The sequence below is a fragment of the Talpa occidentalis genome, unplaced genomic scaffold, assembly GCF_014898055.3.
Source record: "Talpa occidentalis isolate TD23 unplaced genomic scaffold, MPIMG_talOcc4v2.1 talOcc4.6, whole genome shotgun sequence".
NCBI classification, from domain to species: domain Eukaryota; kingdom Metazoa; phylum Chordata; class Mammalia; order Eulipotyphla; family Talpidae; genus Talpa; species Talpa occidentalis.
The window spans coordinates 15,231,800-15,375,978 of NW_023604972.1; the positions used below are offsets into that span (position 1 = coordinate 15,231,800).

At 35.4% G+C, this 144,179-nt stretch overlaps 1 pseudogene; it reads left to right on the forward strand.

Moving 5' to 3' along the window:
- Positions 1–73,455: 73,455 nt before the first annotated feature.
- LOC119230267 (U2 spliceosomal RNA) lies at positions 73,456–73,571 on the forward strand (annotated as a pseudogene).
- Positions 73,572–144,179: the final 70,608 nt, after the last annotated feature.

Here is a 144,179-nt window from a genome sequence, read left to right on the forward strand (position 1 = left end):
AAAAAATAGTAAAGAAACTAAAGCTCTAAATAAGGACCTAGAGCATTTGGGCTTAACAGACATCTATAGAACACACTAACCCCAAAAAAACGGAGTACACATTTTTCTCAAGCGCACACGGATCATTCTCCAGGATCGATCACATACTGGGGCACAAGACAAACATCAACAGATACACCAAGATTGAAATCATACCAACCATCTTTTCTGACCACGAAGGCATCAAACTAGAAATAATCATAAAAAGAAGGCAAGGAACTATCCTACCTCATGGAGATTAAAAGCCACACTACTGGAAGACCACTGGACTAATGAGGAGATCAAAGAAGAAATTAAAAAATTCTTTGAATTGAATGACAAGGAGGACACCAATATCCTAAATGTATGGGATGCAGCAAAAGCAGTAATAAGAGGAAAATATATAGCAATAGAAGCTCACATCAAAAAACAAGAAAGAACTCAAAGAAACAACCTAATCTCGAAGCTCAAAGATCTAGAAAAAGAACAACAAAAAACCCCAAATCCAGTAGAAGAAAGAAATAATAAAAACCAAAGCAGAAATAAATGAAATTGAAACTAAAAAAAACATCCAAAAGATCAATGAAAACCAGAGCTGGTTTCTTTGAAAAAATAAATAAAATAGAAAAACCCCTAGCCAGGCTCACAAAGGAAAAAGGGAGAAAGCACAAATACACAGGATCATAAATGAAAGAGAGAAATCACAACGGACACAGCAGAAATCAAAAGAATATCAGTAACTACTATGAACAGTTATATGGAAACAAGTTCAACAATCTAGAGGAGATGGACAAATCCTACAACTCTACAAACACCCAAAGCTAGATAAAGAAGAAATAGAACACCTAAACAACCAATTACAAGCAGCGAAATTGAAATGGTAATCAAAACCCCCCAAAAACAAAAGCCCAGGACCTGATGGATTTACAAATGAATTCTACCAAACATTCAGAGACGAATTAGTGCCTATCCTTCACAAACTCTTCCAAAAATTGAGAAGGAAGGGACATACCAACCGTTCTATGAAGCCAATATTACACTAATACCAAAACGAACCGAATAAGGACAACACAAAAAAGGAAAACTATAGGCCAATCTCCCTAATGAACACTGATGCAAAAATCCTCAATAAAATTTTAGCTATCAGAATCCAACAATGCATCCATAAGATAATTCACGCACGACCAAGTTGGATTCATTCCAGGGGCACAAGGATGGTTTAACATCCGAAATCAATCAACGTTATCCAACACATCAACAAAAAGAAATATAAAAACCATATGATAATATCAATAGATGCTGAGAAAGCTTTCGACAAAGTGCAACACCCTTCATGATAAAAGCCCTTGAAATTCTTGGGATAACAAGGAACATACCTCAACATCATAAAGGCCATCTATGACAAGCCAACAGCCAGTATCATTCTCAATGGTGAAAAGCTGAAAGCAATTCCATTAAGACTGGAACAAGACAAGGATGTCCACTCTCACCACTGCTTTTCAATATAATACTGGAAGTCCTAGCCAGGGCAATAAGACAAGAGAAAGACATCCAAGGAATCCAAATAGGAAAAGAAGAAGGCAAACTATCACTATTTGCAGATGATATGATAATATACATAGAGAACCCCCAAATCTCCACAGAAAAACTAATTCAACTCATCAGTCAGTTCAGTAAGTGGCAGGATACAAAATCAACACGCAAAGTCATAGCCGTCCTATACACAAAACAATAAATCTGAAGAGAAGAAATCAAAAAAACCACCCCTTTTATTATTGAAACAAAAAAAATCAAATATTTGGGAATAAATCTACAAAGAGGGTAAAGGACCTATACAAAGAAACTATAAAACACTGTTAAAAGAAATAGAAGAAGACACAAAGAAATGGAAAGACATCCCCTCTCATGGATTGAAGAATAAACATTATTAAAATGGCCATCCTACCAAAAGCATATACAGATTCAATGCTATTCCAATCAAAATCTCAATGGCATTCTTCAAAAAAGAAATAGAACAATTATTGATGAATTCATAGGGAATCACCAAAAACACCCGAATAGCCAAGCTCTACTGAAAAAAAAGAAGGAAATGGAGGCATCACACTCCCAGACTTCAACTATACTACAAAGCCATAATCATCAAAACTGCATGGTATTGGAACAAGACAGACAGGATACAGACCAATGGAATCGAATAGAAAATCCAGAAATAAACCCACAGATTTATGGTCAACTAAATCTTTGACAAAGGAGCAAAGATCTATGCATTGGAGCAAAGAAGTTTGTTCAATAAATGGTGCTGGGAAAACTGGGTCGCTACATGCAAAAGAATGAAGCTTGACCACTACCTCACCCATACACAAAAATCAACTCAAAATGGATTAAAGAACTAGACATAAGACCTGAAACCATAAAATACATAGAAGGAATATAGGCGAAACACTACGGGATTTGCACATCAAAGACATCTTTACAGACACATCACCAGCAAACAGCAGATAGTGAAGAGAAAGATAACAGCTGGACTACATCAAATTAAAGAGCTTCTGCACAGCAAAGAGACAATAACAAAAACAAAGAGAAACCCCACCAACTGGGAGAACATTTTTGCACACAACGCTAATGATAAAGGACTGATCACAAAAATCTGCAAAGAGCTGATGAGACTCAGCAACAACAAAGAAAATAATCCAGTCAAAAAATGGGCAGAAGAGCTAAAAAGAACTTCTCTGAAGAGGAAATGCAAATGGCCAACAGACATATGAAAAAATGTTCAACATCACTTGCATCAGGGAAATGCAAATCAAAACTACCATGAGATACCATCTCACACCAGTGAGAGAATGGCACATATTAAAAAAACTAGCAACAACAAATGTTGGCGAGGATGTGGAGAAAAAGGAACTCTTCTGCACTGTTGGTGGGAGTGCAAACTGGTCCAACCACTATGGAGAGCTGTGTGGAGATTTCTGGACCTACTAAACATAGAGCTTCCATATGATCCAGCAATTCCACTCCTGGTATTTACCCAAAGGACACAGAAACATCAATTCAAAGAGCACCTGCACTCCTATGTTTATAGCAGCACTGTTTACAATAGCTAAGCTTTGGAAACAACCCAAATGCCCAAAAGTAGATGACTGGATCAAGAAGATGTGGTACATATATACCATGGAATATTACTCAGCATTCAAAAGATAAACACATGGAATTTGCAGCAACATGGATGCGCTGGAAGGGATCATGCTCAGCGAAATAAGCCAAAAAGAAAAAGAAAAATACCGGATGGTCTCACTCATAGCAGGAATCTAGAAAACTTAAATAAGGGACCAGGAAATGAATATAAGAAAGTGAAAATCAAAATCAACAAAAACTATGAACCAGAGACACTTTTTGGGGTGGGGGGTCGGGGCGGGAGGGGAGAGATTGGGGTCAGAATGGGGCGTTTGCAATTGTATGGGGAATATAAAAATAAAATTTAAGATTTAAAAAAAAAAAAAAAAAAAAGAAGAAGAAAGGAGACTCACAAATAATGAAACTTTTCATGTTGAACAAGAAAGAATAATGTTTGAAGTGCAGTAAAATTATAGGTACCACTTTATATTAAGAGATAGAATTTTATCTAATCTGGCTTAAAAAAGGCTTAAACATTTAACAAATATACATATATGTATATAATATATAATGTATACATATATAATATAATGTATAATATACATATATACACAGATTTATATAATATATACACACAGAAATACATATGTGGAATGCATTAACATATTCCCACTTATATTTAATGTTTTTTACAGTTTTGGTAAGCAAGATGAAAATCTTCACGATCCACAGAAGGTCTGAATAGCCTTAAGTCCATTTTATTATGATGATTATTACTAATTAGAAAGCATATTTTTAGAGATGAAAAACAATGTCCTTTCATAAAGCATGTCTTGCCTGAAGATTTTTCAACCTGGGTAAAAGCAATAGTTATAAACCCATTAGTTATTTTCCCTGAAATAACTCATTCTTAAAAGTCATTAGCTTAATAGAAAGAATTGATAGAGGGCCTTTAGGGATTTTACTCCAAATCTCAAGGATTTGCTTCATTAAAAATCAATTACAGAATCAAAGACTCATGTATGTGTGTTTGTGAGGAATGAAAAAGAAAAAAAAATAATGGATGTGAAAATGTTGCCTGGTTTTATTAAATATTTCTGAAAATAAAAAATCATCGTCTTAAATTATATTAACCAAGATTTAGTCTTTGAGATATTTACATTTTTCTAATAGAAAACATAGTTTTCCTTGTGAATGTCATTATTATGAATTTACGAATGCTAAGTCTCATGTTTTATTGCCAGTTTAGAAATTTCATTTCTGATAGTTTTCTTATAAATTAAGCCTTATAATTGCCTTCATTATTTCTACAACTCTGCTACAAATTTAGCACTGAGTGAGTTTAATAAACTATAAACATTATACAATGATGTATATGTCATGGAGAGAAAATAAATATATGTTGAATTTGTTAGTTTTTCATTTTAAGAAAAAGAAGAGTAGGTTGAAAACAGCAACCTAAGAATCTTGGAAAAGGATGACAAAAAAAAAAAAATACTGAGCACTTTTTGTAAATACTTTGCTTTCCATTATCTTGAAGCTACTTAAAAAAGTTTGTGCTGGATAATTTAGCTCTCTAAGAGCTACTATCTGGAGGATTGTGGAGTAGTTGATGTATTTTTTTCTCCTCATGGTAGGCTTGATGAACTATGCTGCTGCAATTAACTCATATTATTTCCAAAGACTTCCCATGTCAGAGCACAATGACCACAATGCCAAATTTGTCCTTGAAGTTGGAACAGGAAGCAACCACAATAACATAATGATGTTTATCCTTGTTTAAAAGAAATCAATTTGAGATGTGAGAACAATTTTGCTTTCCTTGGTAAAGCTCAAGGAGTTTGGCAATAGGAGGAAAACTATTCAATAAGGAGTCTTTTAATCACCTTATTTTCCTCCTCTATATGGAAGCCTTTTTTTTCACATTTTATTTAAATTTTATTTTTATATTCCCCATGCAATTACAACCCCCTTAATTTGACCCCAAGCCCTCCTTTCCCTGCTCCCCACCCCCCATAGAGTGTCTCTGGCTCATAGTTGTTTGTTGATTTTGATATTTTATTTCTTATAGTTATTCTTTTTCCTGGTCCCTTATTTAAGTTTTCTAGATTCCTGCTATGAGTGAGACCATCCGGTATTTTTCTTTTTCTTTCTGGCTTATTTCGCTGAGCATGATCCCTTCTAGCACCATCCATGTTGCTGCAAATTGCATGTGTTTATCTTTTTTGAATGCCGAGTAATATTCCATGGTGTATATATACCACATCTTCTTGATCCAGTCAACTATTTTTGGCATTTGGGTTGTTTCCAAAGCTTAGCTATTGTAAATAGTGCTGCCATAAACATAGGGGTGCAGGTGCTCTTTGGAATTGATGTTTCTGTGCCCTTTGGGTAAATACCTAGGAGTGGAATTACTGGATCATATGGAAGCTCTATGTTCAGTAGGTCCAGAAATCTCCACACAGCTCTCCATAGTGGTTGGACCAGTTTGCATTCCCACCAACAATGCAGGAGAGTTCCTTTTTCTCCACAACCTCGCCAACATTTGTTGTTGCTAGTTTTTTTAATATGTGCCATTCTCACTGGTGTAAGATGGTATCTCATGGTAGTTTTGATTTGCATTTCCCTGATTACAAGTGATGTTGAACATTTTTTCATATACCTGTTGGCCATTTGCATTTCCTCTTCAGAGAAGTTTCTTTTTAGCTCTTCTGCCCATTTTTGACTGGATTATTTTCTTTCTTTGTTTTTGTTGAGTCTCACCAGCTCTTTGTAGATTTTTGTGATCAGTCCTTTGTCATTGGTGTTGTGTGCAAAAATGTTCTCCCAGTCGGTGGGGTTTCTCTTTGTTTTGGTTATTGTCTCTTTTGCTGTGCAGAAGCTCTTTAATTTGATGTAGTCCCAGCTGTTGATCTTTGCCTTCACTATCACTGCTTTGGGTGGTGTGTCTGTAAAGATGTCTTTGATGTGCATATCATGTAGTGTTTCACCTATATTTCCTTCTATGTATTTTATGGTTTCAGATCTTATCATCAAAACCGCATAGTATTGGAACAAGAACAGACACACAGACCAATGGAATAAAATAGAAAATCTAGAAATAAACCCACAGATTTATGGTCAACTAATCTTTGACAAAGGAGCAAAGAATATGCATTGGAACAAAGAAAGTTTGTTCAATAAATGGTGCTGGGAAAACTGGGTCACTACATGCAAAAGAATGAAGCTTGACTACTACCTAACACCATGCACAAAAACCAACTCAAAATGGATTAAAGAACTAGATATATAGAAGATTTTTAAGGTAACCCACCCCTGGATTGTTTACTTTTTTTTAAATTCACTTTTCATAGAGGTCAGTCACCAAAAGTATCGATAGTGTTGATATCATGGAATATATGTTGAATGTTTCTTTTATAAATTCTATTGCTGAATATCCCATATCTAAATTTCTAATCCATTTGGAGTTTATTTTTGCTATTAATGTTTTCTCTTTTCTTTGTTTTTGTTAGTTTATAGGTTTATCTACTTCATTTATCTTCTCAAAGAAACAGCTCTTAATTTCATTGATTTTTTATTGTTTTTTTATTTTTTTATTTTTCATCATTATTATGCTCTCTTTTACTAAGTATGAGTTTTATTTGATACACTTTTAATTTGTTTTAGGTGTGATAGAAGGTTGTTTATTTAGAAATTTTGTTGCTCCTCAATGTGTGCTTGGAAGTAGAAAAGTGGAAATGCATTCAGAATTCTTTTTTTTATATAGCAATAGATCTTTTGAGTGTTTCTTGTCCTTAATTATTTGAATACATTTTGCAAAATGTTAGATTCTTAGATGTTAGGTAAAAAAATCTCATGAGCAGAAATTGAACAAGCACCTTTAGAGTTATAAGCTTTGTGTACATCCTTATGCCTTCTTAAGAGGTAGACTTTGATATTGTACTATGTTTTAGATTTAGGAGTCAACAGTGTTATTTTTCATGCCTAAATCTGAGTGATAATTCTGTATCTTCTAGTTTTAAATTTTTCTTCTACTATCTTTACTGAAAAAAAAAAAAAATACGTTCAAACGCTATAAACCCAAATCAACAGAACCTGGAGTGAGCATGTCTACATCTCATGAGAGCTCTGCGTTTGCATGAAACAGAGAAAACTTTCTTTTATGTTAGCTGAATATATCCTGTTAAAAATAAAATTTGGGCCTCCCCTGTGGCGTGGGGGTTGAGCGCTGGATTGCGAAGCTCCCCGCAGCCTCTGCAGCGCCGGTTCGATCCCCAGCTGCTCCCCAGCCACCGGAGGAGGGTCCCACATGGCGCGCAGACCTCTCCTGCCGCCCGCTGCTCCCCTCAGCAGTGTACTTCGGTCCTTCTGCCTGCTCTGCTCCCCGCTCTGGCTCTGGTGAATTCTCTCACCCTTCCGCGCTTCTGACTGTACCCAGTGCTTGCATAAATAAATAAATAAATCTTTTAAAAAATAAAATTCCTTCTATTGGGATGTTATAATGTTATACGGTTACAGTATTTTCCTCACATGAAGACATGTGCTTCAATAAAAAGAAAAAAAAAAAAGACTACCTGTGTGTTAAGATCAGGGGTGATACTGGCAAATCCTTGTTCAGATGTATCCTGCACAGGAAGTGCTATGGAAGAACTTAATGCCTGCTCCTAGCATTATAGTTGAATGTCCCATGACTATCAGGTGAGAAATAGGTGAGGACCCTACATGTTCTAAATCTTTATTCCAGAAGCTGGCATCACTGGCACTCTAGGGAGGCAATAACCCTGTGTTGGAAAATTTTCTCACTCTACTATATTTTTTAAGACTGCTGTTGCCCAGAAGGAATACACACGTTTTCTCCCTCACCTAATTCCTGACCATAACATGGAGGTTTTCACGGAATGTAGCGACAATTTGTAATCCCTTTAAGGAAATGTCTGTTGAGACAGTAGGTTAAATAGGCCAAGAAAAATGCTTTGGAATATTTGCTGTACTATTTACCATCAATCAAATCAGTGAAAGAAGTCATTTAAGATGCAAATGGGGGCCTCCCTGGTGGCACAAGGGTTTAAGACACAACCTATGAAGCTTTCCACAGCCACTGCAGCACGAGTTCAATCCCCAGTCAGGGAGCTACCTGCGTGGCACAGAATTTGATCAGGGTAAAGAAATTAAGAATGATGGGGATCTGCACAATCTTAAGAAATGATAGTTCCTTGTTGTCCGAGGCAATAATTCTAGGTCCTGTATAGGAAATGGTTCAGTACTGAATAGCAGTATAAAGAAATTAGGAAGAGGTAGAAAAGCAATTAGGTCTGAATGAATAGTGAGCATATAAAATCACTAATCCAAAATTTTGTATATAACAAAATCTTACAATAAACAGATGATCATTAAATTTCACTCTTAAGACAAAAATGTCCTTTTAAATGTGCAAATCATTTATCCCTTCATTGCTAAAATGATGGAATAATTAATGGAATTAGAGATTTGTTTTTCATAAAGAAGAGAAAATATCCTATGAGTTTGATTGCTTGTGTTTGGTTAATATATGTGTGTCATATGCTAGAGAAATTTGATCTCACTTCAATATTTATGGAAAGATATGCCATTTATTAAAAACTCTGGGGCAGTCATTTTACTACAACTGTTCTTTGCTTAACAAAATAGATTAATTCAGCAAACATTTATGGAGAAGCTTCTGAGCTCTAGGCAATGAAACAGATACAGAAATTCAGAAATGAATAGGAAAAGTTGCATTTTTTTTAGGAACTTACAATTCTGTGTGAAATATATACACTGACACCATTGCAATACCAATGCCACTCATGTAATAGAATTTAGTACAAAGTTTCATAGGAATACTAAGAGAGGTGATTAACTCTGACATAAAAGGATAAATGTCTTCACAAAGACATTTACATTTCTAATGGGCTTAAAGGGACTAATAGATAATTTACAGGTAAAGGAGTAGCTAAAATTATGTGAAGAATTTATATTTGATTAGGTTGAAATGAAATCAGTTTATTGAATATTTGAATGTGATTTATTTTATAAAATAAAATAAGCAATATCGATATAAATTTTCATCTTAATGTTACTGTAAGGTAAGATATTGCTATATAGAGAATTATTGTGCAACATAGGAGTTTTACCTTTCTCTAGTTACACAATGATCCTTCAAAACAAAGAAAAAAGGATGGGATGTGATATGCTTCTCCTCTTACCAATTTTCTCATTGATATGATCATTGATATATTAAGCAAAAATATATATGTTGTAAGATATTTAATAGCCACTGCCCCAAAATATTCCAGTTATTCTGACAACTAAAACTCTCTCTCACATTTCCAAATACACCAAATGTACATAGAAATGCGGATCCTTATGGAACCTGGCTAAACAAACTAATTACCTATCAAATGTGGCTTGATAAAGCTATGACTTGATATAGCAACTCCATTTTGGGGGAAAATTCTTGAAATGGAAAATTTCAAGACAATATTTTAAGTTAGTTTAGTATATTCCTGATAAGATAATACTTCTGGTAAGATAATACTCTGAAATATCAGTTATATTTCCTTTACTTGGAATTGCCTAAGAGACAAAATATGAGGAAATGAAGCAAGAGGAAGAGGAGGAGGAAGAGGAGAAATCAATCACTTAGCTGTATAAAACAATCAAAACTAATCAAATTGTACCTTTCATCTTAATTTGTCTTAGTCAAGGACATGAATTGTAAGTAGACTTCAGTAATCAACTCCTTTACACATAATTATATTCTCATGTGCTCTGTAGGTATCCTAATCTCGGCCATGGCCTCACCTCCCTAATCTTCTAAGAGGAATTTAATCCATGAATTCATCAAATTTTCACAGTTGTGGCAGTAAAAACATGCATACATCCACACACAACACAGATTTCATGGTCCATCCCTGAAAATTCAACTTTCTTTATCCAAGAACATAAATCAAATATACACCTACATAGACCGTGGTCAGGGTCTCTGCTTTTAACTGTTGTATATTGACCTTGTCTGTAGTTGATAAAATAACTCAAGACATTTAGAAGAAAAGGGCAGAGTTGAATGTTTCTTTAATTCTTTTATTCACCTCAACATTTCGTCTATATTGTAACTATAAAACCAATCATTGTTTGAGCTAGAGAAAACATCAAGATGCCTTAGTCTATTTTGTAATATATCTTCTGCTGGAAGCACAGGTGGACACTAGGAAAAGCAAATGTGGGTAAGCAAATATGTATTTATGGAATACTTTGGAGATTAAAAGTAATAATTAAGTAAAATCACAGGGGGTCAAGCTCAAGAAAATGACACTTAAATATTGAAAAATAGGAGCTGCTGAATAATACAAAAATAAAGAAGAGAAAAAGATACTTTTAACCCCTACCAATTATTATTTTTACCTTATGATAGCCTGTATTGATTCAATTCTTTGGGGGGAAAATGTTTTTCTTTGTAAATTGTCAATGCAGCACTTTCTGAAGTCAATAGTATTTTGTTTTGAAAATAGTGTTATTAGTATATTTTAAATGCATTATTTAAGCATGTGGATTTTGTTGATTTACATTTGAAAAAAGAAATAGATCCAGTAAAGTATTAATTGATTTATAGCTAGCTCAGTTGACTGTGATTTCATGGAGTGCAAATGTACTTACAGTAAGTGTTATGAGCTCCCAAGGGAGAATCCACAATGTTGAGCAAAGCAGCATTGAGCAAAACAGCTTCTGGAGAAATATTAACCAATTTCTGCCTTGCTTTTAATGTGTCTGAAGGGAGCTTTTGTTTTGTAGAAGATTTTTGCTGCTTTTGCTATCTTGTAGAATTTTAGCCAGGCTTATAATATTTTTCCACTATGGGTTAGACAAAAATAAAAAAAAAAGAAAAAAAAAGATGAATCAATGGGACTGTAAAATATTGAGATATGAGCACAGAATAGGAAGGAAAAGAGGCAGGCAGCCAACTGAATCCCATTTATATACCCTATCTGTCACCTCTTTCCTATGTCCTATACCACCAAGTTCCTTCACTGACTTTCTCTCTTCTCTGTTTGCCATCCCTCAGCTCTCTGGCCTGGAAAGATAAGGACCCAGTTCCTCTGGGGCATCAGTTCTTGTAACATTTAATCGACCCTGTTAAATGCTGAAACACCCAAGGTAAGCTCTGTAGATCTGGGCAAGAAGCATGCCTGGCAAGAAGCATGACTTCCTGGTAACGTTAGGAAGTTTATGGATTTCAAGAGAATTGATATTTTGTATGCACATGCTGCTTTCCCAGGGGAGTTTATCAGTTTCTAACCTTTCCAGGCTCATGTCTCAGCTTGGGGTTACAAGACAGTGATTTTCATAGCTTCACCATTGTGCTGGGACAACAGATACCACAGAAGAGTTTTCAGTTGGCTGAAGGTTCAAAAGTTTGAGTTCAGAATCGTCAAAATTGTGGGTTCAGATATGCCTTGGGCTCAAATGTGTGTAGCACCGTGTCTTGTCTTACCTCGTTGTTGTTTTGTGTATGTTTGTACATATTCTTTAGATTGTCTTACTTTAACGATTCTGGGGACAAAAGAGCCAGAACTGTGTGCTAGTTCACTTATAAGGGGTCACATTGCCATTTAAGCAGAAAGTTGACAACTATTCTCCATAGGGGTTGTTTTGAAGTTATGTTGTTACCAGATGTACAGAACTGTGATTGCCAACTTGTGGGCAGATAAAGAATTTGATGAATATTAAGACAAACTCTATCTATCCATCTATCTATCTATCTATCTATCTATCTATCTATCTATCTATCTATCTATCTATCTGTCTATCTATCTATTGAGAGGGTTGTTTTTGTCTTATGGTTCCCAGTTTATTATTTTATATTTTCCTTCCACATCAGGCCATTATAATTTGCTATCAGTTGGCATATAAACTCACAAATGTGGACACAATTTCTGATTATATCCTATCTGGGGTGAGGGGCAGAATCAGGATTATATAGGGTGAATTTAGCTCAAAAGAAATATATTAATTGTTACTATCCCCATATAATACTGTGAAACCAATGGTATATGTCATATAAACAAATCAGAACATAAAATGAGACAGAATTGGTTTTTATCTCATTTTGTTTTGTAGCTCATTTTGTAGCTCATACCTGGCGTCTTCTCCTTTCTAGTCACTCATTAAACCCCATGGTTTTAAGTAAAGTCTGTTCAATCAAGATTTAAAGTTTTCATTTTTTTGAAAATATTTCCAAATGAGAAAGGAAATGCATTGTGTGTATTAATTACTTTTGTTTTTATCCATTCCAATCTACAACTTCATTTCTTGCAGTCACTCATTTGGAGAATATTTAATAAGATTTCTTTCCTTTCTTAAATAGTTTATGTGAAAAAAATTGGGACTTTAGTGTTCCTATTTTTCTTTTATTTACAATAGAGTTTGAATCTTTGAGTTTACAGTTTGGTATATATTATATTTTTGGTATATATTTATGTGTATCTAGCAAAATATACATATCCCCTATTCAACTCTTCAACTCCTTCTACAACTGCTTCATCTTTGATATTTATGGATTGTTTACAAGAGGAGGAGTTGTTGCTAGTCTTGAACATTGATCCATCTTTGAGGAAGAAACAATGGCCTTATTGGAAATGCCCATTTCTAATCTGGCTTCTTGAAAACCCATCTTGGTTGGAGGTCACGGCTTTCTCTTTGTCTCTTGGCAGAGGAGGAGTGATTTTTTTTTCTCTAAATATTGGTGAATAAATACATAAATGTCATTTGTGGTCATCAAAAATCATTCACTTTTTCTTTTTTCTTTTTCACTGTTCATTAATTTTGTTCTATATCATTATTTTAATAATTGTAAAAGATGCTGTTAATGGTACAAATCATCTTCTACTTAAGGGATACCCTGTGATTGGCTATTTTGGAAATTTTAATTCTTTACCATAAATAAATATTGTGCTAAAGTAAATTACACAATATACTTTCCTGCTACTCATGATGAGTTATTTATGGTAATTTCTAACATGGAAAATTGAGCTAAAGTCACTCTTTGTTGTTTAACTCTGTAATGCCTTTTTTAAGGAGACACTTTTACTTTCATAAAATGTCTGAATTGATTTTATAAATTTATTTAGAACATGACAATTTTTTATATCTACAGACCTTTTTTTAAGAGAGCAGTTTAAGGCTTAGAGCAAAACAACAATAATGATAATAGTAACATGAGAATGTGTCATAATATTTTTAGTTTCTTTGTGTATAAGCACATGAAATAACCTATGCTAAGAGCTGGCACAATCTGTGTGTTCAGGTGGCACTTGCTCTAGCTCCTTCATTGCCTCTATGTCAATTTATTTCCTCTTTTTGGGAGATGTTTTGGTTTGCACTATATTTACACTATATTTCACTGCACTAACTCACATGAATTAAAGGTGACTAACGTTGCACAAGACATGGTCTGTAGTTGCAATGATTTTTGTTTACTCCTATGGCACAAATCACAGATGCATGCATCCTCAGAACATTTTGTTTCTCCAGGAAGGCTGGCTTACACTTTTTAAAGACATTCCCAGGGTGGAGGACTTTTTAAACATAACCTCTGCTTTTGCTCACCTTGCAGCATAAAGTTCCACTGTCCTCTGCCTACTGTAGATGCCATTTGACGGACCACTGTGAGGGAAGCAGTTCTCCTACCAGTGGCAGTATGATTCTAAATCCCATTTATGAACAAAGATATAGTGTAAATTAAATGGTTGTTGCAATTCTCTAAGGGGACTGTTGTCTAATAGTTGCCAACTGGAAAATCCATAGTAACTTGCAGTCTGACCACTAGCCACTAAATCGCAAAATCCCTTTTGTTGAATTAGAATCTTACCTCAACTTCTTGCTTTGCCATATGCTGACCTAGATGGGCAGTGGTTTCTTTTTCACTCTTGTATGCGAAAAGATAATAAGTATAAGTAGATGTGAATGCTGGTGAGTCAATGCAGAAATTGCAAATGTTTTCTGTCAGAAACTAGAGGAAGATTGCTAAATTTTGTGAATTAATCACATCCTTTGATTAGTGGAACACCAAAATTCCAACACTGAGATCTCCAGAGGGAAGGAAAGATATGCCAACCTACCCTTATCAATCAGATCATATAACTAGAACATTCCTCTGAATGTGTTGCTCTTAAGGCACTTCACCAAAGTGGGAATTTTTTCAGTCAACTGAGACACTTTTCTCCACAGGAAGACTCACCCAAAGCTTCCAGGTCCAACATTTTATCAGGTCAGTGTGGCAATAAACATCTCTGTTTTATAGTTGAATCTGTGGTGTTCCTCTTCAGAAGGTCACTATAATTATACTAGCCCATGATCTTCATGAGAGCAAATAAGTGGTCTGTGCTATTTACTGAGTGAAATTAGAACCTGAAACATAACAGAAAGCTGAGAAATGAATAAACGACTTCTGTTGGGACTAAAGTGTACTTAAAAAAAGTTTAGCCACAAAATTTGGATAATTTCTATTCATTGTAAAATACATACTTGGTTCACCCTTTAGGACAAACTATACAACATTCACAGTGCAATCTGAATAAAGGAGGTGGGATTGTCTGAATTATTTCACCCAAAATTTTACGAGTAAATATTTTGTTCTTCCTTCTTATTTGCTGAGCAATGTATTGGGAGCTACAATGGCAGCAAGGAAAATATTAAACTTGATCCCTGCAGTATGTCACTTCCATTTCAATAGGGGATGAAAGAACAAGACTTGTAAATAGTTTTTCTAGCCTTTCTTGCTAATCTTAAACTTTTGAGAGTATTCAATGAAACCTGTTGACACAATGGAAATTGGGCACAACCTGGTGCCCTATATCAGGTGAATATGAAGGCCTGATCTTGCACAATTTCTGTTTTGGACTTTCTAGGACTGCTGAAGAAAATAGCACATCAGATTTTTTCACCAACTAGTCTTTCAACATTGCTCAGCAAGTATTTTCTCAGCTTTAGTCTGCCTCCCTGATTCCCCACATGTCTGTTTCAAAATTTTAAATCTTCAGTTCAGCAATGCTTGAGACTTAATAAATTTCTCACCATTTACATCACATACACACCCACACACACAATTATCAACTTTTACGTCATCTGTTTATCAATGTTCACCTCCAACACTGAGTCTCCCTCTGTTCCATTGTGCCCATAAGCTTTGTATCTTCTTACCCCATAAGCTTTGTAAGACCCTGACTTTGTTTTATACAGTCAAATTTAAACATCCTTTCTGCAACTTTTAAGCTCTGTGATCTTCGTTATATAATAAATGTTTCAGTTACCTTTTCAGAAAACTTATTAATAAACACCGTAGGAAGATGAAAAACAATAAAATATTTAAACCACTTACAGTATCTAATGATCAAGTAGACATTATTATTCTTTTTATTCAATTGTCTTATAATTGTTCCATCTTTCTCTTTAGTCCTTTAAATATATCACCTAACTTAACTCCATTTAAAAAAAAAAGAAGGAAAAAGTTCTCTTATTCCTAATAGATAATCCTCTGGCTCATACCATTCCCCACTTGTTTAAGGCTTTCCTTTATATTATTATTATTATTATTTTATTTTTCAGTGTAAAATGTAAAACCTAGTGCTTGCTAACTGCATTCATAGCATCATCTCCAATGGTTTCCTCATTTTCCTATTGTCATGTGCTTAGTCCTAAATTTCTAATGACTGAATTCACAGAAATCTTTTCCCAGTTCATATTCTGTGACATTTAACAGTATTGACCACATGGCCCTTAAAATTTCCTTTCTCTAGTTTTCTGAGATAATCTTTGCTCCTAATTCTTCAACTCGTCCTCTTAACTTGACACCCTTCTTTTTTTTCTTTCTTTTTTTGTTATTTACTTTCCCACATATATATGTGTGTCTGCTGGTACCATTATCTCAAGCTTGTGCCTTGCTATAATCTCCATTTGAGATCTGATCCCTGGGGACAAAGCTTCTCTTTCCTGCACTAGAAAATATCCCCCCATATTCCTTTTTTTGGATGGTTGTGTTGCCCATCTGGTAAAGTATTGGTTTCACCAACATTCTCAAGCCTGAATCATAACTAAAGAAATACAACTCTTTTATAAAGAATTCCCTATGTAATCCAATTAAGTAAATAAATAAGAAAAAAAAACAGTAAAATTGAAAAGAAGGGTAATCTTACATTCTATCCTCTGAATGTTCTTAATTTCTACATATGTATGTTTGTATTCTAAAATGGCAACAAGAGAGTATTCTTTTTGATGTCCACAATTTCTTTTTTTTTAACTTTTTTAAAAAGATTTATTTATTTACACAAGAACCCGGGTACAGGCCAGATGCGCGGGAGGGTGAGGATTCACCAGAGACAGAGTGGGGACAGAACAGGCAGACTGACAAAATACACTGCTGAGGGGAGCAGCGGGCAAGACAGGAGAGGTCTGCACACCATGTGGGACCCTGCGGACCGCTGGGATCAAACCGGCTCTGCAGAGGCTGCGCGGACAGCTTCACAGCACTGCGCTCAACAGCCTGCACCACCAGGGGAGGCCCAGATGTCCACAATTTCTTAGACATTTTATCTTTGCCAAATCTTCTAAAAATGTGCTGTGAGTTTTTAAGGTGTTAAAATAAAACTCTAATACCCACAATATGAGCAAAATGAGCATGTAGCAAAGACAAAAAATTACATATTCTTGATATGACTTCTGAAAAAAAAAATTCTCTAAAATGTCATGAGCACACAAATGCATACCTTTGACTCTGAGGAAGTCTCATTCATTTTGCTCATCATTTGCATCTGTTATACTAGTTTTATGAATTCTTAATTAAGTCTTTATTCACAGAAAAGCAATATTTGCTGAACCTAATTATTTCTTGACTTGATATGACTTAGAGAAAATCTTGCCTCTATTTTATTCAACTTTTCCTCATACCTGAGCTCTGTCTTGATTTTACAACAATGCACGGCAGAGCTACCTCTTCTACTAAGGCTGCCTTTCCCCACGTCAGCCTCTAGTGCCTCATGTCCACCCCCGCTACATGCCTCTGTGCACTATCCCTGCCTGTCACTACAACAGCTTCAGAGGAGTAACTCACAGCTTTTCTTCCTTCTCCCACACACAGCCAGCTCCTGGCACAGACTTTCTTCAAGTACTTAGAGCGGTGCTTAGAAACAGAAACAAAGCAATTGAATGAAAACTGTAATACAAATCCTAGAGTCATGTGCTTTAGGACAAATCAGACATTCACATGCTATAGTCCTCAATTTTTTTTAAAGGGCTTAAGAGGATATTGTCTCTTTAGCTGATGAAAATCAGCTAGAGGGATATATGATCATATATTAGATAACTTTGCTGCAGCTGTTTCTTCTGCCTAGAATGATTTTCCCCTGAGATACCTACTTGGATCACTCCTTAATCTTCTTCACATATTTGTGGACTCTCAACTTGTCAATGGGACCTACTCTGACTTCAGCCTTTTCTTCCTGCCTCCTCTGCTCTCCTGGATCAACTATACCTTGTTCTACTTTTATTTCTTTTCCCATCTGCCTTAAAATCTGACATGTTAGATAGTCTATTTACTATATTTTTTATTTTTATTTTTAATTATTCATCATAACACTTAGATCTGGCAGAGCAGAGACTTTGCGTTGTTGGAACCCAAATGCCAAAATTCTAGCAAGAGTCTGCACCTAGAATTATTCTAAGAATAAATAGAAGGAAGGAAGGAGGGGCAGGAAAATAAGTTTGAACAGCAAGTTTGAACAGAAGAATGACAATTATAAGAGAAATAAAAGATTAGTTCATTTTTTTTTTTGCAAAATTCATACATATTACTTTCAGTTCAATTCAACAAGTGTTTGCTGATTATATGGATACTTTAGTTATTACTCTATTCCATACATAAATGAGATATTCATCCCCATGAAAGGAGTTTGTAATTATTTAGGAATATAACAATACCTATATAATGGAGTGAAGTATTACAGATGTCTGGATATTGTGTAATGGAAATGTTACAGTAGATTTTGCTTTAGCCCATCCCTGTACTTTTTAGGTAATGCAGTGGTTGGAATGGAGGTGCTGTGTGAAGTGCAACAATAAAGGTAGCAAAATCTGCAATAGTCTGGTGAAAGGTGTGTGTCTAAATAGGAGTGATAATGGTAATAGTAATAGGAAAACAGGGATGAGTTTCTGAAGTAGTTAGGGGTAAAGTCAGAGGAACAGGGTGAATGATTTAGGAGGAGAGATTTGCTTATAGTGAGGCATATGGACATGAACCATGACAGTTATTTAATACACTTAAATGAGAGTAGAAGATATGAACACATTCAGTGGTCAGAACATACATGTCAGGAAGACACGATACAGAGGAATCCTCATTTGGAATTTTATTTTTATTTATTTATTTTTTTTTTACTTTTTTAAATTAATTTTTTTAATTTTTTTACATTACTGTTCATTTTTAAACATTTGCTTCCCCCTACCCCCTCAGGTGCAGTCCCCACAGAGTTTCCCCCACCAATGCACCCATGCATCTTCATGCCCATCCCCTGTGCTCCTCCCTCCCTCCCTCTGATCCCTCCCCTCTCCACGGAATGTCTCTGATCTACAATTGTCTGTTTTTGCTTTGTTGTGGTTTGCACTGTTACTATTTTTTTTACACTGATGTCTTATTTGTTTTCCCTATTTTCCTGCTATAAGTGAAACCATCTGATATTTTTCTTTTTCCTTCTGACTTATTTCACAGAGCATAATTCCTTCTAGCTCCATCCATGTTGCTGCAAATAGGATGTATTTATCTTTTTTGATGGCTGAATAATATTCCATTGTGTATATATACCTCATCTTCTTCTTGATCCAGCCATCTATTTTTAGGCATTTGGGTTGTTTCCAGGTTTTACCTATAATAAATAGTGCTGCAATAAACATAGGGGTACAGGTGGTCTTTTGAATCAATGTTTTTGGTCCTTTGAGTAGATCCCTAGGAGTGGAATAGTCAGAGCATATGGTAGCTCCATTTTTAGTAGACTGAGGAACCTCCAGACAGCTTTCCATAGTGGTTGGACCAGCTTGCACTCCCACCAGCAATGTAGGAAAGTTCCTTTTTCACCATATCCTCGCCAACATTTGTTGTTGCCTGTTTTTTTTGATATGTGCTGTTCTCACTGGTGTAAGGTGGTATCTCAGTGTGGTTTTGATTTGCATTTCCCTGATTATAAGGGATGTTGAACATTTTTTCATATGCCTGTTGGTCATTTGTATTTCCTCTTTGGAGAAATGTCTTTTAAGTTCTTCTGCCCATTTCCTGATTGTATTGTTTACTTTGTTTTTATTGAGTCATGTGAATTCTTTGTATATTATTGTGACCAGTCCCTTGCAGTTGAATGTCATGCAAAGATTTTTGGAATTTTAACTGGAAATTTGTTTTTCCAGTCACTGAAAAGTACTGATACCGTCAAATACAGACATTGGGAAGCAATAAAGGGAGGTGTCAGCTAAAAGCACTGAGATTATTCAATTTTGTTATATATGTTACTTATTTAACTCATTTTGCTCTAGAAAAAATTACTAATATTTTAAAAAAACTCCTAGGGAGAAAAGAAAGGACAATATGTCAATTCAGTCATACTTTCTGGAGCCAGAGACCAAGGAAAATTACTTTTTTAAAAAAGCATGAAAGTGGGCCTCCCCGGTGGCGCAGCGATTGAGCGCTGGGTTGCGAAGCTGCGCGCGGCTTCTGCGGCGCCGGTTCGATCCCCGGCTGCTCCCCGGCCACCAGAGGAGGGTCCCACATGGCGCGCAGACCTCTCCTGCCACCCGCTGCTCCCCTCAGCAGTGTACTTCGGTCCCTCTGCCTGCTCTGCTCCCCGCTCTGGCTCTGGTGAATTCTCTCGCCCTCCCGCGCTTCTGACTGTACCCAGTGCATGTATAAACAAAACGGACAGACAAACCAGCAAACAAATAAATAAAGCATGCCTCTATAAAAAAAAAAAAAAAAAAAAAAAAAAAAAAGCATGAAAGTGTTGAATTTATTTAAGAAATGAAAGTGATTAAACAGTTCAACATGTTAACTTAAACAATTTAACAAATATATATTAGTCCTGTGGTGGGGACATTATTTGCCTCTCATTGTCTAGGCTAGAGTTTGGTAGGCATAGGACCTCAATAAATTTTCTTTCAATGTCTGAACAGATGAATGAACAGGAAGTTTATTAATAATGTGGGTTTTGAAATCAGAAAGAAAAGTTTTAAGTCCTAGATCTACCTACTAGTTGGGGTAGATTTCATTTTCCGAGTTTCAAATTCCTCACATGTAAATGGAAATAATAATGGCTCTAACTCACAGTGTTACTGACATTTAAAAATAATAATCAGTTGTTATTTAAAATGCTTCACATAGTAGTTAGCATGGCATCTATGTTCAATAAATGCTAATAAGTATTGCAATGTTTGAGTGGTGTGCAGTTTAGTTTCTAAGCCATAAATAAATTTGAATTTTTAAGGCAATGTTCAAAAACAGTGACCGTTGTGTACCTAGTAAGTCAGAGGAAAAATTCCTTTTACAGAGCCTCAGTGAGGAAAACATCTCTTTGATCCTTTTTCTTATAATCCTCTATTTCCTTATTTCAATTTATTTCTCCTTTCAGTTAATTATGGATAAGATATATGTCTTATAATGAAATGATTAAAATGAAATGATCTTATCATGAAAGGACAGAGACCTGACTAATAATTTTTTAATTATTTTTTGCTTTAGGAGAATGTGATTGAATTGCATATAAACAAGAAATATATGAAGTGGTTTATACAAACTGATGAAGTAGGTGTCCTAGAAGAAAGACACAGGGTTCACTAACCTCCCTGGAAATCGGTGACATCCTATGCAGCAAATGCTGTAGCTTTAATATTCTTTAGGGCATTTTATAATCACAATAAGCCTAGAAGACATTTTAGCTTTTAATGAGAGGAGTAAAAACTGCATGACCATGTACTAATTCTTTTTTAAAAAATCATAACACTTATTAACAAGTTTACTCTGGAGGACAACATAAGAGAAACTGTGGTGTTACTCACTGACCAGGTAGTTCATTGCCCCGCTAAGCCCCCACTTCCCCACTCCCACCTGCCACCCTCCCATTCTGGTTGTGTCAGTTTTGCAGTCAGATGTTAAGAGTTTCTCCTTGGTTTGGTTTTACCCAATGCTTTGTTATGTTTCTCAATATTGCACATGAGTGAGACAGTCTGGTATTTGTCTTTCTCCTTCTCACTTATTTTCACTGGGCATTATCTTTTAGGAAAGTTGGGCATGGGTGGGGCAGTGTATGAAATCATACATTTGTAGAGGTGTGTACCCATAACTCCTGGAGTAGATGCAAAGATTTAAACCTACTTTACCCCAATAAACATAATTCTAGGGGAGAAAAGATAATACAATCTCTTACTGCAAAAAAAGCAAAACAGGCAGCTCAAATAGAGGATTAGGCTAAGAAATAGAAATGACTCTAGAAACGACTGTGTTAAAAGGAAACAAACCTAGCAACTTACATGGTTCATGAAGGTGAGTTATATTTGTTTTATTCATGCATCAGTCAGAACAATCCATTATTTGATCATTTATGCAGCCACACTAGCTAAATGCCAAATGAGTGCCAGACCTTTTGCAGCTGCTGCTGCTACTACCTAAAGGTTATAAGCTCTTCCACCAACAAACACATGAATGGAGACATGCCCTATCTCGACTCCTCTGTGTGAAGATTCATAATAATTGTGCAATGATTAATAATAATGTATTCCTTACTACTAGTGTTAGTTACCTAATAAGTCCGACAAGCAAGTTATTTTTTGATTTTGGCAAAAATTTAAAAAATGACAAGATATACACAGAACAGATACTCAAGAAGTACAGAGAATTCCCCCTGAATGTTATAAAGGGATTTTCTACAGGAAAACCTAAATAGATATGGGAAATAATTTCTGTTTAAGGAGTGTTGCCTAAAGGCAGGAGAGCTTTCCTAAAGGAGAAGTTTCCTTAGACTTGCTTTTGCTACTATGCATTATTAACTTGTAAAACTTGACATTAGCCTTACTGATAGAAAATTTTATGGTAGCATTTCATGAAGAATTCTGAGTAAGAGTGTTATAGCTATACATGAATTTTGCAACAATTTGCTATTCATTATCCCCAACCATTTTTCAACCACACATATGGAAAAAAATTACTTTCATCCTCTTTCCTCTGGGACATGGGATTCAAGATTAGAATCCTTCTCAATACAGCAATAATAATGATAAATTCTATAGAAGAGCTCACTAAAAGTATGGAAGGCTAATATTACTGATATTAATGATTACTTTTGATGATATCTCATTCATGCAAATGAGTTCATATATTTATTATAGAGTCATGTAGAATTTCCTGTTTTATTCCTTTAAAAAGAATAGTAAATAAAAATTTTGTTTGACTGAATGTGTCACTAGCCATATTATAGTATGTGTGTATATGTGTGTGCAAAAAGATTAAAAAGATTATCAAAAGCAGCAACTTTATTAAAGCATTTGCAATTTTTATAAAATCCATAAGTCCATGGTTATCTGAAAAACATGAAAATTAATTGGAAAATATATGCAAATTCTTTGTCCTTCTTCAGGGAAAAATGTAATGTATCCAAGAAGAAACTTGGAGTTAATTCTTCCCATTTTTGTTTTTCTCACCTAGCTTGCAGTGTTAGCATGTATTTACATCAATGAAACACAATTGAGTATGTTCTAAAACATAAATCAAATACCAAATTTCAATGAAGAATATTCAACAATTTCTAAATTAGATTTTGATAAATTGAATGGACACTATTCAAAACACAAGCTATTGTATAACTGTATTCTTAAAACCAATATAAGCTTAAGAATTCAAAGAAAAATATTTTAAATGCTAAGTTAGAAGTAGTTACATTTCATTTTCACATAAATTTTGGATTAGGCAAAACATGGACTATTAAAAGAGCCTTTGAAAATTAAAAAAAAAAAGTAGTTACATTTCAAAATGGTGGGAGGGAAACTGAACACAAGTAATCAATTCACCAATCAATCACTGTGCACATGCTATTTATATTTTATGTTAGTGTTTGCCAAAGTAGAGAAACAAAACTGCCCAAATCAATGCCAATTTTATAAAATGCTGGTCCCCAAACTAATTCTCACTAATGTTCCATGGCTAGGTAGAAATTGGCAGTATCCCCACTGATGTTAGTTATTAATGAGAGAAATTTTGGTAGAAACCTGTCTGATTATAACACTAATAAAGTTTAGAGTATTTGCTAGTAACTACAGAAATTCTGTTTAACAACTCTGGGAAGAGGCCCTGAAATACAATGTAATATTAATTTTAACTACTTTATTAAAATTAGTACTTTTAACAAATACTTATCAGAAACATTTAGAAATATTTTCTAGTTAATGGCTCTAAAACAGGGTAGGCAAATTCATCTATTGGAGAAAAGGAAGAAAGATTTTCTGCATTTATTTAATCTAATTTTTATTTTTTATTCAATATCTTCTTTCAGTAGCTGTGTAATACATGTATTGCTGACCCAGTAGTACATGTATATAATTTTATGTGTTCAAGTGTATGTATCTATCTATATATAGATATAGACATAGATATATTTTATATACATATATAGATGGATAAGACATATACAAAGATACACTGTAGTTTCTCTCTCTATATATATAAGTGTATCTGTAGCTATGCTCTTAGAAGTTTGTATTAAGGACTATAGAATATTTGAAGACATTCTTATGAGAGAAAAATTTTGGTCTAGATAATCTAAGGATATTAAAAAAAACATAGTTCTTTTCTTTTAGTTTCTTAACTCAAGTGAAAGCTCAAATACATATACTTAATTCCAGGGAGCCCATGTTAGAAGGAACACATTTGATTCATAAAGTACTATATATAACATGTATATTATTTTGTTTTGTTGCTCATTAATAGTACCATTTAATTAATTAATAGTACCATTCAATAGTACATTCGATTGTATTGAAATATTTATATATTAAATATATCTATATAATAATTATAATTCCCATAATGTCTACACACTTAAAAATGTGCAGAGTGGTAATCAACCTGTGCACATGTTTTTAATAAAAGCTTGGAAGAAGCTCTGGTTATATGCTTAGAGTTTCAATTGTTCTAAAACTGTGTTACCCTAGATGCCCATTAAAATAAAAGAATACACAGAATTAAATTCAGGAAAATCTAACTTAATCAGCAATTCCAAGGGGAAGAACCTGATAGGCTGGTTTATTTGTTTGTTTATTTATTTTGCATCTGTTTGATGTAGTACTGATGAACAAGCAACTCTGAAATCTCAGGTTTGACCAGACCTTGATAATTATTTCTGGTGCCTGAACAGAATGCCCTCACCTTCTTATTGTTTAAGCTTCGACAAGCTCTTTAAAGGATGTTGTTCTCAGTTTACTTATCTATAAAATGAAGGTGTGGGACTAAAAATTGTCTTCAAATAACTCAATATTTAAATACATTGTGAAAACAACTCTATATATTGTGGCAAGCACTGTTTAAAATGAGATAAGGTGGAATAGAAGAAAAAATATCACTGGGCATTACACATCTAAAAAGTAAATGCTGCATAATAAAACTTAATTTTGGTTGTGTGTATATAAATATAGTGGGAGATGTTGTAAAATACATTTTTATAGTGAGTTATTATTGAAAAATTGAAAAATATGGCCTAGAAGATTCCTAAACGACCTTTCCTTGTAAACTGTTTGAATTATAGCATTTCTTTCCCCAGGTAGGAACTTCACATGCAGTACCAGAAAAAATAGCAAAAGTGCACAGTAAGTTACATGCATTATTTTAATATCTTATTTGAAACAAGTAGAACCCTGAAAAAATTAGGGAGATTTAAATAAAATTGTCTTCTTCAAGATCAGTTTATTTCTGTATGCTTATGAACAACAAATAAAAATATCTAGGTGATAAATAGCATCTATTTTAATAGTAAGTGAAATATAAAGCATTCATGAATATATAAGATATATATTATTACATCAGTTATTTACTTAATATAACTAGCTATAAAACATAGGAATATCAAATACTTAGAAAAATGTGAGAATATTTCTAAAATTAAGAATGTTTCTAATATATGAAAATAGTTTAAATTACATCAAAATGTTTCTAAAGTATGTGAATAGTTCTAAATGATATTAGCATGTGAATAAATGAAAGTAATTCAAATATTATATGAACAACAAATCAGTGGAACAGAAAGTCAAGAAATTAATAAAATGTATAAAATACACGCACATATACATATTTGATTTAATAAAGAAATAATGAAATCACTCCAAATCTATGCCTCTTTGCTTGGCTATACATTATAATCACTTGGGGAGCCTTAAAAAGTACTGGTGTCTGGATGCCAACCCTAGAAATTCCTATTTAATTGCTCTGGAGTGTGACCTGGCATTGGGGTTTTGGAAAACTCCCTGACTAATTATATATAATATTCAACCAAATTTGAGAATCATTGCTTAAGGGAATCTACACCCTATATTTACAATTACACACTAAAATTTGAACCTTAACAGCAGAATGTCCAGGTGCATAAAATTAATTAAATCACATTCCAATTCTTTTTTTTTTATTTTTTTTAGAAGTTTCTTTTTTTTTTTTTTTTGAAGATTTATTTATTTATTTATACAAGCACTGGGTACAGTCAGAAGCGCGGGAGGGTGAGAGAATTCACCAGAGCCAGAGCGGGGAGCAGAGCAGGCAGAAGGACCGAAGTACACTGCTGAGGGGAGCAGCGGGCGGCGGGAGAGGTCTGTGCACCATGTGGGACCCTTGCCCGGAGTCCAGGGATCAAACCAGCGTTGCAGAGGCTGCGGGCAGCTTCGTAGCCCAGTGCTCAACTGCTGCGCCACTGGGGAGGCCCACATTCCAATTCTTCATGGTTTCTCTCTCTTCAGTTACTTCTAAGCATCATTTAGGAAAATAAGGGTTAAAAAACAATATTTAATTACTTTGTTATATATTGAAAAATAAATTCATAAAATATATATTTGCATGCTCATTTTGGGTATTCTTGCTCTGCTCAGATTTTTATTTCCCTTAATTATTATGTTTTTCCTCAGGTACATGAAACATCAATGGAGATGTGTTTGCACATCAAGCATATTCGTTTTCATTATAGGAACAGTGGTATTATACCATGTCTATCACACTTTTAGACACAAAAGCATATTTGGCTCTTTTAAAAAGTAAATATATGAACATTTTGTATTTAAAATGCCTTAATAATGGGAGATATTAAGGAAAACTAGTCTTCCATAAAAAAAAAAAACCTGAAAGGTTTTAAGAAAATGAGTAATAATAATTATTAGGAGTGGTTATTTGTGTACTGAAAGTTACCTATGATTTCCACTCTAAAGCACAATATATTACAATGATATAACAATTCAATAGGGCATCAAATAACAATAAATCAGTCCAAAATAAATGACAGAGTACTAACTTATTAAGCCTGCTTGTTTAAAAATAGAACCAAGGCAGAATAATCCTCCACCATAGTACATTCAGTCCCTTTTCCACTTTACTCCCACCTCCCCCTATCACCCTCTGATATCCTGAATATGCAGTTAGATTTTTTTAGCATTTGTTTTGGTTTATTTCTGAATAGACTGTTTTCAACAGACACAGTCAATAGGTGCACAGGAGACTCGACATCGGTAATCATCAGAAAATGAAAATCAAAATCGTAGTGAATTATCACTTCTCATTCCTTAGAATGGCAATCAGCAAAATGATAAGTGTTGGCAATGATTTAGGGAAAAGAAGTCTGGTTCACTGTTGGTGAGGATGAAAATTCAAATAGCCAATCTGTAAAACAATATAATGGCTCCACAATTTTTTTTTTAAACTACCACAAGATCCAGCCATTCACTAATGCATGGATATTCAAAGAAATTGATATCAGGCGTGTAGGGGCAGGAAGGGACACTGAGCAGGTGTTCTGATCCAGCAGACGGGGTAAAGGAGGAGTCAGAGTCCTCAGTGTTTTTTTTTGCAGGTCTTTTATTGGGATTTACCAGGTACACGGCAGGCAGGGATGCTGGGGGGCCGGGTGGCTGGCAGGCCTCCCAGCCCCCAGCAAATCCTCATTCTATCTGGGCTCGCTGGCGTTCTCTCTGCTTCTCTTCTTCTTCTCTGGGCTTCTGATCGTTCTTGGCTTCTCTTTCGGCTTCTGCTGGCGTCCCCGTGACGCCGCCCTTAAAGGCCCAGTCTCAGCCCAGGTGAACCTCATCTACCTAAGCCCACACCCTACTCCAGGTGCCCGCCATCAGGCATGCATTCAGGACCACAGGGTTCCGTCATCTATCCTGATGGTGGGAGGGCAGAAAAGCCTGACATTTTTCCTTACCCTACAGGCGCTTGTAGATATATCTTCATATCTATGCTCATTTCAGAATATTTTGCTCTTTTATTTAGGAAAACACAAAAGGATGGGAAAGGTTACCTTTTCTTAAGCTTTATTTCTGTTTCTAAATAGGCAACCTAACAAATAGTTTGCTATCCTCAGCATAAGGCCTCCATTTTTGTGAGCATTTTCAGTGAGTAGGGTTAATCTGAGCCTTTCTCAGAACATTAACTTTACTAGGGTATTTGTAGGGTAAGGTTAAAAATCAGGCCTTTCTGCCCTCCCGCCATCAGGATAGATAATGGATCCTTGAGGTCCTGAATGCACCTGGAGTAGGATGTGGGCGTATGTAGATGGGATTCACCTGGGCTGAGACTAGGTTTTTTGTTTTGTTTTGTTTTTTTAAGATTTATTTATTTATTTATTTATTTATTTATTTATTTATTTATTTATACAAGCACTGGGTACAGTCAGAAGCGCGGGAGGGTGAGAGAATTCACCAGAGCCAGAGCGGGGAGCAGAGCAGGCAGAAGGACCGAAGTACACTGCTGAGGGGAGCAGCGGGCGGCAGGAGAGGTCTGCGCGCCATGTGGGACCCTCCTCCGGTGGCTGGGGAGCAGCTGGGGATAGAACTGGCGCTGAAGAGGCTGCGGGTAGCTTCGCAACCCAGTGCTCAACCACTGCGCCACCGGGGAGGCCCTGAGACTAGGTTTTTAAAGGTGGCGTCACGGGGACGCAAGCAAAAGCCAAGAATGAATGGAAGCTGAGAAAGAAGAAAAGCAGAGAGAACGCCAGAGAGAGTCAGAGTGAGGATTTGCTGGGGGCTGGGAGGCCTGCCAGCCACCCGGCCCCCCAGCACTCCTGCCTGCCATATGCCTGGTAAATCCCAATAAAAGACCTGCAAAAACCACTGAGGACTCTGATTCCTCCTTTACCTGGTCTGCTGGATCATAGAAAACCTGCTCAGTGGCCCATTCCTGCCTCTACAGTATTCTAATCAGGTTATTCCATAGACAAGTTTGTTGCATTGGGTAATACCACACTGATGAAGAAACAGGAGTCATGGAGCAGGCTACATAATGCAGGATGCTGCCGAAGAGCAAGATCCTGGCCTTTTTATTCATAGACAAATTATACAGCGTCAGTTGTGAGAGGAAGGAAGACAAAGAGAAAAGAGAGGGGTGAAACTAGAAAAGGTGCTCTGTCATCTATAGTATCACGATTGTAAGTCTGCCCGCCAGGTACTTCTCATCAGCTTGATGACTTGGTGTTGTAATTAAGATCAAGCTCTAGCTCCCCAGCCAAAGTTTCAATCTTATCAACAAGACTTTACACTGATCAGTTTCTGGGGTCCCTTGTCATACATCGGTCCTCAGCGCCCCAGGCGTTCCCGGTCATACCTTGTGATGCATAGCCTTCCCAGCTTAATCCAGCTTTGTGCTCTTGATTGATTTGAAAGGTATACCTTGCCGGGTTAGGCTCCTGCACCTAAATGACTGGGCCTTCTGACCTTGCTTAGGATTTAGAACTGTAGGTAACAAAATGGTGGCTGAACAGGCTGTTTAGGATTAGCAGACCCACACAAGGTGGGAGTAAAAATACACAATCATTATTTTACAGGGGGTCAATGATCTTCCTCTATCTATATAACCAGATTTTTTTAAATTGTTTTATTTATTTGTCCATCATATTTATTGATCCTGGAAGTCTTCTAGCCACAGGACTTATGCTGCTGAAAATTATATATATGATATCTCCTCTTATGGCCTTGTCCTCTGCTCTGTGGCACAAACAAAAACATAAAAACTACCTTTGCAATTGATAGCCCTCCAGTTAACTTATCTTGTTTTTACTTAAGTCTGATAAATTATTTACTATTGTTCATCATATTGTTACAGGGCAGCCCAGATATAAAACGGGGTGCCTGACTGTGGGTCCTCACCTGCGCGCTTAAAAGGACTTATCAATACTCTACTGCAGGCACACACGAAAGATTAATAAAAGGTTTATTTACAAGGAAAGGGCAAATAAAGAAATGTACAACTCAGGGAGAAAAGTGGGAGATAAAGTTTTAAATGTGTCCTACCTGATCCGCCGATCTGGAATACCAAATGGCACTCTGAGAGCTGGCGGCGAGCCAGGAGCCGTGAAGCCAGGAGGAGAGTTAGAGAGAGAGACCCCCAAAGCCCGCGTGTTTGGTTTTTATACCCAACCTGGCTGCTTAACTCCACCCTCAGGTCCCAGCACCTTCCCTTTGGTGGAGATGGGATTTGTCTTTCCCAATGTCTTGATGGCTTTGGTCTGGAGTGGGGGTGGGGTCCGCAAAGCCTGTATGGGGTTAGCTCAGGACATCCTTTCCCCCTAACAATATTGAAAGATTTTTGTTACACATTATCACAAGCACAACATTTAAATAATTTAAAGGGAATTTATTAAATATTATTGCTAAAAGATTCAGATGTAGGAAAGACCTTAGTCTATGCTTAATTACCTTGCTCAAAGCACAGTGATCTCTTTGGAGAGATCACTCCCTGATGTGCACCTTATTTTCATAACTTTTTCTTGATGATCTTAAATTGTTTCTATTTAGTTCCACACTTGGTGGATACTTCCATATTAAATTCCATTGATTGAGGGCCTCCCTGGTGGCGCAAGGGGTTGAACACAGCACTGCGAAGCTGTCTGTAGCCTCTACAGCATGGGTTTGATCCCCGGCTGGCCAAAGAGCTACCCACATGGCGATGCAGACCTCTCCTGTCTCGCTTGCAGCTCCCCTCAGCAGTGTGTTTCAGTCATTCCACCTGTTCTGTTCCCTACTCTGTCTCTGGTTAATCCTCTCAACCCCTGCACCTCTAACCTGTACCCCAGTTCTTAAAAAAAAAAAAAAATCATTGATTGAATGGAATTTCTTCTGACCTTATTACTTCCTCCTATTGTAGAAGAAAAGCTCCAACCTGAGGTCTGATTAGATCAATTTACACCTGGTGCTCCTCCTTGAACTAATTCCTGGACTTGGAAAGATTTTAGAGGAAGGTTTTCAATATCAGCTGACTCTGATAGATAGAGGGACTGTCCTTTGCCTTGTAAATTTGTGGTAAGGACCTTAGTCTCTACCCACTACATGCAAAAAGGAATTCACTCTACTTCATCTTCCCTTACAAAATACCTCCAGGTATAGCTGAGTGTCCCCTGGAGGGAAGTCATACTTATGGTCCAGAAACATATTAGGTTGGTGAAGTTTGGTCTAAGCCCTCCACCAGGGGTATGGTAAGAGAGTACTAAAACCAGGTCCAGGGAAGAAAATGGTCTAAATATACTATGATTTTTGTTTGAGGATAGTAAAGAAAAAGAGGGGAAATATACTATTAGCCAAATAGATAAATATCTGCTAAAAGTTAATGTTCTCATTCATTCACTGAACATCTGTAAATCACAAACTTATTATGTGTGTGATAATATGAAAGAAAGTCAAGAGTGGGCTATCTCTGGCGTCTTTGTCTTGATGGCACATAGTGTCTACAATCACTGTCCACAAACCAGTAATTGCCCTTCTGGGATTTTAAAATAACATTTGCCCCTATAGTCTCCTAAGCATAACTCTAGCATAACTCTTATCATGCATTAAAATCACTGATTTACTTTTTTGTTTCACCCCTAGACACATACTAATCTTCATGAGAGCAGATATTATTTATCCACTGCTACATTTCACTAGTGTTTTGTACAATGCAGGTTCTCATTAAATGTTTTATGGAAGAAGAAAACTCTTTTTCATTCACCAATTATCATTCTCATTAATGTCAAGGATTCTTGATATAGAATCTCTATATCTTGATAATTACTGTTTTGTTGCAAAATCTGATGATTAACAGTAACATACCCTATCTTGTATTCTTGTTCACAGTTTGATTTTACTAAGCTGTGATAAAATATAAGGGAGAAAGAATTATGAGTTCCTCTATAGCCACAATAACCTATTCTAATAGGTACTGCAGCAAAACTTCATCTGACAGTCATAATTTATATTTTCCAAGTATCACGGCTTCCTCTTGTATGTGTTAAGACATGCTTTTAGATATGTATTAGATAGATGCTTTCTAGATGTAATTTACCAGTCAATAAAATAATGTGTCACATATAAGACTATAAAATTCTTACTAGAAGATATATTAATTGATAATAGTAATGATTAGATAAGAATAAACTAGTGCTATGTAGTTTGGCAGTATAGGAGGGGAAATGACAGAATCCTTAAGTCATGGATGAGACTGGTTTATTCCACGAATATCAGATGGAGTTGGAGAAAGTCTGCAGTCCTTGGATGCAACTGAACAATGAGTGGAAATCTATATATCAACAAGGGTAATATTGTACCTGTACCTGTACTTTTCAATTTGTTCTGGCCATTACCTGGTAAATACATTCCAATAAAAAGAACATACAAGTTACAAGAATTTGTCTCCAGCAACAAAATTTGAATCCTTACTGTATGTATCGATCTTTTTCTCCTCTTGACTCTGAATGTCTTGATTTCATCCTGATTTAAATTCCATGCATATCCCTTAAACGTCAGAAAAAGTTCTTTAGAACAGTGTTATTATCGTTACCAAATATCAAGTGTTATGGGATTAACAATATGCTATGTTCATTCCTTTAAGATTATTACCCTAGTTTTCCCAACCAATTAAGATCATTACACACCTGTCATATGGTAGGAAGAATCCTAATTTGGTCGCCAAGATCTCCTGCTACTTGTGGAGATGCCTTTCATAATACCTGGGGCCATGAATAGACAGCATTTTGTTTCTGTGATCGGGCTGTGTTAAATGGCACTTATGGTGACTTCATGGAAAGGGGATTATCGAGGCTGAATTGATTTGATCACATAACCACTTAACGACAGAGATTGCTTTCATTGTCTAAGAAGTTGTCAATAATAACCACTTTGACTGGTCTGGAAGAAAGCATACATCCATGTTGTAAACTCTCTAGAAAGGGGGGATTTTAGGAGCTGAGACTAGTCCTCAGAAGATATGCTTGGGAAAAACAGAAATCTCATTTCTACTGTAACAAGGAATTCAAATCTATCAATCACCAGAATGTAACTTAGAAGCAGACTTTTTTTTTTTTTTCTTTAGTGCCTCTTAATGAAAAACCAGTTGATCTAACAGTGTAACTTCAGTTTTTAGCTGAAAACCCAGACTATCCTTTGCTGGACCTCTGCTAGAAAGCACTATGAATTAAAAATGGATGATGTTTTAGGTTGCTAAATTTATAGTACTTTTTTACCTAACAATGGTCAGCTAATACTTCTTATATGCACTTCATATTTTTGTCAACTAGGTGAAAAATATGGTATTTAGTAAAAGATAATGGATAATGGTGTGAACTTTGACATGGGATTCCCTGAGTTTTAATTCTAACTCAGCCTTTTGCCAGAGGTGTGACTTTGGGAAAACAAATTACTCACTTGAAAATGGAAGCAATTACAATATATACCTCATAGAATTGTTAAAAGGATGAAGAAAGGTGATGAAACTTCTCATTTGGGAACAGATTTATTTCAATATTTAATATATACTAGTTAACATTTGTAACACAATGTCATAAATCAGATCTTTAGGACAAAAAAGTGAGAAATTTAACCAAAGTTGCAAAACCTACTAAATAGTGAATCAGGTTTTCCATTCAAACCTGTCTCACTCTCCAATCTCTATACCACTGCTGGGTTATCCTACTGTCCTTTAGAAAGAACTTTCTGTGGAATAGAGTCTTGCATGTCTACCTTATGGTTTTATCATCTTATTTTGTGGTGACTGACCGTTTTAACGCTGGAGAAGATACCTCATAAACCTAGAAGAGACCTAGATGACAAACCATTAGAAACCTAATCCTTTCCATAATTCCTTAGGTCTTCAGAACTCTGGATCCTTAACACAACAAATAAACATGTGAAACAACCTCTGAAAAGTGAATGGGAATCTCCTGTTTTCCATATTTTTCTGCTAAGGCTTTGGGGGAAAAGTGTGGTTATGTGTTCCTAATCTTTTCTCTTTCCATTACTTTCTCACCTTCACTTGCCTTCAGGTAGTGTCAGCAATTAGGACCTCACCCCCGGGTAGAAATGGCTCCCGCCTGCAGCAGAAAACCGGAGTCTAACAGACCAGTTTCTCGTGTACCGATCAGCAACCTGTAACCAGTCCTCACCTGTACTAACTCAGAGGAAATATTATATTTAATCATTTAAAACTTATTTAAAGCCCTTTTCCATGGTAAATGAAGGCTGAGTAGGAGGGACGTGCTATTAGAAAAGAACATAACTAAAGATCTCATCAGGTATTTACAATTTCATAAACCAAAAAGGGAAAAAATTAAGATGGAAATTTGGCCTCTACCAGATATCTAAACAGGCAGATTTTCCATCCAGCTGAAAAGATTGTGCCATGATGAAAATGTGGAGAAATTGATTAAGTTAGGAAGATAATTGTCTAGTCCAAAAAATAATTGCTAAAAGTTAACGAATTTTGAAGATCTAGTCAACGAGAATTAGCTGCAGGCTACAAAAACTGGCTTCTGCAAGTTCTATCTCACACAAATCATTATTTCAAGACACAAATGAAGTCTTATTTATTGGCAGTAGGACATGCATTCTTGGTGATCAACAGTGAAAAAGGAAACTGAAATTACTTTGCACTGACAAAACTGAATCCAGCCAAGCCAACCTGTGAATTTCAGTTGGTATTTAGGCAAGGTGTTTTCCTCAGGCCATGGAACACCTGAGCCAGCCACTCATTAGTTTTCACAATACTCTTCCAGCCAGACATTTCATGTTTACCTGGATCTATAACATATGGCAGAGTTATTCTCTGTGATGTCTAATGATGAGAATCAGTTGAAGGGGAAGATGCTTAAAAATTACTTAACCTCACTTTAAAAGCATTACTCAAGTGAATTCATTGTTAGTCCTAATAAGAAAATAATTCATTAGGAGCTTTGAGTTATTTATTACTATTTGGTCTGGAGATTCCTGGAAAAAGAATACAGGAGAAAAGCAATCATTCTAAAATCAGAATGAGCACAAAAACCATACCTTCCCAGAATGAGAAAAGAAATATAAAATTCCAGAAGTCTAAAGATATGAAAATATTGTCTTTTTATTTTCAAACATGTTTAGAATTTTATAGCATAATCTAAAACATCACTGTACAAACATTTTAAAATATGACTCTAGAAGTGGTGGTGAAAGAAAGTCTTGATTTACAAAATTTGTCTGTTTCCTTGGTTCGGATATCCCTACCATAGCCAGTTTCCTGAAACCAGAATGACATCACTGAAAGTACAGTTGGGACAAATGTCCCCAGTTAGCTCAGCTAGTCCTAGAGGAGCTGATTCCAGCACATCACTGACTTAATAGTCTGTTTCACGAAAGCTCAAGAACACACATCTTGTGTGGATTGGACTTATTTACGCATACAAGAACTGGGGTATAGGTCAGAGGTGAGGGGGGTGAGAGGATTCACCAGAGAGAGAGTGGGGAGCAGAACAGGCAGATCTACTGAAAACACTGCTCACTGCTGAGGGGAGCAGTGGGCGAGACAGGAGAGGTCTGCTGCACCATGTATCTCCTTGGCCGGCTGGGGATCAAACTCATGCTGCAGTTGCTGTGGTTATCTTCGTAGTGCTGTGCTTAATCCCTTGCACCACCAGGGAGGCCTGCATTGGACTTATTTTGATTATTCATGTAACCTTTATTTGCCTGAATTTCTTGTTAGAATAATTTTTTTTTTTGTATTTTTGGTTGGTTTGTATTGTTTATTAAAATTATTAAAAGAATTTCCCCGAATTATCTCATCTTACTGAATCCCAGTACTCACAGACACCAGTGAAAATTGAGCTTAATGCAAACACATTTTTAGCGGTTCAGAGTTTGTCAATATTAAGAAAATCTCAAACCAGTTGTAGATCTTCCTTACCTTTCATTCTAAGTCTATGCTTATCTTTCCTTGGTTACTCAGCATGGAAGTTATTTTCAAGGATATGTAGAAACATGTTAAATTCAATAAGAATATTTTATATGATTATTAGGATACACTTTATCACTTTTCCTCTTCAAACAAGTCAGAGAGTTATGTATAATTCTACCAATAAAAATAATAAGGGGTTATTGTCTCAAGAATACAAATTTACTCAACAATGGACCTGGAAGTGAAAGAATTTATGTTCTATGGCTAATTATCTCTTTCTTATATTCTATCATATTGTAAACATTTTCTTGTTTAAAAGGAAGACTGATCACATTGAGTTATTTCATCAAATATCACCCTTATGGGAAGTGTTGAGACCACAAGGGTGAAGATAAGATTCTGTTCTAATTCTTTCAGACATGAGCTCAGGATAGAGATATGAGACTAAGTAGTGCACATGTTATATTAGTATACTTCTTGGTAGTATATGCATGTAGTTATGAGAGCTATAATAGTTATTAATATTATTATGAAACTGAGAACAGTTAAGAATAAATATTACATTGTGAATCACAAAGTACTTATTATTCAGTGAAACACAGAATAAAGGCATCTAGTTTTGACTCAATTTTGAATGTGTTTAAGAATTATTAATGTGATTAAAACATAGTTTCCTTTTGATGGAATGCATACATTCTTCTTTAACAATTTGCATTAAATACTGTCTCTTCTCTTATTTTTAACATCATGATCTTTGGGGAAATGATCTTCTTCCCCTGCCTCTATTTTACCAAAATGTTAGTAGTCAAGAAAAAACACAGTCAAATAATTTATAAAGAACTACATAAATTGAATAAATGTATAAATCATCTAGTTTGAAGTATGGGATGCTTGTTATACATTTTTAATTTATTCAATTTTTTCTGTAGTTCTTTTAATTAAAAGCTCCCATAAGAAACACATATATATACAATAAAACATTCTGCAAAAATCTCATAGAATATAGTCAAATGAAGACGGATATGAAAATTCATTAAAATAACTCGATATTAAATACATTTTGCTGTGTATTGGTGACATGTCAAGAACTTTTGAAGATTAGTATCTTAGAATGTCTTGTAGCAAATCAAATTGGGTTTTAGGAAATGTGTGATATGCACAATTTTATGTATAATACACATTTCAAAGAAGAAGTCAATTTAAACTCGGAGTACAATACTAATTTTTGCTTTTATAGTTTTAAATGTTCTCAATCCCTCTCTTCTCTGCTCTTATTTCCATATCTGTTCCAAAATATTTGTTCTCCCTCCAAAATGTCACCTTCTGACTTTTTTTTTTTTTAATAAAGCATAGAGGTAAAAATAACTTTTTCAAAAGGTTGCACATTCCGGCCATTATCACACATTATGAGCTTGGATCTATCTGTTCCTTGCGATCACTTGGCTGCCTGTTATTCATTGTCAGTCCTTTGGCAGAATAGCCTCCTCCATGAGTGACCTCATGGTAGACTGTAATTTGAAGTCATTGCTATAGCCTTGGGGCTGTCACACAACCAAAGCTCAGTCAATCAATCCCTCCCTTGTGGGAACATTAGGAAATAGAACTGGAAGAAATGAATCCCTTGCAGTAGAATCACATATGACTAAGCCATCAGCAGCAGCCATGGTGGACACCATTAAATGCCCCTCCCTGTTAAGTCCCCTATATCAGGGCAAGGCAACTGACCCTGCATCTCTGATGCAGCCCACATTCTGCAAACACCCTTGGGTGGGCTGCCTCAGGACCATGGTGATGGTGATTCACCCAGGGACTCCTGTGCTTGCATCTCCCTCATCAATAAACCATTTGATTACTTGTGACCCTGTCATTGGCATGACTTTTTAAAAAAAGATTTATTTATTTATGCATACAAGAGCAGGGGTGCAGGCCAGAGGTGCGGGGGGTGAGAGGATTCACCAGAGACAGAGTGGGGAAGAGAACAGGGATATTGACTGAAGTACACTACTGAGGGGAGGAGCAGGTGAGCCAGAGAGGTCTGCTGAGCCATGTGGGTTGCTCCCTGGCCGGCCAGGGATCAAACTTGTGCTGCAGTGGCTGCGGATAGCTTCATAGGTTGCATCCCAACCCCTTGCACCACGAGGGAGGCCCAACTTTTTTTTTTTTTTTGGTATGAATACTTTTTAAGTAGAGAGTGTGGCAGACCCTAGCAGCCATTTATAACATGAAACTTGAATCTTAAGGGAAAGCATGAAAATAGCAATTTGATCTTATTCATCTGGCAGAGGTACCCAAAGGACACTCTTGCACTCCCTGTGACAGAAGCTTTGGGTGTCTCATTTCTCTGGGTCTGGTTCTTCACCCCTGCATTTGATCACATACATTCCTTCAAATTTCCAATATATTTTCTTTATAAAGAACTAGACAAAGTTAGATTGTGTTGCAATCAAATAATTATATATGATGTGAGTAATGTAAAGGGTTCAATGAAACTAGATTTTTATTTGAAATAATTCAAGAAAACACAAATTAGAAGTGTCTCTGAACAATATTCCCTGCACACATACAATATCGCATGCACACGCACACTGCACACATTCACATTCATCTTAAGAAATGCGGCAAGTCAATGGAGGCTTCTACTCATCAGTCAAGATCTTCCAATTTCACTCATTGCCTCTGTGGCCACAACTATTTCCTACTTTGATTCAAGTGAGACATTTTTCTCCTCCTCTTAGCTCCAGTAGTTCTTAGTTGTTCTGGGCACAACCCTGTATTTCAACTCTGCTTTAAGGACAAAGTAAAAATAACTGACATTCATTTAATGCTTACTGTGTGCCAGACACTATCCTACGAACTTCATGTTTATGTTCTGCTGTTTTCCTCAGTGCAGGCATTATTTTTATAATCCTTTATGCAAATTGTTGGGGCCCAGACCTGGGGCCCAGACCTGAACATCCGGGTTCTTGCCTGAAGCAGGTACTGAATGTTAGCTCCAGTGAAGGTTTCAAGTTTCCTATTGTGACGCCTGAACCCTTCCCCCTGCTTGCTCCTTGTGCCTTGTTTGCATTGGTGGTCTCTCCTTGTTCGAGATAACGAGAGACCTCCCCCTCTGAACCCTATATAACCTTGTACACATTCCTGAATAAATGAGACTAGTGATGATCCTGGCTTTGTCTCCACTCCTAGCGTACCCCTGTCCCATACCAAGCCCCTGCTTCCTCCCCCGGGTACCGGGTTGATCTGCCCGGCTGGCCCAGACAGCAAATGAGGAAACCAAGTTCAAAGTACATAACTAGCCTAGGATTTCACAGTGAGTATGGCAAAAACAGAACTGGATACAAATGTCACTCACTTTACCGTTACCTTATATTACATATAACTTGTATTTTTGCACTGCACTTAAGCGATCTCCTCAACCTGTCTTCACTGAAACCAGGGCACAGGTATTGGATATTGTTTTTTCCTGGTGCCCAGCAGAGTGCTTAGCATAGTCTACAGTCTCAATAAAAGCCAGTGAAATATTTTTTAGGGTTCAAAAGTGATGTATCTTTCACTTTTCATTGAGCTATTTTGACATCATTTCAACATAGACAAAGCTTCCTTCAATTCAGGTGAAAAATTTAGTTAGCTATTTCCCAAGAAGTTTCTGAATTTAAAAAAAAGAAGATGAATCCACAGTTCTGACAAACATTCAGTGAATGTATTATATAAACCTATAAATGAGGGAGCTTAAGTATCTGCATGAACGAGAAAAGGGCAAAGAGATTTGAAGATTATCAGCTGATTATCAGAGACAGAAAAGCTCTAGAGAGGGTATTATTGAAAAATATCAACTGCCAACAAAATATGCCCCAAAGTACGTGTATAAGGCAGAGCTAATTGTCCAATTTCTAGCACCAACTAAGGAAATGTGATCTTGTATTTTCAATTCAGCCCTCAGACTTTATATACTTCTGGGAAAGCTACAGTCCCATTGCTTAATAAAGCATGACACTATGGAGATTTTTCCTTAAATATAAATTGTATCTCAACGGTAGGAAAAGAATGTTGATGGTATCTGAGAAAAGCAAAATGGCCCCTTAGGTACGACACTGCACTACAGGCTCTGAGAGGCAAGATGATATGCTGCAGGGAGAAACTGAGAAATCTGAAAGGCAGGGCTGGCTTTAGGCACTTGGGTTGCTAAGGGAGCCTCTGTATCCCATAAGCTCCCCAAGGATCATTTTAGTCACTCATTTAGCATAACCTGGGGTGGCAGTATGATGTGTATCAACAAAATCCCAGCAATGTACCCATGAAAAATCGCTCATTTCTCTCTCACCCGGAGCATTCGAGCCCCATGAGCTCACACAGGGTCCTCTTAATGCCAAAAAGAAGTAATGAAGTTAGTAATGGAGGCAATTAAGAAGTAATAATGTGACTTACATCTGTTACAGTCGAGATATCAGGAACTATTTATATTTAAATATCTAGACACAGATTTTGGTTACTTACCTATGGATAATGAGACTTCATGCTCTCGAGCCATTTTCACTTTTCAAATTATGTGTGTTCCAGGCTTTTGGTGTTGCAGGATATTTATAATGCAGACTATACTTTGGTGTATTTAGGCCAACTTATGACTGCAGAGTGAGAAACTATAAACGTTCAGGTAAGTTAAATTATTTAATATACAAATAAGGCAATGAAAGTTAACTTCAAAGGACTTATGTGTTCTGTTTATAAATATATAAAGAGTGAAAAATATCTTAAATTACCCGATGCCTATAGCAACTTGTCTTGGATATGCAGAGGGGTATACATGTTGGCTGTTAGTGACACTGTAACAGGACAGAAAATGCTTTATCTCCCCCACCCTTCCTCGCAAAGGAAACCCTCTTTCCTTTTTTGACACGCAGTTCAGAACTGTGTTCCAATTCATCTTTTCTATTATAAAAGTCAATGACAGAGCAGATGCTGATGTTTATACTGCAGGCAATGAACAGGGCAGATTCTGACTTGCTCATGAATGTATTCTTTTTCTTTTTTTTTTTAAAGATTTATTTATTTATTTATTTATTTATTTATTTATTTATTTATTTATACAAGCACTGGGTACAGTCAGAAGCGTGGGAGGGTGAGAGAATTCACCAGAGCCAGAGCGGGGAACAGAACAGGCACACTGCTGAGGGGAGCAGCGCGGCAGGAGAGGTCTGTCACACCATGTGGGACCCTCGCTGGAGGCCAGAATCGAACCGGTGCCGCAGAGGCTGTGGGCAGCTGTGCAGCTCAGTGCTCAACCGCTGTGCCACCAGGGGAGGCTCTCATGAATGTATTCTTACGAATTACAAAGGGCACTGACCACTATGACTAGAGAGACAGAGTATACAGCCTATGCTGTTTAGTTGTGTGTGTGTGAGTGTGTGTTTGCCTTGCTTTGTGGGGTTAGTACTCCAGCCCTCCATGAGACACCCCTATTACTTCAGTTGAGTTATCTTGCAGGTGAGCAATGGCACGCCCTCTATCTTCTCTCCCCTCTACTTCTCTCTTTCCCTCTCCCTCCATTCTTAACCATGTCCAAAGCACCACGGTCTGAGACTTAAGTTCTATCATATGACAGAAGAAAGTGTGTTTATCCCCATTTTCTTTAGCAACTCGGATTTTGAGTCTCTCTCTTGGTAAAACTTACTTTTTGCCTTACATAAAAACAGGGGTTAGTTGATGGGGTGGTCAAGAGAAATAAGTTTCCATATTTTCAGAAAGGGAAGTCAAGATGCTCTTTATGCCTCGTTATCTATCAGGGAATGTAGGTTTTCTATTCCCCATTTCCTCCCGGTTAGCATATTGTTTGAGTGTATGGCTGTTGTGTGCAGTGGGGTGGGGGCTACCTGCAGACAGGCTATTGTTGAATGGCATGGGGGGAGAAGGCAGGGGTTCCTTCTTTTGAGGCAGCACTGTCCCTGAAGACACTTGCTTACTCCTTGTTTGCTGCAACGTAGAGATGGAGATTTCTCTTGTGCTCAGATCATTCCTGCTCTTGACCTAATTTTAGTTACCAGCTGACCTCACTATTCTTTTCTCTAGTCCCAGTTTTGTCAGTCTCCTGAGGGAAAAGCCAGTATTGCAATCAGTTACTTCATTGAAGATGACATTCTCTCACGGTTCATTTCACATATTTTTGTTTTGTATAGTGAATCTGGTAAACTCTGTGTGTGTGTGTGTGTGTGTGTGTGTGTGTGTGTGTGTGTGTGTGAAAACATGCAGGTTAAGCTCATGTTTTACTGTCTAATACTGCATTATGAATAGAGTTTACTTTGAATTTGCCTAATACATGAGCCACATGGTCTCAGGCCAGTGACCTAATAATCTGTGACATACTTGAGGTCCAGATGGAATGTACATGAAAGTAATAGCAAAGGGAACTATGAACAAGAAACAACACACAAATGGTCATTTTGTATAGTCATGGTAAGTATTATTGAGCCCACTTCAGAAATAAGGTAAGAATGTGAAGGTGAGTCAAATTTTCACCCAGACATCTGCATAAAAAAAAGGACTAGAGGGCCTCCACTGGTGGCACAGCGGTTGAGTGCTGGGCAGCAAAGCTATCCACAGTCTCTGCAGTGCTGGTTTGATCCCCGGCTGCCAGCAAGGGTCCCACATGGCACGACAGCCCTCTCCTGCTGCACCCGCTGCTCCCCTCAGCAGTGTGTTTAGTCAGTCTGCCTGTTCTGTTCCCTGCTCTGGCTCTGGTGAATTCTCTCACCCTCCTGCACTTCTGACTGTACCCAGTGCTTGTATAAATAAATAAATAAATCTTTTAGAAAAATTGGACTAGAAATCAAGTCTAGTCACAGTTCAGGATAACAGCAAGCATCTCAGAAAGAATATTTCAGATTATCTTCCTATTTGTCCTTGTATGATGACAGTAGCCAAAATTTAGGGAAAAAAAGGAAGTTTATTCAATTTCTTTTTTTAAGATTTCTTTTTTTATGCATACAAGAACCATGGTACAGGCCAGATGTGCGGGAGGGTGAGAAGATTCACCAGAGACTGAGTAGGGAACAGAACAGGCAGACTGACTGAAATATACTGCTGAGGGGCACAACGGACAAGACAGGAGAGGTCTGCTGTGCCATGTGGGTATCACCCCAGCCAGCTGGAATCGAACCCATACTGCAGAGGTTGCAGACAACTTCGCAGTGCTACCCTCAACTACCTGTGCCACCAGGGAGGCCCAAATTTATTCAATTTCTAACAAATAATCTTATGCACACATGTTGGCATAAGAAAAACATTTGTGTACTTAGACTCTAAGTTTGCATTGAGTCAGAGCATGTAAAGAATATTTAGCATCTGGAAGAAACCTCATTATGTTTATATGAAGCTTCATGAGGTCACAAGGTCAATGGGTCCTCTTATAGGTGTTTAGTATATCTAGTCTTCATAGTTGAAGCAAAGATGATTATGTAACCACATCTGTACAAACACAAACTTTACAAAATCAAATAATCAATGAATATGTAACTCTATCAAAAAACTCTCATCTTGTTCTGTATACCCTTAGACCAGAAATCATCCAACCTTTGCTTCATATTATAATTATCTACGGCCATTTATATTTCTAGAAATTCTGAATTAATTGGTTTGGGTTGAGACCCAGGAATGGATTATTATAAATTAACTCTTTTAGGTTATTCTCAAGCGCAGTCAGGCTTGAAAATCACTGCCTTAAAAATGTGTCCCTATATTATACACAATCCTTCTGTTCTTAAGATAAGTAATGTCAGCTCAGCTTATTTGCATTGAGTTACATTGATTCCTGAACAATCTTTCTCTCTCTCTCTCTCTCTCTCTCTCTCTCTCTCTCTCTCTTCCCCTTTTTCCTTCCCTTGTTCAATATCCTTTTGTAAAGAAAACTAACATGGAAAGCGATACCCTCAAATTCAAATATCCCTAGTCTTTGAGGCTTGTATTTCAAACTATAATTGTGATTATCACTCTGTCCCATTCTTTATATAATTATGGGGCACCTCTAAGGAGTATGTAAATTTGATTGTTGTAAAATGAAATGAAGATATTTCCAACTTTCCTTTCCTTTAAGAATTCAGGCTATGCTATCCATATTCCAAACTTGTAGACCAAACCCCTAATAATACCCAGGGAATCTCCTGAATGATATCCCCATGTTTGTTGGAAAGTGGTCCATATGAACATATGATATTATTGACGCAAGTGAGAAAGTGTATTTCCAAATCTATGGTTTGAGTCGTTCTATAGAATGAGCTTTGCACTTACTTCATTTCAACTCTCCAAGAGGCAAGTCACCTGTGACAGCAGAATTACTGTGTTTTGTATAAGGCTGCTTCTACCACTGGCCCTTATTTCTGTTTTTCTGTGAACCAGCTCCCCTTAAAGCAATTTATCAGCTTGTCCACTGAAACTGTTACACCCCCTCCTATCGTTTCATGCATATGTTTCCTGTGCAGCAGCTTCTAATGACCATTTAGTAACATCAAAGTAGAGGCAGACAAGAACTCTGAGCAAAACCTTATTCTTTTTTTTTTAAGATTTTATTTTATTTATACAACAGCTGGGGTGCAGGCCAGATGTGCAGGAGGGTGAGAGGATTCACCAAAGACAGTGTGGGGAACAGAACAGGCAGACTGATGAAATACACAGCTGAGGGGAGCAGCGGGCTAGACAGGAGTGGTCTGCTGGCCATGTGGTTTGCTCCAAGGCTGGCGGGGATCGAACAGGCACTGCAGAGGCTGCAGGCAGCTTCACAGTGCTGCACTCAACTGCCTGTGCCACCAGGGAGGCCCCAAAAACCTTAGTCTAAGTAATAAAATAGCTGACATATAATTAGAGAAGAATTGAGCATTTCAGCTCAAGCAGTCAGAAAGATCTCTTACTCAGCTGAACTTATCATCCATCTCCTGGCACACGCAGTCCTCCATTGTAGATACTTAGGTCTAGATTTGCCTCCAAAGTTAAAAAAAAAAAAAAAGCAGCACAGGTACGGCAGAATCTGGGGTTTTTACATCTTGCTCTTCTTTGCAGCACTTGGGAGCAAAGCTACCCAAGCTGTATTGTCTTTTGCACAGATACACTTTTATATTTTAAGCCACTGACATATTAGAATTATGTGCAAGAATACTCTACCAACACTCAGTAGAACAGCTTCCCTTTTTAAAATATCCTTAGTTATAAAATATGCAAAAGAAGAAAGTGTTCAATCAGTAACATACTTCATTTCATTGTTATGATTATGGATTTTGCCTTTTTGAGTAAGAACTCAAAAGTACCGAGCGCAATAAGTACTTTATAGTTGATTCATTCAAGCAAATATGTGATAAGATATTTATTTTCTTACACTTCTTGTCATAAGAATGAATTGTCATCTCCATGTCAAGTACACTTTGGAAAGAAATACGTGATGTGCTTAGGAGACTGTATTTTTTTTTTCTTTCAGTCTATTGAGCTTAGAAACTCAGAAATTTGGCTTTTTGAGAAAGTACTTAAATTTAACATCAGAATAAAAGATGAATTCAAAAGACAGGAAGAAAAGATGGGTAATGTTTAAACTGGTCATGTTGTTAAATAACAGCATTTCAGTTTTCTATGAATCATGCAAAGATGATACTGACACTGTCTCTTTTTATACCCTTTGAAAATATGGTCTGAGTCTGAAAAAATAAACAGTTATCTAATCATTTTGACTTTTGAGGACCATTTTATATGGACTGGATGGAAAAGTAATCTAACTTTCTACTACTTAATTAAATACACTTCTGTTTAGCAATGTTAACATGCACCTACCTCTCTTCAAGAAAGGAAATCCAACAAGGAACCACCTGCAGATTGTGGATACCACAAAGTTATATCAACCTACATTGCTTGACAAAAAAGAATTCAGGTTAAGGGGAAATCATGGGCACAATGAAGGTGCCCAAATCATACCCCTGTGAGATTCTTAGAGCTGGTCTCCTCAAGATTCCTACTAGGACAGGCAGAGGATTTTGAGCTAAGAGCAAAGATGTTGAGGAACTTCTGTCCTTGCCTACCTCCTCTGTGCTTCCTTAATTGAAGAAGAGATCATCAAGTGTTAAGCTTCTGCCCAGTCCTTACCCTAATCTATGAAGATATCATTGCCCCTCTACCCACAGATTTGGGGTCTCATCCAAATGTAGGTTTATCAGTACATATGTCCTTTCTATTGAAGAATCTTCTCTCTACTCTCAGAGTAAGGAAAAGGTAATCCTTGTCTGTCATATACTATCTCCCCCTCTCTTTCCTTCATGCTACAGTTTCCTAAAAACAGACTAAAAACCCCAAGCCTGCTTCATTAATCTCAGGATTTACTACCATGTAAATTCTCCATATATTTGTTATTAAATTATGGCCTTTTCTCCTGCTAATCTTATCTGATGTTAACTTGTTTGTTGTCATCCAGCCTTAACAAAATCCACATGGAGTGGAAACATTTTGCTCTACACCCTCCAAGCAACAAATATTTATCACTTACATGGTAATTTCATGTTGAATTGCTGTTGTCTATTCATTCTCTAAAAAGAGAATGTCAAAATCCTCAGGACAGTAGTCAACAGGTGTAAACACTCACTACGATTGAGTAAATATACATAGGACAATCCTAATTAAGGTTGATTAATGGATAGATAAAACAAACCAAAGAAAGAGAAAATATGGTCACAATGAAATATCCTAACTATTAAAAATGGACTGCTAAAAGATGAATAATTAAGTGCCAAAATCTGAAAGAAAATATTTCTCTAAAAAAATGGACTTTTAAGTTTAACTATTCCTGACACTAGATTATATTATGAACATTATTCCGTTTATAGTCAGTCTCTAACTCAAGAGAGTTAAAAGGTTTTTTTTTTTTCATTTTTTGTTATAATAAAGTACTATATTTTTCTCAATACCAAGGTTCTTTCCCTAAATGCTGGAGCTTCATATCTTTGTATGGAATTTTTCTTTTGTTGGTGAAAACAAGCTTTACATTTTTGTCTTTCCTATTTATGGAAACCTATATTTAACTCTACCAAGAAAAGTTTCTAAGACTTCTGTAAACTCCAGTGAATTTTTACTGGGGCTGGTTGGTATTGTTTAGATGAAAGCCTTCAACTAATTCTAATAACTTTTTGGTAGCAATTTTAGATCTGTTTGTCTGAATTTGGCATTAGTGACAGGGATGTATTCAATGAGACATGTGGGGTATATATCATGTACACAATTCGGAAACCAGATGTTTTATAAATGCTTCATGTGGTTTGCAGTGGGAAGGCTACTTTGCTGCTTGCATGTATTCTGTTGTCTATATTGGATATTTTAAATCAATTTTCGAGCATGACTTATCATTGGCAAGAAACCATGCAAAAGTTCCTACAGTCAGATAGCTGACTAAAATTGCAACCAAGAGATCATATAGAGGTCTCTTGCTCTGTGCTCTTAAGCCATATTCTGTGTATACCCACTAATCACATATCCCGTAGTACTGGACATTTTTATTAACATTAATGTTTTTTCTATTTATGAATCCCTTGGAAGCAGGGGTTAATATACACAGCTGCTCAAGATGTATGTGAGAAAAACATAGACTATATATATAGAGAGAATAGAATATATCAATATAGAATATAAACATAAAAACACATATATAGAATATATATAGAAATATAAGTAAATATATATGTGCACATATATTTCTGTTTTAGTGCTAAATGAACTCTTTATTATTTACTTGGTCCATACATGTTATAATTGCCAGATCATAAGAAATAAAGATGGAAAGAGAAAGAAGGTTATGTTTAGGATTGTATTCCCAGGATAAGTCAACATCGCTCCTAAGTTCTGTTAGTTTGCTGATGTAGAAAATTGTTTGAGTAAGCTTACTTTTCTGTGAGCCAGCTTTGAGGGGTTGATTCATGTTGATGAAACTCACAAATATCAGTAAAAGAATGTCAAGATGCATATTATTAATTTATTATTGATGCCCCTAAGATGATATCATCCTATTCATCCAATGACTTTTATAATATGCAAAAAGTAATATATGTTCCTTATCTGTAAAGCCTGTTAGCCCTCCTCATGTAAGCTGGGTGTGATAACAGGGATTTGCATGTGACATCTAAAGTAATACCAATTTACTAATTGGCATCTATTTGCTTTCTTTATTTCTACCCTTTCAGGTCTTTGAGACAAGGACCTAGGCTCCGCCTCTGTTGTATATATCATGTTGAATACTCCATAGATGACTTCAGTATTGAAACATGCTTATTTTACTGTATCCAAGCAGACGAAGTACCTGTCTCTCTGTGTTGTGTCTAGAAGTTATTATTATTGTACTTACGACTCCTACAAGATCCCTGAAATGATAAGTTAGGTCTTTCTTGACCTGGGGTTATCTCTGTTCATGAGAAATTCATGTATAAGAAATCATAAGACTTTCCAATTAATATTGGATGTAAATCTATTGGTTCAAGAAACAATCATTAGTTCAGCTTTCTTATTTATAGTCTTTACAGTACTTATTATTATTATGGTTATGAATACCAGGTTTTATATGACAGCTCAATAATTCTAACAAATTAAAACATGATGCAAAAACCTGGTATAGAAAATTAGATCTCAAAATATCTCTAACAAACTCAGTGACTACTTATGTAAATATACCACTTGCAACACTCTGCTCCTGCAAACATACTTCAAAAACATCATTAGTATGTCTGTACCTAAGTATTTCCACAATTGCAGATAAAGTAGCACCATAGGAGTGATAAGCCTCAGGTAGTTGTCAGTCATGTTGAGCCCAGGATACCAGGAATATACAGATATTATTATAACATGTCCAGCAAGAAATTCTATATGATGTTTGAAAAATGTGACTTTAACTGTATAAGCCTGTAGTGAACAGAGATGAAAGGCAGTGGAAGCTGTTATCTATGACAACTGGCATCATAACACATTAAGTGTTACGAGAACTGTGCCAATGAAGAAATTCATTCCTGACCCGTGGCTTCAGATTTGTAAACCAAAGTCATCACTGACAATTTAATCTGTGAATAAATGATTCAACATAGATGCTGCTGAAACATGTAATGAACCTAAAAATAAATGAATCACAGATCTAATTTTGTCATCAAAATAAAAATGAAAAAAAAAAATGAGTAAAAGAAAATTCATGAATGAATGGTATTTCCAGTTTGGAAGTCTTAAAAGAACTCCATGATGATTAATGATAGATCTGTCATATGTTTGATATACTTGTTGCATATTGTGCTCCCAAAATCCAAACTGATTGAATAAATTGAAAGGAATAGAAAACATTGTGTACATAAACTCTACGATATTAGTGCATTAATATTATGAAGTCATAGTTCAAATAGGATTTTTTTCAAACAGAAACTATTTTTTTTATTATTTGTCTAATAACCAATGGACAAGAGTTCTCAGGAAGGATGGTTAGCACTTCTGAATGAGAATGCAATCTGCTTGGCTATCCATGCAATAGCAAAAAGAGGGTACAGATCATTGAATCTTAGTCCTGGATGGGAACTCAGAAATAATTTAGTCTGCATAGATGAGAGAGCTCTTAGGTCCAGAGCTATTGAATGATTCACATAAATTCACATAATTGCCTAGTGACAGAGCTGGGATTAGAACCCTTGTCAGCTGACACAGAGAGCAGGACCTTTTCTACACTAGCCTCCCACGACAGCTAGAAAATGATTACTAACATATCGGCATGACCTTGTTAGCTTAAAATTCAGTCTCAAAATGTAACATGATTACTGAAACAGTAATCCAGAGCTTGCCTGGAAATCTATTTTTGCATGGCTAGCCTCAAGGAATTTGGGAATCTTTTGGGCTAATCTTTGAAAGGGAAAAAGAGAAAAGAGGCATTTGTGACTAGACTGAGACACTGAAGTGCTGGAAAAGAAATTCTTGGAAGATTCTGATGACTTTTGTGCCCTGACTCCCTGCTGTATCAGCAGTGGGAAATATGGGAGTGAAAGCTGAACACAGAGCTCAGTCAGGTTGCCTCTGCTGCGTGAAACTGTGAAGGATGTTTATGGAGCCACCGATGCAATATGCTCCCCAATCTTGAAAATCTATTTTCATATGGAACTCAGAAGAGATTTGACCTTTAAAAGATCAGCTTCTTTAAATGGTTTATAACATGAGTGTCACCCTAGAAGCTAAATGTATCTACCCAGTCTCTCTGCCTCCTCCAGATGTTGCTAAGAGAACAGCTGGACGGACTAGCTGTCTGATGAATTAGTAGATTTACAGAGTTTAAGGGAGGCAACCAGGTGCTAATGAGAACAGCATCTAAGTTTGTCACATTGAATCAATGCCAACATACCAACAGGAATTTCAGATTTACCTCAGGAGATATTTTTCTTTGAATTTGTCAGTCACTCCAAATTGTGTTGCAGTTCTCATTTTCTATTCTGTCTGGTGACTGCTGAAAGCGAGGGCAGACTGTGAATCACAGCACATGATTTTTTATAATTCAGTTCAGTGTGTGCTAATGGACTTATATGTACTATCTCATTAAATTATCTCAATGAGCATGAGAAATATTTAGAAATATCCGTGTTTTGAAAAGGAGGTAAATAAAGTAAAGGAACCAAACAATATTTTTCTCGTGTATTTGCAAGATTAAGATTCAAAATAGGTCAGTTCAATGCTAAAGTTCATGATCTTTCTAACATACCTTATGTCCTATTTTATAATTGCTCTTTTATTCTATGTCTATCTGAGAAAACTAAATTACAATTCATAAAACTCCATGGGGATACTATTTCTATTCTTATTTAGTTACAATAACACAGACACAATATTCAAGATGGGGAAATTTAAACCAAGATATAACTGCTGATCTGTTGTCTTTGTAGCTCTCCTTATAGTTTCAAAAGCAGAAGAATAGTGAAAGTATTTGAAATAAGCATATGACATGTCTTATTTGCTGAAGGAACTGTAAATCATGAAATATCAAGTATTAGGACAATTGGATAAGACATAATCAGGGGCATCTTGTCTTGTTCCTTTATATATATGTGATTTGCTTTGGTTACAAGAGGTACAGAGTTGAGAAAACACTGAGGGAGTTAGTCTGATATTTTAGTTTAAAAGATGTTAGTGAGTAGCTCACTCTAAAGAGAGTTGTTAGATTAATACTTTCCTATGACATAGCAAATGCAATCTAACTAATGAAATATTCCTATATTAGTTTTCTGGTGATTTCTTTTTCTTTTTCTTTTCCTTTTATGTTATACAATAATGCAAAAGAGCTATGCTCTGAATGGGAAGGAAGGATCTCAGTACCTGTGATGGTGTTACTTTCAAGATCATAGAGATTAAAGTTGAGTAGTGTCCTGATTATGTCCAGAAAGCACTTGCTATACAATTTGCTGCCTATTTTCTCCCTAAATAGAACCCATAATTAAAACTGTATTGGACTCACTAATTGGGTCTGAATTTGTACATTATAAGCAAGCCTTTGTTGTTAAAGTATATATCTATCTATCTATATATATATATATATATATATGTGTGTGTGTGTGTGTGTGTGCATATGTGTATACACAATACACATATAATGTATATAATATTTCTAATGTACACATAGATACATACATATATAATAAACATGTATTATAAATAACAATTATAAAATAAGATATATTGATTTGTGGAAAAAGTCATAACATATTTTTCTGTTTCAATCAAAAATGTATCCTGACTTTTCTGACAACCCAATATATCATTTAATATTATATAGTTTATATGTTATGTATTAACATCTATTTTGTTATATTTCTATATCCTATTTGTTGATAGAATTTAGAAAGCCGTTCTACTTCTTTCACATCAAATCAAACTTCCAAATTTCTTATATAATCAGAAAATATTAGCTATAGCAGAATAACTTATTTCATTTAAAAAATTAAAGATAATATTGTAAACAACAGCATATTAACCATTGTAGTTGGAAAACATTAACATTTGGCTTGTCCTTATTAATGTCCCATTCAAATAATAGGTTGATGTATTTTCTGTAGACATTGGACATAAAGCAACACTTTATTATTTTGAAAACTAAAGGGCTATGAGACATACTGTCACAAGATAGAGTCTTTGAACAGAAGAGTTAGGTTCATTTCATCACATTTAAATTTTATCCTAATTTGTGTTTTAAAATAGACAAAGATCTGTTGAAGAAAACGTTGTTGTAGGAAAATGAAAAAATTCCATTGGGGAGAAACCTAAATTAGTTTTTTTCCGGAAAATAATTGGGAATTTGATACAATGTAAAACTACTACTTCACTTATTGGTTACAATGCTTCATACTACATAAAGCTACTGGGCCTCATACAATGAAATTTAAAATAATGTTGTGATGCTTTGACAATTTAAGGAAAAGTTCATCCTTCTAACCTGGCTGATTTGACAACCATATTAAAACTGATTTATATAAAGGATAATCTGGAGAGACAAAATTGGAACATGTTGAGTAAGACATGCTATAGAGCAGCTAACTCTTGCTATAGAGTTTGCTTATGAACTTCAGAAACACCCTGCATCTCTTGCATTCCCTTTTAGAGTCCAGGACTCAGGGCTGGAGATTTTTTCCATCTTCCCAAGGCCCTCTCATCTTTTTTTTTTTTTTTTTTCACTGCATATGACTTTATTTTTTTTTATTTTAATAATAAATTTTATTTTTATATTCCCCATACAATTGCAGCCCCCCCATTCTTACCCCAATCTCTCCCCTCCCACCCCCGCCCCCTTAAAAGTGTCTCTGGTTCGTAGTTTTTTGTTGATTTTGATTTTCACTTTCTTATAGTTATTCGTTTTCCTGGTCCCTTATTTAAGTTTTCTAGATTCCTGCTATGAGTGAGACCATCCGGTATTTTTCTTTTTCTTTTTGGCTTATTTTGCTGAGCATGATCCCTTCCAGTGCCATCCATGTTGCTGCAAATTGCATGTGTTTATCTTTTTTGAATGCTGAATAATATTCCATGGTATATATGTACCACATCTTCTTGATCCAGTCATCTATTTTTGGGCATTTGGGTTGTTTCCAAAGCTTAGCTATTGTAAACAGTGCTGCTATAAACATAGGGGTGCAGGTGTTCTTTGGAATTGATGTTTCTGTGTCCTTTGGGTAAATACCTAGGAGTGGAATTGCTGGATCCTATGGAAGCTCTATGTTTAGTAGGTCCAGAAATCTCCACACAGCTCTCCACAGTGGTTGGACCAGTTTGCACTCCCACCAACAGTGCAGAAGATTTTCTTTTTCTCCACACCCTCGCCAACATTTGTTGTTGCTAGTTTTTTTAATATGTGCCATTCTCACTGGTGTAAGATGGTATCTCATGGTAGTTTTGATTTGCATTTCCCTGATGACAAGTGATGTTGAACAGTTTTTTCATATGCCTGTTGGCCATTTTCATTTCCTCTTCAGAGAAGTTTCTTTTTAGCTCTTCTGCCCATTTTTTGACTGGGTTATTTTCTTTGTTGTTGTTGAGTCTCGTCAACTCTTTGCAGATTTTTGTGATCAGTCCTTTATCATTAGTGTTGGGTGCAAAAATGTTCTCCCAGTTGGTGGGGTTTCTCTTTGTTTTTGTTATTGTCTCTTTTGCTGTGCAGAAGCTCTTTAATTTGATGTAGTCCAAGCTGTTTATCTTTGCCTTCACTATCACTGCTTTGGGTGATGTGTCTGTAAAGATGTTTTTGATGTGCAAATCACGTAGTGTTTCGCCTATATTTCCTTCTATATATTTTATGGTTTCAGGTCTTATGTCTAGTTCTTTAATCCATTTTGAGTTGATTTTTGTGTATGGTGTGAGGTAGTGGTCAAGCTTCATTCTTTTGCATGTAGTGACCCAGTTTTCCCAACACCATTTATTGAACAAACTTTCTTTGCTCCAATGCATAGTCTTTGCTCCTTGTCAAAGATTAGTTGACCATAAATCTGTGGGTTTATTTCTGGATTTTCTATTCGATTCCATTGGTTTGTATGTCTGTTCTTGTTCCAATACCATGCAGTTTTGATGATTATGGCTTTGTAGTAGAGTTTGAAGTCTGGGAGTGTGATGCCTCCATTCCCTTCTTTTTTTTTTCAGGAGAGCTTTGGCTATTCGGGGTTTTTTGTGATTCCATATGAATTTCATCAATAATTGTTCTATTTCTTTGAAGAATGACATTGAAATTTTGATTGGAATAGCATTGAATCTGTATATTGCTTTTGGGAGGATGGCCATTTTAATAATGTTTATTCTTCCAATCCATGAGCAGGGGATGTCTTTCCATTTCTTTGTGTCTTCTTCTATTTCTTTTAACAGTGTTTTATAGTTTTGTTTGTATAGGTCCTTTACCTCTTTTGTTAGATTTATTCCCAAATATTTGATTTTTTTTTGTTTCAATAACGAAAGGGATGGTTTTTTTGATTTCTTCTTCTTCAGATTTATTGTTTGTGTATAGGAAGGCTACTGACTTTTGCGTGTTGATTTTGTATCCTGCCACTTTACTGAACTGATTGATGAGTTGAATTAGTTTTTCTGTGGACTTTTTGGGGTTCTCTATGTATATTATCATATCATCTGCAAATAGTGATAGTTTGACTTCTTCTTTTCCTATTTGGATTCCTTGGATGTCTTTCTCTTGTCTTATTGCTCTGGCTAGGACTTCCAGTATTATATTGAAAAGCAGTGGTGAGAGTGGACATCCTTGTCTTGTTCCAGATCTTAATGGAATTGCTTTCAGCTTTTCACCATTGAGAATGATACTGGCTGTTGGCTTGTCATAGATGACCTTTATGATGTTGAGGTATGTTCCTTGTATCCCAAGAATTTCAAGGGCTTTTATCATGAATGGGTGTTGCACTTTGTCGAAAGCTTTCTCAGCATCTATTGATATTATCATATGGTTTTTATATTTCTTTTTGTTGATGTGTTGGATAACGTTGATTGATTTTCGGATGTTAAACCATCCTTGTGTCCCTGGAATGAATCCTACTTGGTAGTGGTGTATTATCTTATGGATACATTGTTGGATTCTGATGGCTAAAATTTTATTGAGGATTTTTGCATCAGTGTTCATTAGGGAGATTGGCCTGTAGTTTTCCTTTTTTGTGTTGTCCTTGTTCGGTTTTGGTATTAGTGTAATGTTGGCTTCATAGAACGTGTTTGGTATTGTCCCTTCCTTCTCAATTTTTTGGAAGAGTTTGTGAAGGATAGGCACTAATTCATCTCTGAATGTTTGGTAGAATTCATTTGTAAATCCATCAGGTCCTGGGCTTTTGTTTTTGGGGAGGTTTTTGATTACCATTTCAATTTCGCTGCTTGTAATTGGTCTGTTTAGGTGTTCTATTTCTTCTTTATCTAGCTTTGGGTGATTGTAGAGTTGTAGGAATTTGTCCATCTCCTCTAGATTGTTAAACTTGTTTCCATATAACTGTTCATAGTAGTTACTGATTATTCTTTTGATTTCTGCTGTGTCCGTTGTGATTTCTCCTCTTTCATTGATGATCCTTTTTATTTGTGCTTTCTCCCTTTTTTCCTTTGTGAGCCTGGCTAGGGGTTTGTCTATTTTATTGATTTTTTCAAAGAACCAGCTCTTGGTTTCATTGATCTTTTGGATTGTTTTTTTAGTTTCAATTTCATTTATTTCTGCTTTGGTTTTTATTATTTCTTTTCTTCTACTGGTTTTGGGGTTTTTTTGTTGTTCTTTTTCTAGATCTTTGAGCTTTGAGATTAGGTTGTTTCTTTGAGTTCTTTCTTGTTTCTTGATGTGAGCTTCTATTGCTATATATTTTCTTCTTTTTACTGCTTTTGCTGCATCCCATACATTTAGGATATTGGTGTCCTCCTTGTCGTTCAATTCAAAGAATTTTTTAATTTCTTCTTTGATCTCCTCATTAGTCCAGTGGTCTTCCAGTAGTGTGGTTTTTAATCTCCATGAGGTAGGAAAGTTCCTTGCCTTCTTTTTATGGTTTATTTCTAGTTTGATGCCTTCATGGTCAGAAAAGATGGTTGGTATGATTTCAATCTTGGTGTATCTGTTGATGTTTGTCTTGTGCCCCAGTATGTGATCGATCCTGGAGAATGATCCGTGTGTGCTTGAGAAAAATGTGTACTCCGTTTTTTTGGGGTTTAGTGTTCTATAGATGTCTGTTAAGCCCAATTGCTCTAGGTCCTTATTTAGAGCTTTGGTTTCTTTACTTATTTTTTGTCTTGTTGATCTATCCATTGTTGATAGTGGTGTGTTGAAGTCTCCCACTACGTATTTGTTTTCTCTGATGTCTGTTTTCAGAGAGGACAACAGTTGTCTGATATATTTTGGTGCTCCTTCGTTTGGTGAGTATATGTTAATGAGTGTTATTTCTTCTTGAAGTATTGTCCCCTTGATCATAATGTAGTGACCATTGGGGTCTCTTTTTATCTTTTTGAGTTTGAAATCTGTTTTATCTGATATAAGTATAGCTGTTCCTGCTTTCTTTTTTGGTCCATTTGCTTGTAGGATTGTTTTCCATCTTTTAACTTTGAGCCTATTTTTATCTTTTGTAGCTAAATGTGTTTCCTGGAGACAGCAAAAGGTTGGGTTTTGTTTCTTAATCCAGGCTGCAACTCTGTGTCTTTTTATTGAAGAGTTTAGTCCATTTACATTTAGAGTTAATATTGATATGTTAGCATCTGTATTTGCCATTGTGTTTGTCTTTCCTTTGATTTTATTTATTTATTCTTTTAATAACTTTTTTTTTTTTTGGCCTTCTTTCATTGTTATTCGTCCCTCTGAGGTTCTGGCTTTAGGACTCCTTGTAGTATTTTTTGGAGTGAGGGTTTAGTTGTAATGAAATTCCGGAGTTTCTGTTTGTCTGGGAAGGTCCATATTCTTTCTTCAAAAAGGAAGGAGAGCTTTGCGAGATAGAGAATTCTTGGTTGGCATCTGTTTTCTTGGAGTCTGTTGACTATGTCCCTCCACTCTCTCCTTGCCCGTAGTGTTTCTTCGGAGAAGTCTGATGTCAGCCTGATTGGCTTTCCTTTGAATGTTATCTGTTTCTTCCCTCTTGCCAGCTTCATTATTTTTTCCTTGTCCTGGATTCTTGGGAGCTTTACTATTATGTGTCTTGCTGTATTTTTCCTTTCGTCGTGGAAGTTTGGTGTTCTTCTTGCTTCTTGTATATCAATTTTCAGCTCCTTCTTCACATTTGGGAAGTTCTCTTCAATTATCTCTTTGAATATTTTCTCTGTTCGTACATCTCTCTCCTCTCCTTCTGGTATTCCTATAACTCTTATATTTCCTTTCCTCATGGAGTCAGATAATTCCCGATGTCTTTCTTTGTTCTTTTTCCTTCGTACTTCTCTTTCCTTTTCTGTTTTGGTTCTTTTTATTTCTGTGTCTTCAAGAGTACTTATTCGTTCTTCCATTTCATCTATTCTGCTTTCATTGCTTTTCCCAGAATTCTTTAGTTCTTCCACTAATTCTTTGATCTCCTGCATTTCTTTTACTTCCCTCTTTCGGGACTCAATTTCATTCTTCTGACCATTGTTTTCCCTCTCTAGGGACTCAATTGCATTCTTCTGATCGTTGATTATTTTTCCCTTATCATTGTTTTCCTTTATGACTTCTGTCAGTTTTTTAATCACGGCAATTTTAAATTCTCTTTCTGGAAGGCTCAGAAGTTCTTCCAAGTTACTGTCGTTGCCATCTGGGGGCTGCTTTTCTTTTTGTGGTGTGCTTTTTCCCTAGGGAGTTGCTAGGTTGCGTGTGGTTCTTCTCCTCCCTACTGTCTGTTTTCTAATTTGCCGTATGCGTTGGGACACTGTGTAGTTGGGACTGGCCGGCATCTTGGGTGAGCTTCTCTGCTCTCCTCTGGTTCCTCCAGGAGTCATCTGTCAGTTTCAAGCAGTTTTTACTGGAGAAAGGTCCCTGTTCTAAAATGCCGATGTGGGGACACACTCCCCTGTGCGCCTGGTCTGCCCCAGCGGTGGGTTCCTGCTCCCCCTCTGGGCTTGGACTGCAGGCCAGATGGGGTCTGGCGTGGGCGAACTTCCCCCGCTCACCTCTGGCTCCTGAGGAAGCCTTCTGCAGGTAGTCTTTACTGAAGAAATGTCCCTGTTCTAAGATGGTGATGTGGGACACACTCCCTGCACGTCCGGTCTCAGGCACACTCTTCTGCGTGCCTGGTCTGCCCCGGCTGTGGGTGCTCGCTCCCCCTGTGGGCTCAGACTACTGGTCGGAAGGGGCCCGGCGTGGGCTAACTCCCCAGCTGGCCACTGGCTCCTCTAGGCGCCTCTGCTGGCTTCAAGTCGCTAGGTGGCACCAGAGATCTCTCCTGGAGTCCTTGGGGAGCTGATTTTCCACCCCGTGGGACAGGGAATAGAGCGGGAATGGTAGGGTAAACCTCAACGGCTTTGGGGTGCTGTGTCTGCCTTGTGCCCCACCGTCGTGGGGAACCCACGCCCCTAATTTCGTGTCCCGGGTGTCAGTTCCAAAGCCCTCAGTTCCAGGACGCGGGCTGTAGCCCAGATCAGTGGCGTGGGAATGGCGCCTTTTGAATCCCGCTCCCGTGCCTGGGCGCCTGGTTCCTGCTCACTCAGGGAGGGCCTCCGCGCGTCTCCCCGCAAGTCTAGGTCGCAGGCGAAGGGACCTGGGCAGCTGCGATCTGGATCCGCGTTTGCTTTTCAACTGCACTGCTTTTCCGCGCGCGATCCCGATTCCGATCCGCACTTGGTTTTCCAGCGCGCCGCTTTTCCGCGCAATCCTGACCGCGATCCGCGCCTGTTTTTCCAGCGCGCCGCTTTTCCGCGCAGGCTTACCGGGTGGCCTGGGGCTGTGTGCTGGGGCTGGTCTCCTCCCCGGGGGTGGGGCCTCTCTTCAATGGCGCCCGGGAGCTCACCTCCACGGCGGATCCTGCAGGGTTCTCCACAGCTCCAGTTCACGGGGTGTGGTGGCTGCAATAGTTCCTTTCCACTCACAGTCCCGCTTGCTGCGTCGTTTGTTCTTGTTGGTCGTTTTAGGTTGTTGTTTTCCTCCTCTCTGCCGGTCGGAGAGTGCCGCCTCTGTGGGCGGGGGAGGGGAGCAGGGTTCTGTGCTTTCCTCCCTTCTGGTCCTCTTTTATGGCCCCTCTCATCTTTATTGTCCCTTGAAAGCCATTCTTTCTTGGCTACACAGAATAGGAAAATTGATCTTACTCATTTCTCCTTTTTTTTTTTAAGTTTTTTTAAGTTTTTTTTTTTTTTTTTAAGATTTATTTATACAAGAACCGCGATACAGGCCAGATGTGCAGGAGAGTGAGAGGATTCACCAGAGACAGAGCAGGGAACAAAACAGGCAGACTGACTGAAATACACTGCTGAGGGGAGCTGTGGGTGAGACAGCAGAGGTCTGCTGCACCATGTGGGTATCTCCACAGCTGGCAAGGAGCGAACCCGCACTGCAGAGGCTGTGGACAGCTTCACTGTGCTGCACTCAACAGCCTGCGCCACCAGGGAGGCCCATTACTCATTTCTCCTTGGTCCAAGCGATGGTAATATGATTCAAGCCAGGCCAAGGATAAGGCATTTTCTTTGTAGAGAATAGGTTATTAAAATAAAAGTGTAAGACACCTACTGCCTTGCTTTTTTATGTTCAGAAAAGTGCACACACATAAAGAGGCTATGAAACTGACTTAAGAAGTAGATAGACACTAAATTGAAGAACTTATACTCATTTAACCCTCAATGCAGTTCAACCTCTCATTTTATAATTTGGTTACATGGCCTAGTAACTTCTTGTTACCTTCAGCTGAGTGATTTTGGGTTTTTTTAAGTTTCCTCAGCATCTACCTACTTCTTCCAGTGAGAGCATTTAAGATCCAAGAACATTGCCCTCACCTCCTTGTCTATAAATGTGGGTGTGGCACTATGATTTCTAATCCATCTAACTCTCAGGATGAATCCCTCTCTTGTTGGTTTGTAAATCTCCTCATAATATGCATTTTGGCCACAGCATGACTAACACAGACTAGGGTGGAAGAGAAAACTTTCCTCTTAGTGTTATTCATTTTTTGTATTCACCTTCCATTCTGACAACTCTGCTTCTAGACTTTTTCTCTCATCTTCAAAGAAGTGGTTACTAAACATTTACTGGAAATGTGGAATTCAACACTAACTTCTTTTTTCTCCACTTCAGGTCTAAGGTTGATGGTGACACAAATGGATGATAAAGACTTCTGAAAGACCATGGAACAAAGCTAAACACAACGTTTTATGGCAGTTATTCTCAAACATTTCTATAGAAATTCATAATATCAAAATATTCTCACCTGCTGTTCCCCTCAGCAGTGTATTTTAGTAGATCTGCCTGTTCTGCTCCCCACTCTGGCAAATTTTCTCAACCCCCACAACCCCCTTACCTCTGGCATACACCCCAGCTCTTGTGTGCATAAATAAATAAACCTTTAAAAGAAAAAGAAAGTGAAATAAACAGATAAAATAAATTTAAAAAATAATTCATAGGTGTTTGAGAGGCTCAGGCTTTTGGTATTGATGGCTCCTGTTAAAATAAAAACATATTTTCTGAAAGTTTAGAGCCAGTAGTACATATTAACATAAAGCTCAAATCACCTCATCAGACTTTTTCATTCAATTGTAAAGATAATGGGAGATTCAATAGAAAAATGTGAAAGAAATGAAAGAGCTCAAGAAAATGTGAAAGCATGAAACAAATGCAAAAGGATACCTAATTATCTAGGAAGTGGTTTCAAAGCACAATTTACCTGACACAGCAGAAATGATAAGAAATGCTTGTGGGGTATAGGGTTAAGTCATACTCAAAGCAGCTGTGCTACAATCCTGCAGAAGAATGGACCAAACATATAGTAACAACACATCAGGGAAGACAGAGGATTGGAGAAGCAGGCAAAAAGAGCCTGAATGAAGATGCAGGTTCTGGGGTGTTATGTTTTAGAAACATATACTGCACTATGGAGAATGAGACCTACTGCTTTCTTTCAGTGACGTGCTAGTCACATTTTCTGTGTGGCATTAACAGATTGTTGCCTAACATTGGACACATTTTAACAGCAGAGGAATATTTCTATCAGCTCTGACATGATTACAAAAAACACACATCTTTTAATTGAACAGTCATTACATCATTTTGTCAGGAATCCAAATAACAAAATGTCTATTATGCTCTTCTGTGTGTAATAGAAGTTATGCAACATGCTTCTTTTCAGAAAAGGGAATAAAAAGTAAAGTGAAAGCCAATCTCAAATGACCATTGTTAGCACTTTTATTGGGAGCATTGAGGAACAAGCATAAAGCACATGTCCTTGAATTAATCTTCCTTGGGTACTGAGAGAAAAGAGCTTATTATTCTTCTAACAGGCGGAAATTGATTTTATTGACACCCTAGCAGTATGTCAATTGTTTGGTATATTTCCTAAGCTGCAGTCATGCAGACTTTTTTTTTTTAAACCAAATCATTCTTTTTTTTTTTTTTAAAGATTTATTTATTTATTTATACAAGAACCGGTGTACAGGCCAGATGCGTGGGAGGGTGAGAGGATTCACCACAGACAGAGGGGGAACAGAACAGGCAGACTGACGAAATACACTGCTGAGGGGAGCAGGGGTCGGGACAGGAGAAGTCTGCCCCGCCATGTGGGACCCTCACTGGCCTGCTGGCCAGGATCAAACTGGCACTGCAGAGGCTGTGGACAGTGCAGCGCTCAACCGTCTACGCCACCAGGGGAGGCCCAGACACAGGCTTTTTTTAATTTCCCCTTAATCATTCTATGACAGAGCCCCATGGATGTATCTTTATACTATTTTACAATTCATTTCTTGCACATATTAGGTAATACATACATGAATTCAGTTTAGTAACGATATCGAATGGTACAAATCCACTAGAATGTGTTTAATTTTTAAATCATTTTGTGTCTCCATGGCTTGTCTCTATGCCTCACATCTAATAAATATGAAACAAATGTTTACTGACTGATGAATGAATAAATAACATAATGATTGGATGGGTGAATAAGTAGTTATATGTACCAACAAAGAAATATTGTTTGGACACTAACTAAGGCTGATAGAATTTAATTGCTGAATTACATCATCTAGTTACACTAAAACTTGATGTGGTAGATAGAATAATGGCCCCGAAGATGTTGAAACCCTAGTTCCCAAAATCTATGACTATGTTCCCTTAATTAGCAAAAGGGCCTTGGCAATGTGACAAAAGAACTCAAAGCCTAGATTAAGTGGGCCTAATATAATCACAACAGTCCTTAAAAACGGGAGGCAGGAAGTCAGAATCAAAAAAGGCAATGTAACTACTGAAGTAAAAAGAGATCCAGAGAGATTTGAGGTGCTACACTACAAACATACAAGATGTAGGACAGAGATAAATCCAAAGGGTGCACGAAGCCTTTAGAAGTTGAAGACAAAGAAACAGGTTGCCCACTGAGCTTCCAGAAGGAATGAATCCTGTTGATACCTTGACTTAGCCCAGTGAGATGCTGACCAAGAGAATTTTAATAGAATAAATTGGTGCTACTTTTAGCTACCAAGTTCGTGATTATTTGTCAAAGTAGCTAAAGGTATTGGTTAGTTGCACTCAGTAGATCTGGATGAAGACTGAACTCTTAAATTTGTCAAGTATCCTCAGTACATCAGCGATAGTAAATAACAATGAAATCCTGATATATTGTATTATACCCAGTTTTTCCTTGAAGAAAGAGCATGTTAATATTTAAAAAAAACCTAAATAATTAACACTACATTCCATAATGTTATATTGATTTTTTTCCTCTTGCTTTTACAAACAGTGCAATGACTAGCATGTGCTTTCACAGAGGGTGATTTGGATAATACCTTCTATGCATTGTTTCAAGCACAAATTCTCCATCCATCATTTCTGCTTGCACTACTTCACATGTCTCAGGCATTCACATTCCATTGCAGGGAGCCAGTCAGCCTGTGTCACATTTCTCACTGCATGTCATAGAGCTCACTTTCCATCCTCTTGAGTAGACTGTTGGTGGATTTCTTTATCTCCTCTTGTGACATGTGTGAAAATACCTGTGGTGAATGTATTTTTTTCTGTTTTATTCAAGTTATTCTATTAAATTATATTTCTCAACATTCTATACATACATATAACATGTTCAGCACTGGTAACATTTTTAGAACCATTCAATAGGTATAACATGTTAGTGTGACTTATTTTATCAAAATATCAACATCATTATAAAACTGTTTAGTGACTTAGTTCGAATTTAGTATACTAATCAGAAAGGGAAAATTATAAGGCCACAAATGAATCCTCAGAAACAACTCTTCCAAAATAATAACATTTTAAAGCAGATATTGTGAAGTCATGCTCCATTGCAGATCAACAATTAGGTTTTAGAAACTCTGTTTCAAAATCTGCTTCTTTAATACACTTGGCAAGCACTGTCATGATTACTGTTTAGTGATTTAAATTTGGTATTATTCCTACACGTACTGTCCTACCAGATTATTTATCTCTTTTTCTTTAAAAAAGATGTTTCTATGGGACAAATATCAGTATGCATGATGCATTTCCTTCTTTTGGAATAATAATTCCAACAGACAAGATCTGAGACTGTGTTTAACATTTCCATTTTGTAGACAGGAAAATAACAGACTCCAAGACTCACAAAGTTGTGGGGTTTGTAACTGCCACCTTTCTGGCTCCCACCAAAGGCTTCAAGACTTTATCTTACTGAATATATTGAAAATATTGAAAACAGCTAACAGGATTCCAAGGATCCCTACTACTAGACTTGGATCCTAAACCTCCTTGCTGGTATGATGTGGTATTGTGTGAGACATTCAACTACCAGTCTTTGTTAGGAATCACCTGTACCTGCTTTACAACCTGCTAGGGGAGATTAATAATGAGGAAAGAAAATTTGCCCTGTGTTTGCTAGAGAGACTCATGAGCACTTGCAGACTTTTACTCTTGCCTGCTTTGGTGACTGCAGAGATTTTTCTCACTAGATGTACAGGCAGTAGTGGAAAGTGGAAGCATATCCCTGAGTTAATGAGCTGCAAAATGCATAAGTTTGGGGCAATCTCAATGGAAACTTTTGAATATGGTGACCTACTAGTGCTGAATGTGGACAAGGTGACAGTTCCTCCTAGAAGGCAGATTGTCACAAATGGGAGATGGTAAGATTTTGTGAGAGTCACTAAAATGATCTCTGCCTCAGTTTCTGTTACTGTAAAGGCATAATAATCTAATTTGCAGTTATATTATCAAGATTAATGAGTAATCTAAATGACATTAAATTCCTTGGAGCAAGGCATTATATAAATAGGTGGCACTCTATTAAATTGATGAAAGCTCTAGAAAAAGAGGCCAAACTTGATATATAAAATGTGGTCTGAAATGTAAGTAATTGACCAGAATCAGAACTTTGGACCAATTACTGGCCATCCAATCTGTGTCATTTAAGAAAAATTGTACAGAACATCCTTTATTCATTTCCAACATTTGCTTATTACATGAAGTAGATAATTTAGCACTAAATAAGGACATAGTTACATTCCCTCCATGTATCATTGCAGGCTGCTAAAAAAAGGATTACATTAAATTGGTAGTCAGACTCTTTCCCCAAATGATGATAATTGGATCTCAGATTCAAAGAATACCATTCTATTGGAAAGAAATGGCCAGAGGAAATATAAAGATTCTGTCTTTATCGTATAGTTTTTCATTGCTTAAGTCGTGCATCAATTCCACTCCACAAAAAGAGGAAACACTGTCCCAAAACATGTATCTAACATGGACCTTAAAAATATCATATATAAATTGTTCATAATTCTATTTTTCATGCTGTTAAGTCTCTTTGCAGGTGATAATAATCCTCATGAATTTTTACTGATTGCTCACAGTATTTACAGTACTCAGCTAGGATATTTTACTGGACCTGCGGTAGAAAAACTACCAGGACAAAGGTAATCTTAGTCTTCTATCACAGTTATTAGCCTTACTGTTAGTCTTACTATTAGTCTGATTGTTAGCCTTATATAAGAACATCCCCACAGCTAGTCATTTGTATGTTTATTAAGTAATATTGGGACTTTTAGAATATGCATACTTTGACTGAATAAATTATTTTTTAACATAGAATAAAGATGATGCACTTAAAAAATGTTTTGAATGCTTGTCACTGATGATTTTGGTGGGGAGGTTACTAATGTATATATTTGTTTATAACCTGGCGAGTCACTTTATCAGGGGGACTCTTCATTGAGTTGAGAGCTAAAAGCTGTGAAAAATATTTTGCTGGAAATATATCTGCAAGGAGCTACATGAATTCTCCAAATAAAGAGAAAGAAACATAAGCATACTTATCTGGAGAATGGCTTGAAGGTGAATTATAGCATAATAAGATATACAAAAGGCACTAAAAACAAATCAGTATGATGCATGATTCCCAAATAGAAGCGAACCTTCTTTGGATAGATATGCTTCTGAAAAACTCTTGTGTAAACAAATCATACTTGAGTTATGTGATTTTCTCAGTGTCTCCTTCATCACTACCGACAATTCTTGGAGAGCCCAGGTAGGTATAAGTAGAGTTCAGTGAGTTTACAAATTCCACTAAGACCCCAATTTTACCTAAATGAGTTGGTATTTCAGCTCAGATCAGTACCTGGTACAGACTATTCAAGGGGGGCAAAACAAATGATATAACATAATATTCAACAGAATGTCCTCATGAATCATTTGGCAAATTAAACCCCTGGGGGTATATTTGTAAGTAAACATTTCACAGTTTTCTATCCAGAAATATCAGGTCCCTATATTAGCCCTATTTGGTATATACCCCTATACACAGATTTACACAGTCATCCCAAACATTATGAATTTTTCTAGATATATGCAAGTAATTAATTGTGCTATGCATTTCATGTACATATTTAATTTTTGCAATTCCTAGTCTGTTTGTGCTGTTACAGCAAAATACCACATATGAGGTGTTTATAAATAGAACAGAAAAAGACGTCTCATAGTTCTGGAACTTGAAAATCCAAGCCTATGGTGCCAATGTGGCTTGGTTTTGGTGAGAAACCTCTCCCAAGTTACAAATTGCCCAATTGTAGTTGTGTTTTCATATAGTGAAAGATATGAAGAAACCGTGTTTGTTTTGCTTTGTTTTTAATTATTCTTTTAATTGTGTTAACATAGGAGTCTCCCTTTCGGTATAGTCATCCTATAGTTCCTGCCACCAAATCATCCACAATCCACTACTGTAGATCTCTGTGCTGCCTTCCTTTGGATGCTTCAGATCTATAGTCAGTTTTCAAGAGTTAGCTTTTAAGATTGTTTTTCTTGCGATCTTACTTTGGTTTCTCTGTATTCCACATATTAGTGACATTATCTGGTATTTATTTTCCTCTTTTTGACTTATTTCACTTAGCATTATCTCTTTCAGCTCCACCCATGTTGCCACACATGGCATGAATTTATCATCTTTTTGATAGTTGTGTAATATTCCATTATGTATATGTACCACATATTCGTTATCCCTCATCTGTTTGGGGACGTTTAAGTTGTTCCATATCTTGGCTATTGTGCATAATGCTGCAATCAACATAGGGCTTCAGATTTCTTTTCAAATTAGTGTTCTTTGTGTAAGTATCTAAGAGTGGAATTACTGAATCATATGACAGATTCAATTTCAGTCTTTTGAGGAACCTCCAAACTTCTTTCCATAGAGGCTGGATCAGTTCAAATTCCCACCAACAGTGTAAAAGAGTTCCTTTTTGGTGTGGAGTATCTTTGTAAGTTCTCTTGAAAGGCCACAAATGCCATTCACAAGGTCTCCACCTTAAACTTACAACACCCAAAGTTCCCATCTTCTATTACTATCACCTTTTGGGATTAGAATTCAACATGTGGGGCCTCCCCTGGTGGCGCAGTGGTTGAGCACTGGGCTGCGAAGCTGCCCGCAGCCTCTGCAGTGCCAGTTCAATCCCCGGCTGCTGGGGAGGGTCCCACATGGTGCGACAGACCTCTCCTGCCTCGCCCGCTACTCCCCTCAGCAGTGTATTTCGTCAGTCTACCTGTTCTGTTCCCAGCTCTGGTTCTGGTGAATTCTCTCACCCTCCCGCGCTTCTTACTGTACCCAGTGCTTGTATAAATAAATAAATAAATCTTAAAAAAAAAAAAAGAATTTGAAATGTGAATTTGAGGGGAGCACATTCAGAAAAATGCAAAAGGCAAGATGTTGAAGTACAATATTTAATTAATATTGTCAAAATCTGTCTTCAAATGTAAGCACTAAATAGCTAAGAGCCTAAAGATGGAATAAAGAAGGCATAGAGCAGTTTGATTTCTTTTTTTTTTTAAGATTTATTTTATATATTTATAGAAGCACTGGGTATAGTCAGAAGAGCAGGAGGGTGAGAGAATTCACCAGAGCCAGAGGGGAGAGCAGAGCAGGCAGAAGGACCGAAGTACACTGCTGAGGGGAGCAGCGGGCGGCAGGAGAGGTCTGCACGTTATGTGGGACCCTCACTGGTGGCCGGGGATTGAACCGGCACTGCAGAGGCTGCAGGCAGCTTTGCAACTCAGCGCTCAACCGCTGTGCCACCAGGGAGACCCGCAGTTTGATTTCTTAAACATATTCCTCTTTCACTTACAGCATATTGCTTATCAACTACTTATAGTAAGGAGTAAATGTAGATTTCTTCATTAAGAATTCTGACTTTGGGAGATGATATATTTCAACACAAAGCTTTCGCAGGCTTGGATTGCTCAACTTTTAAATATATAATTCCGGAGATCACTTCTACCAATTTTCTTACTCAGTTAGAGAGAATTACAACACAATTTCAAATTCAACACAAGTCTCTGACTCTGCTCTACATCACAGGTATATATCCAGTCCAAATATATCAGTGACCAAAGAACACTTCTACTTACTAAGGGAAGCTTCTTTTCATTTTTTTCCTGATAAGACAGAGTGAGTCAAAGGCCAGTTTTATGAGAGAGTAATAGTTTATAGGACATGTTTTCACCCATAGGAAGACATCACACTTTGATGATGATGTGAAAGGTGTATTCCAGTCTCACTGTTAATCCACTGCTTCTTATATTAACATTTTAATGCAGCTTATAAGACTAGAATTTAACAAATTTCACTATTTCTCAAGTAAATCAATTATCAATACAGTAAAATTCCACATATTTCTTCATCTGGTAAGTGCTAAACCCAAACAAATTATCTTTTGATAGAAAATAACATCTATGGGGCCTCCCCGGTGGCGCAGCGGTTGAGCGCTGGGTTGCGAAGCTGCCTGCAGCCGCTGCAGCACCGGTTCGATCCCCGGCTGCTCCCCGGCCACCAGAGGAGGGTCCCACATGGCGCGCAGACCATTCCTGCTGCCCGCTGCTCCCCTCAGCAGTGTACTTTGGTCCTTCTGCCTGCTCTGCTCCCCGCTCTGGCTCTGGTGAATTCTCTCACCCTCCCGCGCTTCTGACTGTACCCAGTGCTTGTATGTATGTATGTATAAATAAATAAACAAACAAACAAATAAATAAATCTTAAAAAAATAAAAAAATAACATCTATGATGTTTTTGTTTTTTGCATTTTCCAAATATTTATTGATTACTAGATGACTGCATTTTAGCTTACATTGTAGAATACATTTCCTGCATGTATTATTATACAATGGTAAGTAAAGTTACTTTCGTAAATGACCATTGAAATCCAGCAAGTGTTTGGGGAGAATGAGTCTTTTGAAGAGTCTCTTGTTATGATTGAATCAAGACAGTCACAGCATGGCAAGTAATAAGTTCTGAGAAAAGATGTCCATGTGACCAAATATTTGGAGATACTGGGTGATATCTTTTCCAGAAATAACAGAAGGAACATTTTCCTTTTCATTTACTATCCATTTGACTTTGGTCCCAACACCAAATTTCACTGTGCTATGATTCTTTCCTATTAGCAAAAGAGCAGAGAGGAGAATGATAGTAACAAATTAAAGTGTATTGCAAGTGTAGAGTTAAACTGTGAATTAGCTAAGTATATATGAATATTAGGTTTCTTGAACACCATATTCATAGCTTCTTTTAAAGACATAATTGAGTATTTTCCCTTAAAAATTGTAATCAAGCCACTCAGAAGTCATATGAGAAAAAAAGAGGTTTATTTTCTAAGAATATAATATTTTCCTTTTATAGACTTCTGGACTAAGTAGAAATTCCAGCTATAATTTAGCAGATGACTTACCTATTTTTGATTTACTGTACCTGTTCCTTTGGAAGACAAAATTAGTTGTCTTCTCTTTACGTTCAACCTGATCATTGTTGACTTTGCTTGAACATGGTTAAAGTTAATCCAGATTGTTTTCATGATAGCAAGTTCCACACTAAACTTTCAGTGGAATATGACTTGTAAGAATAAATCAGCTTTGGAAATGGCATAGTCTTATTTTAATGAGTTTATAATTAAGTAGAACACAGGTTGTTTTCTTTACAGAATCCCACCCACAAGGATTCTATTGATTTACTGTTTCATTAAATGAAATAGCATGTCTGGATGAAGGTAAAACAGAAAACAAATTATGATCTAATCTAAGATGTAGATATATATTGGAGTGAGACTGCTGACCTGTGAAATACATTCAAGGAGTATTTGTAAAATCATTCCTATTGTCAAAATGATGAAAAGGGATCTTTTCTGGGTGTTGCAGTGGGGACTGAGAAGTCAAGAAGTTTCTAAAGGTACTCATGAAATTAAAATATTAAAATAATTTTCACATATTTGAATTAATGAGAAATTTATTTACAATGATTGAAGGAATATTTTAACATCCCCTAAAGTGTCTTTATGTATAAGAAAAAATTGCTTTGGAGAGACAGAACAGTGTTGCATGAAAAAGAAACACTAAAATTAAATGCATGAAATGCTAAAGATTACAGTTTATGTTTGTATATATTTTCAAATTCCATTGTTGTCACTAAAGTTTCTAAGAGAATGTTATGTTGTCATGGATGTTATTCACATGACAGCCATCCTTACATAAAGGATCTTCTTTATCAATTGAAATGATCTCTACAAAAATAAAAAGCATATGGGCCTCCCTGGTGGTCCAGGGGTTAAGTCTCAGTGCTATGAAGCTATCAGCAGTTACTGTGGCATGAGTTTGATCCCAGGCCAGGGAGCTACCCACATGGTGCAGCAGACCTCTCCTGTCTTGCCTGCTGCTCCCCTCAGCAGTGTACTTCAGTAGGTTTTTCTGTTCTGTTCCCCGCTCTGTCTCTGGGGAATTCTCTCAAGCCCCCCTCCACTCCGGCACCTCTGGCCTACACCCCAGCTCTTGCATGCATAAATAAATAAAATAAATCTTTAAAAAACTGCATTGATGGAGAGATAGAAGGAGAATTAAAGGAGGGAGGAAGGATGGAAGGAAAGGAAGAAGGAGCAAGAGAGGGAGTGAGAGAAGGAGGGATGGAGGAAAAGGTTTATATATCCTCAATTTACACAGTCTCTAGATTTCAAAATAAATAAAAATTATATTTTTGTGAAGGTGGAATTAGATTTAGATGATACTCAGTCATTTTCATGATAAATCAAATTACAAAGTTTGAGGGAGCTGAGCAGGAGGGTTTATCAAACAAAAGGAAGGACAAATGAAAACCTTTTGCCAAAGCAGATAAATTCACTGGAAGTCAGTAGATGCAAATTCACATTTATTTACTGTTCATTATTTATCTTTCTGGCGTCTAGATTTTTTATTGAAGGTTTCCTCTGGTAGATTCACAGATAAATTCCCACACTAAACCACACACATACACATCTAAGAAACATTACCAAAACTGTCATCTTCAAAAGCATGATGTTAATCATTTTTCTAGCAGTCTGAGCTGGTTGGAAACATTTGGGAATTCAAGAGAAGTCTAGCACGAAAACCAGAAAGTTGATAAATCTGTCCGGAAGAGGGAAACCAAAAATAAAGCCTCCTGCTGTGTTACATTAGGAGAGAAAATGTTTCCGTGACATATATAATCTTGGGTCAAAATGCACTTCTTTGAAAAGATTTGTGATCTGTCACATTGTTCTCTGTAGAGTAGCTCTGCTAAATGAGGGCAATGAGATTGTCTGTTTGCCAGTAGCCACACAGATGTTTGTCTTTTCTAGGTTACCCTAGGAGTCAAAGAACACCAACATCGGCAATGCAAGGAAAGGGAATTCCATGATGTAGGGACTTACCTGATTTTTCCCACCACTCTGATATTTTAGATCCTGAATCTTTGCTTCTGATTAACATGCCAATTGGGAGAAAAAAAAAAAAAGAAGAGTCTGGAAAAAATGTAAAAAAATAAATTATTAGTTAAGGATAACAATATCAATATATTCATCCCTGGTGGCGCAGCGGTTGAGCTCTGGGTTGCGAAGGAACCCACATGGCGCGCATAAAGTTCATGCGCTTCTGAACCCAGTGCATGTATAAACATAGCCTCTATTCCTGAAGGAACCTGATAAATTCATGTCAAATACATAGATTCTGGGTCACAAAGAGAAAAAATCAGCAGATGGAGTCATTTATTATATCAGAGATCAATGTAAATAAAAACTCCCAAATGGCAGTTTTATTACCTCAAGCACATACACAGTCCATATTGTCAATAATTTAAATATGAAATATTCAGATTTCCCTTTAGGTCAGAAAATAATTAAATGGCTCAAGTCATATCTAGAGAAGGAATAGAAGTAAATATCAAGAACCTTAAATAAATCTACATTTACAGAGTATTTCTGTTTATAATATGTGTGTTCATATTTTATCTACATTTTATAATAATACCGATAAATGTAGTAGTTCCAATTTGAGATTTCAAGAACATTAACATGTTTCTAGGTTTAACAAAATAATATATGATAGATGCAAGGTGCAGAATTGGATCCTAGTGCAGAAAAACTTCAAATTTCACAATAACGCCCAAGTGGAGAACTGTGTTCAGTAATTGCACTCAGCTTGGCATTTTTTCCATGTCCTCACTTCCTTTGCATGTTACACTGAGTAGGGGGGAAAGGAAAGAAAGATCATCACGTATAAGTATAGTTATCACTTATATTCATGATTTTACTTTAGATTTATAAATAATAAAATCCTATAAATTTCATAAACCTGATCTTTCATCATATACGATGACATCCACTTTCCTCAGAATTTGGATCATATCTAGATAATTTTCTCAATTAAAAATAAAAATAGTGAAATAATTGATGATGTTTTCTGGAAGAAACATTTCATATATTCAGATGAAGACTGCAAGGTTTTGCTTTAACATTCTGACATTTAAAGTCAAAAGAGTCTTAGCCCTTAAAGAAAAGCCTGTTTTCTTAAAAAAAAAAAAAAAAACAAAAAAAAAAACCTCAATTCTGCCCAAAATTCTACACAATATAATAAAGAAACCAATTATATCCTAACTTTAAATTGGAATTTAAAAACTTTCAATGGAAAAAAATTTAAAAAAAAACTGGTAAAAGAGGAATAGTTCCTCGAAAATGATTTTTTTTTTCTAATAGAATATAATCTTGGTACATTCAAGGTGTTTGACAATGTTGGCAGAGGAAAAGAAAAAAAAAAAAAAACAGGTTCTTTGTAAAAAGAGGAAATAGAAGAAAACTGATTTTACTGCAAGGAAAGGTGGTATATGAATTTACTAACAGAACTGACAAAATATATTGCCTTTCTAGATTAAAGTAAGCTAAACAGAAATTCTGCATAGCAACAGCACTTCATACTCAAATGTAACTTTCCCCAAATTGAGAGAAAATCTTATTAGTAAATGAATGTCTGTTATATTGTTACATATCATAGTCATTTTTTATAAATTTATCACAATGTGATGTTAAATCTTTTGAACTTTCTTTTGCATATAAGGATTATCTATTTCTTTCTCTAAGACACTAATACTCATTCATTAGTCTGCTATATTGATTGCTAAATATTCTCAGTATCATTTCCTTCAAGCTATACAAACTCACTTATAATTTTATTTCTTTGTAATTGAATTGCTCAAAAGTCAAAAAATATATAATATCATTGAGCACTTTTCCATATCCCTAGGTACCAGGGTTTTTATCAGGATATTCTCACATTCTAGACATTCTTGTTCTACAGAAGCACATGACTGATGATCCTGTAGGATTAGTGATTTTCTTGTGCCTTGGATGGGCACGTGAATTTGTCAATTGCGAGAAAGAGTGACTTGGCGAGAAAAGAGTATTCTGGAGAGTTCCTGAAAATATTGAACTGTGAAATTTCACCCTCAGCTCCAGCATTCAGAGCAGAACCAATTCCTGACTATTCCATCTGCCTGTTCAACTCTAACAGAGGAAACAGGTTCCTAGGTAACCATTTCATATCCTATAAAAGTAGCCACTGGAGTGGATGTCTAATTACTATCTAAACTCAATTGGTTTAGGTGCCTCCCTGGTGGTGCAAGGAGTTAAGCACAACACTTTGAAACTATCCGGAGCTTCAGCAGTATGAGTTAGATCCCTGGCAGGCCAGGGAGCTACCCACATGGCACAGCAGACCTCTCCTGTCTCCCTCACTGCTCCCCTCAGCAGTGTATTTCAGGAGATCTGCCTGTTCTGTTCCCCACTCTTTCTGGTGAATACTTTCACCTCCACACCTCTGGCCCACACCCCAGTTCTTGTATGCATAAATAAATAAATCTTAAAAAAAATAAATTCAATTGGTTTATTTTACTGCTTGAGCAAAACGGTACCTAAAAAAAGAAAGAAAACAAGAATGTATATCAAGTTATCTTTAATCTTTTTCTAATTTTTATTTTAGAATAAAGTGTACTATCGCTTCTCGGCCTTTTGGCTAAGATCAAGTGTAGAATAAAGTGTACTAAATATCTGATCCCTTAATATGGTATTCATTTAATTTCCTTTTTACCTAAGTGGAAGTAAACACAATAAAAATATGTGGAACATTACTAGTGAGAAGTTTACCAGCTTGATTTCTTTCCAAGTTCCCTCCTGACGTTGAGGTAATACACAACACATAGAACAGACGGCTCAATCTCTGTGATTTAATCATTTGCTTCTCTACTTTCCTGTTGATCACAGACCAAACAAATACTGCCGCAAATACAAAAACAAAACCTTGAGGTTTGCACTGAGGTCAAATCACTCTAGAAGTTTCTGATTGCACTTTCTCCATTCAGTACCAAAAACAATTTGCAAATTGGAGTGTGATCATGCTCCACATTTTTAGTTATCAAAGTATTACAATTATTTGTTCTGCTCATTCTTCCAATAGGATTACGGCACCTTAAAACTCTTTAGTAAAGTCTTATGTCTTATTTGTTGCATCCATAAAAATAGATCATGTAATATAGGGAGTTAGTGTGTAGTGAGAAAGTAAATATCCCCCTGGAACACAGTAAGTGACTAATATATATTAGGGTATTAACATGAGCTAAATTATCAAAATTTTTTACAAATACCCATGAGAGTTACATTCCTATGACTTGCCCAAGGAGGAAAACAAGAAGTAAACACCACAGTATTTTAAAAGCAAGCACAACAGTTATATATTCACTCCTTTACCCCAAATTCCATACCTCAAGAGCATCTGGATTTAAAGTAATGTTTGTCTTTGACAGAACATTTGTAGACAATGTGGATCAACCCAGGCTGTGAAATTAAAAAAAAAAAAAAAATTCATCAGATTCTTCAAGCCTGGGTAGAATCACATAACATAACAGGCACTCAGGGGTCATGTTCTACACTGAACTTTACCAGGTCAGTTCCCTTTTCTATATAAAAATCACACTGATCTCTACCTGGTGCATTAGACTGGGCTATCATAACAAAGTACCATAGACAAGGTGGCTTAAACACCATACACTTATTTTCTCACTCTTTTCAAGGTAGGAAGTCCAAGTTCAAGGTCTCATTCCTTGGCTGGTGGGGTTTCTCCCCACGACTCTCTCTCTGGCTACCTCTCAGTCTCTCACACTTGCATCCACATGTGCCTTTTCCTCTGTGCTGACCCTGGTGTCTCTCCTTATATGCACCAGTCCATTGAGGTAGAGCTTTACCTCCATGGCCTCATTCAATCTCATCTGCCTTCTTAAAGGTTCTATCTCCAAATACAGTTTCCAAACACAGAGATTACAGCTTCACTATATGAAATTTGGAGGGGACACAATTTAGTCCATAACATTTCATCACATTATTATGAAAAGTTGGAAAAAAATCTATAGGAAGCATGTTTGACAGTACACCTCATAGTGAGTTCTCTTTAAATCATTTTTACTACTAATAAAATTTATTGTTACACTGTGCTGTTAAAAAAAAAAACTGCACAGTCATGTGCTATGGATTTGCAAACTCCCTTAAAAGCAAATCCAATTAAATGAACGTTATATCAAGGAGGAAACAAGGGTCACTTTTTTAAAAAAGAATAACTTAGTGAATGTAAGGCTACATGAAAGATGTAATACATAAAAAGGCACAAAGATAATAATACTATCGTAATAACAAAAGCACTGGTTTAAATCAGCAGACTTTAGAGGGGAAAATGAAGGTCCATATCATCTGATCTAATAGTTAATGACACTGACATCTTAACCTTGCCTTAGCTCAGTGCATTAGCAAGCATTTGAACACACTGGGGATTTCATTTCTACCAAGTTTTTTTTTTTTCCAGAAACCATGATAATTACTAATCAACAATCATATTTTAATAGTGTCTTCTTAGTGGTTTTCTGATGCAGCATGAATAATTGCCTACCATCTGTATCACCCGACTTTCATAACAAACCTCAGCTACTGAATTGAAAAGGAAATGTGCTAATCTATTCAGTGCACTGAGCTCATGCATGAAATGTAAGAGAATGTCAGAGAAGCTATCCATTTATTTACATTTCCTTTCTCTATCTTTTTTAAATTTTATATATATTTTACATCATTCTTCCTTCTGTACAATGTATGCTTGCTCCTCTCAGATATAGTCCCTGTAAAATTCCCATCACCAATTCACCTGTGCACCATCACCACAGTCCCTTGTGCTCTTCCCTCCCTCCCTCTGATCCCTCTCCCTTCCCTGCAGAATGATTTATAGTTTTCTGTTAATTTTGTTTTTAATTTATCATAATTATTTTTTCTCATCCTTTATTTGGTTCCCCTACATTCCTCCTATAATTGAAACCATCTGATATTTTTCTTTTTCTTTTTGGCTTATTTCACTGAGCATAATTCCTTCCAGCTCCATCCATGTTGCTGCAAATGGCATGTGCTTATCATTTTTGATTGCTGAGTCATATTCCATTATGCACTCTTTACAATAGATAAGATATGGAAACAAGTCAAATGCCCAAAAACAGATGACTAGATCAAGAATATGTTGTATATATCCATTCTCTTTTAAAGCTTTTAGTCCATCTCTACCTACAACCAGTGCTGTTGGTGGCAGCCTAGACTTCTAATACCATTTGAGGACTGTTGATCCTAAATAGTTCTTGATCCATAAATAGTAGAGAAACACATTGGCTTGCTCCATACTTTACTCCTTAGTAAATGTGTGTATGTATTATAGTACTTTGTGTCACTCTGGCAAATATATTTCTTCACTCAAAAGATAATTACAATTGTAAAGGCCAGGAAGTTAAGGCCAAATATCTTAGCAGAATGGTGTATGAATACTGACAAACTGCCCATTTATATGGTAGCTTCCTCCATTTGTGGCTATTAGTTCTTCCATATTATGATGACAAAATTGACATAACATTTAGAAGAAAGATGTGATTTTCTCAAAATTTGTTCATATTTACACTTTGAAATGGTAAATCTCCCCCTTTCCTGAGCAAATGTATATTACCAATGTGTCTGTCAAGCTCTCAGAGAGCTCCGACATAATGTTCAGGGTGAACAGTCTATGAATCTAAACCTTTTGAGTTGTAAAGCACAAAAAATAGCTGATCTAATGGTAAAAGTATTAAGTGCAAACCTTTACCAAAATGATTTGGGTACAGGGCCTCCCTGATGGCGCAGCAGATTGAGTGCCATACTGTGAAGCTGTCCACAGCTCTGCAGCATATGTTCCATCCCAGCTGGCTGGCGAGAATCCCATATGGCACAGCTAACCTCTCCTGCCTCGCCCGCTGCTCCCCTCAGCAGTGTATTTCTTCAGTCTGCCTGTTCTGCTCCCCGCTCTGTCTCTGGTGAATCCTCTCACCCTCCCACATCTCTGGCCTGTACCCCAGTTCTTGTATAAATAAATAAATCTTTAAAAAAATTATTTGGGTACAGAACTTACACAGGACTCAACTAAAGGGCACCAGCATAATTTTTGGTGGGATCACTGATACTGAAAACTCCTTCATTGAGACTTTCTTCTGGTGATTTCTGTTCCTCACTTTGCACTTGTTACTATCTCTTAGTTACAATCTCCCCATCTACTTTGCCTCCATAAAGAATCCTGTCCTAGGCATCCTGTTGGTTTACAACACTGTGAAAGACTCAGAACTATATGTACTAATCTCTTCAGATGTATGTTGCCACACCACACCCACCACCAACACACCCATAGTAGTCCTCATAGACCATCGGGCTCCCTTCCCCCTTGCTCTGAACCTACTCACTCCCTCTCTCATAGTGTCAATGTTGTGGTCAGATTTCTAGGTTAATAAAATATTAACTAAGTTAATTTTAAAAAATTATTATTGCTGAATTAATGTCACGCCCCTCACTGTGCTTTGAGGAGACAATAGAAATCAATGTAAAGCAAAAACACACAGGATTTGTCTTTAAGAGTTTACAAACTATTAAGAATTTCTAAAATATTATTTTCATCCAGGGTCCTGTTAATCAAATAAAAAATTTACTATTTTATGTTTTTTAAACAATAATCAACTATTTTTCTACCTAGTATTTTCAGTAATTACAAAGTATCTTCTCTTAATCAAGTCAAACATTTAACTTGCATTTCAACATGCTCCACTGTCTTTCAATTCTACTCCATTTTTCACATTCCTAACCATCAGTGTAATAAACTAATTTCCATGCTCAGAGTTTTCATTCTAGTTGAGCAAGCAATTCTGTGATATGCTTGGTTAATATATGCCCTTCCTGAATATCTATTTCAATCCAATAACATTTATCAATCAAGTACTAGAAACAGTTCATTATGTGAGATTCTCTGTGGGAGCTAGTCTTGGCAGTTTTTTGTTGTTGTTATTATTCTAGAAGTAACACTAGTTTACAACACTATATATGTTATGAAAGATAGGATTACACCTTTTAGGTGTACATTACCATATCATACCTATCACCAATCTTACTTTTAGAAAACTTGTTGTTTGGTTGTTCTTTGTTTTTTAAGATTTATTTATTCATGTATACAAGAACCGGGGTACAGGCCAGATGTGCGGGTGGGTGAGAGGACTCACCAGAGTCAGAGCAAGGAGCAGAACCGGCAGATCAACTGAAATACACTGCTGAGGGGAGCAGTGGGCCAGACAGGAGAGGTCTACTATGCCATGTGGGTATCTCTTTGGCCGGCAGGAATCAAACCTGTGCTGCAGAGGCTGCAGACAGCTTCACAGCACTGCACTCAACTTCCTGCACCACCAGGGAGGCTCCTGTTTGGTTGGTTTTTGACATATAAACTAGACTAAAAAGGCTCAAATTCCAGTCATAGGTTGTTGCAGTAATAACCTCCAATCTATCCAAGTCAACTTCTGTTGCATGGAGGGTGGCAGTATTGGAAGCCTCACAGGATGAGGGGAAGATTATGCAAAGTCTAAGAGAAGCAATGAGAAGCCCAGAGGGACTACACTGGAAGTAATATGCAGCCCAACCCAAAGGCAGTCTGGCATTGAGTACAAAGCTGGATCAAGTACACAGGGAGTGTACATGGGATTAGGGATATCACTAGGGTGGCGTGAACAGGGGGCTCCATTGTTCTTGCTAGTCAAACCATATTATCTCTATTCTAATATCTGCCTGCTGTTTATATCTGCCTGCTGTTATCAGCAGATACTGGCTTTCCAGTATGTTCTTTCATACCAGGACTTTTTCCCCTGCTGAGAGGCTCCCTGCATGAGCCTATACCTAGCTGACAAGCAGGAACTCTGGGCACCAAGAATATAAGGAAGGTTAGGGATTCCATAACCTTCCAACCACATTTTTAAGGAAACCTGCTCTACAAAGACTCTGGGCTTAACAATTAGCTTAGTTTGGTCAATAGGACAGTAGCAAAATTGTTATAAACAGAGACGTGCAAAGAGATTTCTTACTGTGGTCTGTTTCCCCTCTGGACAAGGTTGTGTAGAATTCTGGACGATGAAAAGGAACAGGAAGTAAATCTCTGGTGCCCCATTTGACAGTCAGTTAGCCTTCAGCTGAGCTGGCAAGGATGTGGATCCAAGATGGAGTGTCAGCCAAAGTCAGCCCAACCTGGCTCAACTCTGCATGATTTCCTGGCTAAGGTCAGGATAATTTGCTAAGCCTCAGAACTGTAAAATAAATGCATGTTACTTTTTGTAACTGCTAACTGCTGTGATGATCTATTATGTAACAATAACTAGTTGATACATAACCCAAGAATTTTAATTGTGACCATAATACCTTACTACGCTAATAATTCAAAATCCTCTTGTTACATTGCTATCAGGTTTACCAACTCTAGAGCTTTGAAGATTCAAATGCAATCTGAGATAGTTCAATTATAATAAAAGAGATTTAGTATTTTAATGTGTGCATTATTATCAAAGTAAACTTGAATAAATTTAATCTCCTATGCCTATGAAATATTTCTCAGGTCTGATATGACTGACAATTTCAGAAAGAGTATCTTATTTTTATTAGCACTTTTTGAATTATATGAAGATATTCAAGAAATATTTACTTATAATTTAGCTTCTTTAAATTGAAGCTACTTCTCTATCTTACTTTATGCTAAGTCGTGTGGTTATTTTTTCCTTTTTTCATATAATTGGAAGGAGTTTGTAAAAGCTTAGCTGTAAATCTTAGGATAGATTCAGTTTTTATATCTTTTAAATATATCACAAATGCCACTGATGCTTTAGAACTCTTGTTTCACCTTTCTATTTTGGATACTAAGTAAAATTATAGCCCCTTAACTTCCCAAGTCTTTTGAAAATATTCTAAAATATACAACTCTAGTTGATAAGCCAAAAATGAAAATTGTGTATCTGATACCCAACATTGTTTTGTTTTGTTTTTTGCTTAATATACATAGACATAAAACAAACAAATCTACAGATTCACAATAAAGATCTGGTGTCTGGAACCAAAACCACATTTTAGAATATCTTTAAAATAAAATTTTGGTTTTCTTAATTTTCAATGCAAATTATCTTAAGATTATTCAGTACAGATATTCAATTATGGGTCATAAATTTTATGAGATTTATTTTAAAGAATAAATGCATTACAAGTAATAAGTAAGATATTTCACTTAAAGAATAAACATATTCTAAAACACTGCCAATCCAGTATTTAATTAACTAGAATGCATTGCTATTGCAAACTCTTTGGCTGTGTGACAGAATTTTAAAATTCTACACCAGTTTTCATGGTCCTATATTATGAAATTCTTAAGAGTATTCAAGTAATTGCTTTGCTTTTACTATCCTGCTTTTCTGAGAACTTTTCTTAAACTTGAATTTAGTAAACAAAGAAATGCTTTTAAAATATTTTTCATAGATATAGTTTGACTCCATAACATTGAATGAGCAGTTTGAATAAAAATATTGGGTTGTGATAAATACACAGTGTAACGTCCCATGGTATTTTTAGGTAGTGTGTCTTCCCTGGAACGTTACCAAAAGAATGTAGTTTTCCAAAAGGTTGCAAAGGGCATGTTCTCTTGGATTATAAATATAATTGCTTGGAAAATATAAGTGGTGCATATCTATTTGTTTACAACATAATCTATAAAAGTGATTGATACAAAATTAATCAGGAGTTGTGTGCTATATGGTTTTTGGAACAGTTCAAGTTTCACTTATGCCCTATAATATCCATAGTAGTTTCAGTTTATACATATATATTTATACATATATATTCATATATGTGCAATAAATAATAAATGGGCAAAGTAAATATGTTTACAACTTATGTGTAAAACATTTACATTTAACTACTATATGCAAAGTGCTGTGTTGAATTCTTTATCTCTTATTTACCCAACAAAGGTATTAATTTGGTGCTACTGTTATTACTATTTTACAGCTTGTTGCTCAAGCTAACAAGCTAGTGGTGTTTGGATAAGGATTCAAACCCTGGTTGTATGACACAGAGTTATACTTTTTACCAAACAACTTTGTGCTGTGGCAGACCAATTGCAGTGGAATTATACTGTCACAGATGCTAAGCTGCATTTGATTTTAGATGATTCAGAGATAGAAAAAAAAGACAATGAGCAGATAACAACGGTATGCTCTGTAATTTTTGGAGCTAATGAATTATTTATTACTTAGGCTTTTTATTTTTCATTTGCTTGGCAGAAGAATGGGTTTAGGTTTTTGAATGCTTAACTTTCCCTAAATTGTTCATCAGTCTGGTAAATTCAATCTGTCCTGTAGCCAGATCATCTATAGTAAAAAAAAAAAATGCTTTTTTTTGTTAAACGATTCATAAAATAATCATGTTTGCCAAGAGCAGGAGAGTGCATAATTTCGTGCCCCTATAAAGATATACAGGAAGGATTCATGGCATTTCAGGATAAATAGAGAGGGACAGGCACAGGTCTGATACCTCTATGGGTAAGATGTTTTAGGGGAAATATAATTTTTGAAATTATTAATAATATGATGGTAATGATGATTATAAAAATAGAGAAAGACATTTTATAGATAAGACAAAAATCTGAAACTGGTAGATTTGGATGAAGGATCATTCTGTGTGATATTCTGAAATTCAGTCTATCTTTACTTTTGTAGTTGAAGCAAGTAGAAAGTCATGGTTTATCTTTAATTAAACTGTATTACATCAAACTAAGACATGATGAAACTGAAGGAACTTGCAAAATACTGATACTATATAGAACACAATTATTAATATGGAATATATTGACAAAAGAAGTTGAAATATAAAGAGAAACCTTTTTGTTTTATTTTTGTTTTCATGTAATAATCTGAGCAGATTCCTTGAAAATTTAAGTATAAATAAAAGCTATCAACCCCTCTGAGGATGTTTTGGTAGAATCCCTCAAAGTCTTCCAAAATCCATTCTTTATAGCCAGTTATAGTAAAAAGAATCAGTTTTCTACCTTAAAATACCTATGGTAATACTATGGATTATTTTTAGTCAATTCAAGCTCATGTTATTTTTGAGGCCATAAAGGAAGTTTATTGTGTGATAAAATTGGAAATCACAAGATGTATATTGTGTCAGGATTTGATGGCAGATAAATGTGTGATAAGAATATCTATTATAAAGAGAGATAGAACTGAAATATAATAGACAAGAACCATTTTAAGAAAATAAATTACATCTTTTTCCACATTCTCATGTTCTACCTCTTTGCCTTAGATATTATATGCTCTATTTCTGTTCATAAAATGTTATTTAACATTTTATGCAGTATAAAGGTTCACATTTACCATTCCATACTTTTTTTTGCATCACAGCACAATATTAACTGAAGATTGTACAGTGCAGAGAGAGCATGTTTGCTGAATTTTTCAAGCAATTTCATTTTCTTTCTGAGATGTGCAAAATGAAGACAAAGATTAGAGTGACTTCTTCATTGTTAGCTTATTTGTACTTGTTAACAATGACGCTCTCTAGTAGTTACTGCAAATTATAAATCATGACCTATGCCGTGACCCCAATTTAACCCTTAAACTGGCTAACTCTTACCAACAAGAACCTAAACGTTATTTTCAAACTGATAAGACTATTATACAGTTATGATAATTTCAGAAATATTAGAGCTGGAAAATTCTGAAATGAATTTATAAATAAACGTCAGGATTAATCACTACATTATTAATTTGGGTAATGTTAGGTAACTGTTAAGATTCACCTTAAAATTGCTTTATGTCACATCTTTCTCTCTCCAAATTGGCAGAGGATCCTTTTAGAGAGTCTCATAGTATCTTGTGCTTACTTAATGTAAAGTTTATTGTTATTGCCTTTTTTGTTGTCTCCTTCCTCACTATCCCATAGTTATTGGAGGAACTTTGTTAGACACAATTGTGACAGAAAACAAGAGGTAGTAGAAGAAAGAGTGGAGGCAGTGAAAATATAGATGAATATGCAAAAGAGGAAATAATTAAAATCAAAGTTGAATTCTTAAAATACATATAGGAAAAAATTTAGGGAGGGAAACACTATTATTACTAATTTGCATATAAGTGTTTATGAAGAAAAGTGTTTAGAGAAAGAAATACACAATTTTGATAAAGCAGCTGTAGTGAAAGAAGGAGTTTGTGATGGTTAATGGTTGACAAAAAGTGATAATGATGGCAAAAGAGAAGAAATTTAACACTATCTTGGTTTAAAGGGAAAAACTTTTCTTTATTAACATTTTTATGACAATCCAAAGACTCAGATCTTTTAAAAATATTGTCAAATATGTTAATGCAGTAAATTAATTCATAGTAGGATATTGTGGAGAGAAAGACTCAAGCCTGTGACTATTTTGAGGTGCTACAATATACCTTATACGGAGAGATAAATGTAGAAGATAATTCAGCAATAAGTAAACAAAACATTTCAACAGCCTATTTAAAAGAATAAAAAGCACTCTAAAAAAAAAAAAAGCACTCTACATGTGTGCTCATCTTTTTGAAATACTTTTGCACATTTGCTTTTATATATATATATATATATATATATATATATATATATTTTACTTTAAGCAAAATTAAAATATCAGCAATGTTGTTCCTCCTCATTGGAGTAAGAGCAGTAATTCTGTAGGCAACTTGTCAAAGCCACCAACTAAATATAATGATGGAAATATATACAACTGTTTGTTAATGAAAGTGTCAAAACATACCCCTATAAGGAATCACTGTGCTATCAGAAGTCAGTTGCCAGAAAGAGTCAACTAATTTTCTTAGTAGCCCACACCATTATGGGGACTTGAAAAGACTTGCGTGAAGACAATAAAAATCAAGAAATTTCAAAATGCATGTCAAGTCTCTTAAATCTGTCATTTTTAATCTTTATATCCTTTATAATCACCTCATTGCACACTGTTTCTTAGATTTTGCAAACTAGTATTTTCTTTTCATATATTTAAAACACCCAATTGTCTTTACTGGATCAACTCCAAATAAACATAAACTTGCTCACATCTTTCCTCGTAAAACATGTTTTCTATTTAACAACAAACTTTAGTCATTACACATTTTGCTAAGATTATATACAATAAAAAAGTGTTATTTTGAGTTTCAGACTTTTATTTGAAGTAAGACTTCATTTCCAGTGACAAAATATTTTTAGTTAAGATGATGACTACCTAAGGACCAGCAATATACTTTTTCTTCTTGACCTTTAAAGCAATTTAAATCTGCAACTTTTCTGATGTCTTGACTGAAATCATCTACTATTCTATCTAAAGTAAATTTAAAAAAATCATCTGAAATGAATTCAGTTGTGTTATCATCACTGAAGAAATTTTTTAACATCAAAATTAATTTTTAGGGCCTCCCTGGTAGCGCAGTGGGTTGAGTGCATCACTGTGAAGATGTCCGCAGCCTCTAGAGCACCAATGCGCGTTCGATTCCCAGGGGGCCAGAGGGATACCCACATGGTGCAGCAGACCTCTCCTGTCTCACCCACTGCTCCCCTCAGCAGTGCTTTTGGTCTGTCTGCCTGTTCCGCTCCCCACTCTGTCTCTGGTGAATCCTCTCACCCTCCTGCGTCTCTGGCCTGTACCCCAGCTCTTACATAAATAAATAAATAAATAAATAAATATTTTTTTATGGGTAAACAATCCTAGCAGGCAAAAATAAATTATTGTGTTTTCTGATTCTATTATAAATACAACTATGAGTCAATATGAAGCAATGCAATCTAAAAGTTAAGAGTCTAACCACACATCCTGGGTATGATTCCTGTCTCCACCATTTATAGCTATGTGATCCCTGGAAATTCACTCAGCCTTTCTCTGCTTCATGGTTTCCCTCTATTTCTTAGAGTTGTTAGGAGCAACAAATAAGTTAATTAAATATTAAATGAGTTAATGTTTGGAACACTAGCTAGAAAGCGCATATGTCCTTGGTGCTTGCTAATATTTTAAACACAGAAATCCCTATTATACAGCATTCATCTTAGACCACCTTTAAAATTCCTGGTAATTACTAGAACTTTGGTGCTGAATGTTTTCTGCTCCTTCACCCTCATCCACTATTCTCTACTTACTAACAAATATCAATTGAAACAATAGATATAAAATCTATTTGGTAATGCTTTGTCTCCTTGAAACAACTGCATTAAGTGAGACTTCACAAAGTGATAAGGCAGACAAAAAATTAATTAACTATTATTTCTGGCCTAGATGTCAAAACATTAATATTTCCCATTTGTTACATGAAATGTTTGGAGAAATATAAAGCAAATAATAATCATGGGTTTCTATTCCATTAGTATAAAAAAATCTAATTCTGGGGAATTAAAGTAAATCCAAGCTTGCATATGCATACATAAGGCACACTTAAGACTGTTACAAGCATAAGTATGCTGTGATAAATCACTCACCAATGCTAAGTTCCCCAGAGAAGAAAATTTTTCTCAATGTAGATAACTCTTTGCTTATGGTTTGGAATTCCCAAAGAAGACTATTGTAGGGGTGCATTTGAGAAAGCTCATATCTGTAAATCATAGATTTCCATTAAAAAATCTCAGGAAATAACACCATCAAACTTGGGCAGTATTTAGTGATTTTGAGTTAATTCTAAGTTGGTTCTTCAATGTACAAGACCCAAGACAAGAAGATCCTGAAGAATGAAAGTGAGATATGAGTTTTAGGAGGTGAAAAGGTGTAATCAGGGCAGAATAAGGTCAAATATACTTTACTTGGCCACTGAATCTACTTTCTTTGTATTCCATTTCTTATGACAGTTAATATGTATAATGCTCAATCATGAGGTTTTGTTCTACAATTTTTACTTATTAATCAGGACATCATAGATCTTGTCATTCCTTCTTTAACTATATTATAAGCTTCTAACCTATCCTGCATAGTTAAATTTAACAGACACCTAAGAAATGTAGCTTGATTCTTTATATGGACTTGGATTTTGCTCATATAATTTTGCTTCTCTGAAATAAATATATATTATTATACGTTACTTCTCAACCATATTAATCCTTGACTTTTAGAATATCTTCAGAATGAATGTTAAATTTATTTCACATCATGCTACATCTCCAGTAAGTCACAATTCTACTTTTTACACTGTCTGTGGGAATAAGAACTCACTTTATTGAAAGCATTTGTAAAAGTGCACAGAAGTCTTTCATTTTAAAGACTATAAGATTATTCATTTAACATGTTCTTACAAAGTTCTTAATGTGTCAGCATTTTAGTGATAACTATGTTGTTCATTCATTCCCTATTCAGATCTTATTATAAACTATTAGCTCTATTTAGTAAATGAGGAAAACACTGGAAAATTAAGTACCTTGCCCATGTCATTGGTACAGTTAAGATTCAAACCTAGATCATTTCACACATGTCTATACTCCTAGGTAGTACACTGCTAATTCTTTATCAGCCAACAGTATAATTGAATAATATTGTTCTTAGAAGGAAATGTGGAGATCAACTAATTTGACCATTGATCCTGGATCATTCCTTATTCTGATTAGAAATATAATTGTTTTAAAGAAATCAATATTTGTTAGGATAACAACATATCTATCTTTATCTAATTGAACAATTCATGCATGGCCTAGTATCTGGCAAAATGTTGGTGTTCTATATGTTTAATTAAAGTAATAATTGAAAAGTAATAAATAAATGATTTTGAAATATAGCTATTCATTTTATTGAAACATGTCATGTGATGGAGAACTCATTAATTCAAAAGTCAATCAATTTCAAAAGATAATGAGTCAGTACTTCTACATGTGACAACATGGTCCTCCATATTTTAAATTTGCTACTTTTCATATTTTACACTATTCCATTTTTGCCAATGATATAATTAGCTTATCTTTGAATAAACCTGTTCACATCTACTTTGTTCTTGGTCATGTACCCTGTCTTGCTTTAGAAATATTTGAAATTAGTATTTTATAAAATATCAAGGGAAACATAGGGTCAGGTTATTGGACTATTTCCTTTGTGAGGTTCTGTCATAGTATGAATGCTTTCCTCCAAAGTTCACATCTTGTGTCCTAATGCTCACTGGTGATGGTACTAGGGAGAGGGGTGATCAGCTCACATGGCAGAGCCCTCAAGTTCTTATAAAGCACACTAATATAGTGTTCTCTTTTATAAGTAAAAGAGACTCCACAAAGCTTCCTAACTTGTTCCATCATGTGAGGACACAAAAAGAAATTCTGGGTCTTCAAGCAAGAAGACCATCTGTCACTCTGACCTTGAACTTCCAGCTTTCAGAACAACACAGTCTGTTTTTTTTTTTTTTTACAGCAACAGACTAAGATCAAAATATTATAACATACCACCTAAACACATAGGTTTTATTTATTCATGCCATTCATTTAACAAATAATTTCTTACCTATTATGGTATCCTAGAGATAGTGTTGAGCACAGCAGACATAATTTCTGCTCTTGTGAAACTCACATAAGAGAGAAAAAAAAATGTTTGTCATACCTAAAATGTCAATATGATGATTGGCCAAGTCAAGCAAACAATTTTATCAACCTAAGCCATAATTGAATATCTTTCTTTGTATTGTTAATAATAATAATAAATGTAAGTTTTGCTTACTTTTAGGACCATACTTACCCTGTCTTGTGTCTGATCACCTTGTATTACCCAGTTATTTTCAGGTTTTCCTTCAACTAGCTAAGACAGAAGAAATAAGTTCATCATACAATCTAGATGCACATATAAGTCAACCATAGATTAAACTGAAGGAGGTATGATTGTTTCTACTACCTTCTGGAACATTTGATCTTTTGCATGAATTTGTATAGATGGTATACTTGTCAAGGGCAGCCAGTTCAGTGAGTAAGAGCAGCAGCTGAAATCCAGCTGTAGATTTCTTGGCAAACTATAATCCACATCTTGGGTCTGTATCAGTTTTTAAAAAGGGATCATTCAAGAGGGATCATCCTATTTGGTCTGCCTATGGAAGATTTCTTTTAGTGATGTATCCACCTAGATTGAACAGCTTTTTCTAACACTCACAAAATTACCGTTTGAGCTAGTGGTAACCCTCTGAACCTATCAAGTGTTCTTCCAGATACTTACACAATATTTCTATTATCTTTATCCCTACTTTTCCAGAAAATTATCCTGTGACTTTTTCAGTAATGTCTACTGTAAATCAATGGGTCAATATATAAATGATTTCTAATATATTCATATATTTTACACACAAACACATACACACATTTCTAAAGGTGTATTTTCTTGACATTGTCTGTATTTTCCTGTTCATGGACATTTGTTTCTCTTCACCAACAAGTCAGTAACCTAAAGTAGGTAATAACAGAAAAGTTGGAGGGTGACACAATGTTATTCTAAACTGGAATTATGCTTAGTTCATAATTTTCTGTATCACTATTTTTGTACTGAAACGCATGTGTAAATGAAAACTATAGATCTTAGTAAACAGATTATCATTATAAACATGGTGAGATTTTAATCAAATAATAGCCCTATTAGTTGAATTACCTGTCTCCTTGAAATAATAATAAAATTTGGCCACTTATTAATTTGTCACTTTTATTAAATGAGATATTGAATATGGATTTATAAGCAAGGTGCTTGACAGAGTTCAAAGAGGTCATATTTGAAACAATTATTACTATATGTAGACATTATTATAGTGGGAAAAGACTACCTTCCTGATGGCCAAGGATAGGCTATTTAATATATCACCTCCAATCTATTTATACATCTTAAAATTAAAGGATGGAGTTGGACTCTTAAATGATCTTTCCCAAATAAAATTTACAGTTTTATAGTAAGAAATGGATCGTATGAGGGAGAAAAATAATAAAGTGTAATTCTAGAGCTAAAGTGGCCAGAATTTTGATTGGCTGAATAACTATATAAACACATTTTAAACCGAGACTATAAAATTGAAGTTTGTTTAAAGGTAAACTGAAGCATGTTAAAATTTTTAGGAGTTCATTTCAGTAAAGTCAATTCAAATCATTATGAGGCAAACAGCAAGTGTTTAGACTAGCCTCAGCAATAGGAGCTGGACAGAAATTTTTTGTAGTGAAAAATTTGAAATGAAATAAGGAAATTAGAATGCCTATAAATTAAAGCCTAGTTAACTGTTTGCAATTAGTTGTCCTTACATTTTGATTTCCTGACCTTGAGGAATTGTAGGGGCAGGACTAGGCACTGAGCAGATTTTCTGATCCCACGCAGTCTGGATAAAGGAGGAATCAAAGTCCTCAGTGGCTTTTGCAGGCTTTTTTATTGGGATTTACCAGGTACACAGCAGGCAGGGGCGCTGGGGGGCCAGGAGGCTGGCAGGCCTCCCAACCCCCAGCGAGCCCTCACTCTATCTGGCCTCTCCGGCGGCCTTCTCTGCTTCTCTCTCAGCTTCTGCTGGTGTCCCCGTAATGCCACCCTTAAAAGCCCAGTCTTAGCCCAGGTGAATCCCATCTACCTATGCCCACGCCCTGCTCCAGGTGCCCACCATCAGGCATGCATTCAGGACCGCAAGGATCCATCATCTATCCTGATGGCGGGAGGGCAGAAAAGCCTGACATATTTCCTTACCCTACAGGAATGTACAGACTTTAATTTTTATTTGCTTCCATAGACAGCCCTGGCTTTAGGGTCTGCTCAGTCTGATGGCCTCCCTGTTTTAGTAAACAAGCCTTAATTAAGGAATACTGAGAAGCTTACATTTATGAAACAAATTATTCTTTTAAAAGGAAACATCTGCCCGTGTCACCAGATAAAATGTAGAATTAGTTAGAATGGATGATTGAATTAAAATTTAAAATGGCTCATATTGGGTATAAATTGGGCATCTTAATATTAGAGGTCAGTCTTGTAAAATCTGTGCTCACAGGTTTGAGAGTAAATGTGCATGTTATTAACGTTAGAGGAAATCCCATAAGATACTTGGGGTCAATGACATGTCATTATGATTATGAAGAGTAGTATTTTTGATTGTTTAATCAGCAGTAAGATGGCAGTACTCTGTGAATTGACTTTATGAATTACATTGAAATGAATTTGAAAAGTCTTCCCTTATGTTTCCTGCCTGAATTTTCTTTCCTACTTGCTAATCCCTGGAAAACTTTGCACATAATTATTCACATGTAAAGGACAGAAGAGATGGGATTGTCTGAGAGGTCATGGTGACTGACTCTAAATGTCTTATTTTGCATACCTAAAATCAGTTTTGCCTTCAATCTCTCACAGTCATCGAGAGGATAATTGAAATGTTTTGAAACACCTACCCATTTTAAGTTACAAAGGCTTTATTACTTTAGCAAGTGTTCCTTTGGCTACAGCAAAACTAAAATGTGAATTGGAGAAATGTGTTAGTGTTTGCAAAATCCATGCTGCTAAATTGTTTCTTTAAATACAATTGAAGTCAGCAAAAACGTGATTGTACAACTACTGTTTTACAGAGTTTCACTACTTATCAGATTTGAAGAATTCTTAAGCTTCATAGAGGAGAAACCACTTCTGTTTTGTTAATATTCCTTTCTCTCATATTTACAGTGGAAAAAAACAAAACTAGTCTTTATAAATCCTTGGTTTCCTTGGAGGTGGATGGCCCAGGTCAGGCAGTATTCCTTTATAAAATTTTCTAATTTTTTGCATGGGATTTATGTGAATATTATATCACACTTTTTGAAAATGTGGTTGGCACTAAGTCTTTCGTTTATTATAAATTGGTTTCCACATGAAATGCTTTATATAGTATAATAAATTGATTGCCACTGTATATTGGTTTGTGTTTATAATATATTGAATTGACTAAATAATAAATCTTTCTTTTCAGCAATTACTTTTATTGGTGTGAGTAAATTATATTGGATTCACAGTAAGCCGAAATGTTTGCATCTAAATTATAGTGCTTGGTCAGGTGATGTTGAGTTTAACATTTAGTTTAAAGGTTAGGGAAGTATATAAACACACACACAACTATATATGTACATGTATATATGTATATATGTATATACACACATATTATATATATGAACATTGCATTTCTTAATGTAATTCCATCCATTTTTGCAGATAACAGTAATTAAAGCCAAAGTGACATTAGATTAATGTTGAAGAGATTTGATTGACTTATTAAGTCCTTTCATAATCTATGTAAGTTTGTTTCAACTTTTTAAATTTTTTATTTAAATAACATTGCGCTATGACATCATTTAAGTTTCAGGCATCATGTAAGTTTCAGGCATGCATCATGAAAAATTAATTTGTGTGTAGTAGAAGTACATTGCTGATGTAAATTGCTTGTTTTAATTAATTTCTTTTTAATTGAGGTAGTATTAGGATATCTCCATTGGGCATTACCATAATAGGGCACCTACCATGAAATCACCCATAGTCCACCACCACAGGGAATGAAGCACAATCACCTATGGAAATGGTTTTAACAGCAATGCTAGACACAGTTACACCAGGACTTAATATAACCTTAACACACTTAATATGTTTAAATATATGGATAACCTGATACTTGGAATGCTTAGAGTATTTATGGATGTATGTAAGATAGGCAGTGGCAGTTGAGAGTTTTGACTCCATTTCTTTCTGACTCCAAGGTCATATTCTTTCCAGTTCATTAAATTGCCCTTCAAATCTCACCTAATTATTTCCTTTTAGCTATTATTTTCTTATCTGACTGGATAATCTATTTCTGAAATATTTCAGTTTACATCATAGTTTAACCATTCTTATGTGTGATTCATACTTTGAACCTCTTCCAAAAAGGATGACCACCATCCCCCATTTTCACCTTATTCACAACGTTAAGCTAGATGAGTGTGATTTCAACAACTGAGCATTTTTAGACATACTCTCCTCCTCTTTCTCCATCTTCAAAGTCAAAAATGGGAGTTATTCTGCTGTGTTAATACAATGCTGTTTTCTTCCACATTGAAGAAAGCAGTGATTATATTATGCCAACAAGGATGATCCAAGATAATCTCCCTATGTGAAGGTCAGCTGATGAGCAGCCTTAATTCCTTCTGCAATAAATTCTAACATATTAGTAAGTTAAAGTTATTCAGACATAAACAACTTTAGAGAAGCATTATTGTACCTAAAACAGATGGGCACATAATGTATGTGGGTTCTTTTTTCCTTTAATCTGTGGATAAAGCTTGTTGGCGTGTGTATTTAATCAGGACAAACTCAGCAAAACTTAACCATAAATTTCTCTCTAGTAGGATTAAAGACTAGGTTAATGATATGGAATCCATGAGCCATTTATATCTGTATTACTTTGTAATGTACCAATATGAATATATGAGGGATTACTTCTTTAAAAGCCACATTGTTATTCCTCAATGTTAATGTATGGCAAAATGCTATGTCTATTTTCTCATTGGAAAGCTCCTATCTGATAACTTAAGTAATCTAAGTTATTACAGTATTCCTCCAAGTGGCAAAATATGCCAGTTTTATTTTGAGAGGAAAATATTTTACAAACATATTTATTTATTCATTTATTTATAATAAACTATAATTTGGCACAAAGAAGCAAACAAACATGTGATCATAGCTTTCATTTTAAAAGCCCGTTAGGGTAATATATTGAGATGTGCTAATCTGAGATAAACTGGAGTCTACATTTATAGAAGACCCTTCATTGGGCCCTCCCTGGTGTTGCAGGAATTAAAGATATCAAGCTATCACCATCCGAGGCAGCATGGATCCTGAGCTGGCCAAGGAGCTACCCACATGGTGCAGCAGACCTCTCCTGCCTTGCCCACTCCTCTCCTCAGCAGTGTATTTCAGTAGATCTGCCTGTTCTGCTCCCCACTCTCTCTGGTAAATCCTCTCCTCTCCCCTCCCCCACCCTGCACCTCTGGCTTACACCCATTTCTTATATGCATAAATAAATAAATCTTAAAAAAAAAAAAAGAAGTCCCTTCATTGTGTTCTGGGTTAGAGTTAGCTACTACTTGTCCAAGATTTTGAGATGGACGTTAAATAGTAGCTTTATGACTTTAGGAATTTATTTCTAGTGATTCTGGGAAATAGATATACTGTCAGGAGTTTTCCATGGGTGCCTCTCTACTGGCTGTTGAGCCATTGCAATAAACATCTCAAATTCTTTGCAATTCAAGCTCCCGAATTCTTAGTTACTTTAATCTGTGGATAAAGACTTAGGTGACTGAAAGTTGAGCACAAGCGGTAGAAAAGAGGAATTTAGCCCAGTTCTGCCGTGTGTTATTTTTTATTAATCACTCTGAAGGTTGTCTCAGGTCCTTATACTGTTCTAGTTTTTGAAATTGTAGCATCCTATTAGTGATTCTTTGACAGATATTTGGGACTTTTGTACTCTTAGTTGAACACATCTGCATGCTTTGCATCTTCAAAGGTTCTTCTATATTTTGTGTGTTTAATTTTCCTTTTGAATGGAGTAACTTGTGTTTTATCCTATTGTTGAATTTATATTTTTGAGTATATATATATTTTTTCATTTCTAGGCACTGGAAGATAGACACAATCACTTTTATATGTCTTGTCTGCTATCTTCCTACAGAGCAGTTTCAACATTTTTATGAACAAAGTAAAATTTTCTTTTTAAGTGTGATTATGAGGTGATGTAGTTTCAGTATATGAAGTGTCCACAAACTGCTAAGAGTCAAAGTCAAAATCATTTGGACAAAATGTTCAACTTGCTTCTTTAAGTGGTTTTGTTTCTCTCTAAAATAACATAAAATAAAATAACATATACAAGTCGAAGTACAAAAATGCTTTAAAAATAACTTTGAGATTTAATTTTATTTTGAATGTGAGAGACATATGTATTACTACCAACTGCTTTACATTAATTTGAAGAATTTAAAGCATTTATCAGCTATAAATTCAGCTATTATTCAGATATTTATTTGTGCAACTATACTTCAAAAGGGTGAAAATTGTATCAAAATTGCTATCCTTTTTGGTAATGCTACTTAGTACTGATAAAAGTTCCCTTTATATTGCTCTCTGGTATTCAGTCTCCTTCATATTAATATTTGTATAATAATTGGCTTAAAATCTTATTTAGTCATTATTTTGAATGAAACGAAATTACTATGTTCTGTACCATACTAAACTACTGGCATTTATTGTGAATACACATGTGTGTGAAGTTCAATATCAGAATGAATGGATACTTTAATGTCTATAAACACAATTGCAGACCTACTGAATTCAGCTTTGTCGTTATCATTCCGTTTGTTTATCACCCACCTATCTATCCATGGATCCATTGATCGATCTATCTATCTCCTACCTACCTATCATCTATCTATATCTTAGTTCTGATCATTTTCTATTTTGTTAAAGATAGTGAATGAGTTTAGACTTTGCAGAAATTATATGAGTATAAGCCTCCCTTAGTATTTCCAGAAGTGATTGTGTACCACATCCGAACTGGAAAAATGAGGTGACATATCTCTATCCCCCCTCCCTCCTTTCTTGTTTTCCTCCTTTCATTCCTTTCTTCTTTCATCTCTGCCTCGTTTTTAAATGAAAATGTTCTAGAAGTTTCCCTATTGAATTTTCCTCTATGTTGTAATAGGCACAGCTAGGGCAAATATTCATTATGAGTAAATCAAATGGAACTATGGTAATTGGTTTATATTTTAGTTGCACATGCTTTTCCCATGGATCAGGATGAGGATTACTTTTCCTGTCAGGTTGGTAAGTCAAATGAGATAGCCAGCAAAGAAGACAGGCAAATGGATGTAGAAAACAACAAACAATGTCAAATATTCATTTTCTTGCATTTGTCTTATTCACCAATATCTATAACCACTCACAACATATGTCAAAAGCTTATTAAATCCATCTTGCCTATATACAACATCTATGTCTAGGATGTCTTGCCACTTCTCTTGTATAATGGAATCATCATCAATTTCATTGTAGATATTTAGAAAATGTGTTCAATAAAATACTGAAAACAAATTAAACCACAAGGACATCATTTCACAAATCTACCATACTACTTGTGCAGTATAGAAATACATTTCTGAGTTCATTCTGTTCAAGGGAAGCTCGATTTGACATGGTAAAGGAGTTCCAGGTCAAGAAAGAAATGACAAATGTGTTGAACAGTGTGTTTAGCTCTTTGAAACATTTTTAAGGAATACAAAACGTGTTCTATCCCAAACTAATTAATTGAACTCGCTCACTCCTTGTTCATAGAATGCAACAGCAATGTCCGGCCAGAAAAGAGAGATCCTTTAGTAAATTACAAAGCTAGAAAGATAAGACACTTACTTCTTTTTATGTCTTATTGATTCCAATAATTAACAGAATAAATGTGTTCCTTTTCTTTCAAAATGCATGTTTTCCAGGAAACCAAATGTAAAAGGAAATCTTTTTTCTTCAAGGATTTTCTACTTAAAACTCTTGACTTTGCTTCTCTAACACCTACTTTAAAATCCTGAAGCAATATCTCTAACAACAACATCAACAACAACAACAAAAAAAACCTGTGAAAAGTCTTAAAAGCCATTTCATTTTGTTGGTTTCAGATCAACATATTGAGTGAGAGAAGCTGGAATCTTGCAGCTAGAAACTTTCTGCAGTTTTCACAGACATGTGTATTATGTTTGACTTTTTTTTTTCATTTGCTTTGCTTTATTTTGTTTTGTTTTGTTCTGTTTTGTTATTGAGGGAGGAATAGCTTGAAAATCTGAGGTCTTAGAGTTGTACACATTTGGCCTTAAATTGTAGTTTTATAATCATGGGCAATTAGTTTCTGCATTGTAAATATTTTGTTAATAAAATGTTTTCAGTAGCATCCAAAGAGCTTTCAAATTACCAATAATGTGCATTGCCTGTGACATATTATGCTAAAAAAATTGTAGTTATATGTGTTTTATTAATTATAGCATTCCTGAAAAAAAAAAAAAAACAAACCATAACTTGAATCTTATACATATTGAGTACTTATTTTGGCCTTCCTAATATGTATCACCTTGGATAACTATTTTGTTCATTTTAATTTTTGAGTATATCACATCACAGACACATCCAACTTAAATGAGCTTTATTTAAGAAATATTACATAGGGCCAAATTGCAAAACCTCTAAGTTAATTCCCTAAGTCTATAGTACTGAAAGATCAACTTTGATCAGAGGATTCCATTAAAGCAGTACAAACCTGGTACCTTAACTATTTAGCACTAAAGGAAAAGGACAAAACAGCCTACACAATTATCAAAATATTTTCCTTAATCAGTTATATTTAGCACAAATTAATAGAATTTTGATAACTAGTTTTTTCCAAGAGAAATTAATTTGAGACGACCCACCCTGTTAGCTTTTGACTTGGAGGCCTGAATTCACCAATTAAATTCACAGCAGATTAATTAGCTAGTAATTTGGGAAGTTAATCATCATTCAATGGTACTTATTAAGTGTCTTTATGCTCAGGAAACTTGTGTTGGAAGATTGGTTTGGGAAGATTGAAATCTCGCTTGAAGAAACATTTAAGTGCTTTGGATACCACAGCTTCAAGCTAAATATACCCTTGATGCCGCTCATCCCCTTTTATCTCTGTTTAAGGGCAAATATTAAGTACAGCACAAAAATTTATAAGAAACATATTGCATGCATTAGGCCTTCATGGCTCTCACTAGAGCTTGAAAAAATTAGATTCCATGCTAAATACCCTGAAATAATTTTCAGCATTGTGTGCACAGCCTATAATCTTTCTGTTCTTCTCTTGAGAATTTTTCATGTCCTATTGCAGTTCACAGTGAAATCATCTTATTATTTCTTGCCAGAAAGTAATGGAAATTTGTTCAAATCACAAAGCTGTCCACAAATTTTCCAATTCAGCAGAAATACCTGCTTAGTTCATTCAGTTAATGAGGAGCCAATTTTGAACTAGCAAGGAAGCTTGTAGTCTGGAATAAGGTGAATCAACATTCTTTGTAAGATGTTTATATTAATGGTGAACAGCTGAAGCCAGCCTCTTAATCCTTTATTTTGAATGCTGACATTTTATTAAAGATTTATGTAATACTTTCTGCAATCATAAAAATAAAATATACTTATAAGCATGTATATATGTGTGTATATATATATATATATATATATATATATATGTATCCTAGCACGCGGAAGACCTTCGTAAATATAGTGGATTCCCTTTTGAAGATGACATACTTCTATTGTTCTATGCAGATGATGGCATAGATAATAGACGATGCTGACCAGCTGTGAGAACCCTGGTGAATTTCTCTTAGCTGAAAAATTTTCTGTATTTTTCTATATTTGTAAGAGCAGGTATAAAAATAATCACCACTACATTTATTTTGCCATTCTTGAGTAACTTGGAAACTAAGCATATTGTCAGTGAGGGTGTTAACCCTATGAATTGTTCCCAAATAGAATTCCAGCAAAAGATTTTTCGAATAGCTTTCATTGGTCAAACTTTACCCACCTTCAGGAAATGCTTTCTTTTCTCTAACTTCTCTTGCACGTGGCACTGTGTGAGCTTGCTTTCTTACTCTGGCTCCCGTGTAACTACAGAACAGCAGGCTCAGTGCCACCTTTAACCTCACATATCCTCTTGTATAAAGTAAGTGATTGCAATGATATTTGCTCCTTGGGGTCATTCCATAGAAGAATCTCAGAACTGACAACTTCAGAGACATAATCTTCTACAACAGCTTGCTACAATGCTTTGGGCAGAATATTTTGAGATTTACAATTATCTGACTCCCTCCTAGGGAGTGGGAGAAAACAGGCGGGAGATGAACACAAAAGATGACCTGACATTTGGGGCATTCTCCATAGTCAATAAAATTAAGATTTCCAGTCACACTCATGAACATAAATGGTTAAAACATAAAATCATTCTAAATTTAGTGCAAAGAAAACTGCTCGGTCAATTTTACAGTCTTAAGCAGTTTATTTGTATGTAGCAAGCCTTATTATTATTCTTAAAATGTTGATAGACAAAGAGATGATGCAAACATAATACACAGAAGAGAAATCTTTATAATAGTTGAATTTAATTCTACTTAAAGTGAGTATGCTTCCTGAACATTTATTCTGTAAAGAATATTTTTTATGATTTGAATAGCTGTTTCTTGCTTCAGATATTTGCCAGAATCTTATCATACAAAAATAAACACTGAGCATATGGTTTATTATCATTTTAACAATCAAGGTTTGACAGCATATTATATTTGCAATTGTCTTTCTTTTTGAAGGATAAGAGGGTTTTTTTTTTTTCCAATAGTAATATTGCTAATGAACTACCTCTAAAGCTATTCTTAGTGAATTAAGACAATGGATAATGCTTTAGGGGAAAAGGGTAAGAAGTAAGGATAAAGGAGATGACTTTGAAAGATGATACAAAGGATTCTGGTTTGCAAATATGCAACTGATCAGCGACCATTGTTAACCGACATTAAATATCCACCCACCATAGACTGCCCTTTTATGGAAATCTTTTCCTTGGTGGTTGACCTTGATCTTCACATTCATCTAATTTTTTAAGTTTATTAACAACCAGTAAAGGAAAGATTGAATCCGTGTTGTGATTTACCCCTAGCCAGGATCATAGGGATTCCTGTGGGCCATGCACTCCCTGTGTCTACACATATGCTGGATAGTTAAACTGGAACATAAAATCGCTTCAGTTTTATCTGCTGAGGCTCAACTCTGACCCTACTCTCACTGAAGATAAAGACATGCAGGCTTACTTCTTACAACATTTTTGACAGCCTGAGAGGGTCACTGGACTTCTTTTTTTTAATCCACTTCTAAATCAATTCATATTTTCCTTGCAGGATACACATGCACACACATACACACACATATACACACATACATATGTAAAGAAAATATATGTAATGTATATGTACAGAAAAATAGTGTTTTATTTTGCAACTAGTAAAGTTTTATGAATTTGATTTCAATATATATTTTTATGTTAAGTCTCTCCATTTTTTATTATTTTTTATAGTAATTATTTTTATTTTTTACATAATTGTTCATTTTTAAACAGTATTTGCTTCCCCCCACACCCTCAGGTGCAGTCCCCATAGAGTGTCCTTCCCCAATGCACCCGTGCACCATCACCTCAGTCCCCTGTGCTCCTCCCTCCCTCCCTCTGATCCCTCTCCCTCCCCCACCCCTGCAGGATGTCTCTGATTTATAATTGTCTGTGTTTGCTTTGTTGTGTTTTGTACTGTTATTATTTTTTAACACTGATGTTTTATTTGGTTTCCCTATATTCCTGATATAAGTGAAACCATCAGTTGTTTTTCTTTTTCCTTCTGGCTTATTTCACTGAGCATAATGCCTTCTAGTTCTAACCACATTGCTGCTAATGGTATGAGTTTATATTTTTTGATTGCCAAATAATATTCCATTGTGTGTATGTGGCACATCTTCCAGATCCAGACATCTATTTTTGGGCATTTAGGTTGTTTCCAGGTTTTACCTATTGTAAATAGTGCTGCAATAAACTTAGGTTACAAGTGTTCTTTCGAATCAATATTTTTGTGTCCTTTGGGTAGATCCCTAGCAGTGGAATTTTGCTGGGTCATATGGTAGCTCCATTTTTAGTAGACTGGGGAATCTCCAGACAACTTTCCATAGTGGTTGGACGAGTTTGCACTTCCACCAGCAATGTAGGAGAGTTCCTTTTTCGCCACATCCTTGCCAACATTTGTTGTTGCATGTTTTTTTGATATGCACCATTCTTACTGGTGTAAAGTGGTATCTCAATGTGGTTTTGATTTGCATTTCCCTGATTATCAGGGATGTTGAACATTTTTTCATATACCTGTTGGCCATTTGCATTTCCTCTTTGGAGTAATGTCTTTTAAGTTCTTCTGCCCATTTCTTGACTGGATTGTTTACTTTGTTTTTGTTGAGTCGTGTGAGTTCTTTGTATATTTTTGTGTGATTTCACTGTATTTTAAACCCATACAATGCTTCTAATTTTCCTAGGGAAAAAAAAAAGAACACTTATCCATGTGAAACCCAAAGATTTATTTTTGCCTAATAATATGCTTTCCATAAGGTTTCATGAAAATTAAAATTATAAATCTTGCATAAATTTCTAGAGACATGTAAAGCATTATAATACTTCTACCTCACTGCTACCCAGCCTTGCCCAAAAGTAGGGAGGGAGAGGGGAGAAAACAGGGGTGGGAAGAGCACAAGGGACTATAATGATGGTTTGCAGGTGCAGTGTTGCTGGGAGAACTATGGAGACTGAGCCTAGGGGGAGAAATCAAATATTGCACAAAAATGAACACCAATGTAAGAAAATAAATACACTTAAAGAAAAAAGAATTTAGGTAGTGAACTTCCACATGAAATAAAATTGTGATAAGAAAAAACTATTTTTTTTAATCAGAAAATCTTACATGTATGGTATGGCAAATATTTTTTTGCCAAACATTTACTCTTCACATCTTACTTTGAATTGTCTTCAATAATTTTGAAGACCCAAACTCCTATCACTTCTTAGTTCAGGATAGTATATAAACCTCAATTGCTTGACTATCTGAATTTCTATGTCTCTCTGGGGCTCCCATAAGGACATAGCTATTTCATTTTTTTTCCTCCTGTTAATCTCTATGTCAATCGTTAGATAAAATGACAAACCTTTTCCAATAAGTCCCTTAGACCTCAATGTCCACATTTGTACACTGAGAAAGAAAGGGAAATAGAAGGAAATTAACATGTATCTACTAACTTTCATGACATTTTTTCCCTTCATAATATCCATCTGAAAAGTGAATAAAAGATAGTTACAGTGAATGAAAGATGGAGTAATAGTTATAATTTTCAAAATCATGGATAACATTTTTCTAAGAACTGGAATAGTTAATCTTTAAAATTTTAAATTGCTGCAAGTGAAATTTGTCTTTACCTCTTCCTGAATGTTTAATCACATTTATTATATGAATTGGTTTGCTCCATTTAGGAAGCAAGTGATTTTTGTTTTTCTGTTTTTTTCAATTTCTTGGTTATCTAACTGCAGGAGAATTCTGCTATGCATGGAAGAACGAGTTCTGTCAAGTGGTGTAGGAATGGAAACTCAGAGCTGTAGGAAGCAATAAGAATTAAACCCTGGAAGAATTCCCAGGGATTGGGGAAAGGTGAATGTGTTTCCTACAGAGTCCTAAATTGGATTTAGAGCAATAATTTTTCAAAATCTTGAAAATCATGGCAATTCCTAACTCTGATCTCTAAACTGATTGCTTTTGTAAGTCTGCTGATATTGACTTTCTAATTGCCTATCAACAGTATTGAGCAGACGAGTGCCCATAGCCACTACAACTACCACAAAAATACCTCCCAGTCTTAAAAAAAAAAAAAAAAAACATTTAGCCTAAAAATGATTAATGCACATAAAAAGTTCTCATTATTCCAAGGGGTAGTTATTTCCAAATATTATCCTCTGCCATTTTCTCCTTTCGTTAATTAATCATAACTCACTTCATCATGTTGGTTAAAAAAAAGCATATTTATTTTTACTTAAATAAAATTAATTTAACTGTAATGTATTATAATTATATAAAGTCTAAGCATATTAAAATTGTACATTGTATAAATTGCTTTTGGGAAGCAATAACTTAGATGAAATCAAGATAATTGAAAATATCACAATCCAAGGTCATGACAGTTAAGTTGGTTATGATGTTGGCAAGTGTGTTTAATAAGTTGTTGTCATTTTATATAGTATTTCACATTTAAAAATTATTAAGTAATTTTATAAGCTACTTAAATAGAAGATTATTTCATAAGAATCTGACAACAGCAATAAAGCTTACATAGTTAAGGAGGGGGGGAGTTATATTTTTCTCAACCTCTTTATGATTTTAGGTATTAATTTGGAAACTATACTGTTTTTGTGTTATTACTACAAATTTCCATTCCAAGTATGGCAGCAGTGTACTCAGAATATAAATTTAATCAAGGATCTATAGCTTAATATTAAATGTATATTAGACATTATGCAATATATTATATTTAATGAACAATTGACTGAATATAGAAAATGGCTAACTTGTTAGCCCAGTATGTTCTGCCTACAGTATTTGGGGTAATCAGCATGTTATTAAAATCCATTTACTTAAGAAGAGCAAGCACCAACCTTTTTTTCTGTACTCGTAAAGATTATCAGTAAACCTGGTCTAATAGGATCCTAAACTTTGTTACTATTGGCAAGTCTACTACATATTTGTACGCAGGTCATTTGTATGGATGAGTTAACAATATCAGATCTTTATTTTTTTCTTTCTTTAAAGTAAAATACAGCCCCCCACCCCCATCTCCCGCGCAGGCGGTTGAGCACAGCGCGGCAAAGATGCCAGTGGCTTCTGCAGTGCCTGTTCCCTGCCGGCTGGTGAGGGTCACACGTGGCGCTGCAGACAACCCTTGTCTCACCTGCTGCTCCCCTCAGCAGTGTATTTCATCAATCTGCCTGTTCTGTTCCCCTCTCTGTCTCTGGTGAATACTCTCGCCCTCCTGCACATCTCGCCTGTACTCGGGTTCTTGTATAATAAATAAATAAATATTTAAAAAATAAATAAAGTAAAATACAAACATTAAATATATAGAATCTTTGACTTAATATGTATGAAATACATAGACTATTATATAGCATTTTGAAAATACTCTGTATCAGTTATTATTCTACAATTATAAGTGATGCTGTAAATTTAGCACATATTTATAAAATAGCCTAAATCCTGAGGTCTAATATAAAACATGGAAATCTAATACAATATAAGAGCAACTAATGGATTGAGTTGACAACAAAATAACATACATGTCTTGTTTAGTTAGTGTTCTGTACCTTCACACATACATTCTTTGTCATTTGAAAAAATATTTACTGACAAGGCAGACTAACAAAGGCACAGCAAGGTCGACATTTCCAACTGTAAGGCATTTGTGGGGAATACAAGTCAATTATAAAAATTATCAATTGGTCATAAATCCAAAGTAAATGTCAGTCTTATTACACTTCTCTGGGAAAAGGATGCTAAAACACAGACCTGCATTTTGGCTGGCCATGGTCTCATAAACTCTGATAAAACAAGTGTTCATATATAACTCCTTAATGTGAACATAATGAGCCATACAAAGAGTGAAATAAGGCATTTTATTTTGAATAACCAAAGTCATCATTTATTTGGAAGGATATATGTGTGTCTAGGATGGAGACTTAAACTAGAAAAACTTTGCATTTTTCAACATCACCATTCAGTCAATGCCTCCAATTTCAGTGACCCCCATGAAGGAGACATAAGTGGTTCAGTGGAACTAAAAGCTCACCTTAAAACCAATTCCTCCTGTTTTGTGAATCTTAGTTTTAACTACTTATAATCCTGGAAGAAAATTGCTACACTCATTTTAATTTTATTTTTCAGGCCAGTGTACGTTTTATTCCCATCTCTATAAGGTTCAAGAGATGAGCTATATACAAACTTGAAAACAGACAAATGTGGTTTCAAATCTTCCCCCTCCCCCCTGGAAGTGTGATAATCAAGAAATTGTCATATTTCAAGACTTGGTTATTCCAATCTAAATAAAAACTGTAGCTCCTTCATGTAAATAGTATGATGATTAAACAAAATAATGCAGAGAAAAGTTTATCACTGGTGATGGCAGAGTAAATCATCAAGGTGCTAGTTCCTTTTTATTTACTCTTGTAGGATATAAAATAGTCACTTACTAGAGGATAACAATATAGAATGTACCAGTCTAATTACATATTTCTACATACATTTTCTACATGGTGACTATGTTAAAATATTTTCTATGAAGTATTTCAAGTAATTTCTTGATCTTTTTGTAAGGAAAGGGCAGAGGAAACCACATTAGTTTCTGTTTGCTACTTACTGGTTCCATCTAGTCCCATAGCATTTAACCCCATCTGTATTGTAGGTTCCTCAACCTTTTTTTCTTAACCCTTCAGCTCTAAACTTAATTATCCACATACCATTTAATTGAGTTGATAGACAATATATTATATATAATATGTCCCTGCACTCCTCATTCTTCTATAAGTCTACCCATCTCTGGATTTGACATTATTTGATCCAGCTGCTCAGCCTAGAAGTTCAGGAGACTATTTGAAGATCTTGTTGGGCTTCTTGGATCTTTCTGTCACTGGCCCACTGAGTCAAAAAATTCTGTTCTTGGGACACAGACAAAAAACTTACCACTGTTTTTTTTTCCCTCAGTAAATAAGGTAACCAATGTAGCATCAGTGGGCCTCCCTGGTGGTGCAAGGGGTTAAGACGCAACCTATGAAGCTGTCTGCAGTCACTGCAGTTCAAGTTTGATCCCCGGCGGCCAGGGAGCAACCCTCATGGTGCAGCAGACCTCTCCTGACTTGCCCACTGCTCCCCTCAGCAGTGTATTTCAGTCATTCTGCCTGTTCTATTCCCCAGCTGTCTCTGGTCAATCCTCTCACACTCCACCACCTCTGGCCTGTACCCTAGTTCTTATATGCATAAATAAAATAAATCTTTGGGGAAAAAAAGTATCATCAGAGAGGTTAGTAAAGAAAAACAAATTTAATAATGTACCTGGAGGAGTAACAATGCTTATACAGGTCCCATGACTGATTATGGAGAAAGGAGTATAAGTTCAATGTTGAGAGATCTGAGAAATCTAGTTAAGGGAGAGAATGATTTCATCTTTTCACATGACAAGGAGCAAGGAGGGGAAATGACTTAAATTTATTCAGAGTGAAGAAGAGATTTTTGGGTAGAGTGGACATCTTCTCTAATAAATCTGCAGTGACATGAGAACCCCAACTACAATCTTCTAAGTCATAAAAAGGGGAGCAGTGATTGAATCTTTGATATGGGAGAAACAGTGAGACATTTGGAGTGTGATAACTTCTTATATGAGGGGAGAAGAAAAGAGTCAGGCAAGGACTGAAGTTCTCCTCAGTCTCAAGTGATTTTACCGACATTAGCTCAAAATAATCTACCCATCAAGAACAAGATGTCTTGAAGAGATCATTTCGGAACATCTTAAGGTGGTGTGATCAGTATACCTTCACTGCTAAGTAAGTTCAGGGAGAATCTCTCACCTCTGATACCTAATATATCTTGAAATCTTACCGATTTCCTCATTACCACCTACCATTACTCTCATGTTTAAGTCATTGACTTGTCTTTAGTAAGAATATCCATTAGGTAAATTCAACAAGACTGTATTTTTTGTGTATTTTCTTAGCAATTTTCAATCCACTGAACTTCTCACTTGATTTCTTGGCTCTAAATCCGTGGCTAATGTTGCTGTATTTTTTAATTGGGTTCAGTTCTCTTCACACAGAACTCATTTTCTCCAACTGAAATAGTTACTGATAAACTGTCTTGACTTATTTAACTACTGTCCATTTTGGTTTATCTTTGACAGCAGTCACCTTTCTTTAGAAAGAAGCTCTACTTTCTAAGACATCACTCACCTCTTTGTTAAAACCTTTAATTATTTACACTGAAATAAGATGAAATAAAATAGAATGAATCCCTAGATTCTTTGCCATAGTCTTTAAAATATTGAATTATTTGAAACACTTTGAGATTATTCCTTCCACCTTGCTCCTTTCCTTTCAGATTTTCATATGAAGCTTTTCACTGCTCAGTGAGGACTTTGTTTAAATATCAATATTTTTAGAAAACTCTTCAATGAATTCCCTACCTAACATTAATGCCCACTCAGTCCCATCACTATGTTATTATTTTATTTATCTTTGTTGTTGTCATTCTCAGTGTTTTAAATATTCCTATTACTAATTTATGTGAATATTGTCTGAATCTTTCCAGTAAAATAGTGCCAGTCCCTCAGTGGGTACTAAATAAATATTTTCAGTAAGTGTCTGTCTGCCAGCCTGTTTGTTCTGTAGAGCCAGGGGGTAAGAAGAATAAAGGCAAAATAACATAAAGAAATGAAGAGATAAAACACACAACCTAGAAGAAAAAAAAAAAAAAACCCTGTTTTGCTCTTCAATAATGAAAACAATTTTTCAAAGGCTTCCATCAGAAATTGTCCCATTAGAAATGAATAAATAATATATACAGTAGGATACACATTTCTTAATTCAAGGACAAATCTTAGTTCAAAAGGTTGACTAACCTCTTAAAATCCTTAGTGTTCCAGATGAAAAGTCACTTCAGGGGACAATTAGAGGATATACTCATTAAACCAATTGTACAAAGGCCATACAGCATGGGTATAAGAGGTTAGGCAGTACCATTAAGAAGCAACCTGGAAAACCAGTCATTTGAACGACTTTGCCTTTGAGGTTACCTCACAGCAAGCAGACACCAGTCAACTGCATTTGGTTTCAAGTTCAAAGTTACATACTACAAAGGATAAAGGAACTCTGCCCTCCCTTCTTGTTTAACTAGTTTTAATTTGAGCTTCAATCTAGTAGTTGGGTGACAAAGAAATATGTCCGAAGGATTTTACAAAATGCCGAGGTTATTCATTCAAGTTGTATAAGGTTCATAAAACAGGTAAGTTGCTTAAGAAGAAGGTTAAGATCTCTCACACCTCTGCCATCAATAATACCCTAAAGTGAACAAAAACATTGGTATTTAGTGGTTAAGGTTAAGCCCTTAAATCATAAAATTGATGTCTCTTTGTATATAATTATCTGTTGTTACATCTAGAGAAAAAATCAGGTTTAAGAAACTTTGAGAAACTTGGGCATGACAAAGATCTACAATGGAGACAAAAAAATGATTTATCTTTTTATCTTGTGAACAAGATCTATAGCAAAGGAGAGATCCAAAACTTTATATAAAGCAATCATGAAGATATATCAGACAAAGTCTGAAGAAAAAGGTTCATTTCTCCTTGCCTTTGTAACCTCTGCCACCAGTTTCAGAATTAACTTGCTCTCTTTTTTTCTTGAGTTAGTAATTTGTCTCTTTGATTTCTCAGTTATTGAACAAACAGCAAAATATCATGTCTGCTGAAAATCAGGCAGAACTTCTTCCTTTTCTGGAAGAAAAGAGATCCCTCCGCAGGGCTGATCCTGAGGACAGAACTGAGAAATAACATATTTAGCAATTCTCTGGAACTAGATGGTCTAATCAATAGAACGGATGGCTTTACCACACCTATGGTTTATTTTTCTCACCTAACACCTAGGAGTTTAATAAATTATTGTGTAAAGCCTGTTTCAAACAGGGTTTCAATTGACAAAGGTAAGAATAAGAGGGATAGAGACAAATTGGGATTCTTTCCAAATTATTTCTTGTCACACCAAGTGTAAGATTTTAATCCATATGGCCTTTTGACAACTTTACCTGTTTAATATTCATGGTCTTAAAAAGAAGACAACTGTGTTTTAATTACTTAGGATATGGCCTTGGACATTCCTTGTTACAGATGAATAATTCAATGCATTGAGTAGCTCTGAGAAACACAATCCTTGTGGAATTCAATGTAAATGGAAAATCCTGGAGTTGTCCTGAATATATACTGAATGGACTTGGACATCTGTCTTGAAGGTGCCAAATCAGACCACCTCAAAATTCTCAAGATACCTAGCTTTGGTTTGTAGTGTATTTTGAACTAAGAACTACGAAAGCCCTTGAAATTGAGGAGAAACTTGTGCTTCCCCTCAAACCAAGCTTACACATTTTAAATATTTCTTCTTAGGATTTATTATGATATTGTTCTCAGGTCTTAAAAGGAAAGCCAGACACACTGCTGCTTTAAGGTACTTTTAAATGAAGATAACCGCAAAGATATGCTAGTGTTTTTCTAAAAAGCAATCATTTCTTTAAAAAAATGGATATTATACCTCAACATCATAAAGGCCATCTATGACAAGCCAACAGCCAGTATCATTCTCAATGGTGAAAAGCTGAAAGCAATTCCATTAAGATCTGGAACAAGACAAGGATGTCCACTCTCACCACTGCTTTTCAATATAATACTGGAAGTCCTAGCCAGAGCAATAAGACAAGAGAAAGACATCCAAGGAATCCAAATAGGAAAAGAAGAAGTCAAACTATCACTATTTGCAGATGATATGATAATATACATAGAGAACCCCAAAATCTCCACAGAAAAACTAATTCAACTCATCAATCAATTCAGTAAAGTGGCAGGATACAAAATCAACATGCAAAAGTCAGTAGCCTTCCTATACACAAACAATAAATCTGAAGAAGAAGAAATCAAAAAAACCACCCCTTTTATTATCGAAACAAAAAAAATCAAATATTTGGGAGTAAATCTAACAAAAGAGGTAAAGGACCTATACAAAGAAAACTATAAAACACTGTTAAAAGAAATAGAAGAAGACACAAAGAAATGGAAAGACATCCCCTGCTCATGGATTGGAAGAATAAACATTATTAAAATGGCCATCCTACCAAAAGCAATATACAGATTCAATGCTATTCCAATCAAAATCTCAATGGCATTCTTCAAAGAAATAGAACAATTATTGATGAAATTCATATGGAATCACCAAAAACCCGAATAGCCAAAGCTCTACTGAAAAAAAAAAGAAGGAAATGGAGGCATCACACTCCCAGACTTCAAACTCTACTACAAAGCCATAATCATCAAAACTGCATGGTATTGGAACAAGAACAGACATACAGACCAATGGAATCGAATAGAAAATCCAGAAATAAACCCACAGATTTATGGTCAACTAATCTTTGACAAAGGAGCAAAGACTATGCATTGGAGCAAAGAAAGTTTGTTCAATAAATGGTGCTGGGAAAACTGGGTCGCTACATGCAAAAGAATGAAGCTTGACCACTACCTCACACCATACACAAAAATCAACTCAAAATGGATTAAAGAACTAGACATAAGACCTGAAACCATAAAATACATAGAAGGAAATATAGGCGAAACACTATGGGATTTGCACATCAAAGACATCTTTACAGACACATCACCCAAAGCAGTGATAGTGAAGAGAAAGATAAACAGCTGGGACTACATCAAATTAAAGAGCTTCTGCACAGCAAAAGAGACAATAACAAAAACAAAGAGAAACCCCACCAACTGGGAGAACATTTTTGCACCCAACACTAATGATAAAGGACTGATCACAAAAATCTGCAAAGAGCTGATGAGACTCAGCAACAACAAAGAAAATAATCCAGTCAAAAAATGGGCAGAAGAGGGCCTCCCCGGTGGCGCAGCGGTTGAGCGCTGAGTTGCGAAGCTGCCCGCGGCCTCCGCGGCGCCGGTTCGATCCCGGCTGCTCCCCGGCCACACCGGAGGAGGATCCCACATGGTGCGCAGACCTCTCCTGCCACCCGCTGCTCCCCTCAGCAGTGTACTTCAGTCCTTCTGCCTGCTCTGCTCCCCGCTCTGGCTCTGGTGAATTCTCTCACCCTCCCGCGCTTCTGACTGTACCCAGTGCATGTATAAACAAAACAAACAAACAAATAAATAAATAAATAAAAACATGCCTCTATTAAAAAAAAAAAACTATAAAATTAATAAAAAAAAAAAAAAATGGGCAGAAGAGCTAAAAAGAAACTTCTCTGAAGAGGAAATGCAAATGGCCAACAGACATATGAAAAAATGTTCAACATCACTTGTAATCAGGGAAATGCAAATCAAAACTACCATGAGATACCATCTCACACCAGTGAGAATGGCACATATTAAAAAAACTAGCAACAACAAATGTTGGCGAGGATGTGGAGAAAAAGGAACTCTCCTGCACTGTTGGTGGGAGTGCAAACTGGTCCAACCACTATGGAGAGCTGTGTGGAGATTTCTGGACCTACTAAACATAGAGCTTCCATATGATCCAGCAATTCCACTCCTAGGTATTTACCCAAAGGACACAGAAACATCCATTCCAAAGAGCACCTGCACTCCTATGTTTATAGCAGCACTGTTTACAATAGCTAAGCTTTGGAAACAACCCAAATGCCCAAAAATAGATGACTGGATCAAGAAGATGTGGTACATATATACCATGGAATATTACTCAGCATTCAAAAAAGATAAACACATGCAATTTGCAGCAACATGGATGGCACTGGAAGGGATCATGCTCAGCGAAATAAGCCAAAAAGAAAAAGAAAAATACCGGATGGTCTCACTCATAGCAGGAATCTAGAAAACTTAAATAAGGGACCAGGAAAATGAGTAACTATAAGAAAGTGAAAATCAAAATCAACAAAAAACTATGAACCAGAGACACTTTTTGGGGGGTGGGGGGCGGGAGGGGAAGGATTGGGGTCAGAATGGGGCGTTTGCAATTGTATGGGGGAATATAAAAATAAAATTTAATATTTTAAAAAAAAAATGGATATTATAATACATGGTACTCTAAACTTGCTTAGTTACAATGTGGTATTAAGTACCCCATATCTAACAAAAGAAAGTCTTTTTTTTGCATAAGTGAATTTTTCTTTCTTGCATTGTTTTTCTTCCAAGACATCCAATGAATAAGCCAAACTCTCTTTAAATACCGAACTTTATGTGAAGCAATGTGATCAGAGAAGAGGAGGTTATGTTGTCTTATACTGTTCTTTTGTTATCTTCTCAGTTTCTTGCTGTGATACAAATGATTCCCTTTTGCTTGCTGACAGTGGCATTTGCTTTGGGCTAAAATATATATATATATCAGACACCAGCTAGAAAAATGTTTGTTATTTCAACAAACAGCATCATCTCTAAAATTCAACATTTGTCATTATCCCACTGTTGTAATAATATGAACACTCAGTCTCTATCCCTATTTTAATACTAACTTTTGGAACGAAGTCAAAGATATGTTATCAAGAACACTATGGTTGTGGAGTTTGAAATCAGTGTTAACAGGGATGAGGCTTAAACACATAAGACAATACAAAGTACACTCCTGTTGTTGAAATCATTTAACAACACTTGGGTCACAGCTTATGAGTCTTCAAAAATTTATCTCCAGGCTGAATGTTAGTATATGATACAGCTTTTCATCATATATCTGTTTATAATACCTACAATGATGTTCATTCTGGTATTTTTTGTCATTCAAGTTCTTTCTTTTATCATTAACTTAAAGTCAATGATCATGATCTAAACTAGCATTACATTTTCTACTACTTTCTCTTTTTCCAGTTCTCATTGGGTGAATGCTTTGACCCTTCATTATTTGAACCTACTGTTTACATCCCCCTGATCATGTCCTCACTTGCCTCTTTACACAGCTTACATTGCATGCTTAGTGTTAAAAGTCTTCCTACAGACATCTTAACTCTGTTGCCGTCTTTGCTTTTCCTCAATGTCTTAGTAAGACTCCAAATCCGATTAAGACTAGACTACTGTTTTGACTTGTATCCTCATTTGACTATTAGGGTAAAGGATAAATGATATGAACAGAGACCCAGAAAATAGATTTAAATTAAATAGAAGTTTTATTTTTTCCTTCACTAAAGATATTATGATGAGTAGTCCATTTTAGCAGGGAATCTCAACTCTATGTAGACATTCATGGACCTAGTTTTCATGTTCCTCTCTATGCTAGGGCATGATCTTAATCTTTCTGTTGGACCTGGCTAATACGTGTGCTCATGACTCAACTTACATAACCAGGCAAGTACGTACAATGGGCTACCTGTTATCAGCATGATTCTTTCTCCTACCTTGCAGTGGTTCAAAGTCTTACCTTTTTGGTTAAAATGATGGACCTGTGACTGACCAAGTGTTATTTAATCACCTCTCTCCTATACATGGGGGTAATAATACCTACACCATTGAGGGTATTTTCAGGATTAAATGAAGTAAGTTAAAAGTACCTAGAATATTCCTTAAACAATATCCTTGTTCAATAAGGGTTATTTTCTACCATTTTTCTTTTCTCATTCAGACTCCATTACTAAATGACTTCAATATTGCACCCTAAATATATCAAAGACTTTATAACCTTTTAGCTTTTGCTTGTTTTTTTTTTTTTTTTTGCTTGTGTTTCAGACCCCCCATATATTCATAATATTCTTGTGAATTTTATTATCATCTCACTTTGGCCTTTGTTCAAATTTCATCTTATTAGTGAAACTTCTATGATCACCATATTTTAAGTTGCAAAATAAACCTACAATAAAACTCCCCATTCTAATCTCCTAGATGGCTTGTCACTGTCACACATATAGTCACTATCTTTTTCCTTAGTAAGAGATGCAAATGTTCAATAAGTGTATGTTGAATAAATGACTAAACATAATTTATTATTGAATATTCATTGTTTCTCAGGCAGTGTGCTCAATTTATATACATTTATTATCCTTTGTCCTTGCAACAATTGTATCAAGCAAATATTACCATTTTTTTTACAAATGCAAAAACCAAAACCCTTAAGAAGTTGTATACCATACTCAAGATCATAAAGTTAGCAATTGGCATGAGTTAGACTCAGACCGATATCTATCATATGTGGTCTTTGAAGTAATATAACCTAATTTTTATAATTTTATATTACAAAAATTTAAGATTCAATATATTTTATACCTTGATATTGATGTTCATTCTGGATGGGATCTAAAAACTGAAGCATGCATTTTAGTGATGTGCCATCTTTAAAAATATTTATAGGCATTCTGTATATATCTGAACATTTTTAAATCATATCTCAAAAAAAGAAATTAACTGGTCTTAACAAATTACTCTAATGAAGAGGCACAAGTCATCATTAGGAATTCATTACTAACGTATAATGAAAATTTTAATTATTGTCATAAATACATTTGATGTTGTCAACAACTATATAAAGCATTAAATATTCTAAGAGCACATAATAGTCTCTCTTAAATTCTTCACAGTTCACTTGTTTGAATGATTATTAGGTCTTCAACTCAACTTTAAATAGAACAATGCAGGGGCATAATGACTTTAAATATAAATTTAGTCCCACAGTTACCAAGTTACTAAATAAGAATGCTTAATTTTATTTGTCAAATTACAAATAATCATTTAAAACCCAGGACCAAAGGAAATAAATGATTTGTTTGATGAGTGTTCTAAGAATAACATTTCTTCAGAATTTCATAATAAAGACAATAAACATTTCATCATGGATGATTACAATGTGCTCCAAAAAGAGGATATAGTTTGCTAAAAATTAAGTAAGTCAGTCTCAGAGAGATCTATGATATAAAACTGATAAATATTTCAGGTAGTTGACCTTTACTATTACTGAACTAAATAAATTGGCTCTCAGAAATATGACAGAAATTGAGAAGAATTGTAATTTTCTCATTAAGGAGATAATTACCCAAATAGGAATGCAATTACCCAATGATGAACAGTTGGAAAAGATAGATTCAATTTTACTAGTGAGAATTGAAAAGGTGTCAGAGAAAGTTCCAGAGGGAACAAAGGAAGCACTCACTATGGTCACAGATCTCCACAATTGCTAATGACAACTAGGAACATTTTACCTTTAAAAAGATACCTGCTGAGCCAGACAATGGAATGAGATCTGGGAGGAATTGATGCTTTCATATATTCAGGGCATTTTAGTACTAACTGGTTGGATAGCTGAAGTGAGAAATAAAGAATAAAGGTCTGCTACTCCATCCTAAAATGTTTCATATTATCTCATAGAAGGCATTTGTCTCTTTACTGACTAATCTCTTGTCCTTTTTTCCCACAGCCATTTTCAAGATTTCTGGTATCTCAGCAATTATTTAAGGCTTTTGTTTACTTATTTATACTCATATTTAATAAAGCTTACTAATGATAAAAGACTGATTTATAATTTTGGAAAACCCCTTTTGAAAATGGTAAAATTCGATCTAATTGCATATTGATTAGCCTCTGCAACACTGAATTCATCAGGGAACATATCTCCACTAAAATATAAACATATTTGGGGGAGTTTATTTGTATGAGGGTTTTGTATTGCAATCAAAATGTCATGTCTCTACAAAATAACTTTATCGCATATGGATTATTTTGACTTAAAAGTCCTCGTGAACCAGTAGACCTGGGAAATCTAAAAATAGAACATAAGATTCCCTTTTATAAAAGAAATTAGATTTATAAAAGAAAGTTCTATCATGTATGTGCCTCCATCTACCAAGCCAGGAAAAGGAAAACTCCTAACAACTCATTCATGGAGAAAGCATTGACTTAAATTCACAAAATATATTTCACTAAACAAGTCTTAATTAACATGCTTTTTTTCTCTTGGTCACATTTCCATAACTTGCATCTCCTACCTAGAAGTACCAACCTCCTTTTCTTCTTTTAGTCTAAGATGGTATATAAACCAAAACTATTTGACCAATTTGGTTTTTAAGTTTCATTTTATTTTTTTAAGATATATTTATTTATGCATACAAGAACTGGGATACAGGCCAGAGGTGCGGGGGGTGAGAGGATTCACCAGAGACAGAGTGGGGAACAGAACAGGCAGATTGACTGAAATACACAGCTGAGGGGAGCAGCGAGTGCCATAGGAGAGTCTGATGCACCATGTGGGTTGGTTCCCTGGCCAGGGATTGATCCAATTCATGTTGCAGCAGCTGGAGACAGGTGGTTAGCACTGTGTCTTTAACCCCTGTGCCACCAGGGAGGCCCATCAGCCTGCCATTTAAAAGTAATTGCCTATGCCAATGAGATTTTGGTTAATTTTCTTACAGAATAAATTTTCCCATGGGAGGATATTGGATGGAAAAGTTTCTTATTCAGTGAAATATTTCCTTTGAGGGTATCCTGAATGGATTACAGGTGTAATCCCAAATATTGATTTCCTTGTGTCCTTCTCAGTGTACCCCTGGCTGATAAAGATCTGAGGACACTCCCTACCATCCCAATGGAGAGAACACCCATGGATTTACTGGAAGTTTTCTTGGCCTAGGTGCTGGGATGGCATTCTATACAGGATGAACAGCAGTCAGAGGGAGTTGGGGCAGAGACTATGCTGGGACATTTGGTAGATAAAGATCCAGCTGTTAATGTGTAACTGAGAGGTACTCAAAGACCCCCAAACTAGGGGCTTTAAAGGAGCCTGGCCATCTGTGCATACAAAGGCAAATAATCTTCTTATTATGAAAGATCATTAATAGAATTAATGTGCATAGAGAGAAAAAAGATAAAAGGAGTATTTTTCCCCCAGTAAATCATCCAAAATTACCCAGCCCCTCTGGATAAATGTCTAGCCATACAGGGTTTGCCCAAAGTATCAGGCCGCTGAGGCCCAAGTGTTTGCTATAAGTCTACAGCACCTCTAGAAATAAACCATAGGAAAGTGGTTCTGAAGCAGCTTCCAGAAAGCTGAGGAAAAAGGAAATACCTCATCAAGATAATGGCTGCCATTTTCAGTTTCCCCACATGACTTTTTACCCACGTCGCTTCCACGTGTCTATATATGTCTCTCCTCCATGTGTCTCCTTGCCTGTCCCCTTCCTAGCAAGACCAGGATCTAAGAAGGACCACAGAAACAAGAGTTCTCCTTCCTTCTTCCCTTTCTCTTTCTTTCTCAAAAGCTATCTGCCTTCTGTGTTATACAGCTGCTCAGCTCCAACCCTCATTCCCAGTAGCTAGTCCAAGGTGGCTGCATGTAAGTGGGGGTGGGGACCACCCCTTAACTAGTTTACCTGAGTGACCAAATTCACATTTGTTAGATGTTCTGTACCTTCATCTCTAAGGCACTTTTGGTGGCATCCTATCTGGGGTTCTAGTGACTACTCTAACACAGCAGCTGCATTAAACTCAGAGTGTTAGCCTTCCTTGAAATGCTGGGTCTATTTCCAATCTGTACTTGTAATCACTAGAAATTTAAACATTCCATTTGTCAATGTCAGTAAATGAATTACTATTGGATTATTTAAATAAAAATTCAAAAATGTAAACTTTCAAATGTTTTCAAAATCAAATTATCATCAATTTTGCTAGCAGTATCTATTAAGATTTTCAAGAGATTATCCTTAAGAATCTTAATCAGGTATTGGGACTAACTACTGCAAGTATATATAAAAAGTCATATGCACGGATATAAGCACAATTTTTCTCATTAAAATTTTAAAGCATCATATTTAAAAATTTGCAACACGCTAAATATTTAATATATTTCTTAAAACTGGATTTGCTTTATTAGAATATGAAATGAAATTTTTAGTAAGTTTTTTATAACTAAATGTTTCCAGATCCAGTCTACTCCATTGTAACATATAAACTCATTCATATTCTATGTACAATGTAATCTGAAATGCTTTGAGAAGCCCTGACCTACAGAATTTGTGGGGGATCATGATATCTGGGCTTTGGATACATGATCACTGAATGGTGGTTATTCTTTGGTTGTGATGAATATGTGAAAAACAGTCAGCTTACAGAGGAGAAGCATAGCGAAAAGTCACAAATACACTGTATGCTGTGAATTTGCAAAGTGCTTCTAAACTGGGCTTAGATAGATAGATAGTGAATAGATACTAAATGACAAATAGATAGATTACAGATAGACAGAGAGAGAGAATAAAAGATAATAGATAAAAGATAAATGAGAGATACATAAATAATAGAAAACAGAAAGAGAGAGAGAGAGATTCTCAATAAGCATGTATATGTCACAGTTTCAAATTTTTATTACCCAGAATTCAAATTCAACTACTTAAGGAACATGGAGCACTCTACGCCCCCAAAATATCAACCCAACTAACACATTTCACCTCTTGTGGGTGGAGTCCATGAGATGTTCTTTCACTTCACTTTATAATGTTGCATGGTTGTAGCTAATCATTTTGAGTCATCCTCTGCAGCTCAATAGACTTCCTATGGGCCAAACACTGGATTTCCTGTTCAGAGAAAGAGAGAAGAAGAGATGAAAAGTAGCTTAAAGTGTCATTCTTGTAGCACACAGTATGCACCACCATCTACCAACAAAGGAAAAGGAGGTCTTTGTCAGAATTCTATTTCTAACAGAAGTAATTGCATTTGCAGAAATTTTTCTTTCTTTGTATTTGTTCTGAAACAAGTGTTTACTCAACTTACCATTTATCATTGTTCCATAGCCTGTCCCTCTTCACTTGAATCTTTAGCAAAGTCATCTTAAGCCTAGAAAGGGAGATATTATTAATATTATCTTAAGGCGCTGCAGACCTCTCCTGTGTCTCCCACTGCTCCCCTCAGTAGTGTGTTTCAATCAATTTGCCGGTTCTGTTCCCCACTCTGTCTCTGGTGACTCCTCTTACCACCTGCACCTCTGGCCTGTACCCCAGTTTTTATATGCATAAATAAATAAATCTTTAAAAAATAGTATCTTAGCACACTGACAGGTACATGGTAGCAAATACATATTTGTTGAATAAGCATATTTCCTTTTAAACCATTTCTTTTTTCTTTTCACAAATCACTATGACTTTCCATAATATTTGCTTTTATTGTTAATGTCCTTATGCCACTGATTATTTAATGTTATCTTACAACAAAATTTCTGAACTTTCTTTTAAAAATAATGATTGGTAGTCTAAAGTTCCACTTTAAAGAATCTGATGCAATGTAATTGGCAATAATCCAATTAGACAGACAGGACCAGGATTATTTATTATTCAATTTTAACTCTTCCAGATAACTGTCTAATTTGTGTCATTTTATAAAGGCTTTTTTTTTAAAAAAGATTGATTTATTTATACAAGAATGTGGGTACAGGCAAGAGGAGAGGGAGGTTGAGAGAATTCACCAGAGACAGAATGGGGAGGGGAGCAGTGGGCCAGACAGGAGGTCTGCCGTGCCATGTGGGGATCTTCATGGACAGCCGGGAATCAAACCCATGCTGCAGACGCTGTGAACAGCTTCACAGCACTCAACCATGAGATAAAGTAGATAGGGTTTTTTTTTTTTTTTTGATAAACATATTACAAATTTGGCTCCAGAATCTCATCTTTTTTTTTTTAATTTATATTCTCTCTCTTGCAAGAGTCAGAAAAATGCTTTTATATTATTCCTTTCTTACTTTGTTATTTAAACATGAAGGTATCTGTAAATGTGCATATATTATTTATTATATTTGATTTGTTTCCTCATCACACACAAAATATTTGTGTAAGTATTTTTTCCCCTCTAAAGTTGGGACTGATAGATAATTTCAGCTTGGACTTCTGATTGTTTGATTAGTTTTTATTGTATGTTTTATGAGCTACACTTGGATTTATTTCAAAATGGCATTCAGTCAGCATGAAAATCAATGAAATTCCCTTTCTTAAAGTTTAAGGAGTTTCTCCGTACTTGTGAAACCATTTTGAAATCCTTTGGTTGGTGATAAAATGTAACTGAAATATTCATTTCTGAAAACATTGTGAAGTTTATACTTTGAAGTAAGAATGTTTAATTTCTCAATTCAATTATATTTTTGTGACAATTATTTCTGTAAAAATCTGAAAATGAGATTTTTCCTTGTCAATGACAGAAAAATCATATTTTTTTCTAAAAGTCATACTATGTTTAGGCATAAATCCTGGTTCCAACATTTACTGAGCAATCCTGAGCAGCTTATACTACTTCATCCTTTTGTGTATTAGACTTCTCATATGTAAAATGAATATAATAGGAATAATAACCTCTTAGGTCCTTATGGGATTTCTGCTAGAGAATGTACTCATAGAGTGGCACATAGTAATTGACCAAAATATAATTGTTTTATAATTATTAAATTATTAATATATAAGCAATTATTCTCTCCAGCTTTTAAAGCAATTTTTATAAAATGAATTTAGTTTTTCATTTTCTTTTTTCATCCTATGTCAGGCACTTCTAAACTCTGATGATATAGCACAACAGACAAATCCTAGCAACGGCACCATTTCTATTTTAACACTATTTCCTACTAGAAAAAAAAATGTATAAATGGGATTCAATTTTTATCAAAGTCATTTAAGAATGGATATTAAAGTTATTTAGTTAATAATAACAGTAGCATACTTAAACAGTGTGCATTGTATTCACACTTATTCTAGCATCACCTATACATTAATTCATTTAGTTCTCACAAGAATATGATGCTCACATCCTTATTATCACATTTTAAAGTGAGAAACACGGGGTAATAGAAGGCAGTAATGTGACAATTGTCATGATTTCAGTATAGAGTAAAATTGAGGGATCACTAATATTATTTCAGATACTGATGTTTAATTATTAAATCATTTTACCTAATTACAAAAGAGGAGAGGAAAGAATTCAGTAGTAGTCGAAGCTATTTCAAAGTAACATAGACTCATTGGGAAACTTTCTCAATTAATCCAACATAGTGAGAATTATACAATAGGTGACTTGGGATCCGATGTCTCCAATTCTCAGCCATATTAACAAAGAGTTGAACTTTTGAAACAGTCGACCAAGAAGTTTATGATCTTTAGCTGTTTTCTGTGAATCCTATAGCAAATACACTAAAATCCTGTTTGAAATAATAACTGCCTAATTTCACAAACAAGGGTGATGACTGTTACAAAAAAAAAGTCAAGGTGGTATGTAAACATAGTGCAATTTGATGTAGGTTGGGGTGAGTAGTCTATTTCCCCTTCCCAATGGGGCTAGGGTGTTTCTTTCTGATTGGCTATGCAATGCAAAAGCATATCAACCCTGTTTTGATTTAGACAAAAGCAAAATTCCAAAATTATAGAAAATAAATCTCTATGATCAGATTCTCTCATACAGTCTTTTTGCAATAAAGCTTGGCTCTCATAAGAGTGGCAATCAAATTCTTTTATACTTCCTTGAATCCTGGAATACAGAGTATGATTATCTGTGTCAGACTCTCTTAAATGGTGAATCAACATAAATGGGGAGTGGATTTTTTTTCCTCTCCCTAAATCTTAATTTTGGAAGGGACTGACGACAATTTTTTTTTCCCTCTCTCACTCATATTCAAGACTCATGTTGTTAATTAAAGGGGCAGAGAATAAAAAAGTCATTACATACATTTTCTTAATAGGTTAAATAGCTAGAACAAAAATGAGCTGATATGTTCTATGTCCTTTGCAGTTCTATCCTGACCACCACATGTTTTAAAGAGTTCAAATGTGAACTATGTATGGAAATCATTGATTGGGAGAATATTAAATAGAAAAGTTATTTACTTTGACTAGTCAAGGAGCATAATGTTTACTAATCAATACCTGCACTGTGGAGTATTAAAAAATGTCCCATTGTTGGGGCCTCCTTGGTGGCACAGGGGGTTGGGATGCAACCTCTGAAGCTGTCCTCAGCCTCTGCAGCATGAGTTCGATCCCCGGATGGCAAGAGAGCAACCCACATGGTGCAGCAGACCTCTCCTGTCTTGCCCGCTGCTCCCCTCAGCAGTATACTTTGGTCAATCTGCCTGTTCTTTTCCCCACTCTGTCTCTGGTGAATCCTCTCACCCCCCACATCCCTGGCCTTTACCCCAGTTCCTGTATGCATAAATAAATAAACCTTTAAGAAAACTCTCCCATTGTTAATCAGATTTTTTTTCCATTAATTGACAAATGTTCATAAAGTGAATGCTTCTTTAGACACGAAATTCAGAAGGGAGAAATGACAACAGATTAGTTTATCTTAAATTTACTCTCTAACACCTAATAACATTTAGACATTATGTTCAAAAGCACATGACTTTTTTCCTAAAAGTGGGAAGCATGACAAAAAGAGAGAGAAGAAGATTATAAACAGCAAGGATGAGGACACTAACATTTGTTTTTGCCTATCAGATATTTGGTATATTTTACCTTATTAATTCTTGCAATAAACATATGAAGTGAATTTCCAATAATCAGATTCAGATCATCTAAACAGAGTAAGTATCAAAAAGAGTAGTTGAATCTAGATCTTTCTTACTTAAAAAATATGTTATTTTCTTTCTTTGAAAACATATTTGTAAGGGTAGGAATGGACACGGTGCAGGTTTTCTATGATCCAGGTAAAGCAGGAGTCAGAGTCCTCAGTGGCTTTTGCAGGTCTTTTATTGGGATTACCAGGTATACGGCAGGCAGGGGCGCTGGGGGCCGCTAGGCTGGCAGGACTCCCAGCCCCCAGCAAGTCTTCACTCTGGGCTCCCTGGCCTTCTCTCAGCTTCTGCTTCTCTTGTCTCTCTCTTGGCTTCTGCTGGCATCCCTGTGACGCCGCCCTTAAAAAGCTCAGTCTTAGCCCAGGTGAATCCCATCTACCTATGCCCTACTCCAGGTGCCCGCCATCAGGCATGCATTCAGGACTCCTGATGGCGGGAGGGCAGAAAAGCCTGATATTTTTTCCTTACCCTACAATATTTTTATTCCTTATATTTTTCTGAGATAACATCGGTTTATAACATTACACATAAACCCCTGCTCTTTTTAAATCTTATATTTCTTTAACTATGAAATCAAGTAACTAGTTACATTCCCAAGTCTAAAATAGAAACATGGGCTGTTCTCCAGTATATTGTTAACATAAAACTTTATCTGGCATCCAAAGAGAGGATGTGATTCCACTGTTACCTAAGACAATTTAGGATTCAAAGACGAGAGTGTTTTCACCTGCTTCCTGTAACTATCAAAGGAGAAATTCTGGAAAAATAGTGTTTTACAGGCACATAAGCTTTTATACACAAAGGGATCAAGTATTTTTACTCAGTTTCTGAGATTGTAGAATCCTGGTCATGTCTTTAATTCCATGCTTGGAGTTGTGTTTGTAAGATGAAAGTCAAATCTGGTAAGCTTAGAGCTGAGAAAAGAGACTCAGGTTCAAATTGGCACTAAATATCTAAGAGACCCTGGGTAAGATAATGATGAATCACGGAATTTTATTAGTGGTAATAGCCAAAGAATCAAATCTAACTCTCTAATTTGCCAAAGTGAACATTTTAAAATGCCTTACTAACCTACTTAAATTAACTAAAAAGTGATAGTGACAGAGCTGAGATGAGAATACAAGAATGGAATTCAGGTCAGCTGTGAGTCATATAGATTTTCTTATCTCAGAAATAAGGATAGTACTTTAATTGTCTAAGAATTTTCTATTTATAAAATATTTGATCTGTTTTATGTTAATATTTGTTCTATATGTTAAAAAATAATAGTAACTTTATAAAGATTTAGTCATTTGTAATGTAAATGTCAAACTTACAAATTATTTTAAGGAAATTTTAGAAAAATTTAAGAACAGAATTTCAAATTTCTTCTGTATTTTATGTCAAACAAATTTGCTTTTGATTATTCAGAAAATTAAAAGACTGTCTTGGTTTAAATAACCAGTCACAAAATCAAGAAACCCAAACCAACAAGTATGCAAATATGTTATAAATCAATGATATTGGATTGAATGCTAATTTTTAATTTGTTAGTCAATCTAGTAAATTAAAATTGAAATATTTTATGGGCAGCTAAAATTTGAAAGGACATTTTTGTAAATATTGTTTCATTTTTAATGAAGTACTACCTTTTTATGTATTCCTTGTCTACAGACAGATAACCAGTAGCTAAGCAGAAATCTAGGACATAAATTCAATAACATATTACAGACACAATTGTAATGTGTCTTATAAAACCTGACAATGACTTTGTATATAACACACTCCCCATATGAATACTGTTATGCCTCAGTCATTTTGTTATGTGTGTGTATTTATTTTCATATGATCAGTTTATTACATGTTATTTTTATAACCCAGCTACTCACACAGTGTATTACATATGATGGTTTTTTAACAAAATTGTTAAACTAAGAAATGATAGAAATTTATGCTAGCAATATAATTTTAGCAAACTCAAAAGATTTTGAATGATAAAACAGTATAATCTAATACAACAAAATGATTAGCAATAATGGAACAAAACAATTTTTTTTTGGTCTGAGATCTGAAAGAGTCTCTTAGGAAACAACAATTAAAACGAAAAGTCAAAACAAGACCTTTCACAGAACATCTATATTTGACAAAGGATGAAAATAACATTTTGGTGAGCAGTGGAAAATTTCAGCACATTCCAAAAGCAAATGCAGTTGTTTGGGAGAAAGGAAAGCATTGATTTTAGTTAATGAATGTTTTTCAGCTTTTTGTGATACAGGAGTCTTAATACTGGAGATGTTTTCTTTATAGCAACAAATGCACTGAGTGTTGCCTTAAAAATGGCATCTTCAGGCTTCTTAACGTTGCCAGCACTCCGTCAATGTAGTGTTGTGTCTGCTGCTGCCAGTGTTCGTTTCATTTTTTCAAATTAGAATCCATGCCCCAGAGCAGCGTAGTTGAAACATGACTGACATTGAGTGGCCACCAGCCAGTGCAGTGAAGGTGAGGAACGAAAACCAGCCTCATAGATCAATACCGATGAGAGCTGATTTTCAGATTCCCCTCCTTAACCAGTTTTGGTGGGAGTGCTAATAAGGAGTAAAACAGACAAGACAAAGTCTGAAGTAAGAAGAAGAAAAACTTTGCTTGCTTTATTATTTTTCTCTTGTATCAAAAAAAGGTGGTCAAATACCTAGTTTATAAGTAAAAGCCCAAGGTGAGAACTTTGGGCTGCTTAAAGATCATTTGCTTTTCCATCTATGTAGATGAGGATAAACTGGATGAGTGTGGCATTATTCATTAAATTAGACTTCTGACTAGTTAATTTATAAAGAGCTGCAATTTCTGTACTTCTTTCATTTTTTTAACAATTTATTTATTTATGCATCCAAGAACTGGGATGTAGACCAGAGGTGTGGATGGTGAGAGGATTCATCAGAGATAGAGCGGGGAGCAGAACAGGCAGATCTACTGAAATACACTGCTGAGGGGAGCAGTGGGCAAGACAGGAGAGGTCTGCTGCACCATATGGGTTGTTTCCTGGCCGGCTGGGGATCCAACTCAAATTCATGCTGCAGTGGCTGGGGATAGCTTGATAGTGCTGTCTTTAACCCCTGCGCCACCACAGAGGCCCCTGTACTTTTTCATTTTTCAATTGACATTATATTGTATTAAAACATAAGTTCTAGTTATGCATCATTGTAAACCAACACACACACAAACGATAGGGGATTATGATAATTGAAATAAATCAGAAGGAGAAAGACAAATACCAGATGGTGTCACTTTATATATACCTACAGACAAGTGTATCCTTTCAGTAACATTTTTATGCACATAACAGAAAATAAGGTTTTTATAATTAAATATGTCTTATGTGTCTAATTAATAATAATGCAAGGTATTTTCAGTAGTATATTTGTCAGCCAGAATCCACTTTATCCATAATGTTTTTTTTTAATAAGTGAATGAGCTGAATAGATATTCCTATTGTATCAGTGATTTCAGAAATCTATGGAGTTGACATAGCCATTCAGAGTTTTTCAAGTTTAAAATACATTTTCTGAATTTCATGTTGCTCCCCATCCATTTCTAACTTAGAGCTCTGGAAGCTAATTTTTTCCACACACAATTGCAATTTTATGAGATACCAGTAAAAATTATTATATATTCAGAAGAGTACTTCAGAGCATATTTACAAAGCAGGCAGGGAGTATGTGGATTTCATGCATGGAAAAGCATAAATAAAATTCATTTTTAATCATGTAATTGTACTGTCATTTGTTTCCTTGTAATTGGTGAAGAATTACATATCTGTTCATACTCCGAGGTCACTTTTGGAATAAAATAAATGTGGTATGAAAATTTCAGTAGCATAGTTTTGAATTATGGCATGTTAGTGCTATATTTCTTGGTGTTTGATCAAGTGTATGGACTGTTAGGATACTATTGATGTGTGACCTCAGTTTTTAAGTAAGGGATTAACTAAACAAACAAATTACTGAAATATTCATTACATATAAGGTCCTGTAATAGAGAATGATAAAAGTATGAAGTTATTCAATAGCTATTTTTTCTTTACTTTTTCAGTGTAAGTGTTTGTGTTTCTGTGTGCAGAAGGGTTGAATGGAGGGTTAGTTGATGAAGATTTATATAGGTTGAGTCTATGTTCTGAGAAACCGCAGAATGCACCTTGTCTCTAACCCTTTTATTTTATGTATCAGTTCGGAAACTGCTTTTTTCTGAGACAGTGACTCATTAATCCTACAGAGAGGACAAAAATAGTATATAGGTCACAAGGGTAAAAAAAGAATTAATTTAAAGGAAAGAACACAAGTGAAGCAAGCTCACTGTCTGACATATGATAGACTTTTCATAAATATTGCTTCCCTTCCCTCCCTATTATCACAGGCACACATCTATAGACAGAGCCAGGTTTGAACCTGAATTTCTGGTACATTTTTGTTTTGTAAGAAGCAGCTGATATTTTAGAAAATTCAAAATGGGTCAGTATTCTTAATGCAAGTATTTTCATTGTGGGACTTTATTAGAAAAGATTCCCCAACATCACCACAAAAAAAAAAAAAAAGAAAAAAAGAAGGATGAACCAGCAAACACTAAAACAACAACAGCAAAAATCTAAGAGAAATAAAGTAGTAAAAGTGGTGTGTCAAAAGGGAGGGGCTGCAGATCATGTATGGATAAAGGCATTCTTCCCTTTTATATGCTTCTTTAAAACAATCTCAACATCCACAATGCGTGGCATTTTCAAGGAAAGTGTCTCATTTCCATTAACAAGGAAACCTCCTAATTCACAAATATACACAGTGGGTGATGTGTGTTAATAGCACTCTTAGCAACCGATAATGTGGTGCAGTTAATGTATCTCAGCTTGAATTAACTTTACCACAAGCCATTGTTTCCTTTTTATACAGCACAGGATCCTGTGGAAAAATCTCTTAGAATCTCACAAGGGGAATTCAATTAACATTACTCACTACTGTACAGCAACATAAAAATGGAGGCTATTTTAACCTTTCTCAAGTCTCCTGCTGATCAATTCAATGCTTTCCATTAGTTTAACTCCGGTTACCATAAACTCACCTTCATCGTTCAGAAAATACCTTTTCATTTATGGGGCAGTGTGTGGTGGCCAGTGCAAAGCCAGAATAGGCTAAATAGACTAAAAGATTCCTCAGTGTGAAATATAGGTCCGTCCTTGCCATAACATCCCTTAAAATGGGATGATTATGAAAATGATGCGATTCAAAAATTGTAATCTTTCTCAAAGGTCATTTCAAAGACTATTGGTCCCAAGAGATGGTCTTAATGAGAGAGAAGTGTGGTCAAATAAGTTCAGACTCCACAGGAAGATGGCATCAGAGGAAGTTCATTGTTTTGCTCTGGAGAATTTAAACTGAGAAGTCTAGGTAAGCACCAAAATCAGAGGATCCCATGATGTGGGGTGAAACCAGGAACCAATGCTGGTGGAGCCTCATAGAAGAGACATGGAAATATTAAACTCAGAGCAAACAAAAGGTTAAGTGGAGAAAGAAGTGGCACTAGGCCAAAAAACACAATTCATATCCACACATGGAGCAGAAGGCAGAGCTGTGGGTCTAGCTGTGAGAAAGACAGGTGTGAGTGCTGTGAGACAGGCAGACTGGGGTCCTTTTGAAAGTGATAAAGATCAGAAAGGCATGACATTTGCCACCTTATCCCTCTGGAACAGGCATGCGCAGAGACACATACAGTGGAGCTGGGGTTGCACTCAAAACCAAGGACAAAGGCTGCAGAGATTGTTATTCACTTCACAAAAGAATGATACCACTAGCTAATAAAACCATCATTACAGGTGGTATAACTTTTACTGGACATTAGCTTTGGTTTTAACATAATTTCTGTTTTGTAAAACCCAAGCCAACCAAAATCATATTAAATTACCATACTAGAAAATTGCCAAATATGTCTTTGGGTTTAAAAGCCATTTGTACAATGCACTAGCATGGTGGTTCTCCAAGTGAGTTCAATGGGCCAGAAACTTATGCACCAAGATCAAATGGAAAGCTTTAGACATGCAAATATGTGAACTCCACCCCAAATCCTCTGAATTAGAGCTTCTGGAAATGGAGGCTAAGAATCTGTGTTTTCACAACTTGAACTTGCCTCTCCCAGGATAATTGCCATGTTTGTCACGACGCAGGAGAGAGAGTCCCAGCAACCAGAACAGAGGGCAGTATGCTGTGAACCACCCTAGAACCCCTAGAGCAACCCCAACATAAAGCATTATTCACCTAAAATTATCACCATTACCGATACTGAAAAGTTTTGCTTCAGAGAATTAGCAAGAATTTCTAATACCAATATTTTAATGGCAAACAGTTAATGCAACTTGTTTAAGTAAACCCAAGCAGGTAAGCAGGACTTTTGTACTCATCCTTTTAGACAAGTATATCTTCTTTCTAGAGATTACTGAGTATCTTATAGAAATCAAATTTATAGAATAAATACTTGCAATGTCTTTGTGAATTAGTCATTAGACAATTTCAATTATTAGGGCAGATTTTGTAAAGGTTCTTAACTATTACTTCTAAGGGCAAGACAGCATGTAGAATAACTAGTTATTATAGTTAAAGCCATTCAGGAAGTATTGTCTTTTATATATCACAATGAATGAGAAAATTCATATTTATCTAGAGTTTTGAACTCTTGAAGGTTTTATTCAACATGGATATTTCTGTATACTGCCTCTATGAAAGTGATTGGACCCCAACAGCTGTGATAAATGCATTCATGAGGAATATGATCCATTTATTGATTAATTTACAAGTTGATTTACATAAGGATTTCTGGAATGATTTATATGCTTCATATTTTGTCATTCATGAAAATACAGTAATGATTCAAGAAGGAAACGACTAGTAGGTCAAGAAAATAAAAATTATATTATAGGGGCCTCCCTGGTGGCACAAGAAGTTAAGATGCAACCTATGAAGATATCCGCAGCCACTGCACCATGAGTTTGATCTCTGGCCAGGCAGGGAGCAACCCATGTGGCGCAGCAGACCTCTCCTGTCTCGCCCACTGCTCCCCTCAGCAGTGTACTTTGGTCAATCTGCCTGTTCTGTTCCCTATTCTCTCTGGTGACTCCTCTCACCCCCAACACCTCTGGCCTGTACCCCGGTTCTTATATGCATAAATAAATAAATCTTAAAAAAAACCCTATATTATATTGTGTAGTTATGAGCAATTAACTATTAAATAACTAAATGATAACCCCTAATATTTCTCCAGTAAAGAAACTGTCTCAGGCTGCCATACAGCACTATGAAGGATGATTACTTTAAATTTTGCATATTGTTTATTTGTGTTTTCCTTTGAAGTATAATCTGTAAGTTTCTTCTTCCTGGAGGAAGTCAAATATAGTGAGATTTTCATCACTGCAACATGAAAGATGTTCCAAACAGAAGGGAAAAAAGAGAAGGGCATAGCATCAGGTCAGGCAAAGATACAAGTTTAAGCACACAGACAAAAATTATCCCAAAACTAACATGCAAATCAGGTAATCAGAATTTTACAGAGCAGTATGAAGAGAGAATAGTAAAAAACTTCATGGTCTTCATATTAAAATGGCATTTATCCTCCTGAATAAAATATTTTCCAGCCTTGACACCCTAATTGCTAGCCTATGACTTTGCATGAACTATTGAATCTCTCACAGACTAATTTCTTCAGCATCAAAGGGTTATCATTGGAATCAAATAAAATTATAATATAATTTACCTATAGTTCCATGCATAAAGGAAATACTCAGGGAAAGTTTTCCTTTACTACCATTGTTCATTTAAAAAAAATAGAAACTCTAGACTCCATAACATCAGAATAACATTTCTATTAGACAATTCCAATAGACTTCAAATAAAATATTTTTGAATAATTTGGATCTTACAGGAAATGCTAGGAATTTATATAAGAACATGGAAAAATTCTTTGTCTCATTGGGTTGATTACTTGGAATATTTTTGTCTAATTTTTGCAATTTTTGCAGTTTATGTTATTCAATGTTATATATTTTTATAATCAATATGAAGTAAATTTGAAAGACTATGTTGTTTTAATACATCAGTTTAATACTATTTGAAAATATGTATGCCCATCTTGATGTGCTTCAATGAATATAAATATAAAAGGTGGTGCCTTCCTTGCAGTGCAAGGGGTTAAGTCTCAGCACTATGAAGCTATCTGCAACCACTGCAACATGAGTTCAATCCCTGGTCAGGGAGCTACCCACAAAGCACAGCAGACTTCTCCTGTCTCGCTAGCTGCTCCCCTCTGCAGTGTATTTCAGTCAATCCACCTACTCTGCTCACCACTCTGTCTCTGGTGAATCTCCTTACCCCCCAATTTCTGGCCTGCACCCGAGCCCTTACATGCATAAATAAATATAATAAATCTTTTAAAAATAAAATAAATAAATATAAAGGGATATGGAAGTAGAAAGGAGAGTCCCATAAAGTAGGGTATTTTACTGAAGTCAAGCTTTCTATATTAGTTGACCTTGAATGAATTTGAAAGAGCTAGCTAGAAAAAAGAGGATACTTAAGTAAATTGAAAAGGGACTTCCTTGGCATCAATGAGAAATGGCAGAGCTTCTTTGCAGACTGGTAAGTGGTTTCATAGTTCAGAGTAAAGAACAGAGGATTAGCACAAAATGAGACTGAGACTGGGCCCAGGGTTTTGTATGACATATTAGGAATTGTAAATGCCACTAAAATATCAAAGAATCTTTGTATATTTTATGATGCTGGAAGAACACTCTGGATTGAGGACTGTGAGTCTGGAGGAAGCCAAGCACTTTAAGAAAATGTGGCACATCACTAAGTTGGGAAAATGAGAGAGAAACTAGGTTAAAATAGTCAAGACCTGCTGAATCTGAAACTCTGGGGTGGGTTCAACAATTTTTATTATAACAAGTTCTCCAGGTGGTTCTCATACACACTGCAGTTCAAGAACATCCAGTCTTAATGGCAATGAAGGTGTGAGAGAGTTTTATCCTGTTCTATCTTGTAGTGATGGGTGCTAACCTCAGGTCTTAATAAAGAATATTTTAATAAGCAACATAGCTGTTTATTTTCGAATTCCTCATATTTGGTACTATTACCACAGGGGGGGAAGTCTAAACCAAACACACACATAGGAGTATGTAAAAATGAAATAAAATGGTATATACATGGATAAAAGAGCAGCATTTTTAAATTCAAAAGTCAGCATTTAATATATTAAGAGTTTAAACTACATATTCCCATTCCTCTTATAATGTCATTCCCTGACCCACAGAGGACTAAACTCTATATTGAAAAGAAATCATTATTGTCTTTCAATTTACACTAAATTGAATATGTCAATGTAACAATGTTCTCTACATGGCTTAATAGAAACTTCTCCACTAATAAGGTTTTGATCATTTCATTGATTTTTTTATTACATAAATTTATTCCGTAGAACTCTTATTAATGTGGAATGGTAACCAGGATATGTTTTAAGGTCATCTTATTCATGTGAATAAAATGTGAAAAATATTTCCATTAACTACAGTGCTTTGTACTTCTTCTCAAGGTTAATTGTTTCCTCTGATCTCCAGTTAAAACCTATTATTCTTGAACCCAGAGATTATCAAAATGACAGAACAAGAAACATCTACTATCCTGTAGATAGTGGTTGGTACTTTGATTTCTTTTAAATATTTAATAGTATTCAAAAATTAGCTCACCAATCAAAACCAATTGTGATACAGTATACGATAGGCTCACTCGTAGAGGCCGTGTTTTTGGTAGCAAGGCAAAGGTATTTGGTAACAGAAATAGCAAAAAAAAAACAACCAACCAACCAAACAAACAAACAAACAGCTATTTCATTCTCCTTTTATAATTTAATTTTAGATCAGTTTAAGAAGAACACATTTCACCTCTATTTCATCGATCAAAATTAACATAAAATTGTCCTTTAAAAAAGTTTAGACTGTTTAGATGTATTTTCTAGCCTATGAACTCATCAAGAGAGAAAGCACCACAATGTGACAGGAGAACCAATAAACTTGTAGGAAGAAATTTTTCAATTCTATATGTGTGCATATCCCTGCCTCTTACCTTCATTCCTTCCACACAAGAGAGTTGAAGACAGGAAAACTTTAATGAGTTGAAAGATTTGAAAGTATTTAAATTTTTGGAAAGCAACAGAGCCTCTGCAATAATGGTGACATCATCTGTGTGATTTCATGCAGCAAAACATAGAAAAATTTTGGAGTTTTACAAAGTACAATTGCCACTTATTTTAAAATATTTTCTAATTGTACTGGAAAGAGTTTTTCTTGAATAATCATAGCAATAATCCAGAGAATTAATTACACAGTTCTCTACAGCAAAACAACAATTTCCAATTATATTTCAGGTCATTCTTCTTGGTGAGTGTCTTGTTTGTTTTCTGAATATCTCCTTGTGGTCTACTTCAAGAGAATTATTTTTTAAAAATATACCATAGATTTATTCAGAAGCACTTCATAGTTTTAAAACAACTATTTATGTCAAAAGGTGCATTCGGGAAGATGAAAGTTTGTGGCACACAAGTAAAACAGGGAACATTACTTTTGTCCAAAGCTTTGGTGCTCTGTAAAAATAAATTGCCTGTTTCAGTGGGATCTGGCTCCAGAAATTAATGCCAGTGCTCAAACGGGGGTTCTCATTGGAGAGAGCTGTAGAAACAGTTGTTTTATTTTTTTATTAATTAATTTTTAATTGGGGTAATACTTGGATAACCTCATCAGGTATTGCCACCATTGCACACCCACCACCAAATCCCCCCTAATCCACCACCATAGTCCTCTGCGCTTCCTTCTCTTTTTAGAAACAATTCTTAAGGATTATAGCAACAAGGAAAAATAGCGAGCAACTAAAACCCAAAGTAACATTAACTGTTATAAAATATTTGCAAACTCTATCCTAGCATTTACTTATAATCAAGAATTTAATGTGTAGGATATGGTGCAAGTAGAATGCTTGTTTTAGCACTATAGTTGAAGAATCCCAAATTGGGATCTCTGATTAACAAGGCATTAAGATAACAAGCAATGAGAGCTTATAAAAGAAACATTTTAGCCAATGAAACAATAAAGTTTCTTGTTCATTGAAAGTCATATACCGGTAAGTTTATGAAAAGCAATGAAACCTATCCTAACAAAAAATCCATATCTATGTCTCAAGAACATCACACCTTTATTTTTGCATATATATATATATATATATATGTAAAACCCTTGGTAATGCATATTATATATATTCAAGTCTATAATATGTATGTATATTATATATAAATATAATATATATGTAATATATATTCAGGTCCATAATATTTACTGAATTCTTTAGATCCACAAGTGTTTTGGAGGTCAGAATATTTTAGTTGGATGTTTTGATTATTTGAAGTTATTATTACATACAAACCGTAGGTGACATTGTTTTCAGGGTCTGATTCAACATTCATAATCAAATATATTAATATTTAGAAGCTAAATATATACCTCTTTTAAAAAGAATAATTCTGATATTTTAGTCACTAATGTGTTTTACAGATGAGAAAATGTATCCAGAGGAAAGCATAAGGCTGCAAAAGTACTATATGATGAACTGGGAAAATAAAAGTCATATATCAAAGCAAGTATATTATGCACATAAAAACAGGAGTATTCATAGATTTAGAGAATGTTAGTGCTTGGGAAAACTTCAGAGACCATGTTACTCCTCATTTTCAGCTGGGGAAAACTGAAACTCAGAGGTATTATAAGACAAGTGATACAGTCCTAAGGCAAACACATTTATAAGATTACCTGAGTCATTATTAAAATTACCCAGTGCTATTTACATGTACAGAGACTTGCTCTATTTCTCACTTTCTTAGAAGAATACCTCTCAGGGAAAGATTGTATCAGTAAATGTTTCTACTTCCTACCTAATTTACTTATGTTATTTGTCCTAGAATCAATGGACGCTTAATATAATGGTGACCATGAGTCCAATTAACTTCCTTGCAAGTTCTCATTTGCTGCTAAGGTACTTGCGATCCAGGACATATAAACTTTAATTAACTTTACCTTTAACATATGTTTTATACATTGGAAATTTTATAATTGTATGCATGCTCTAAATTCCTTTTTGTAAAAGATTTATTTATTTATGCACACAAGAGCTGGGGTGTAGGCCAGATGTGCGGGGGGTGAGAGGATTCACCAGAGACAGACTGGGAACAGAACAGGCAGATTGACTGAAATACACTGCTGAGGGGTGCAACAGGTGAGACAGGAGGGGTCTGCTGAGCCATGTGGTTAGCTCCCTGGCCAGCTGAGGATTGAACTCATGCTGCAGAGACTGCAGATAGTTTCACAGTGCTGCTTTTAACCCCTTGTGCCACCAGGGAGGCCCCTGTTCTAAATTCTTGACTGCAAAATAAATTTCCTTTTCTGGTCACCTTGTTTTCTGGAATGCCTTCACAAAAAGTCATTTTCTTTGTTTGTTTGTTGTCTTCCTGTCTAGTTCCAACAACAAATATTTATACAACACTGCTTTGTGCTTTTGGTATTGTGCTAGACATGGGGACACTAACTAAAGGTCATGATTAAATGGAAACCCATAAACACTGCTACAGTGTTAGGAAAGTGAGTTAAGTCCTTTCATCCCTTAGAGTTAGAAAATCAGAGTTTACGGGGTACACATGAGCCTAGGGAAGTAGTCACGAATAGGATGTCTTTCCTATCACAGGTTGCAAAGGATAAAGACTTAGGGATTCAGGTGGCATGAGTGGGTATAGGAGACATTTATTTCACAGAAAACTGCCTCAGGGACAGTTAATTTGCAATTTATATTATGAAGACTATTCAATTGTAAATAATATATAATATATTTCATATCTTTGATAAGCAGATTTATTTGCTACAAGGCTGCTAGTTTAACTTAAGATATTGGGTAAAATATGGAATTTGGGTGTGTGAAGGAGAGATTGTTAAATCAGGGAAAGATTATGAAGAATGTGGGTGTTAGGAAAAAAATAAGAGATCACTAAGAAGGCAGAGTATGGTCTAAAGAAATGGAGGAGAAATATAAGCACATTTAGTTGACAATGATATCCACTCCCACTTTGCAAATACGAATCACTGCAAACCAAATTTTCCTCTGATTTCAAAACACATCAAATTGAAATAATTTGTTGTTAATCATTTTTAAAAGATAGTTGTTTTATGCATACTGCTTATCGTGGATGCTGGCTTGGAAAAGGCCAGCTCTGGAAAAGGTTGTTGACTGACATTTCTTAGCTTTGTGCTCCCTTTGGGAATTGCTCAGCTGAAGATGACCACCTCTACCATGACCAGACTTGGGAAGTTGTCATTCAATGATGAGTAATTACTGGGGTATAAGGCATGAACTTGCCACAACTTGGGAAACCTCTAAATGATCATTTCAGTTTCAACATATCAAATTTGGCATCAAAAGCTAACTTTTTTCTATAATGTGTAGTATGCCCTAACAAAACATCATCATAATAATCTCCATTTCCAAGTCTGTTGTCCAGGAAACTCAATCTTTGATTATGGTCTCATTCTACAATATTTTGTTATATATTTCCTTTATTACTTTTAGATAGTTTAGCTAGATCAACTTATATTAGAATTTATTAATATCTTCAAACATAGGACTGTGCAGATCCTTAGAGAAAGAATAACTTCAACGTATTGAAAGAGTGAAATAATGAAAAATGTCACATTAATTTTCAAGATATTGGCAAAGACCAAAAATAGAAAAGCAAGGAAGGAAAAAAAAGAAAAAAAGATGGTAAAAAAACCAGTAAACATGATTACCCAGAGTGAATAACTTTTTATTACTATGTAAATACATACCTTTTGTTCAAAAATACTTTTAGTCTCTTCATTTATAAAATTAAAACATCATTGTTCGTATTATACAGGAAATATTAAACAGAACGTCAGATAATTGATAACCATGAGCTTTTATAAATCCTATTTACTTTTTTTCTGATAAGCAGCAGCAAAAGGCAGTTAGAAATTATCTTCCATATAATTTCAATTTATTTTTACTCTTGGGATTTTATCTTGACTAGACTTATTGTTGTCTTTGCAGTACTGAAATTTTGCATACTCTTAAAAAAAAACTTTTAGATGTTCTAAAGTACTGAGAGTCAAAGAGAATCATAAAGGTCATACTGTAATTTAACTTCCAAAGGAATTCACTAGTTTAGTACTCACTAAATCATGATTAATGATTTGTTTTCCTGTGCTCTCCTTTTAAAGTTAAGCAAACAGCTTAACTTACCAAAAAGAAAGAACATTTACACTGGTAAGAGGACAAGTTCAGATACACATTCAAAAGTGTTAGTGAAACTGTCAGTTACAAAGAGATATTTGGGGGATATATACTAGTGTAGTAAGAATCATGTAATATATTTTTTCCAATCTCAAGTTAGACTTCTTACACAAGGCAGAGATAAAAAATATAACATACCAAACATCCCTTATTTTTAAAGAATGATTCAAAAATAAAATACTCAAAGAATAATGAATGGTAAATTGCAGATGATTTTAGAATTGATAGGATAGGAGAAAATTAGAAAGTGAATTGCATCTTCAAAATAAGTCTTTTTTAAATTAATCCAATTCTTATTCAGGCAACTTTGGTCCATGACACTATGATTTAGGGGACTAGGTTCACACCTCCTCAAATGTGTGTCACCACACCACAGGTCTGAAATAAGAGTTTTATTTTATTTTATTTATTTTTTTAAATATTTATTTATGCATAGAAGAGCTGGGGTGTAGGTCAGAGATGCGGTAGATGTGATGATTCAGCAGAGACAGAGTGGGGAACAGAATAGGCAGATCTTCTGAAATACACTTCTGAGGGGAGCAACAGGCAAAACAGGAGAGGTCTGCTGCACCATGTGGGTCTCCTCCCTGGCCAGGGATCAAACTTGTGCTGCAGTGGCGGCGGATAGCTTCATAGCACTGTGTAACCCCTTGTACCTCCAGGGAGGCCCAAAATAAGATTTTTAGAAGGAAGAACACACTTATTAAACCTCAAAGAAATGTTCAACTTGTAATTGGTTAGTGTACTCAGATGAACAAGAATAATACATATTCAGTTACCATATAAAGTCTGGATATCTAACAGTGAATTGAGCTACATTCTATAGTCTTGGTACGTTAACAAAATATGACCTCTTTCAGAAGGGATTTTAATGAGAATTTTATCTTAATTATGAATGGGTACAGCTAAGAAATAAGTTTTAAAGCAAATGATCTTAACAAGAAACAACTCAGATTTTAGTTAAAAACAAGTAACCTGAATAAAATCTATTAAACTTAGGAGTACAGGCACCTAAAATTGAAGCTACAAAAGGGCTTCCCTTTGAATGTACAAAGGTGTCTAATCTATAAATGAGTTGGAAAAGGCTCTCATTTTCTGTAGAAAAAATAGTGCTTAAAGAAAGCTTAGTTAGTTGTCATATTAAGCAAAAATATCTATAGTCAAAGATGCTATTTTCACATGGTTGGTTAATCCAGTAAAAGCTTCTTTACATTTCTGAACTACATTTTTGAAGTGTTTTGGTTGCTGAGAATTTTTTATTTTGAAAATTAATCATACCAAACACAATATACATACTAACATTTTAATATCAATTTATATTTAACATATACTAATATTAAATAAATATATGATACATTTGGATGGGCATGATATAAATATTGACTACCATTTTGCAAAGCATAAGAAAAATGATCCAGTATTCATTAGATTCTTTTTTAATTTTCACATGTGTCATGAATTTTATGGACTGTACTCAAATTTGATAAATCTAAAATGTAATACAAAAAAGATTCCACAAAATTTCCTATGGAAATGTTTTTGAAGTTATAAAACCTTATTTTTAAAAAAAGTTGAATAAATAAACATGGCAAAAGCACTGTTTCAAACTTTTGCTACATAAACATATTAGAATCCTCTCGTAGGAATGACTAGAAGGAGCAGCATCTCTGAACACTCAAGGAAAGGGGACTATAGCTGAAATTTGAGGATTCTAATTGGACCATATTTTTCAAGAGTAAGATTGAAGAAGATCTATTTCACAATGCATTATGCTGTTTAGCTCATGTCTGTCCCTTCCATGATATTGGAGAAATACCTTGAAGTTTTTGCTATTCTGGTGAATCAAATCAACTATTTTTCCCTTTCTTTTTTTTTTTTTTAAAGATTTATTTATTCATGCATACAAGAACCAGGGTACAGGCCAGATGTGTGGGAGGGTGAGAGGATTCACCAGAGACAGAGTGGGGAACAGAACAGGCAGACTGACTGAAATACACTGCTGAGGGGAGTAGCAGGCGAGACAGGAGAGGTCTGCTGCACCATGTGGGTATCTCCATGGCTGGCCAGGATTGACCCGTGCTGCAGGGGTTGCGGACAACTTCACAGCACTGAGCTCAACCTCCTGCGCCACCAGGGAGGCCCTCCCTTTCTTTTCTGACTTCTCATCTTCCTTAGTTCCAGCATAAGTAGATCTGAAAAGAAGAAATGAAGATAGTATGGCTATATCTCTGCATTACAGTGAGCATATATAATTTCTCTTCTGTAACTCCATTAATATTTTTCCTGCACCACAAATGTGGTGTTTAATTATTCTTTAGACTTTGAATCCCTAGTCTGGGCAAGGTACTCTCAATTTGGCCCAATTTGTTAGCCAGGTCTATAACTCTCTTTATGCAGAATGGTTTCCTTTATCTTCTCCCTGTGCAGTTATTTTCCTGATAGGCTTTTCAAGAAAGAAGTATGGTTATATTGAAGCAAAATTTTTAAAAAATCACAATTATTTGTCATAAGAATGAACTTAGTATCAGTATTACCATCTAATTTTTATAATTTTTGGTAGTACATTTAAAATTATATAAATTACCCAATTCCAATTAAAACTGATATTTTACTCTTTCAAAAAACAGTGGGAACAGACAGAATGTCAGGAAAAAATACTATGATGCTATCTGTACAGATTCTTCTTTAAAGAACTAAAAGATAACAATTTATAACTTTTAACAATTCTCCTGGAATAATAATATTGTTTTAGAAATTCCACTCCTTTTTGTAAATCACAAGATACTCATTTAGAAATTATGGCTTCTAAAATTCACAAAATGCTGCTTCAATAACCTAGAAGCCAACGCACTGTTCCTAAAACGTGCTTTTAGGAAATACTTGTAAAGCACAAATTCAAATACTTAAATAAAATTGGATTAACAACAACAACAACAAAAAAAAACCCACAAAGTGGACTCTCTCTGAATGACAGAAGTAGAGTAAACATGGTAGCATTTTTACCTGAATGTTATGAAAGTTTTAAGAGTGAGAAGTATGGAATAACATTGAGGCCAAATAAATTTAATTCAATAAAACTTTCTAATATTTTCAAAATGCATTATTTTCTTTGAAGAAATTCTTTCAGGAGCCCTAAGGGAGATGCTAATTATTACCTCTCTAGAGCTCGTGAGAGACACAGATTTTTTTTTTTATTAGAGTTCTAAGAAAATAGCTTTTGCTATGTTTTAATACACCATTTTTTATATTTAATGATTTAATTAGTGTCTTCAAAGACATATACATTAAAAATAATGGATTTAAACAGGGTGCAGTTTTGGAAGTGTTTTTATTATTATATTGTCAAAAATTAAATGTACCCAAAAGCAACTTTGTGAAGTGCATACGTGTTAATTGGGACTTTAGAGAATGCATTTGGCCGGTGCTTCTGTGATAAAAATAAAAAATGACTGTGAGATTCCTAAATACACTGGATTAGAATGTGGGTTTACTGTAAGTGCTCCAGACTAGGATTTACGAATTTTGAGGACTCAAAGATGTCTTATCACCTTTAAAACACCAGCAACTAACAAAGTTTATAGATCCTTTTTTGTCTTTCAAGAACTATGTTTTTGAATAGAAGAAGAATGAAAATATTCATTTTAAACACAAAAGCCATTTATTTAGGTTACTCATAAATGTATACATTACTTTTGCTTCAACATTGATTTAACTATACTACTGTTTTGTCACTTAAACAGAATGCTGAGTTGAGAGTTCATGCCAAGATACACAGAGCAGTTACAACTAGCTTGGAAAGACAAGTAAATGTTATAATATATCTGTAAACACTGCCAAACCAGGAAGTACATCTTCTAGAATATTCAATCGTTTTAGCAGTACGTTTGGTCAGGTCAATAAACCTCCTGCTAAAATATGGTGAAAGAAAGATTGAGTTGGCAATGCTTCACAATGTCTTGGAGACATCATTATATTGTAAGAACAGTTGAGTTCTCCTTGTTCCATGTTATTTTGAATCTTTGAATTCTTTCAAATACCTTGGCAAATATTCACCTTGAAAATTCACCTTGACTCCCTGTCACCAAACATGCCATACTTTGTAATGCTACACATGTAACAGACATATCTTCACCAAAAACTAATAGAACCTCAAGTTACAAGGCATAACCCAAAATTAACATGTATCGTATGAACAGTTATATATCGTATGTTTAATTATGTCTTATTGAATATATAGATACCAATATAAGTTAAAAGCTTTAAATTTGCATCGTAGACCGGAAGTATATTCCAGAAAAATCTAAATTATTTAACTCCTGAAATTTCCTCAGTAATCATTTGGACCATGTTACCCAGAGAACAGGGACCTTATATTCTAGGGAAGAAGCATAAGAAGGATAATACTATATAAAAATTTAATGATAGGATATGTTTTGTACACACAAACCATTTAATAGATGTTTATTGAATTAATGATGTATAACTCCAAGAACTTCCTAGGAAATGCACAAAGCAAAACCCATGTGTATTTGCAGAAAATGGAGCATTCAAATTAAGAGTTTTTTCTGGTTCTTTGCTTTCTATTTTAAACAAGGATTATCTAAAATGTAGGAAAGTGCTTTAAAGTACTATGAAATGCATTTACAACTCCAATATAAAGTTCCAATAAAATACCATCAGTTATGTTCTTTAACATAATTGAATAATCATTTTTAACATATCTCAGTGAAGCTGCTCTGATATATTCTTTGAAATAATAATGACACAAAGAACTTATAGATGGATATATACAGATAGTCTGAATGCACAGAGGAGTGTGTACTTAATTTCCACTTTAGGACAGATGAATGTAGGATGGTTGCAAAGCATTTCAAAAACCACATTTCAAAGGAGAAAATGTATTTGAGTACATTTAATTCAGTGCAATGTTAGAAAGTAAAGCTCTGTGCCCTTCCAAAATAAACTAATATCTCCTTGAAAACAACATCTTGAGACCCTGGAGGAATACCCCACCACTAAAAAAGAAACTTGTCTAAAAAAATAAAGGTCAACCAGGAGAAATTGTCAATTTTCCTGCTGTAAAGATAGATAAGCTTTTCTTTGGTGAGAGTGGGTGAAGGGGTGACATCAAGGTTGAGTGAAGCTTTGTTTTATTCTTCAAATTTCCAGTTCATTTCTTCAGGCAAGTAATTGCAGAGAAATGAGTTCTTTTCTCACTAGCTAGTAATTTTTCTTACTCTTCAAACTATGGATTTCATATCAGTCCTAGAGACCTATTTTGCTAGTTACACTTACTCTGACTTAAAACTAGCATTAAGGCTCTCAGTCAAAACGGACATGAAAGAGAACTGGATGACTTGTAGGGTTGGAAATGAATTTAGGGCTTTCTTCTTAAGTGTACACATGCTATTTTCTAAGATTGATTGCTTTTAGTTGTGTGTGAAATTATTTTGCAGCCTTCTCCAATTTAGGTTGCTGATTAAGAAACAAAGAACTTCATCTCAAGATTTCTGATGACTAATTCTAAGTAAGCTGGGGCATTCTTAGAAGCCCCTGGTTTCCACACTTCCAAGTACAATGCTAGTTCATTCTGTTGAATTATATAAACTAGATGTATTATCAGTGTTCTGCAGAAGAGATAAAAGAAAAATTTATAATAAGAAATTGGCTCACATCCCTACAGGGTCTGAAATCCCCACACTCTGAAGGGTAAGTCAGGAAACCAGAGACCCAAGAGAGTTGAGAGGTTCATTCCAATCAAGACCAGAGTCTAAAGACCCAGGAAACTGAAGTTTCAGATGGAGACCCAAAGCAGTAAAAGGCTGATGCCCCTGTTCAAAGGTTGTCAGGCAGCAGGAATTTTCTCCTACTCAGGGAAAGTTCAACCTTCTTGTTCTACTTAGAACTTCAACTGACTATACAGGGCCTAGCACTTAACATAGTCTGTCCATTCATATGTTAATCTGATCCAAAAACAAAATCACAGAAACACCCAGAATGATGTTTGAGGGAATATCTGGATATCCCTTGCCCAGTCAATATGACACATAAAATTGACTATCACATTAGTTTTTTTTTTTTTTTAATATTGACATTGTCACAACTTCAGAGAAAATTACCAATTATTTTTTTACCAAAATTACCAATTATTTTTTACCAAAAAATAAAAAGAAACAAAGAAATTAGCAAGTAAGCTTATCTGATATTCTTTTAAAATTATGAAAAAAAATCATAAATGCATTCTATACACATATAAATAATATAGTGGCTCCTAATAAAATAGAATCCAATAGTCACTCAGTATTTCAAATGTACCAAATGTCTAGCTAATTATTTCATGGTTACTATTAATTAGGACATAATTCTTACCAGTCAAAGAAAGACTGATTTCAGCCGGAAGATGATGAAAGGCCACAGAATGTTGAACACTTTTTCTGGAGCTGAGAAAAACTCCATGTCTTCATTTCTTTTTTTTTTTTTTTTTTGTTTAAGATTTATTTATTTATGCATACAAGAACTGGGGTACAGGCCATAGGTGTGGGGGTGGGGTTAGAGGATTCACCAGAGACAGAGAAGGGAGCAGAACAGGCAGACTGACTGAAATACACTGCTGAGGGGAGCAACGGGTGTGATAGGAGAGGTCTGCTCGCCATGTGGGTGGCTCCCTGGCTGGGGGTTGAAACTCATGCTACAGGGTCTGTGGTTAGCTTCATAGTGCTGCATCTTAACCCCTTGTGCCCCCAGGGAGGCCCTGCATGTTTTCATTTCTATGCTGCATGAAGTACATAGATTTGTCCTGGACCTTCAACTGGACTGTAGTTTCCTTGTATCTGAAACTGCTGAAATAGGAAAAATGCTAAAATGAAGCAGATCGGTGCTCACTGGAAAAAAAAAAAAAAAAAGCACACTTCAGGAATTAATGCAGCCTAACAAGAGATTAGAAGCATATAAAGCATTTCTTAGCTATGTGACAGTGATAGAGGAAAATCAAAAGGAACAAATAAAGTACTGGGCTAGAGAAAGTTCATGGTTCCTTGTAAATCTGACATCCTATCAAATGTAGAAAAAAATTGGTTAAACTTTAATTGAGATATTGTTTTCACTCATTGAAAGCATATGTTTTATAATTTTTCAGAAAATCTGTTTGATATTATATAAGTGAAGTCCTGAAAAACAAAACTCTTTAGGTAAACCATGGAGTTTGGGTGATTATGAATTGCCAATGTAAGCTCATTCTTGGTAAAAAACAAAAAAGCACACCCTTCTGGTGACCCCTGCTGACAACAGAGAGGATTTGCCTGTGTGAGGCAGGGAGTTAAGGGAATTTTGTGCCTTCCTCTTAATTATATTGTATACATTAAACTGCTCTAAAAAATGTGTTTGAAAAAATATAGTTTCTGATCCAATAATTCCACTTACAATAATATGTTTTGAAGAAGTAATAAGAGTTGGAGCAAAGATTTCCAAACAAATATATTATATACTGATTTGTATTTACCAGGTTAAAAAAAAATGGCAATAATTATATATTCTGTACTTGTGGAATAGTTTAATAAATTATGGAATAGCCACAAGATTGAGTTCACAAATGCCAATAATAATTTGACATAAAGAATTGCTTAAAGATAGAGGGAAATATTCACAGACAATACCCAAGTTGGATACACCCCTACCCCCTGACTCAATAACATGACTGCTGACTATTTATTCAAGAGAAATAAGAACATATCTTAAGATTTGTATATAATATTCATAGCAGCTCTTTGTAATGACATCTCCATTGCCTCCTCTGGCGTGATTTTTCTTTTTATTTGTTATTATATAAACAGTCCTGAATGGGCTAGATAAGAATAGATATGAGAATAATAAGGAATTTTAATTGCATGCATAAAACCAAAGAACTTGCCCAGAAATATGTAAAAATCTATTGATCATATTCTGTTCCAGGTGAGACCATACAGCTATGTTGATCATGATGGGTTACTGTTACCCTGTTCTGTCTTTGATATATTAAAGGGACTGTGAAGTGCAAAACAATCATGTTTACTATGAACAAACATGTCCCTGCCTCTACCTGGGGAGTTCATCACTTGCAGCCTCACAGTGTTGTACAAGCCACGTAAAGATTTTGCATAAAATAATGCTTATTTTTATGTTGGCTATGGCTAGAATGCACTTACCACACCGGCCGTTTCTGTTTGCAGTCTCCTGGGACTCATTTCTCTGGGATTATGGACACTAAGAGCAAACCCCAGTCAAGGATAGTCCTTGAAGGGAACAAATACAGCCGTGCACCTCAGAACTGATTCTGCAAGCATAAGAGTAAAATGATCAAGTGACCTTTGAGGAGCCGCTTAACCTTGAGCATTACATTTTCTGAGAAGCAGGAACTATCTAATTATTGAACTCCTGGGAGTTTTAAAGTAGAAATTAGTGGGCAACTTGATAAATCCAATAAACTAATTTTTTGTTAAGGTGTTAATGACATATTGGCATTTTGCGAAAGCTCATTTGTTACTGACTAATGAAGTCCTCGACATCATTTCTCATTCAAATTTTCTGTCAATATCTAGTCAGATAAAGGCCACAGAAAGAGTGCCAGATGCAAAGTGGCCTTCATGGGGTATTTCTCATTACCCTGCACATGCTTTAAAGAAAGACTAGAACAATGACTCCCACTTTTAAATATGCTCCTGCAAAGCTGACTTTGTTCAGGCAGTTAACTCAGTCCACAAAGTCAGCAGTAGTGAAAACCCAATTCTCCACCTCTGGAATTTACAATATTTCTTTCAATAATTGCATTTTCAAGTTCTGCAGTATCTTCAAAAGAATTAAAGCAGCTACAGGCAGCCAGAACATGCAGTGCAATCAAACATGCCCAGAAAACTCTCTCTTTTTTTTTTTCCCAATCTTTGGTTACAGGTTTAAAGATACAATTTACATTTTAGTATAAAAAGAAAAGCAAAATAGGAACAAGATGCTCTACATATTAGGAGTGCACCCCTTCCTTTGCATAGATCATAGTTGTAGAGCTGTCATTTTCCCCTGTATCTGATATCATGATCTACAGATGCGTATGTATGTATC